Source organism: Bubalus bubalis, chromosome 9, assembly GCF_019923935.1.
Source record: "Bubalus bubalis isolate 160015118507 breed Murrah chromosome 9, NDDB_SH_1, whole genome shotgun sequence".
Taxonomy (NCBI): domain Eukaryota; kingdom Metazoa; phylum Chordata; class Mammalia; order Artiodactyla; family Bovidae; genus Bubalus; species Bubalus bubalis.
In genome coordinates this window covers 41198489-41342667 of record NC_059165.1, presented here as the reverse complement: position 1 = coordinate 41342667, position 144179 = coordinate 41198489, and the positions used below count along the sequence as shown (strand labels likewise).

At 40.4% G+C, this 144179-nt stretch overlaps 1 long non-coding RNA gene and 1 pseudogene across 1 annotated transcript; one reads left to right on the top strand and one right to left on the bottom strand.

The window, feature by feature from the left end:
• Positions 1 to 25645: 25645 nt before the first annotated feature.
• Positions 25646 to 49084, top strand: LOC112586841. Its single transcript, XR_003111301.2, has 3 exons — positions 25646 to 26004; positions 43147 to 43204; positions 47494 to 49084. It is a non-coding gene; the product is annotated as an uncharacterized LOC112586841 (long non-coding RNA).
• Positions 49085 to 57064: 7980 nt separating this feature from the next.
• LOC102391089 lies at positions 57065 to 128093 on the bottom strand (annotated as a pseudogene).
• Between the last annotated feature and the right edge of the window lie 16086 nt (positions 128094 to 144179).

Sequence of the window (144179 nt, the reverse complement as noted above, 5' to 3'; positions counted from 1 at the left end):
GATATCAGAGTGTGGCCTGCCAGGCTTCTCTGACAAGGAGGGAAGTTCTCCAGGCAAGAATACTGGAGTGTATAGGCCAATACTGGTTGCCATACCCTTCTAGAGCACTATATTTTCTGCTGCCCTAGCTGCCAACTCCCCTGAGTACCTGCTGCAACCCAAGCAGCTGTACAACCTCCACACCTGGCCCTCACAGGGGCAAACCCAAGTTCTCCAGGGCAGCCTCAGGAGCAAACCCCAGTGGACAACCCACATGCAGAGGTGGGAATAAAATCACAATTGAAACCCAGGGGCAGTGTGGCTAAGGAAGAAGATCCCAAACCTTCCCACCAGCTGTACAAGTTGCAGATTAAATCCACACAAACAACTAGGCAGACTGTGTCTATGGAATATATAAAATGTTCTTGAGAGCTCCCACAAAAGAAAACACACTAGTTCTGATAGCTGTGGAAACTGGAGGTAAGAACAGGGCCAGATTAGAATCTGAGCTGCCCCCACAGCAGGTCCAGAGATCAGCACAGTGTTGGGGGGCATCCTAGGGAGGTGGGGTGGACTGTGACTCCCAGAGAGGGAAAGGATTCTGGCAGCAGTGACTCAAGAAAAACATTTATTATTCTTATGTTTTGACTTGTTCTGTAGATTCTTTTGGATTTTTTTCTTTCTTCTTTTCCTCCCCCCACATTGTAGTTGTTAATTTTATTGGCACTATGAAATCTAATTAAGCTTTTGAGGTTTTTTTTCTCTCTGTCAAATTTTTTATTGTTGTTATAAACCTCTGCCTCTACGTTGGGCTTTTGCAGTTCTGTGGAGTTTTCTTTTAGACAATTTTTTCTTTTCTCTTTTTTTAATTTTAATTTTTTGAACCTATTATTATTTTTTTCTACATTTATTTCTTTGTTTGCTTTTCCTGTTCTTTTCCCCTTGCAGTTAATCTTTAATGTATATAAATCTTCTTTATCTACCTCTATTTAACTTTGCATATCTATTCTTTCCTTCTTTTCTTTCCTCTTAACATATTTGTCAGTTTTATTTTCATTGCTTTATTCCCCACTTGGCACCTTGCTTTAATTTTGTTTTCCAGTTTGTGCTTTAGTTAGTTTTGTACTGGTAGATATAACTTTTGGTTTCCTTTGTTTGCTGGGTCAATCTATTGTACTTTATTTTTGTTGGGCTGTTTTGATTTTACTTATGGGTGTACATGTATATATATATATATGTATATATATTCAGTCACATTTTTTACTGTTGTTATAAACCTCTGCCTCTATGTTGGGCTTTTGCAGTTCTGTGTTTTCCTTTTTTTCCCTCTTTTTTCTTTCTTCTTCATTTTTTTTCCTCTTTTTTTAAATTTTAATTTTTTAAACCTATTATATTTTTTCTACATTTATTCCTTTGTTTGCCTATCCTACTGTCCTTTTCCCCTTGCAGTTAATCTTTAATGTATATAAATCTTTATCTACCTCTATTTAACTTTGCATATCTATTCTTTCTTTCTTTCCTTTCCCCTGAACATATTTGTTAGTTTTCTTTTTTCTTTTTTCATTGCTTTATTCCCCACTTGGCACCTTGCTTTAGTTTTCTTTTCAAGGTTTGTGCTTTAGTGAGTTTTGTTCTTAACTGGTAAATATAATTTTTGATTTCCTTTGTTCGCTGGATCAATCTACTGTATTTTTGTTGGACTGCTTTGACTTTGCTCATGGGTATATATGTATATCGGAGAAGGCGATGGCACCCTACTCCAGTACTTTGGCCTGGAAAATCCCATGGATGGAGGAGCCTGGTAGGCTGCAGTCCATGGGGTCGCTAAGAGTCGGACATGACTGAGCGACTTTGCTTTCACTTTTCACTTTCATGCATTGGAGAAGGAAATGGCAACCCACTCCAGTGTTCTTGCCTGGAGAATCCCAGGGACGGGGGAGCCTGGTGGCTGCCATCTATGGGGTCACACAGAGTCGGACACGACTGAAGTGACTTAGCATAGCATAGCATAGCATATATGTATATGTGTATGTTCCATTCTTTTAATTATTATTTGCCTGGTTTTGTAACTGCCATTTGTCTAGGGTTTTCTTGTTTTTGGATATTTGTTTTGCTCTTCCTTAATGCCATAACCAACCACTTGTGGAATCTTCATTCCTGACCAGCGATCAAGTCCTGAGCCTTTGGAGTAGGAGCACTGACTCGAAGACCCTAGATTACCAGAGAACTAATTCTAGGGAGTATCAAATAGTGAGAACTCACATAAGGGAAATCACTTGAAAACAAGACCTGTCATCACCCAACCACCAGTAGCACTCTGTGCAGGACACTTCATCTAAACAACAAACAAAACAAAAATACAAAACCAATCATCAGCAGACAGGATTACCACCTCATTCAGCCTTGCCCATCAGAGGAAAAACAAGCAAACAAAGAAAAACTGAGCACAAATCTCAGCCTATATGAAGCTTATACAAACCACTGGACCAACCTTAGGAGGGCAGAAACCAAAAGGAAGAAATAATTCAACCCTGAAGCCTAGGAAAAGGAGACCTCAAACACAGTAAGTTAAAAAAAAAAATAATGAAAAGGCAGAGAAATACTACACAAATGAAGAAACAGAAGTCCAAATAAATGAAGAGGAAATATGCAAACTAGATGAAAAAAATTCAGAATAATGATAGTAAAGATGATCAAAAACCTTGAAAATAAAATGGAGAAAATGCAAGAATCAATTAGCAGAGGCCTAGAAGAATTAAAGAATAAACATACAGACAAACAACACAATTACTGAAATTAAAAATACTCTAGAAGGAATCAATAGCAGAATATCTGAAGCAGAAGAATGAAGCAGTGAGCTGGAAGATAAAATGGTGGAAATAACTTCTGAAGAGCAGAATAAAGTAAAAAGAATGAAAAGAACTGAGGATAATCTCAGAGACCTCTGGGACAATATCAAACACAGCAACATTCGAATTATAGGGGTCCCAGAAGAAGAAGAGAAAAAGAAAGGGTATGAGAAAATTTTTGAAGAGATTATAGTTGAAAATTTTCACAACATGGAAAAGAAAATAGTCAATCAAATCTAAGAGGCACCAAGAGTCCCATACAGGATAAAACCAAGGAGAAACATGCTAAGACACATACTAATAAAACTAACAAAGACTAAAAACAAAGAATATTAAAAGAAGCAAGGGAGAAGCAACAAGTAACATATAAGAGAAACCCCATATGCCTAACAGCTGATCTTTCAGCAGAAACTCTGCATGCCAGAAGGGAATGGCAGGGTATATTTAAAGTACTGAAAGGGAAGAATCTACAACCAAGATTGCTGTACCCAGCAAGGATCTCATTCAATATTGATGGAGAAATAAAAAGCTTTTCAGACAAGCAAAATTAAGAGAATTCAGCACTACTAAACCAGCTTTACAACAAATGTTAAAGGCACTTATATAGTCAAGAAATATAAGAGAAGAAAAAATATCTGCAAAATCAACCCCCAACAATTAAGAAAATGGCAATAGGAACATATATGTCAATAATTACTTTAAATGTAAATAGATTAAATGCTCCAACCAAAGGACACAGATTGGCTGAATGGATACAAAAGCAAGACCATATATATGCTGTCTACAAGAAACCCACTTCAGACTTAAAGACACACATAGACAGAAAATGAGAGGATGGAAAAATATATACCATGAAATGGGAAGCAAAAGAAAGCTGGAGTAGCAATCCTCATATCAGACAAAATAGACCTTAAAATAAAGAAGATTACAAGAGATAAGGAAGGACACTACTTCTTTGGATTGATTGGGATCAATCCAAGAGGAAGCCATAACAATTGTAAATATCTATGCACCTAACATAGTAACACCTCAATACATATGAAAAACACTAACAGACATAAAAGGAGAAACTGATAGTAACACAATAATAGTAGGAGACTTTAACACTCCACTCACACCAATGGACAGATCACCAAAACAGAAATTAATAAGGAGATACAAGTCTTAAATGATACATTCGATGAGTGGATCTCATTGATATCTTCATGACATTCCATCCAAATCCAGAAGAATACATCTTCTTAAGTGCACATGGAACATTTTTCAGGAAAGATCACATCTTGGGTCACAAATAAAACCTCAGTAAATTTAATAAAATTGAAATCATATCAAGCATCTTCTCCAACCACAATGCTCTGAAACTAGATACCAATTACAAGAAAAAAACTAAGAAACACAAACACATGGAGATTAAACAACACGTTTCTAAATAACCAACAGGTTACTGAAGAAATCAAAAGGGAAACAAAAAAATTTCTATAAACATGTCATTCCAAAATGACAATGAAAACATAACAACTCAAAACCTATGGGATGCAGCAATAGCAGTTCTAAGAGGGAAGTTTATAGCAAGACAATCCTACCTTAAGAAACAAGAAAAACATGGAATAGACAACCTAACTTTACACCTAAAGCAACTGGAAAAAGAAGAAGAAAAAAACCCCAAAATTAGTAGAAGGAAAGAAATCATAAAGATCTGAACAGAAATAAATGAAAAAGAAATGAAAGAAACAATAGTAAAGCTTAATAAAATTGAAAGCTGGTTCTTTGAGAAGATAAACAAAATTGACAAACCCTTAGACAGACTCATCAAAAAAAGAGAGACAGAGAGAGAAGAATCAAATCAACAAAATTAGAAATGAGAAAGGAGAGGTTACAACAGACAAAGCAGAAATACAAAGGATTATAAGAGACTATTATGAACTATATGGCAATAAAATGGATAACCTGGAAGAAATGGACAGATTCTTAGAAAAGTTCAATCTTCCAAGACTGAATGAGGAAGAAATAGAAATTATGAACAACGTGATTACAAGCACTGAAATTGAAGCTGTGATCAAAAGTCTCTCAAAAAACAAAAGCCCAGGACCAGATGGCCTCACAGGATAATTCTATCAAACATTTAGAGAAGAGCTAATGCCTATCCTTCAAAAACTCTTTCAAAAAATTGCAGAGGAAGGAACACTTCCAAACTCATTCTACAAGGCCACCATCACCCTGATACCAAAACCAGGCAAAGACAACCCAAGAAAAGAAAACTGAAAGCCAATACCACTGATGAACATAGATGCAAAAATCCTCAAAAAAATTTTAGCAAACAGAATTTAGCAACACATCAAAAAGCTCATACACCATGATCAAGTTGGGTTTATTCCAGGAATACAAGGATTCTTCAATATATGCAAATCAATCAGTGTGATACACCATATTAACAAATTAAAAGATAAAAACCATGTGATAATCTCAATAGATGCAGAAAAAGCCTCTGACAAAATTCAGCACCTATTTTTGATTAAAACTCTTCAAAAAATGGGCATAGAAGGAACCTACCTCAACAGAGTAAAAGCCATATATGATAAGCCTATCAGATCAGATCAGTAGCTCAGTTGTGTCCGACTCTTTGCGACCCCATGAATTGCAGCACGCCAGGCCTCCCTATCCCTCACCAACTCCCGGAGTTCACTCAGACTCACGTCCATCGAGTCAGTGATGCCATCCAGCCATCTCATCCTCTGTCGTCCCCTTCTCCTCCTGCCCCCAATCCCTCCCAGCATCAGAGTCTTTTCCAATGAGTCAACTCTTCGCATGAGGTGGCCAAAGTACTGGAGTTTCAGCTTTAGCATCATTCCTTCCGAAGAAATCCCAGGGCTGATCTCCTTCAGAATGGACTGGTTGGATCTCCTTGCAGTCCAAGGGACTCTCAAGAGTCTTCTCCAACACCACAGTTCAAAAGCATCCATTCTTCGGCACTCAGCCTTCTTCACAGTCCAACTCTCACATCCATACATGACCATAGGAAAAACCATAGCCTTGACTAGACGGACCTTTGTTGGCAAAGTAATGTCTCTGCTTTTGAATATGCTATCTAGGTTGGTCATAACTTTCCTTCCAAGAAGTAAGCATCTTTTAATTTCATGGCTGCAGTCACCATCTGTAGTGATTTTGGAGCTCAGAAAAATAAAGTCTGACACTGTTTCCACTGTTTCCCCATCTATTTCCCATGAAGTAATGGGACCATGATCTTCATTTTCTGAATGTTGAGCTTTAAGCCAACTTTTTCACTCTCCACTTTCACTTTCAGCAAGAAGCTTTTGAGTTCCTCTTCACTTTCTGCCATAAGGGTGGTGTCATCTGCATATCTGAGGTTATTGATATTTCTCCCGGCAATCTTGATTCCAGCTTGTGTTTCTTCCAGTCCAGCATTTCTCATGATGTACTCTGCATATAAGTTAAATAAACAGGGTGATAAGCCTATAGTGAACATTATTCTCAATGGTGAAAAACCTGAAAGCATTCCCCTTGAGATCAGGAACAAGACAAGGGTGTCCACTTTTCCTAATATTATTCAACATAGTCTGGAAGTCCTAGCTACAGCAATCAGAGAAGCAAAAGAAATAAAAGGAATCCAGATCAGAAAAGAAGAAGTAAAGCTCTCACTGTTTGCAGATGACATGATACTGTACATAGAAAACCCTAAAGATAGTATCAGAAAATTACTAGAGCTAATCAGTGAATTTAGCAAAGTTGCAGGATACAAAATCAATACACAGAAATCACTTGCATTTCTACATACTAACAATGAAAAATCAGAAAGAGCATTTAAGGAATCAATCACATTCACCATTGCAACAAAAAGAATTAAATATCTAGGAATAAACTTACCTAAGGAGACAAAAGAACTGTACACAGAAAATTATAAGACACTAATGAAAGAAATGAAAGATGACATAAACAGATGGAGAGATATTCCATGTTCCTGGGTAGGAAGAATCAATATTATGAAAATGAATATACTACCAAATGCAATCTAGAAATTCAATGTGATCCCTATCAAATTACCAATGGCATTTTTCACAGAACTAGAACAAAAAATTTCACAATTCATATGGAAACACCAAAGACCCTGAATAACCAAAGCAGTCTTGAGTAAGAAGAATAGAGCTGGAGGAATCAACGTTTTTGACTTCAGATTATACTACAAAGTTACAGTCATCAAGACAGTATGGTACTAGCACAAAACCAGAAATATAGACCAATGGAACAAGATAGAAAGCCCAGAAATAAAGCCATGCACCTATGGGTACCTTATTTTGACAAAGGAGGCAAGAATATACATTGGGACAAAGACAGCCTCTTCAATAAATGATGCTGGGAAAACTGGACAGCTACATGTAAAAGAATGAAGTTAGAACAGTTCCTAACACCACACACAAAGATAAACTCAAAATGGATTAAAAAGACCAGAAACTATAAAACTCTTAGAGGAAAACATAGGCAGAACACTAGATGACATAAATCAAAGCAAGATCCTCTATGACCCACCTGTTAGAGTAATGGAAATAAAAACAAAAGTAAACAAGTGGGACCTGATTAAACTTAAAAGCTTTTGCACAGCAAAGGAAACTATAAGCAAGGTGAAAAGACAACCCTCAGGATGGGGGAAAATAATAGCAAATGAAACAACTGACAAAAGATTAATTTCCAAAATGTACAAGCAACTTATACAACTCAATGCCAGAAAAGCAAACAACCCAATCAAAAAGTGGGGAAAAGACCTAAACAGGTATTTTGCCAAAGAAAACATACAGATGGCTAACAAACACATGAAAAGATGCTCAATACCACTCATTATTCAGTTCAGTTCAGTCACTCAGTCATGTCCGTCTCTTTGCAACCCCATGGACTACAGCATATCAGGCCTCCCTGTCCATCGCCAACTCCCAGAGTTTACTCAAACTCATGTCCATTGAGTCGGTGATGCCATCCAACCGTCTCATTCTCTGTCGTACCCTTCTCCTCCTGCCTTCAATCTTTCCCAGCATCAGGGGCTTTTCAAATGAGTCAGTTCTTTGCATCAGATAGCCGAAGTATTTGAGTTTCAGCTGCAGCATCAGTCCTATCAATGACCACCCAGGACTGATCTCCTTTAGGATGGACTGGATGGATCTCCTTGCAGTCCAAGGGACTCTCAAGAGTCTTCTTCAACTTCATTGACTACTGGAAAAACCATAGCTTTGACTAGATGGATGTTTGTCAGCAAAGTAATGTCTCTGCTTTTTAATATGCTGTCTAGGTTAATCATAACTTTTCTTCCAAGCAGTAAGCATCTTTAATTTCATGGCTGCAGTCACCGTCTGCAGTGATTATGGAGCCCAAGAAAAAAAGTCTGTCACTGTTTCCACTGTTACCCCATCTATTTGCCATGAAGTGATGGGACCAGATGCCATGATCTTAGTTTTCTGAATGTTGAGTTTTAAGCCAATTTTTTCACTGTCCTCTTTCACTTTCATCAAGAGGCTCTTTAGTTCCTCTTCACTTTCTGCCATAAGGGTGGTGTTATCTGTATATCTGAGGTTATTGATATTTTTCCTGGCAATCTTTTTTTTTAATTTATTTTTTAATTTAAGGATAATTGCTTTACAGAATTTTGTTGTTTTCTGTCAAATCTCAATATGAATCAGCCATAGGTATACATATATCCCCTCCCTTTTGAACCTTCCTGCCATCTTCCTCCCTATTCCACCCATCTAGATTGATATAGAGCACCTGTTTGAGTTTCCTGAGCCATACAGCAAATTCCCATTGGCTATCTATTTTACATATGGTAATCTGTTTCCATGTTACTCTTTTCACACATCTCACCCTCTTCTCCCCTCTCCCCATGTCCATAAGTCTGTTCTCTATATGTTTCTCCATTGCTTCCCTGTAAATAATTTCTTCAGTACCATTCTTCTAGATTCTGTGTATGTGTGTTAGAATATGATATCTTTCCCTTTCTGACTCACTTCATCCTGTATACTAGGTTCTAGGTTCATCCACCTCATCAAAACGGACTCAAAGGCATTCCTTTTTATGATTGAGTAATATTCCATTCTGTATATGTACCACTACTTCTTTATCCATTCAGCTGTTGATGGACATCTAAGTTGCTTCCATGTTCTAGCTATTGTAAAGTGTTTCAAAGAACAATGGGATATATGTGTCTCTTTCAATTTTGGTTTCCTCAGAGTATATGCCTAGGAGTGGGATTGCTGGGTCATATGGTGCTTTTATTCCTAGTTTTTTTTAAGGAATCTCCATATCATTTTCCTTAGTGGCTGTATCAATTTACATTCTTACCAACAGTGCAAGAGCTTTCCCTTTTCTCCACACCCTCTTCAACATTTATTGTTTGTAGACTTTTTGATGAGGGCCATTTTGACCAGTGTGAGGTGATGTCTCATTGTAGTTTTTATTTGAATTTCTCTAATAATGGTGAATGCAGCCATGAAATTAAAAGACGTTTACTCCTTGGAAGAAAAGTTATGACCAACCTAGACAGCATATTAAAAAGTGGAGACATTACTTTGCCAACAAACATCCATCTAGTCAAAGCTATGGTTTTTCCAGTAGTCATGTATGGATGTGAGAGTTGAACTATAAAGAAAGATGAGCACCGAAGAATTGATGCTTTTGAACTGTGGTGTTAAGAAGACTCTTGAGAGTCCCTTGGACTGCAAGGAGATCCAACCAGTCCATCCAAAAGGAAATCAGTCCTGATTATTCATTGGCAGAACTGATGCTGAAGCTGAAACTCCAATACTTTGGCCACCTGATGTGAAGCACCGACTCTTTGGAAAAGACCCTGATGCTGGCAAAGATGGAAGGCACGTGAAGAAGTGGACAACAGAGGATGAGATGGTTGGATGGCATCACTGATGCGATTGACATGAGTTTGAATAGGCCCTGGGAGTTAGTGATGGACAGGGAAGTCTGGTGTGCTGCAGTCCATGGGGTTGCAAAGAGTCGGGCATGTCTTAGCGACTGAACTGTATTGAGAATGCTTTACCCCAATCCCCACTGGCTAACTGGCTGAGTGTTTTCAGTTAGAGTGAAAGTTGCTCAGTTGTGTCTGATTTTTGTGACCCCATGGACTATACTGTCCATGGAATTCTCTAGGCCAGAATACTGGAGTGGGTAGCCTTTCCCTTTTCCAGGGGATCTTCCCAAACCAGGGATCAAACCCAGGTCTCTTGCATTGCAGACAGATTCTTTTTTTTTTTTTTTGATTTAATTCTTTTTTTTTTAAATTTTATTTTATTTTTAAACTTTACATAACTGTATTAGTTTTGCCAAATATCAAAATGAATCCGCCACAGGTATACATGTGTTCCCCATCCTGAACCCTCCTCCCTCCTCCCTCCCCATTCCATCCCTCTGGGTCGTCCCAGTGCACCAGCCCCAAACATCCAGTATCGTGCATCGAACCTGGACTGGCAACTCATTTCATACATGATATTTTATATGTTTCAATGCCATTCTCCCAAATCTTCCCACCCTCTCCCTCTCTCACAGAGTCCATAAGACAGATTCTTTACCAGCTGAGCCACAAGGGAAGCCCAACAATACTGGAGTGGGTAGCCTATCCCTTCTCCAGTGGATCTTCCTGACCCGGGAATCGAACTGGGGTTGTCTGCAATGCAGGCGGATTCTTTACCAACTGAGCTATCAGAGAAGCCCTGAAAAAGCGTATCTCTCCTGAAGGTGGGACTCTGGGTAAGGTCTTCAGAACTTCAGAGATGATTTGGGTTGTAATTAATCTCCTCCCACCCCCATCCCTTTCAGACAGCTTTCCTTTTTGGCCCTGGAAGAAAGGCCTTCTGGGCAGGAGTAAATACCATTCGTTCCTTCTTGATAGATAAGAAGAAATAGACACAGAAAAATGTCTCAGTAGATTATTATTCTACAGTAAATTCTCAATAAATCATCATGCTACACATGTGAAATACCTTCTGCATTAAAAATAAACCCGAGAATCAAATGAAATAGTATATAGGAAATGTTGCTTTCTTTTGTTTCTTCACTGTTTGTAGGGCATGGAGGTGAAAAATTACATTTCCTGGATGTAGGTGATGTTCACAGTTAAAACAGGGAGAGAGCAAAAGGGTTTTCAGAATGAGAGGAGTTACAGAGGTAATACCTCTCTCTTTTTCAGATCTGTGAGTTTGCTGACTCCTCCCCTCCCTCTGAACTTCTAAATAAGGTGTGTGTCTTTGGAGTTCCTGAAAATAGGCCAGCTGTCTGCAGAGTATTTAAAGAACTCAAAGGAATATTTCTAAGTTATGACAATCTCCTCCAAAAAGGGAGGCAGAGATTAAGGAGCTGCTGAGTTTACATCATGGATGCATGATTCACTGACCCTTCTTTTTATTTTAAACCACACGTGATTTTTAAATTTTTATTTATTTATTTATATTTGGCTGTGCCGGGTCTTCATTCCTGTACTTAGGCTTTCTCTAGGTGTGGCGAGAGGGGGCTACTCTAGTTGCAGTGCTCGGGCTTGTCATTTCAGTGGCTTCCCCTGCTGTGAAGGACAGGCTCTAGGTACGTGGGCTTCAGCAGCTGGAGCATGGAGGCTCAGTAGTTACAACTTGCGGTCTCTAAAGCACAGGCTTAGTAATTGTGGCACATGGGCTTAGTTGCTCCCAGGCATGTGGAATCTTCCTGGACCAGGGATTGAACCTGTGTACCCTGCATTAGCAGGTGAATTCTTATCCACTGAGTCATCAAGGAAGTCCCTGACCCTTCTTCTTAAAATACCTGATAGAGTAGAGCCTAGAAGAGTTGAGAATACATGATTGGACCAGATCCTGCTAAAATCGACACATTCTCCGAATGTGGGTATGCAGAGGAGAATTTTGTTTAAGAACATTGGTGTTAGAGAAAGCTTTCCCTGTTGCTCTTTTCTTTATTAACTGTGTGAACTTTGTTCCAGGGATTTCTTAAGCTTCAGGTTGCTTGTCTTTGTTGTTGTTGCTGTTCAGTTGCTAAGTCATGTCTGACTCTTTGCGACCCCATGAACTGCAGCACGCCAGGCTTCTCTGTCCTTCACCATCTCCCAGAATTTGTTCAAATTCATGTCCATTGAGTTGGTGATGCCATCTAACCATCTCATCCTCTGTCACCTGCTTCTCCTTCTTCCCTCAATCTTTCCCAGCTTCAGGGTCTTTTCCAATGAGTCAAATCTTCGCATCAGGTGACCAAAGTATTGGAGCTTTGGCTTTAGCATCAGTCCTTCCAATGAATATTCCTTTAGGACTGACTAGTTTAATCTCCTTGTCTTTAAAACGGAGGTAATAGCAGCATGTACCTCATAGGTTAAGAGTATGGATGTGAAGTTGGACTGTCCAGGCTCCATTAACTATGCTCTGGGTGAGTTTGGGTAGTCCTTTACCTTTCCCACCCACTTTCCCCATATGGAGCTACACATAACAACCGGACATAGCTTATAGCTTATAGTGTTGCTATGGTACTTTAAGGAGAAGGAAATGGCACCCCACTCCAATACTCTTGCCTGGAAAATCCCATGGACGGAGGAGCCTGGTTGCTGCAGTCCATGGGGTCGCTAAGAGTCAGACACGACTGAGCGACTTGACTTTCACTTTTCACTTTCATGCATTGGAGAAGGAAATGGCAACCTACTCCAGTGTTCTTGCCTGGAGAATCCCAGGGATGGGGGATCCTGGTGGGCTGCCGTCTATGAGGTCGCACAGAGTTGGACACGACTGAAGTGACTTAGCAGCAGTCATCTGGAGGGCTCAACTGGGTCGGAGGTCCAAGATGGCTCATTCACCTGGGGCACAGTCAGCATTGGCTGGGAGCTCAGCTGGGGATACCAAACAGAACCTCACTTCTCCTCCATATACCCTTTCCTTGTGGCTTTGGCTGCTCGTAGCATGTATCTGGATTCCAAGCAGTAGGAAGTGGAAGCTGCTAGTTCCCTTAAGAAGTGGGCTCAGAAGTTGCAGAGTGTCACTTCTGCAGCCTCTTATTACTCAAACCCATCACAGGGCCAGACAGGTTTAAATGGAGGAGAAATAAACTCTACCTCTCGATATGAGAAGCAGTTATCAGAGATAGGAAGGGGCAGTCTTTGTAAACTAGCTATGTGTAATTTATTGCTTTGTAACAAACTATCTCAAAACATGGCAGGTTAAATCAATGAACCTGGGGAATTCCCTGCTGGTCCAGTGGTGAGGACTTGGTGCTTTCACTGCTGTGGCCCAGATTCAACCCCTGTTTGGGGATCTAAGATCCAATAAGCCATGCAGCGAGGCCATAAATAAATAAATAAAACAATGGACATTTATCATCTCACGGTTTCTGAGGGTCAGGGATCTGGGGATGGCTGAGCTGAGTGGTTTGATTTCAGAGCCTCTTATGATGTTGCAGTCAAGTTGCAGTTTCTGAAGGGGCTGGAGTATCCACTTCTAAACTCACTCCTGTGGCGGCTGGCAGGAGGCTTCAGTTTCTCACCTTAGAGTTCTCTCCATAGGGCTGCTCATCATACAGTTCCCTACAGTATGAGTGATCTAAGGAAAGATAGAGAGCAGGAGGGGGAAAGGGAGAAGGACAGGGAGAAGCAGAGTGAGAAAGAGACAGGGCCAACTTGAAAGAGAAAATCTCAAGGCAGGAACTGCGATCTTTTATAACCTAATATTGGTACTGATGTACTGTTGCTTCTACTATATGCTATTGGTCATACAGACCATACCTGGTAGAGTGTGGGAAGGGCCTACAAAAGGTATAGATTGGAGATTTCTGGGGATCATGTTAGAGGCTGCTTATCCCACTAGTTCACAACGGTGCTGTGCATGACAAGCTTCTCAGGAACTTGTTAAATATGTAGATCTCTTGGCTAAGATTCCAATGTGAACCACATTTTGGGAAACTTTGACCATATACCAGGGCTTTAATGTTGTTGACTGTGTGATGTTCAAAGGGAAGTTAATTGTCTGGTGCAAGCACACATTTACACTTGTGTGTAAGTGGATGTGGGTTTCTCTTCTGCTCCCAGAGGTTTTAATTCTTACTGAACATGCAGACATTTAGGTTGTTTGAAGTGTGTGGCACTGACAGATACATGGTTTTTTGGTTTTGGGTTCTTCAGTGAATTCTGCTTATTTTTGATTTTCCCTAGTCAAAATCTTTGGAGAAGACAATGGCACCCCACTCCAATGGGGTGGAAAATCTTGCCTGGAAAATCCCATGGACGGAGGAACCTGGTGGGCCACAGTCCATGGGGTCGCTAAGAGTCAGACAAGACTCAGTGGCTTCACTTTCACTTTTCAGTTTCATGCATTGGAGAAGGAAATGGCAACCCACTCCAGTGTTCTTGCCTGGAGAATCCTAGGGACGGGGGATCCTGGTGGGCTGCCGTCTATGGGGTCACACAGAGTCGGACACGACTGAAGCGACTTAGCAGCAGCAGCAGCAGTCAAAATCCTGCTATTGATTGACATACATGTTCTTGAAGGTAAACATCTATATCAGTGGCTACTTACCTGCAGATACTCATCACATACATATGTACATTGATGATGTCACTACCACTGGATTTCATGAGCATCCCAAGTAAGACAGTTCCTAATCTTCTGGTTTGAGTCTTATCGCCATCAGGAAGCCCTCCACCTGTATTTAGATTTATCCCCCCACCTTCCCTCCCTTCTTCCTTCTTTTCCTCCCTCCATTTTAGGTCAACAGAATGTCTGTGGAGTCACCTTTTGGGCTCTCTGCTTCGCTCACAATGATTCTTCCTTCTCTTTTGCTTCGGCTTCTGTGTTCCCCTTAGCTGAATTTGAAGCATAGCTCTGACTGTCTAAACTTAGTAAATTGGGTCATTTGGAAGTTTGATTCAAGTTGGGCTATTTGATTCCTCCCCTGGTATTTGGAATTGGGACCAAATGAGAGACAACAAGGGATTCTTTTTGCATGGCTGAACTCTTGCCCTATAGATACAAAATCTGTGGTGGAACTGAGTCCCTTCACCACCACTCTGCTCTTTTGTTGTGTAGGCTGATAACAGAAAAGTCAGTCTTAGTGATTAAAGAGCAAAGCAGATGTAGGGGTGAATGGGTGATGGAATGTGAGAAAGAGTGACCTTTGGATTCCAGATGGCTTTCCATTTCCTAAATCGGTCTCTCCCTGGATCTTGGCTTGGATTCCATGAGCTTCCGATGTATGCTTATAATATGCACCCCATCTCCCTACTCTTTTAAACTGAAGTTAGCTCCTATAGATTTCTGTTACTTGATTGTTAATACAATCCATCTATATAGGCACTAAGGCTATACTTACAACCTGGTGAGTTCAGGCATTGAAAGATTCTTTCTGAAGGCTACCTGTAAAACAAAAGCTGCATGGACATAAGGTGGTGGGACATCCGGGAGGGATTTCTCACTTCACCTGGGAGTACTGGCAAAGGTTTCACAGAGCAGGTGAAATTTGAACTGGGCTTTGAAGTATAGTAGGAGTTTGCTCAGAATGACAAGGGCCTAAGTCTGATATATCTAACTGGTGTGTAAAGGAATAAGGGAGAGCAACCTAGAAACTGGAGATGTCAGATGATACCAGAAAAGTCAAGGGTTTCTTATGCCATGCTAAAAATAACAAGGTGTATTTTCAAAAGAGAAATGAAGATAATCTAAAGCATAATTTGGAAACAATTGGTCTGGAATATCTCCTCATTATGAATTCATTTGCTATGCACTGTAATAGAGCTAGTCCTTGTAAATGCATTTGGAATTCAAATGATTCTCACATATACTTCTATAAGATTTGGCCTATATTTTAGAGGAAGTTATTGGAAAGCATCCATAATCTTTCATGCTGGTTCTAATATTTCTGTGGCATGGCAGAGGCATTAAAAAGGAAGACCTTCACATATCATGTTTGGCTCAGGCTGATGTTAATTAGAAATAAAAGCAATTTGTGTTTAATTTAATGGTAGTGGGAGATTCATTATACCATCCTTTGGTCAGACACAGTGCAATGAAGGTAGATTTCTGTGTTATTTTTATCTCTCTTTCCCTTTCCTTTGTCTTTCAAAGCTATGGTTTAATGTATTTCCTGGAAATTCTGACTCTTCTTTTCATTTTCTCTTCCATTTGATTTTTTTCTTATGTTATCACTGTTACATTTGACATTTAATTATTTTCTACTTCTAAACTTCATTTATTTGTTTTTGCATCCTATAACTACACATTTCTAATCATCTTTATGGTGAGCAAAGTCAATTGTGGATTTTTCGGGTAATGGTAGCTGGGTTACTAGGTCACGTGGACTCTCTGAGTTTTCACCTTCTTCTTCCTGTTGCTGATTTTTTAACCTTTCCCTGCTCACTAATACATTCATTGATAATTACCCTGGAATGAAGGGGGAAAAAGAACTCAAGCAATTAAAATTTGGTGATTTTTCGACAAATTCTGTGAAAGGTTGTTGGGGAAGTATTTGAAACTCCAGTTAAAAGGAAGAACTTTGTCATTAGAGCTGATTTTCCTGGGAATGCTGACTTTTCTGGATTAGAATAATAGGTTGTGGAGGGAAAGGCTAACAGTATTCTAAGGACTAACCCAGTTTTTTAATACCTGTTTTTTGGAGGTAACAAGATTTCAGGGCTCTCAGGCTCCTCTCTGAAGTTTTAGGAAGCTGTAAGAGAAGGGTTTTTGTTTTTGTTTTTTTTAAAGAAGATGTGTCTTCTAGACTTGGCTTTCCTATGGCTCAGCAGTAAAAAATCCACCTGCAATGCAGGAGACTCAAGAGACGTGGGTTCAATCCCTGGGTGAAGACGATCCTCTGGAGGAAGAAATGGCAACCCATTCCAGTACTCTTGCCTGGAGAATTCCATGGACAGAGGAGCCTGGTGGTCTATAGTCCAATGGGGTCACAAGAGTTGGACATAACTGAGAGACTGAGCGTGCACTCACATCCTCTAGACGGTTTCATGGGATAACTTGATTCTCAAAGTGGGAGAGCAGTACAACCAGAACCCTGACTCTCTTTACTGAAAGGTAGATGCACATAGTACAGCTTTTGGACCATGGATATGCATTTGAGTCCTTGGCCTGCTATTGATTAACTTTGTGATAACAACAGAAGCAACATGAATAATAAAAATACCCTGATGGTTTATTGTGCTGTTGTTATATGCCAGACACTCTTATTATGCTCGGAGAAGTACTCCAGTACTCTTGCCTGGACAACCCCATGGATGGAGGAGCCTTGTAGGCTGCAGTCCATGGGGTTGCTAAGAGTCAGACATGACTGAGCGACTTCACTTTCACTTTTCACCTTCACTTTTCACTTTCATGCATTGGAGAAGGAAATGGCAACCCACTCCAGTGTTCTTGCCTAGAGAATCCCAGGGACAGAGGAGCCTGGTAGGCTTCCGTCTATGGGGTCGCACAGAGTCGGACACGACTGATGCGACTTAGCAGCAGCAGCAGCTTATTATGCTTTGCTTTTGCAAAAACCTTATGAAATAGAAAAAATTAATATCGCTACCTCATATATAGGGAAACCGAGAGAGAGAGATTGTATAGTTTGCCTGAGGTTACCTGGTAGGTAACTGGCAGGAATCTAACCCTGGAGCCTTTGTTCTTAACTGCTGCGTTCGTTATATGTTCTCCCAACACTCAATTGCCTAGTCTCCCTGTTTGTTCTTACAAAAGGGAAATTCGTGATTGTTCTGACACCATCCTCCTATTGCAGAGGATCAAATGAGAGTGTGAAAGGGAAAATGTTTTGAAGACTATAAAGCCCCAGAAAAATACAAACAATTATTAAGATCGACAGGCTGAAAGAGAGAAAGAGAGAAGGAAGGCTCCCTGGAGTGAGAATTAGAGTTTGACCTTCAATAGAAGGGCTGCCATCACTGTGTTGACAGCCCAAGCTGGGAGCCTGGGTCCCTTCTTCCACAGCTGTCAGAATGGCAAGGGCAGGGGACAGACGCCAGGCCTGGGCATCCAGGCGTGAGTGGCAAGGCCCCTTTCACCAGAGGCTCTGGGCAGATTCATTCAGAGCTTGACCTTTTGAATGTAAAACACTTGTCAGGTTGCCAAGTAGCAGTCAGTCAGGGGGTGGATTCAGCCAGGAGAAGAATATTCCTGTGGCTGTTCCAGGGATGCTCTCTCTCTGGACCCTATGACCACAGGGTCTCTTTTGAAGAGAAGTGGCCTCTACAGAGCTTGAGGTATACTTGGAAATTGAAATCTCTTTAGTATCAGGTTGGTGTTTCTCAAGTTTTAAAAATCATGCCTCCATTTTATAAATGTAATACATCCTGTAGTTTGTATTATAAAAAAGTTTTATATTTTTCATTTTCTAGCCATAGAACTGTGTGGTTTATTTGAATGTTTTTGAATTATCCACAGCCGCTTCAAGTCTGGTAAGTCTCTGTAGGTGAGGTTCAAGGGGAGGAAACATTTGTTCTCTTGATTTAAATAGTGTGTTTACTGAAATGTCTCAGTTGATCCATCTGGAGCAGAGGTTGATACAAGAGAGCCTGTGAAAAGCAAAATTGTGGGTTGTTCTGTAAACTTGTTATTGGTGGAAAAGCTTTCCTTTAGGAATCAGAAACCAGAGAGGTCTAACACGAGAAGTTAGTAATTTATGTATTTACAGTCACCGACTACCTAGAATATGCATTCACATCATGTTATTTAAATGTTTACAGTTAGGTACATTGTAAAATGACTGCAAATTCCTCCCATTCCAGATTGTATTCCTCTTTGCTCATCCTTCCATTAAGAGATGGTAGAGTCTATTTCTTTAACTCTTGAATTTGGGCTTTCTGTATGACTTTTTTTCATCAAAGAAACTTTAAGAAATCTGATGCAAGCAGAGGCCTGAAAACTGCTTGTGCTTTGGGCTTGCCCTTTTCTCACTGCTTGGAGCCTTTTTGCCACCGCTGACAAAACCCAGATCAGCCTCTTCCAAGATGAAAACACATGGGACAAAAGACAAGAGGCCCAGAGGAGGCCCCTACCCTGAGTGTTCTGCCAACCACCAGACATGTGAGTGAACTACCCTGTTTTAGTCTGTTTGGGCTGCTACAATGAAATACCAGAGACTGAGTGGCTTTATAAACAACAGACATTTATTTCTTACATTCCTGAGGACTGAAAAGTCTAAGATCAAGGTGTTGACAGATTCAGTGTCTGGTGAGAGCCTGGTTCAAAGTCATCTTTTGGCTATGTCCTCACATAGTCAGCGGAAGGAACAAGGGAGCTCTCTTGTGGTCTTGAAAGTGAAGTCGTTCAGTCGTGTCCGACTCTTTGCAACCCCATGGACTGTAGCCTACCAGGCTTCTCTGTCCATGGGATTTTCCAGGCAAGAGTACTGGAGTGGGTTGCCATTTCCTTCTCCAGGGGATCTTCCTGACCCAGGGATCAAACCCAGGTCTCCAGCATTGCAGGCAGAAGCTTTACCCTCTGAGCCATGTGATCTTGTGATGTTGTGATCTGTAATAAATATATATTTGATCTTTGTGCTGTTCCTGGCACAGAGCTTCTAAGACCCTTGAAATTTCCTATGTAAACACACTTTTCAGCCACACCTGAATTTATGTTAATGAGGCCACTTTTGGATAGCCCTTAAGGATGGGGGCTGGTTGCCAAGGGAACCATTAGAGCATTAGAGGACTGAAACTTTCAGCCTCCCTTCCCACCCCTCTACCTCTGGGGAAAGGAGAGAGGCTGGAGATTGATTTCAATGACCAGTCACCAATGATTTAATCAACTGCCTATGTAACAAGTGAAAGTGAAAGTGAAGTTGCTCAGTCGTGTCCGACTCTTTGCGACCCCATGGACTGTAGGCTACCAGGCTCCTCTCTCCATGGGATTCTCCAGGCAAGAGTACTGGAGTGGGTTGCCATTTCCTTCTCTAATGCAACAAAGCCTCTATTAAAATCTAAAAGTGTAATAGCGACCTTCTCAGCCTGAATCCTAAGGGTGATGGGCCCTTCCCTCGTCCCTCCCTGGCACCAGCCGTCTCTCATCAGGGCAGGCAGGAGCTCCACTCCGGGGACACAGTTCCCTTATTGGTCACGAACTAAGTCGGCGGTGGGCTGAGCCCACTGCCTCGCCGCCTCAGATAGCGATCCCAGTAGAGGGCGCTATCAGTTGCCTCCACGTGGCCACCTGCAGGTCTATGGAGAGCTGGAGGAGGACACTGCTAGAGCTGCCCGTGCTTCTTCAGACCGGCCACTTTCTGATGTCGCGTTTGTCTGCTGCTGCTGCTAAGTCACTTCGACCGGGCACTTTCTGATGTCGCATTTGTCTGCTGCTGCTGCTAAGTCACTTCAGTCGTGTCCGACTCTGGCAGCCCACCAGGCTCCCCCATCCCTGGGATTCTCCAGGCAAGAACACTGGAGTGGGTTGCCATTTCCTTCTCCAATGCATGAAACTGAAAAGTGAAAGTGAAGTCGCTCAGTCGTGTCCGACCCTCAGCGACCCCATGGACTGCAGCCTACTAGGCTCCTCGGTCCATGGGATCTTCCAGGCAGGAGTACTGGCGTGGGGTGCCATTGCCTTCTCCGTGCATTTGTCTAGTCAGGGTATAATAGTGGTGAAGGCAGGCACTGAGCTACAGCAGCCCCGCTGAGCCATTGATTGGTGCTGCAGCGGGCCCCTCCCCCAAGCAAGGACCGTTAGTGAGCAACCGTGAACCCGCAATGGTTAGCGATTCTGCTCAGCCATTGGTCAGCACCACAGTGGCCCCGGCCCCTTGCACTCTTGTATATAAGAGGAGCCCGACTGAGGCGATTTAGTAGCAGCAGCGAACTGAGGGAGTTGGTTTTCCAGATGTTAATCTGCTATATTCTCAGTCTGCTAGCTTTCTGATAAAAGTTGTTATTCTTGTTCCAACAACTTAGCTCCTAATTTGTTGGCCTGTCCTGTGGTGAGCAGAATGAACTTGGGCTCAGTAACAAAAGGATGAGGCTCAAAGATTCTCCAGGTTGATGAACAAGAATGTACCTTCATGCCCAGAGGGCAGTGTACTCCACACTCCTGTGGGGACAGAAACACCTGTGCTTGGTACCCTTCTGGCCTTCGCCTTATGTATCTCTCTTCATCTGGCTCTACATTCACATCCTTAATAGTCTTTGCAATAAACCAGTAACCTAGTAAGTATTCTGTTTTTCTGAGTTCTGTGAGCCACTCTGGCAAATCAGTCAAACTTGTGGCAAGGAATGTGGGAACCTCTAATTTATAGCCAGTCTGTTGGAAGTACAGGTTAACAACTGAATTTGAGCTTAGCATCTGAATGAGATTGGGGGTGGGCAGGGTACAGTTTTGTGGCACTGAGCCTTTTAGCCATAGGATGTTTACTCCAGGTAGATGGTATCAGAATTGAGTCAAATTTAGGGCGCCAGGCTGGTGTCACAGAATTAGTTGGTGTGCAACCCCCACACATTTGGTGTTAGAAGTGAAGTCAAATGAAGTGTAGATGTGAAAGGAGACACTCAGGGGAGTTTTTATCCCTGAAAATGTTTCTTTTTGAAGGGCATTGATCCCAGTCGTGAGGGTCCACCCTCAAGACATAGTCATCCTAGAGACCCCACCCCCAAATACCATCACATTGAAGATTAGGTTTTAGCATATGAATTTTGAGGGGACACAAACATTCAATCTAGGATATGACCTAAAACCTCCAGTCCCAGCCAAACTCCAATTGACAATAGAGATTTGCCAAGCTGGCCTTAGAACAACTGCCCAGTAGATCCACAAAATCATGATATATAATATTTACTGCTTGAAGTCACCAAGTTTTGAAGTATTTTATTATATAGTAAGGACTTCCCTGGTGGCTCAGATGGTAAAGCGTCTACCTACAATGCCGGAGACCCAGGTTCAATCCCTGGATCAGGAAGATCCCCTGGAGAAGGAAATGGCAACCCACTCCAGTACTCTTGCCTGAAGAATCCCATGGATGGAGGAGTCTGGTGGGCTACAGCCCATGGGCTCGCAGAGTCGGACTTCACTTTCACTTTCGTTATATAGTAAGGGCTTTCCAAGTGTCGCTAGGGGTGAAGATCCCACCTGCCAATGCAGGAGACGCTGGAGAGGCAGCTTTGATCCCTGGGTTGGGAAGATCCCTTGGAGGAGGGCATGGCAACCCCCTGCAGGATTCTTGCCTGGAGAATGCCATGGACAGAGGAACCTGGTGGGCTACAGTCCATGGGGTCACAAAGAGTTGGACATGACTGAAGCAACTTAGCATGCACGCATTCATGTACTATGTAGCAAAGATGATACAAACTCATATTTCAGTCCCAATCATTAATTTATTAGAAATATTGGGAAAATTAAGGCCATGGGACTGGCCCTCCATTTTGTAACTGAAGTTTTATTGGAATACTGTTCTTTGCAATACATTTTTTTCTAGCTTTATTGTGATATGATTGATATATAATATTGTTTTAGCTTAAGGTATGCATATGGTTATTTGATACATATATATTGAAAAATTATTACAATAGGGTTGGTTAACATGATTCTATTACTTTATCTAATGTACAGAATGGTGACTGTTAACAATACTGTTTTATAAACCTGAAAATTGCTGAAGAGTAAATCTTAAATTTTTTCACCACACCAAAAAAAAGCAATTGTTATGTGTTTTCTGTGGTTGCTTTTGAAAACTAATGACTGAATAGTTGTGACAGAGCCAGATAGCCCTCAAAGACTATTTATTATCTTATCCTTTAAAAAAAATGTGCTAACTGTTGAAATTGTTTGTGTTTTACTAATTGCTGTATAGGAGCTTTTCTTAATGCTAATTCTTTGTTAGTTGCATGTATTGAGAATATTTGCTTCATTTCAGATACTTTAAGGTATGTTTTGATAACCAATACTTTCTTTAAACAGTCATATTGACAAATCTTTTTTTTTTCCCCTCATAGTTCATGCTTTTTATGTCCTGGTGAGAAATCATTCCCTACCTCAAGTTAAAAAAATCACTTAATGTTGTTAATTCTGTACTCCTAATTTGTTCCTCTTCCTCCTCCCTCTCTGAAATTAGTAGATTGCATCTGGGATTAACAGATACTATACACTGCTTTACATAAACTAGATAAACAACAAGGATATACTGTATAGCATGGGCTTCCCTGGTAGCTCAGTTGGTAAAGAATCTGCCTGCAATGCAGGAGGCCCTGGTTTGATCCCTGGGATGGGACGATCCCCTGGAAAAGGGAAAGTCTACCCACTCCAGTGTTCTGGCCTGGGGAATTCCATGGGCTAGTCCATGGGGTTGCAAAGAGTTGGGCATGACTAAGCGACTTTCACTTCACTTCACTTCACTTCACTTTATAAGGAGTTATTTTCATTATCTTTTAATAACCTGTAATGGAATATAATCTGCAAAAGACCCTGAATCACTATGCTGTGCACTTAAAACTAATACAGTATTATAAATCAACTATACTTCAGCAAAAAATAATAAAAATAAAAGTTTTTTTGTTTTATATATGCCCTGAATACATTGGAGTTGACTTTTGGATATAGTGTGAGGCAGAGATCCAGTTTCTTCCTTTCCTACATGGATTGTAGTTTTTTTTTTTTTTTTACAGCTCTATTTAGTGAATAGTTACTCCTTCCTAAGTGATGTGTTACTTCTGTCATTTATCAATGTTACATAAGTGTGTGGGTTTGTTTCTGAGCCTTCTATTCTATTCTATCCCATTCCATCCCACCCCATTTCACTCTACTTGTTAATTTATCTAAATTGTACCAATAGGACTGTCTTAATCACTATAATTTCATAATACTACTGATAGTTTGTGGGGCAAGTCCTCTGCCCTGCTCTGGTTTGGATGATTCTAGCCATCCGTGGTCCTTTTCTCTTCCATATACATTTTAGAATCCTCAACTTTCATGTAAAACCCTGTTGAGATCTTGAACTGAATCTGTAGATAGATTTGGAGAGAATGGATACCTCTGCAATATTTCTTTCTACCCATGGACGTGGTACATATTTCTGCTTTTTACTTAGGTCTTCTTAATAAAATTTTATATTTTCTTCTGTAGTTCTGACACATTTTTAGTTTTCCTATCTTGGTATTCTCTGAACTGCTGTAAGTAGATTTTTTAAATTACATTTAAAAATTGTTTATTGCTGATGTATAGAAATGGAACATAAATAATATTAATCTCATGAAGATGGCACTAAAAGTTAAGGAAGCCCCTTCTCCTTCCAAAGCTTAACCATAGACTTTGAAAGTCAACAGGCAATGCTTTCCATCCATCCACAACACAACAAAAATGATCTGCATGTTGCCCACCTTCCATACAGCCCAAAACATTGACATTGATGTGGCCAAGGTTGACACCCCTGTTAGGCCTTATGGGGAGAGAAGGCATATGTTCTAATACTTACTCCTGACTATAATGCTTTGAATATTGCCAGCAAATTTGGATCATCAAAACTGAGTCCAGCTGGCTAATTCTAAATATAAATTTTTTTCACCATAAAAATATTTCTATAATTAGACTACTTGTTATACTCTATTAATTCTAATAATTCTGTCTAAATATTTTTTCAGTTAAAAATTATATGTTGAATAATATGAAATCAATTATAGATTTATTTTTCTTCCAATTCTTAGAACTCCAATTTTTCTTTATCATCTTCTGGTACTGGCTCAGACCTTCACAATGTCAATAGAACTAGTATTGTGGGATCCTATTCCATTCATGATTTTAAACAGAATGATTCAAGATTTTCCCATTTAAAGTGATTACTCTGGATTATTTATAGATATTTCTGTGTCTTTTTGGTGTGTCTTCATTATTCTTTGGGAGAAGGCAATGGCAACCCACTCCAGTACTCTTGCCTGGAAAATCCCATGGACCTGGTGGGCTGCAGTCCACGGGGTTGCTAGGAGTTGGATACAACTGAGTGACTTCACTTTCACTTTTCACTTTCATGCATTGGAGAAGGAAATGGCAACCCACTCCAGTGTTCTTGCCTGGAGAATCCCAGGGACGGGGGAGCCTGGTGGGCTGCCGTCTATGGGGTCGCACAGAATCGGACACTACTGAAGCGACTTAGCAGCAGCAGCATTATTCTTTGAGACCTTCCTTACTTTCTGGAGTAAAAAGATATTGTAGTTTTGTTTTGAACTTTTTACTTTGTATTACGGTATGGCCAATTAGCAAACAATGTTGTGATAATTTCAGGTGAACAGCGAAGGGACTCAACTACACGTGTATGTATATCCTTTCTCCCCCAAACCACCTCCCATCCAGGCTGTCACACAACATTGAGCAGAGTTCTATGTGCTATACAGTAGGTCCTTGTTGGCTATCCATTTTTAGATACAGCAGTGTATACATGTCTATCCCACACTCCCTAACTAAACAATATTGCAGGTTTATCTTATATTTTTCACCCTGGAGTCAAGCTTTCCTTTAAAGTCTTGGTTCTTGAATGATATATAGAAACCAAGATCTGGGCACTTGGGGTACTCACTGGTACTGGTATGTCATACTCCTAATCTCTCTCAGTGGACAGAATGGATACACACACACTTGCCTATGTGCACACTCAGTTGCTAGGTTGTGTCCTACTTTTGGTGACCCCATGAACTGTAGCCCACCAGGCTCTTCTGTTCATGGGATTTCCCAGGAAAGAATACTGGAGTGGGTTACCATTTCCTCCTCCAGGGGATCTCCCGACCCAGGGATGGAAACTGAGTCTTTTTTGTCTGATGCATTGGCAGGTGGAGTCTTTACTTTGGAGCCACTGGGAAGCCCCCTAGGTGGCTATATTAAAATATAGATACTTAATATCTGTATTAAAACCATGAGTTCACACCAATACCTCCAATTCCTATCCAGCACCACAGTGGTTTTTCTTGCCTTCACCTTTTCCACATTTACAACTCCCCTTTCCCCAGTGAGAAACCTGGTTTTCATTATCCTTGATATACATTTAAGCAAATTTTTGCTATGTAGGCCAAAATTACAAGAGCGGGAGGAGGAGGAGGAGAAAGGACAGGAAGAAGGAAGAAAGAGGAAAGAGGAAGAGTTTTGTCTTTTTATCTTCATTTTACAGAACGATTGCCCTCTTTCAGAAATAAGGAAGAGAAGACCCAGAATGGCAGGGAAGGGGATAACTGCCCCAAGAGAAACAGGTGAGTCCTGTCACTGCCTTTGGTGTGGGAATTAGTAGCAGGCCAGCAGATGGAGCCAGTTGACCCACCTTTTGTCTCCTAGGTGATTCCTGGCAGTCTTTAAAAAAAAAAAAAAAAAAAAGAGACCTTTTTAAAGGACAGTTTTAAGTTCAAAGCAAAATTGAGAGAAAGATACAGAAATTTAATATATCCTCTGTTCCCACACATGCATAGCCTCTCCCACTAGACCATAGTTGTACTATTTGTTACCACTGATGAACCTTGCATTGACATGCCATTATTACCCAAGGTCCATATTTACATTAGGATTTACTCCTAGTGTTATACATTCTATGTTTCTGGACAGATGAATATATGCCGGGGACCAGCCCCGGCTGAGCCAGGGTATTCGAAGGTGAGACGGCTAGGCGAGGGTCAGGGAACAACTGCTTTTAATTACACTTTAATTAAAGATACAAAGAGTAATAGAATAAGGATAGCTCAGTGAGGAAATTCAGTGGAGAAAAGTGGCTGAAATAAGGATAGCTCAGTAGGAAAATTCAGTGGAGAAAAGCGGCTGAAATAAGGATAGCTCAGTAGGAAAATTCAGTGGAGAAAAGAAGCCGAGTGGCTTGGTTTACGCGGAAAATCAATATAACCCGTGACACCAGGTTAGCTCTGACCACGGAGGCCGCAGGCGCCCTCTCGAATAGCGGAAGGTGCCCCACCTTAGACACCTTCTCGAGTGGGTCTTAGAAGCCCAGGCAAATAAATGGTCGCAGAGGACATCCGCTCTCCAGATGGACACTCAGCTGGAAGTTAAAGGGAAGAATGACATGGGGAGACCAAGTTTTGGTGAACAAGGCCCGCACTTTATTTTCCAAAGTAGTTTTTATACCTTAAGGTATGCATAGAGGATAATGGGGGAAGGGGTAGAGTCATGCAGCAAGCCAGGCTTTCTTCCTGCAAACTTATCATATGCAAAAGTTCAGGTGATTGACATCATCTTCTGGCCCGGAGGCCTGTTAACATTTTAAGAAACTTATCTTTCTCTAAAGGTGATTATTCCAAAGTCAGGCACCAGCCTTCCAAAAAGCATTGGACAAAGCTGCATTTTACATTTCTATACACCCATTATATCAATCAATACACTGCCAAGGACACAGTAGGTAAGGAGTATGGAGACTTAGCAGCAAACATTGGCCCAACAAGTGAAAAACCCTTCACCAATACAATTTCTAATCAATCTTTTAACTACTCAAAGGAATCTGTGTTTAGGCAGTTTAGAACATCTCCTGCCTCTCACAGTTGGGAGGCTCTGAACAATCACATGTGGCCGGAAAAACCCATTCAGGCAGGCTAGAGGATTTCCAAAGGAGTTTGCAGTTTGAAACACTGTCACATCCAGGAATTATTAACTGGAGCTGTAAGCTAACTCTCTTTTCAGAGAGAGGTAGTGGGGGACAGCCCCCCGTAAAGTCAGAGGTGTAGGTGAAAGCACAAAGCAGAAAGTAGGCAGACTCTGGTTTTGGGGGTAGATGCTCGAGAATTTCCAGGGGGACTCCTGAGGCTCGATCCCGCCTTTGCGTATGCCGAGCCTCCTTCCTCATGACCTTTGTCATGGGCGGAGTGCCTCACGCTGGCTCCCGGCAGTGATAGAATTCCAGTTGAGCTATTCCAGATCCTCACTCAATATGCAATATGCCGGCTCCCGGCAAATATACAAGGATATGAATTTACCATTTAGAGTATCATATAGAGTAGTTTCACTGCCCTAAAAATCTGGCAGCCTTTTAAAGCTTAAGCATCTTGGTTATTTTAGAGGCAATACTTTTGAAGGCCATGGAGGTGCTGGGTATGTGTTTAAATGATCCTGTTGAGGGACCACAATCAGAGTTTGCACACCTCCGCCTCCCACTCTAGGAAGCCTTCTTGGCCCCGGGGTACCATGCATACACAGTAGCCCTGTTCCTTGTTTAGCTCATACTGGCAGCTTTTTGTGTTGAGCACCTTGCTGAATTTTCATGCTCTGTGGAGCTCATGATCTTCATCTTCCATGTAAAGTGCAGACTGTGGCTTGGCCTGTCTAGCTTAGAGCATCTCCATATGGTGTTTGCTTTGCAGGTTCATGCAGATTCATTCTGGCAAATCTAAAATGAGTTCACTTCAGTTCCGTCTTTCAGTAGTGTCCGACTCTTTGCGATACCATGAATCGCAGAACACCAGGCCTCCCTGTCCATCACCAACTCCCGGAATTCACCCAAAATCATGTCCATTGAGTCAGTGGTGCCATCCAGCCATCTCATCCTCTGTCATCCCCTTCTCCTCCTGCCCCCAATCCCTCCCAGCATCAGGGTCAACTCCTCACATGAAGTGGCCAAAGTATTAGAGTTTCAGCTTCAACATCAGTCCTTCCAATGAACACCCAGAACTGATGTTCTTTAGGATGGACTGGTTGAATCTGTTGCAGTCCAAGGGACTCTCAAGAGTCTTCCCCAACACTACAGTTCAAAAGCATCAATTCTTTGGCACTCAGCTTTCTTCACAGTCCAACTCTCACATCCATACATGACCACTGGAAAAACGATAGCCTTGACTAGACAGACCTTTGTTGGCAAAGTAATGTCTCTGCTTTTGAATATGCTATCTAGGTTGGTCATAACTTTCCTTCCAAGGAGTAAGCATCTTTTAATTTCATGGCTGCAATCACCATCTGCAGTGACTTTGGAGCCCAAAAAAATAAAGTCTGACACTGTTTCCACTGTTTCCCATCTATTTGCCATGAAGTGATGGGACCTAAAGCCATGATCTCAGTTTTCTGAATGTTGAGCTTTAAGCCAACTTTTTCACTCTGCTCTTTCACTTTCATCAAGAGGCTTTTTAGTTCCTCTTCACTTTCTGCCATAAGAGTGGTGTCTTCTGTGTATCTAAGGTTATTGATATTTCTCCCAGCAATCTTGATTCCAGCTTGTGCTTCTTCCAGCCCAGCATTTCTCATGATGTACTCTGCATAGAAGTTAAATAAGCAGAGTGACAATATACAGCCTTGACATACTCCTTTTCCTATTTGGAACCAGTCTGTTGTTCCATGTCCAGTTCTAACTGTTGCTTCCTGACCTGCATACAGGTTTTTCAAGAGGCAGGTAAGATGGTCTGGTATTTCCATCTCTTTCAGAATTTTCCACAGTTTATTGTGATCCACACAGTCAAAGGCTTTGGCATAGTCAATAAAGCAGAAATAGATGTTTTTTCTGGAACTCTCTTGCTTTTTCTATGATCCAGCGGATGTTGGCAATTTGAACTCTGGTTCCTCTGCCTTTTCTAAAACCAGTTTGAACATCTGGAAGTTCACGGTTCATGTATTGCTTAAGCCTGTCTTGGAGAATTTTGAACATTACTAGCATGTGAGATGAGTGCAATTGGGTGGTAGTTTGAGCATTCTTTGGCATTGCCTTTCTTTGGGATTGGAATGAAAACTGACCTTTTCCAGTCCTATGGCCACTGCTGAGTTTTCCAAATTTGCTGGCATATTGAGTGCAGCACTTTCACAGCATCATCTTTCAGGATTTGAAATAGCTCCACTGGAATTCCATCACCTCCACTAGCTTTGTTCATAGTGATGCTTCCTAAGGCCCACTTGACTTCACATTCCAGGATGTCTGGCTCTAGGTGAGTGATCACACCATCGTGATTATCTGGGTCATGAAGATCTTTTTAGTACAGTTCTTCTGTGTATTCTTGCCATCTCTTCTTAATATCTTCTGCTTCTGTTAGATCCATACCATTTCTGTCCTTTATCGAGCCCATCTTTGCATGAAATGTTCCCTTGGTATCTCCAATTTTATTGAAGAGATCTCTAGTCTTTCCCATTCTGTTGTTGTCCTCCATTTCTTTGCATTGATTGCTGAGGAAGGCTTTCTTATTTCTCCTTGCTATTCTTTGGAACTCTGCATTCAGATGTTTATATCTTTCCTTTTCTGCTTTGCTTTTCACTTCTCTTCTTTTCACAGCTATTTGTAAGGCCTCCCCAGACAGCCATTTTGCTTTTTTGCATTTCTTTTCCATGGGGATGGCCTTGATTCCTGTCTCCTGTACAATGTTGCAAACATCCATCCATAGTTCATCAGGCACTCTATCTATCAGATCTAGTCCCTTAAATCTATTTCTCAGTTCCACTGTATAATCATAAGGGATTTGACTTAGGTCATACCTGAATGGTCTAGTGGTTTTCCCTACTTTCTTCAATTTAAGTCTGAATTTGGCAATAAGGAGTTCATGGTCTGAGCCACAGTCAGCTCCTGGTCTTGTTTTTGCTGACTGTATAGAGCTTCTCCATCTTTGGCTGCAAAGAATATAATCAATTTGATTTTGGTGTTGACCATCTGGTGATGTCCATGTATAGAGTCTTCTCTTGTGTTGTTGGAAGAGGGTGTTTGCTATGACCAATGAGTTCTCTTGGCAGAACTGTATTAGCCTTTGCCCTGCTTCATTCTGTACTCCAAGGCCAAATCTGCCTGTCACTCCAGGTGTTTCTTGACTTCCTACTTTTGCATTCCAGTTCCCTATAATGAAAAGGACATCTTTTTTGGGTGTTAGTTCTAAAAGGTCTTGTAGGTCTTCATAGAACCGTTCAACTTCAGCTTCTTCAGCATTACTGGTTGGGGCATAGGCTTGGATCACCGTGATATCAAATTGTTTGCCTTGGGAAACAAACAGAGATCATTCTGTCGTTTTTGAGATTGCATCCAAGTACTGCATTTAGGACTTTTTTGTTGACCATGATGGCTACTCCCTTTCTTCTAAGGGATCCCTGCCCACAGTAGTAGATATAATGATCATCTGAGTTAAATTCACCCATTCCAGTCCATTTTAGTTCGCTGATTCCTAGAATGTCGACATTCACTCTTGCCATCTCCTGTTTGACCACTTCCAATTTGCCTTGATTCATGGACCTGACATTCCAGGTTCCTATGCAATATTGCTCTTTACAGCATTGGACCTTGCTTCTATCACCAGTCAAATCCACAACTGGGTATTGTTTTTGCTTTGGCTCCATCCCTTCATTCTTTCTGGAGTTATTTCTCCACTGATGTCCAGTAGCATATTGGGCACCTACTGACCTGGGGAGTTCCTCTTTCAGTATCCTATCATTTTGCCTTTTCATACTGTTCATGGGGTTCTCAAGGCAAGAATACTGAAGTGGTTTGCCATTCCCTTGTCCAGTGAACCACATTCTGTCAGACCTCTCCACCATGACCCGTCCATCTTGGGTGGCCTCACATGGCATGGCTTAGTTTCATTGAGTTAGACAAGGCTATGGTCCGTGTGATTAGATTGACTAGTTTTCTTTGATTATGGTTTCAGTGTGTCTGCCCTCTGATGCCCTCTCGCAATACCTACCATCTTACTTGGGTTTCTCTTACCTTGGGCGTGGGGTATCTCTTCACGGCTGCTCGAGCAAAGCACAGCCGCTACTCCTTACCTTGGATGAGTCGCCCCTCCTGACCTTGAACTTGGAGTAGCTCTTCTTGGCCCTCCTGTGCCCACGCAGCCACCGCTCCTTGGACGTGGGGTTGCTCCTCCCAGCCACCACCTCAGACCTCAGACATGGGGTAGCTCCTCTCACCCACTCCTGCACCATTGCAGCCAACATATCTTAATATAAACTTGAGGGAGAACTTACTGAATGAGCCCCCAGTAGCCCTGTGCTAGCCGTGATGATTGCCAGAAGGAGAGGCTGGGGTCATATTGAGGCAAAAATCTGCTGAGCCCAAATATGCTGCCCAGTATGTAGGGGATTTCCTTTGAATGAACTGTGGAGGAAATTTGCTTTATCTGGGGTCAGAAGTATACTGTATTGTAGACTGTCTTGCAGAATTTGACCTGGATCTCTTTTTCTTGCCAACTTCCAGGAGCCACTGGGTACTCTCCTTCACTAGACTATTGCATGACAAGAAGTCTTATCCTCAGCCTCCACCAATTCAAATAACCTCACAGTACTGGGGTGATTTGAAGCCTTCATGAATTTTACTTTGTAGTATAGTCCCTGGAGTTTGGAGGAATCCTGTTGAGTCTTATCAATGATCTTCATAGCTACCTCCTTCCCAATCAGGATGTGTCAGGCCAGCTTCACTTTGGCAAGGTACCCTTCCTGATGGTCTTGAGGAGCTGGTTATTGCCAACAGGGGTCTTAACCTCAGCAGAGATGAGAGGAAGCCCTGCATCATTTTGGATTTGTTACAGGACTTGAAGGCAAGGTTTTCTTTATCTTTATGACCCAAATTCAGCCTAAACCTGGGAAAAGCTGATGAGGTTGGTCCAGGACACCTGGATAGTAAATTGCTTCCCAAGATCACCTGATGAACTAATCTTTATAGTGAAATCAAGATACAATGGCAGACTAAACTAAAAAACTAAGTAAAAAAAAAATGAGAAAAAAGAATAAGTAAAAAAAATGAGGGAAAGAAAAAAGAGAATAGAATAACAAAGTAAAGAATAAAAACAGAGAAGAAGAAAAGAATGAGAAAAATTAAAAAAGAAATAAGAAGAAAAAAAAAATCTATAGAAACCTACGGAAAGCCCACAATGTCAAAGAGAAAACAAGCTGGCTTTGGTCAAATGTTCCTCAGGTCATTGGAAACCGGCTTCCTGAGCTAGAAGGACCACAAGCGTAGGCCAACCAGGAACTTACATTGGTTCTTAGAATTCCATAACAATGGCTTCTTATAAGGTCATAGCAAGAAAGGGACGTTTCATGGTTAGTGATAATCCACGTGGTTCTCTCTCTCTTTTTTTATGTCTGAAGAGCCATTTCAAACTTAAAAAAGTTATTGAGAACCCAGAATAGCTTTTTGTTTATGTGGATTATAGCTATTTGCCTTATTAGAAATTAAAACCTGTATGATTCTTCAGTGGCTCTTTTATTCCTAGTTTGAAACGTGATAATAATTTTTGGCCCAGTGTATTTTCTTTTTTTCTAAATTAAATTTATTTATTTTAAAATTGAAGGATAATTGCTTTACAGAATTTTGCTGTCAAATCTCAACATGAATCAGCCATAGGTATACATATATCCCCTCTCTTTTGAACCTCCCTCCCATCTTCCTCCCCATCCCACTCCCACTCCTCTAGGTTGATACAGAGCCCCTGTTTGAGTTTCCTGAGACATACAGCAAATTTCCATTGGCTATCTATTTTACACATGGTAATGTAAGTTTCCATGTTACTCTCTCCATACATCTCACCCTCTCCTCCCCTCTCCTCCTGTCCATAAGTCTATTCTCCATGTCTGTTTCTCCATTCAGTTCAGTTCAGTCATTCAGTCATATCTGACTCTTTGCAACCCCATGGGCTGCAGCACGCCAGGCTTCCCTGTCCATCACCAACTCCCAGAGCTTACTAAAACTCATGTCCATAGAGTTGGTGATGCCATCCAACCATCTCATCTTCTGCCGTCCCCTTCTCCTCCTGCCCACAATCTTGCCCAGCATCAGGGTTTTTCAAGTAAGTCAGTTCTTCACATCAGGTGGCCAAAGTATTGGAGTTTCCTCTTCAGCATCAGTCCTTCCAATGAAAATTCAGGACTGATTTTCCCTAGGATTGACTGGTTGGATCTTCTTGCAGTCCAAGGGACTCTCAAGAGTCTTCTCCAACACTACAGTTCAAAAGCATCAATTCTTTGGTGCTCAGCTTTCTTTATAGTTCAACTCTCACATCCATACATGACTACTGGAAAAACCATAGCCTTAACTAGACAGACCTTTGTTGACAAAGTAATATCTCTGCTTTTTAATATGCTGTCTAGGTTGGTTGTAACTTTTCTTCCAAGGAGCAAGTGTCTTTTAATTTCATGGCTGCAGTCATCATCTGCAGTGATTTTGGAGCCCCCCAAAATAAAGTCTCTTACTGTTTCCATTGTTTCCCCATCTATTTCCCATGAAGTAATGGGACTGGATGCCATGATCTTAGTTTTTTGAATGTTGAGTTTTAAGTTAACTTTTTCACTCTCCTCTTTCACTTTCATCAAGAGGCTCTTTAGGTCTTCTTTGCTTTCTGCCATAAGGGTGGTGTCATCTGCACATCTGAAGTTATTGATATTTCTCCTGGCAATCTTAATTTCAGCTTGTGCTTCATACAGCCTAGCATTTTGCATGATATACTCTGCATGTAAGTTTAATAAGCAGGATGACAATATACAGCCTTGACGTATTCCTTTCCCGATTTGGAACCTGTCTGTTGTTCTATGTTCAGTTCTAATGGTTGCTTCTTGACCTGCATACAGATTTCTCAGTTTCTCCATTGCTACCCTGCAAATAAATTCTTCACTACCATTTTTATAGATTTCATATATATGTTTTAGTATACGATATTTACCTTTCTTTTTCTGACTTACTTCACTCTGAATAATAGGCTCCAGGTTCATCTACCTCATTAGAACTAATGTAAATGCTTTCCTTTTTATGACTGAGTGATATTCCCTTGTGTATATGTACCACAACTTCTTTATCCATTCATCTGTCAATGGACATATAGGTTGCCTCCATGTTCTAGCTATTGTAAATAGTGCTGCAATGAGCAATGGGATATATGTGTCTTTTTCAATTTTGGCTTCTTCAGGATATATGCCTAGGAGTGGGATTGCTGGGTCATATGGTGGTTTTATTCCTAGTTTTTTAAGGGATCTCCATACTGTCTTCCATAGTGGCTGGGCCCAGTATATTTTCAAATGTCCAAATATGTGAGGATTTTTAATTTGTGTCTTTATTAACTTCTTTTTTCATTTTACTTATTTTCAGTTTTTATTTTAGAGATACAAAATAAAAATATTCTTTATAAGAAATTAACTTAAATGCTATTCTAAAAATGATTCCTCAGTATCATTATCTATGCAGTGCTAAAATTGTCTTAGGCATTTTGAACATTTTTGCTTTTCAGATTATATGCCTGGATCAGAATCCAAAAATTCATATATTTTGATTGGTTGGTATGAATTTAAGCTTCTTTCAATCTAACTCCATCTCCTTCCTCCCTGTCCCCACCTTGTTATTTATTTTTGAGCAATTCTTGTTGTTAATTTACTACTTTTTGGATTTTCCTGATTGTATCCTGTTGTGTACATTAACAGGTTCCTCTGTACTTTCTGTAAATTGATAGTTAAAATCTTAAGGTTGATCAGATTTAGAAGTAATCTTTTTGGTGAGATGGGTGGTGATGTGTTCCTTTTCCAGGAAGCTGATGGCCTCTCATTTTGTCATGTTAATTAGCAGGCTTCCATGCTCATTGTTGAGATCCATTAAATTATGACAAGTAGCAAAATACTAAATTTATCATACTTTCATTTATTAGCTAGAATACTTCTGCAAGAGAAATGTCTTCCATTCAACTCAGTTACCTTGTGGTCATTGATGATGGTCTTTATGATTCCTATTTCTGAAGGTTGTTGGAGGTTTTTTTTTTTTTTATTGGGCTAATACACATTTTTTTCAATTGTTTTTCATACAGGACTTTTAGGTGAACTTTTATTTGAATAAATATTTATGCAGCAAAAGTTATTTTGAAAGGTTCTGAACTAAGCCATATAAATAAATGGCCAAGTGAGGAATTTTGGCAAGAGAAACACCATTTTGGACATTTGAGGTCCTGAGAATATTTGAAATCTTGTTAGGGCTGAAAAAAATATGTCAACTATTTATGTATGGAGAAGGAAATGGCAACCCACTCTAGTACTCTTTCCTGGAGAATCCCATGGAGGGAGGAGCCTGGTAGGCTACAGTCCATGGGGTCGCAGAGTCAGATACGACTGAATGACTTCATTATATGTACGGAAGCCATTGCTAGTATCATATAATCTAGCCATGTCATTTTATATGTGGTTCACTGCGGCTCATTCATTAGTTTGTTCACTCATCAAATGTTCTCTGAGGCTTTTGTTCTCTGAGGAGGCACTGTTCCTGGTGCTGGATAAACTGCAGAACAAAGTCCCTGAGTTTGCTGTGCTTTATTGTGAGGAGGTGGGAAACAACAAGTTAACAGATATGTTGAGAAGGTGAGAAATGATTTGAAAGAAATAAATACAGTGATGTGTTAGTGCTACTGGGTGGGACATCACTTTAGATGAGTACTAATGTTTCACATGAGATTTCCTTGACAGGAAGGGAGCCCGATAAGCAAAGATCTAGGAAGGAAAAGGACTCTCCAAGCAGAGGGTACCACAAGGGCAAAGGCTCTGAAGTGGAAACAAGCTTGGTATGATTGAACTGCAAAAAGTCAATCAGTGTGACACACATAGCGAGCGGGCAGAGTGGAGACAGGCAGGCAGGAGTAGAGACCCAGAATTCAGCCTTTCTGGTCGATTCTGTCCTGATATATTTTGTGTTTCATTTGGCATGATTCTGAGGCCCTGGTAGCTGTGTTTCTTCAGCATATCATGTGCCGCTGCAGAATGTTTTAGAAATCACTTCTCTCTTCCTGTCTGCCTCTGCTCCAGTCAACATCTGTCCCTTAGAAAGCCAGTTCTGAAGGAAATCTGGCCCTTTGCTGCAGCCTCAATTTCGTTTCTGGTGGTTACAGTCTCGGTGTTTCCAGGGACCTGGTTATGATTCGCTGATTTGAGCAGGGTTGAAGAGCCCGCTCCTGGACCATTCCTGCTTCGTGCTCTGCCCTGACCTCTGGTGGACTTGGCCTGTTAAGGCATAGACCAAGCTAGAAGCTGGAAGCCTTTGCCTTCTATCTCTACCTGCGTGATTTGGTTTGGAGTGTGTACTCTATTATGAAGGTTTTGAGAAGAGGCATAATTTCAGACACCACCATGGAGTGGCCAGATGGCTTTTGATCATCCAACACCTCTTATACTGGTATGGGAACCATTCTTTAAGAGTTTGCATGTGCACTGCATGCTAAGTTGCTCCAGTCATGTCCAGCTCTGTGCAACCCTATGGACTGTAGCCTGCCAGGCTCCTCTGTCCATGGAATTTTCCAGGCAAGAATATGGAGTGGGTTGCCTGTGTCCTCCTCCAGGGGATCTTCCTGTTCTAGGGATTGAACTCAAGTCTCTTACATCTCTTGCATTGGCAGGTGTGTTCTTTACCACTAGCATCACCTGGGAAGCCCTCTTTAGAGTTTGGATGGCATCAATCCTACCAGTCCCCCAGGCACAATGGATGGGTGTAGGACCCAGCCTGACCAATGGGAGCATTCATTCTTTTGGCCTGAAGGATTGGTTTGGAAAGAGCACACGATCTAAATTGGGCAAATCACGTCTTCTGTAAGGGTCTGATACTCAGACCCTCCCCTGGAGATAGAGTTCTATAGATTCTTGAATACCTGGATTGCCAGTAACTATCATCTCTTTGGCCCCTTGAGAGAGGCTGGCTGAGAATTAAATTGACACCGAGGAAGAGGGTGGGTTCTAGAAATTCAAAGGGAGTAATTTAAGCTTCTGCTTCTGGGTGTGCCTAGGGTGAACTGATGAATTCCTTTTTTCTCTTAAGCTAGTTTCAGTTGGATTTCTGACATAAATGGAAATCTCCGAATTAATACTGCAACCAGTGTTAGTCATAGTTATTATTTTTGTAGATAATCCGAAGTAAATTTGAAGTATATATGGTGTGACACTTTCCTTTATGACACCACGGTAGTAATTATATAGTGGTCTGGATGACAATATTTAAACGTCTCTCACTCCATGAGCAGGGGTCATATTTATTTTGTTCATCACTATAGGTCTTTGACTGGTTGATAGTAAGTCCTCAATAAATATTCATGGGATAAATAAATAGTTGTATGGCAATGTTTACTGATGTAAGAATGTAATTTCTCTTACCTAACACTATTGTGGTTATTGAAGAGAATGTTCTTATTCTTAAGTGAGTCATGCTGAGGTGTTTGGAGGCAAAGTGGGATGATGTCCACAAATTAATTGGTTCAGAAAAAAAATCTATCTTTCTATCTATATCAATCTGTGTATGTATGTCTGTGTTGAGAGAGAGGGAAAACAAATATGACAAAATGTTAATCTTTGTTGAAATCAAGTGACGGCGATACAGGTATTTATTGTAGTCTCCTTTCAACTTTTGTATGTTTAAAAATGATCAAAATTCAAATTAGGAAAAGAGAAAAGATGACCTTTATCTGAATGGGCACTCACGCTTGCTTCGCCTTTGAGAAATGTCCAATTCCCCAATTATAGGACAAGTATACCAGAGAAAGACCATTTGCATTACAAAATAACTTTTAATTTTCCAGGGGAAAAAAATCCCCTCAAGTCTTATTCAAATAATAGCAATTAAAATGATCCAATGAAGAGTTCAGCTGTAGGGGAAACTGGAATTAGCACTAGAGGGCAAGTCTTCCCTGCCTCCTTCCCTCCTTTTGTCCCTCCTTCCCCTCTCCCTTTCTTTTCTCTCTTTATTTCCCCCTTTCTTCCTTCAGTTATTTTGCTAAAATAAAAAAATTTTTTTTCCTTTTTTTTAAACAAACAAGGAAGTTATTATAAAAAAAATTTCAGACAATAAGGAAGGAGTAAAGGGGACAGCAAAAATTATCCTTGATGTTACTACCTACAGATAATAGTAAAAACAGTGCAAGGTATTATTCTAAGCATTTTACACATATTGACATGCTTAAACTTCACTCATAACCTGAGAAGGTAGTTCCTACTCTCATGCACATTTTACAGAAGAGAAAGTTGAGGAGATGGTGTTAAGTTTCTCAGGATCAAATCCTACATGGCCTTGCTGAGAAAGAGACACTCTGAACTCTTTGGTAAAAGTCCTTTGCTACATACATACTTGCCCCCATTCATATGTGTATACAAATGTGTGCACATGATAATCACCCACATGTATATGGATTTGCACATATATGTATGCCACAGTTACATGTATAAACACAAACATGTTACAAAACAATCATTTTATTCATGGTACTTTATGACTTGATTTAAAAAATATATATCACAACATTGTTAATCCTCTGAACATCAGGAAACTGTGGTGAGAGAGTTTAACTTGTCCTAGGCTGAGTGGAGCTGTGAACCTGGCTGGTTGACTCCAGAGCCTGTGTTCTTAGTCATGTACTGCTCCTTTTTTTTTTTTAAATCCAGTTCTCTAATTTTTGTGTTTTAGTTATTTCTTAGTCTTAATGTTTTATAAATAACGCTGTCATGAATATCTCAGAATAAGCACTTTTAAGAGTCCTCAAAATCTTAGCTCTTAGACCCCTAGACTTTATTTCTTTATTCACAAAGCACATATTAAATAAACTAGAAAATATGCTCAGCAATAGTCTTCCTGTAACGCTGTGTCAGCTGAGAGTTGGAAGGGAGACTTCTGATCGATTTTTCTGTTCTGGGCAGGAATCTTTTCTAACAATGACCCAGCGGCAGATATGATTACAATAGTAGTACCACCCCTTGAACACCTTGCTATATTTCAACCACTGGGTCACACCTTTTTCCTTTAACATTTCCTTAATCTTTACAATAACTCTGTGAGGGAGGTGTTATCCCTCTTTGTTCAGATGAGAGCAAACATCCTGTGACATCTCTGAGAAGATGGGCACAGCCTCTGTTTACAGATATCTATGAATGGGGAACTCTGTTGTGCAAAGCAGACCAGACCACTTATGGAGCCCTGTAATTGCTTACTTACTATTGTAAGAATTCACTTAAAATCACTGTAGAATTCACTAACTCTCTTTTTACACAATAGAGCTTGTTTAGATGATAACAATGAACATAGCTGCCATTTGTTGGGCATTTGCAAGAGGCCAGCATTAGTTCTTAGTGTACTTTTCACAGGTATTTTTAATACCTCACTTATACATAATGACCTTATATGGGGGTATCTATTATTTTTTTCCATTTTATATATGAGGTGACTGAGGCCTGTGGCTATTAACTAGTGAGGCCAAGACAGTCCCATCTCACCTGAATGTACTTACCTGATGGCTTTAGAACCTGACCTCCCTAGAAAGATGCCTGAGGGCAAAAAACTTAAGATGAGTAGTCCGGTCAACATAGAAGAATGTCAGTTTAGAGAGATGGAAAGCAGCTGGCCAAGTTCCTTCCTAAAACTTTCCAAAGTTTTCAGAATTTCATATAGTATGGATGTAGGTTGGAACAAGGAAAATTTAGATGGAAGTCTAGCAAACATTAATTATCACATCAACAAACATATCTGTAACATTTTTTGATGTAGTAGGGGTTTGCTATAAAACCTAATATTGTGCTGTGTGCAAATTTACTTTAGAATCTATTGTGTTTATTCCTCTGTCATGGGTTGAACTGTGTGCACCCAAAAGATAAGTCTTAATTCCAGGTACTTATGAATGTGACCTTTTTTGGAAACAGACCTTTGAGATACAATCAAGTTAAGATCCAAAATCACTGCAGATGGTGACTGCAGCCATGAAATTAAAAGATGCTTACTCCTTGGAAGGAAAGTTATGACCAACCTAGATAGCATATTCAAAAGCAGAGATATTACTTTGCCAACAAAGGTTTGTCTAGTCAAGGCTATGGTTTTTCCAGTGGTCATGTATGGATGTGAGAGTTGGACTGTGAAGAAAGCTGAGCGCTGAAGAATTGATGCTTTTGAACTGTGGTGTTGGAGAAGACTCTTGAGAGTCCCTTGCACTGCAAGGAGATCCAACCAGTCCATTCTGACGGAGATCAGCCCTGGGATTTCTTTGGAGGGAATGATGCTGAAGCTGAAACTCCAGTACTTTGGCCACCTCATGTGAAGAGCTGACTCATTGGAAAAGACTCTGATGCTGGGAGGGATTGGGGGCAGGAGGAGAAGGGGACGACAGAGGATGAGATGGCTGGATGGCATCACTGACTCGATGGACGTGAGTTTGAGTGAACTCCAGGAGTTGGTGATGGACAGGGAGGCCTGGCGTGCTGTGGTTCATGGGGTCGCGAAGAGTCGGACATGACTGAGCGACTGAACTGAACTGAACTGAACTAATTTGATATGACTGGTGTCCTTAGAAGAAAAGGAAAGTGCCATGTGAAGATACCACTATTGTCCTTAGAAGAAAAGGAAAGTGCCATGTGAAGATACCACTATTGTCCTTAGAAGAAAAGGAAAGTGCCAGGTGAAGACAGAGACACACTGGGAGAATGTCACATGACAGCAGAGGCAGAGATTTGAGTGATGCAGCTGCAGGCTGTTGACCTGAAATAAATAGACTGCCAGTTACTTTTCCAGCAAAAATGAGTTTATTCAGAATCAGGAAAGAATTGCAGTTCGGGGTCTGCAACCATGGCAAGCCATATGCAAGTCTCATCACAGCAAAGGAGGGACAGATAAAAGAGGGGGAAAAGGAATTTGGGACGGCTGTAGTAAACAAAGAGTCCATGACTTTTCATTAGTTGAATTGTTGCCAAGAGAAAAGAGGAGGTTGGTCTACTTCCCGTTGGGCTACGCTATTATCGGAGGTAATGGAAGCTCCCCCTTCTGGTCTCCTGACTATTTAATTGAGGTTTCTGTTTATTAATTTTTTACAAGGCCAAGGAACATCAAGGATTGATGCCCCTTCAAGAAACTACAGAAATGCAAGGAAGGAGTCTATCTGAAGTCTCAGAGAGAGTGTGGTCCTGCTGACATCTTCATTTTAGATGTCTAGCAACTGTGTAGAATTGTGGGGAAAATATATTTCTGTTGTTTTAAGCCCCCTCGTCTGTAGTATTTTGTTACAACAGCCCTAGGAAACTAATACAACCTCCCATTCCACTTCTAGGAGTTGATAAACTATCCTCAAGATTTGAAGTCTATTCAGTTGCATGGATGATTTCCTTTCACTTGTTTCCTCTGGGATTTTCAAACTTCAGTGTGTATAAACAAAAAAATACATATATATATGTATATATGTATATGTATGTATTCTGCAGTTGGTTTAGAGGATTTTTAAAAGTTGAAGTATAGTTGACTTACAATATTGTGTTCATTTCAGGTATTCAGCGAAATTATTTTGTTATATATATATACACGTCTATATATTTTTTTTGTAAATTCTTTTCCATTATAGTTTATTACAAGATATGGAATTATCCAGGCAAGAATACTGGAGTGAGTTGCCACTCGCTTCTCCAGGGGAATTCCCGACCCAGAGATCAAACCCCATTTCCTGAATTGGAGGCAGATTCTGTACTGTCTGAGCCACCAGGGAAGATAAAGTTCCTTGTGCTATACAGTAAATCCTTGTTGTTTGTGAGGATTTTTTCAATAGATAATTTTCACTGAAAGTTTTTTCACATTTGTTCATTTAGAATGTGACTGCCAAGCTTCTTTGTATTGTATTTCTCTTTGCTTTCTCTCCCCTAGGCGATATCCCTTCAGTTTTTGTTGAAATATTTTCCTAGGCCATTTGCCAACCAAACGTATTCTCTTGTGAATGTACTATCGTGGATCAATGCCTCTCTTAAAGTGTGGTACTCGGTATAGGGATTATAGTGGGACTGATAACTTTCCTGCTGTGGATATGAGCACTGTACTTCTATCAGTGAAATCGCTGCTTTTTATTTTTTTTAAAGCAGCCACACAGCAGTTATTTAATTGAAACCCCACATCTTTTTTTTTTTTTAATGTTTAGCTCCTAAGTCTGATTTTATACCTTTTAAAACACACCAAATTATAGATGTTTTAGGACACCTAAATATAGAGTGTTAGTTTGCTCCTATTAATTTTTTATTGTATGCAACTAAGATTAGATCTAATACGCAGTACAGTGATTATAGATACAAAACTCTACTATGAACAAAAAAATTAAACTTACCGAGAAACTAGATCTTAATTGTTCCCAGTACTAGAGGAAGTGATAATTATGTGACTTGGTAGAGGTATTAGCTCAGGCTACAATGATAGTGAAAGTCGCTCAGTCGTGTCCGACTCTTTGCGACCCCATGTACTATACAGTCCATGGAATTCTCCAGGCCGGAATACTGGAGTGGGTATCCTTTCCCTTCTCCAAGGGATCTTCCCAACCCAGGAATCAAACCCAGGTCTCCCGCATTGCAGGCAGATTGCAATATAAATGTATCACATCAATATATTCCATACCTTAAACTTACAAAATGTTGTATGTCAAAAATATCTCAATAAGAAAAAAAAAATCTAAAAAATGTATTTTTTCCTCAATCACTCTCTTTTTCTCTTCAAGCTTGTTGGTCTCATGAGAGGAGTCTCCCCATTACAGACTTCATCTCCGGATTAAATAAGTAAGTTCGCTTTTTAAGCATATTTATGAATATCACTTTCTTCCTTCAGGTTTGTGCCATGTTTTTGCATTCAGGTTTGGATGGTTGCTCCATCTTCCATCTATTTGTGTGGCTCTGGTGGGAGTTTTGTGTGTATTAAATATGTTGCTTTCTTTAGATGCTGTCTTCTCTTTCTGTCTCTTGAGGAGAATCTGTGAATTTCTTTTTAGTTAGAGTGTTACTAAGACAGACTTAATGCCTCTGGATTGTACCCATCTTTTACAGACTTAATGCCTCTGGATTGTACTCATCTTTTAAGAATATCAATGTAATAATATATTTATATAGAGAAAACGGGTAATAAAATTTACTAATAATTATTGGGTTTCTTCCTATGTGCTAGGCATTCTCATTTAAGAAAATTGAGGTGGAAGTCACATATTATAAAATCAACCATTTTAAAGCAAACAATTCAGCGGCATCAAGTACATTCATAATGTTGTACAACTACTGCCTCTGTCTAGTTAAACATTTTCATCACTCCGAAGTAAAACCCCCTACCAATTAAGCATTTTCTCCCTCTCCTTCCTCCCCTCAACTTCTGGCAGCCATCAATCTGCATTTTGTCTTTATGGCTTTTTGTATTCTGGATATTTCATATAAATGAGATCATATAGTATGTGACTTCTGTTTGCCATTTTTCTCTCAGCATGGTTTGCAGGATCATCCATGTTGTAGTGTGTTTCAGTACTTTTATTTCTTTTTGTGACTGAATGATGTTCCACTGTGTATTTGACATTAATCTGTTGATGGTCATTTATGCTATTTCCACCTTTTGGCTATTGTGAATAGTGCTGCTATGAACATAACTGCATATGTACTTGTTTTAGGGTTATGTTATAAACTGTGCCTTTTAGGACTTGGAAAACACTATCATTCTTTTTCTAAGAAACCTTTATTTGGGTGCCTGTGTAATTTGTAAATAGAATGATACAACCATAGAAGATTCATTCATTTTGTAGGGCTTGCTCTCTCCTGGATTATGTTCACATTTTTGGGACATATTTCAAGCTGAGTGAGTCCATCAACATTATCATCATCCCCCTGACACTGGTGATGGTAGCTATCATTTGAGAGCCTATCATATCATAGATATTATTTTTATCTGCATTTCACAGATGGAGAAACTGAGGCTTATGAAACTTAAGCATCTTTCCCAAGGGATAGACTAGTGATAGACCTAGGACTAAAACCAAAATCTTTGTGACTCTAAAACTTGAGCTATGTGACAGTTACGTGCCCGAGTTTTCCAACTTTCATGAAGTTGGCTTTTCCTCCTAGTTTTAGTGGATAGCTGCTGACCATCAATAATAATAAACCTTCAATCAGTCAGTCCTGAAATCAGTTCAGTGAGTCAGAAACGCCACTGGAAACTGAAATGGAATGGAATGAGATGGAAAATACCATGTAGTAAGGGTATTATTTGATGAAACTTGCACGTGTGTGGCATATACATATGTGTCTGCATGAGGTAGTGATATAAAATGTATTTCTTATTGTGCGTTGCAGTCAAAAGGTTTGAAAAAATGCTCTAAGCCACTCAGGTTCGTTTTGATCAATGAATGTTCATCATATGTTTGAACTCTTATACAACCCCATACGTTTGAGTTTTTATACACCCAAACAATTGTTGCTAGTTTCTTCATTCTCAAATATGGAGAATTTGCTCTCATCCTCCAAGTTCACAAATTACTGAACTATGATATTTTTTGCCTCTTCATAGCCATCATTGACTGATACAACATGTAGTTTTACATGGGTGCAAGCCTTTGAAATTCTGTTACCCTTCATTATTAAATAACACACATGCAAAAAAGTGCACATTTAATAAGTACTTTAATAAGTGATAGCCCACATCGATTTTCACTTAACACAAACAGACCATTTGTGCTGTTTTGTCACTTACTGGCACCCACATCAGACGAGCAAGACACGAAACTAGACATCTTCCCTGCTGTTCATCACATAGCATAAATGCAATTTGGGGGCTCTGGTCCCCAGACAGCCTCCGGGAAGGGCTCCTGTGGATATGCAGATGACAATTCCACATGGTAAATGTTTGGTTTTCTTCACGTCAGTAGCAATCCACAGCAGTTCTCTGGGGACACTTTCAAAAGCCAGTTTGAAAATTTGTTCCTTAAAAACACAATGTTTTAAAAAATTTATGATGAGAACATATTAAAAATGCCAAGTTGTTGGTAAAAAGCCCCAAAGCATCCTTTTAATAAATTGGAGTGAATTATAACTTAAATCCTACAAAACAGAATTAGGGTTTTACATTTTTATTTGTCTCAATGCAAGAATTCAGTCTCTCACTGAAACATTAAAAAAAAAAGTCATGCAGAAAGTTCAAGGGATCGTTAATCAGGTAGGGATGGTTGTGGAGACTGATCATTGAGCAAATGCTGTTGAAACACCCTTTGGTGTAAAACACTATGCCAAGTGTTGAGAAAAGGGAAAAATTATGATATAGCAAGCTGCTTCAGAAAGCTAGCCAACAGGAGATTCCTATGTGTGTTTGTAGGATAGATTTAAAGGAAGTTCATCAAAATCTTGTATGAAATTAATGGTAGAAAAGTAGAATTATAATGTCTGTTAAAAAGGGAATAAACACATTCTGGTGGAATCATCCAATGGGATAACAGAAAGCTATTAATAAGAAAGAGGGAGACTTCCCTGGTGGTCCAGTGGTACAAACTGTGAAGAATGGTTAACCTGAGGAGTGGGTTTGGAGTCAGGGAAAGATATCACAGTAAGGACTTCAGAGCAGAAAGGTAGGGCAAGTCTGGGTACTGGTTGATATTGCTAAACTTCTGCATCAGCCCTGAAATAGCCAGAAACAATTAAATTGTGAAATTATGCAAGCCGTATCCACTGTTCAGTTCAGTTCAGTCGCTCAGTCGTGTCCGACTCTTTGCGACCCCATGAATCGCAGCACGCCAGGCCTCCCTGTCCATCACCAACTCCCGGAGTTCACCCAAACTCATGTCCATTGAGTCGGTGATGCCATCTAGCCATCTCATCCTCTGTCATCCCCTTCTCCTCCTGCCCCCAATCCCTCCCAGCATCAGGGTCTTTTCCAATGAGTCAACTCTTCGCATCAGGTGGCCAAAGTATTGGAGTTTCAGCTTTAGCATCAGTCCTTCCAATGAACACCCAGGGCTGATCTCCTTTAGGATGGACTGGTTGGATCTCCTTGCAGTCCAAGGGACTCTCAAGAGTCTTCTCCAACACCACAGTTCAAAAGCATCAATTCTTCGGTGCTCAGCCTTCTTCACAGTCCAACTCTCACATTCATACATGACCACTGGAAAAACCATAGCCTTGACTTGACAGACCTTTGTTGGCAAAGTAATATCTCTGATTTTCAATATGCTATCTAGGTTGGTCATAACTTTCCTTCCAAGGAATAAGCATCTTTTAATTTCATGGCTGCAGTCACCATCTGCAGTGATTTTGGAGCCCCCAAAAATAAAGTCTGACACTGTTTCTTGTGGCTAAAAGCAATTCTATACAGTGCTGTAAAAAAAAGCCTTGTTGAATAGAAAATATTGATGAATTCAAGGAGGTGACTCAAGCTATATAAATAAAAGATAAATAACAATGCAAGATTATGTGTACTGAGTATCAAATGGATAGCCTGGTGAACCTATCAAGAAGATCTTCATGGAAGAGAGAAAATGTGAAGTGATTTCAAAAGCTAGTAATAGTAAAAATGTGGATTTAATAATTAGTTGTGCAAAAAAAAGTCACTTTGGGTTTTGATAACTCAACTTGGTCTCATTTTTTTGACTTCTTTTTGTAAAGTGCTTTTGATATGGACCATTTTTAAGTCTTTTTTTGAATTTGTTACAATATTGCTCATGTTTTATGGTTTTTTTTTTTTTTTTTGCTTCAAGGCACATGAGATCTTAGCTCCCCAACTAGGGATTGAACCAGCACACCCTGCGTTGGAAGGCAAAGTCTTAACCACTGGACCACTAGGGAAATCCCTTGAGACTTTTTGATAGCAGAAAACACACTATTAGTTCATTCGAGCTATACTGAGTCAAGTCAGTATTTTCTGCTTTACTCCCTTATCTCTAGTTGTCATCCAAGTCCTGAAGGGCTCATGTGGTATCATGGACTCATTTTCTGTTTGTGCATGTGTAGGTGCATGTGTGGGTGCGTGTGAGTGTCCGTCTGTCTGTGTATTGTTCCCTAATTTTGGGACTTTACAGGGAGGGGCTAAATGCAGGTCTCTTTCGCAGAGATGGGGAAACTGAGACGTATGAAACTTGATGCCTCCCATAAGTGATACAGCAAGAAGTGATAGGACTGGAAGTCAGACTCTTTGGAAGTGTTCATGTCTTTTGCATCCCTTCCAACGCATCTCCTTGCCCAGTGCCTACAGAAGATTTTTTCCACCTCTCATCATGTCAATAAAAAAAGTAACTAAAAAGTTGTCTCCCATGAAACATTGTTTTGTGTTAGGGTTTTTGCATTTAGAAAGCAAATCCAACCTGTCCAAAAGAAAGTCTTGATCTTCCTCCCACAGACTTGCCCTATTCATGTCTTTCCCAACCTTCCAACTGTTTAGGCCATGAACTTTTATCATCCTTGATTTTCTTCATTATCTCATATCCCACATCCAAAGCATCAGCAAATCTTATAAAAGATACCTAGAATCTAACCGCTTCTCAACACTTCTGCTACTGCCACCTTAATCTAAGCTTCTATCATCTCTGACCTGCATTATAGTGGAAACCTACCAACTGGTCTCTGTGCTTCCATTCTTGCTTATCCCAATAGTCTATTCTCAAACAGCAGCCAGAATCATTCTGTTAAAACATGTAAGTTAGGTCATGCCACTTTTCTGCTCAAAAAGCTCCATTGACATCTCATCTGACTCTGAGTAAAAGGTTAAGTTTTTTTTTTTTTTTTCAATAAGAATCCTTATTTATAAAAGGCCTTATTCACACCCCTGTTACATAACTGACTTTATTTCTTTTTACTCTTTTACTTGATCATTCTGTTCCATAAATTTCTTCTTTTCCTCAAAATGCCAGTCATACCTAGGATGCTCCCCTCCCAGAAATCTGAGTGTTTCACCCCTTGCTTTGCTACAAGTCTTGGCTCAAGTGAGACTTACCTTGACCTTCCCACTTAAAATTTCAAACCCTTCCCTATTCCCCCCGTGCTCCTCTATGTTCTGTTATTTTCCATAGCACTTATCAGCATATAAAATATGATATCACTTACTAATTTTTCTTATTGTCTGTCTCCCCTGAAAAGAATGCAAACCCAACAAAAGCAGGCAGTTTTGTCTGTTTTATTTACTGATGTATCTGTAGCACTTAGAACCCTGCTTATCACATAGCAGATGGTCAATGATTATTGTTGAATGAATAAGTTGTGTCCGACTCTTTACAACTCCATGGACTCTAGCCCACCAGGCTCCTTTGTCCATGAGATTCTCCAGGCAAGAATACTGGAATGGGTTGCCATTTCCTTCTCCAGGTATAGCATGAATAAATGAATTAGATGTATCTAGATTTCTCATTTAAGCAATAAAACTTGAAATATTATGTAAAAAGACAAAGTCACTAATAAAATACATATCTTTATGTCCTGTTGCAACTTGAAAATATACTATAAGACATGGCATGTTCAGAGTACAAGGAGAAAGTGACATTAAAAATCATTTTTCCAGTATGGATATTCCTTTAAAAACTAGGAATAAAACCACCATATGACCCGGCAATCCCAGTACTAGCCATATACCCTGAGGAGACCAAAATTGAAAAGACACACATACCCCAATGTTCACTATAGCACTATTTACAATAGCTAGAACATGGAAGCAACCTAGATGTCCATCAAGAGATGAATGGATAAAGAAGCTGTGGTACATATGTACATATGTACAATGGAATATTACTCAGCCATAAAAAGGAAAACATTTGAGTCAGTTCTAATGAGGTGGATAAATGTAGAGTCTATTATACAGAGTGAAGTAAATCATAAAGAGAAAGCAAATATCACATAATAATGCATATATGTGTTGGAGAAGACTCTTGAGAGTCCCTTGGACTGCAAGGAGATCCAACCAGTCCATTCTGAAGGAGATCAGCCCTGGGATTTCTTTGGAAGGAATGATGCTAAAGCTGACGCTCCAGTACTTTGGCCACCTCATGCGAAGAGCTGACTCATTGGAAAAGACTCTGATGCTGGGAGGGATTGGGAGCAGGAGGAGAAGGGGAAGACAGAGGATGAGATGGCTGGATGGCATCACTGACTCGATGGACTTGAGTCTGAGTGAACTCTGGGAGTTGGTGATGGACAGGGAGGCCTAGCGTGCTGCGATTCATGGGGTCGCAAAGAATCGGACATGACTGAGCGACTGAACTGAATGCATATATATGGAATCTAGAAAAATGGTACTGATGAACCTATTTGTAGGGCAGCAGTGGAGACACAGACGTAGAGAACAGACTTATGGACATGGTGGGAGTGGAGGGAGGAGAGGATGGGATGTATGGAGAGAATAACATGGAAACTTATATTACCATATGTAAAATGAATAGCCAATGGGAATTTGCTGTATGACTCAGGGAGTTAAACCAGGACTCTGTAACAACCTAGAGGGATGGGATGGGGAGAGAGGTGGGAGGGAGGTTCAAAAGGGAGAGGACATGTGTATACCTATGGCTGATTCATGTTGATGTTTGGGAGAAACCAACACAATTCTGTAAAGCAATGATCCTTCAATTAAAAAAATAAATAAATTAAAAATTAAAATTAATCATTTGTCAAAGTCATCACATTGTCTAACTCACTCCATCTGAAAACTTACAGGCAAGAGGCCCTATAAAACATTGAAAAAGAAAACATTAACACTTTGAAAAAAAATAAAAACATTACTTCCTTTCTTAACCTCCGTCACTAGGTTCATCCTTATAGAAATGGCCCTCCATCCTTAGGAGGTTTTTGTTTTCTCATACCCCAGTGAGCTAGAGCAGAGCTTCTCAGACTTTAATATGCATGCCTATCATCTGTGTGATATGATTCATTAGGTCTAGGTAAGGCCTGAGAACCTGCATTTCTAGCAAGTTCTCAGACGATGCCATTCCTGTTACTGTGGTCCACAGAGTAGCATGGCAAGGATTCTGTTTAAAATCTCTGTCTTGGGCTTTTTATTCTGTTTTCTAGAAGCCAGGGTTGAATGGGGAGGGCTTCTACCACCAGTCATATCTGTTGCATCAAACTTTGGGATAATTTTCTATTGTCTTTTTCCTCTCATTTTGTTATGGCTTATGTTTTTGGTTCTTTCTTTTCCCCTGTTGTTTCTCTGGCTGTCATGAGCAGAACGTGCCATTGAAAAAAGTTGGCACATGTAATTGATCGTGATTGTATAATCTTTCATTGTCATGCAGTTAGCAGTGTACACGTTTGGTTTTACTCTAGGACAGCAGCATGGAGCTATTTAAATTAGTTAAAAACATTAACAGTGAAAAATATAATTAATAGGGGGTTGATCTGTTGAATTAAATCCCGTTGTGTGGCATGTATTTGCCTGTGTGTGTTATGCCAGACACTGGTAACTGTAACTGTGACAAATGTGTCCAGTGTTGCTTTGCTGGCTCTCACCCCTGCTGATTTCTATCTGCTAGTAAGGTGGGTGTGAGAGGAAGAGCAGGAAGAATTATTATATTTCTCAAAGATCCATTATTCTATAGTGCAGGGAAAGGTCTTGGAAGTCCACGCAGGGATAGCAGCTATGCATAGTAGCTAGGGACCTTGAATTGATCATCAAAACTCCCATTAGTGCAAGAGGTGGAACTTTTCTTAATAGAAATTACTGTAAATGGATATAGGAATCATGGGGGTAATCAACTAACCAAGGCTTAAGCATGTTTGTGGAAAAGAAAAGCCACAAAACAGTATGCCTTCCCCCATTATCTCTTAAACAGAAGTGAGTGGCAATTGCTGGCAATACATCTCAAATGAAGAAAGAAGCTCTTTAGGATGTCAAGTTGCATGGAAATTGTAATGAGGATGCTGATGCTCATTGAATCTGGTAGATAATGTTTTTTATATAGTTGGGTTATTTTCTAAGAAATCATATTTTACTTACTTTGAACCTTCTGTAGTTTAACCTTATTGGTGATATACCTTGGTAGGATGCTGTCTTCTGGAGCTTCTTGGAGAAAGCTCTGCTATTCTTTCTGCTGCTGAGTTTGAAATGTGACTTTGACTATCTGAAATTTTAAAATGTAAGCAATAGTGACACCCAATGGTGTCTCAGCAGCCTTTTGATGGAGAAGAAAATGGAATTTATTTTTAGGAGATCAATTTCATGAAGCTTTATGTTCCCAGGCCCCATGGATTGTATTTGTCTCTCAATGGAGAGCCAGGTTCTCTAATTCTTGTCTTCATTGGGAAAAGTGGCTTTGGTGGAATTCTTTAGTCTTGCCAGTCCAGAGTCACATGCCTCCCGAGAATGGGGAAGACTTACAGATAGCTAGTGTGAAAAGATGGCACATAAGAAGATGTTCAGCATCACTAATTATTATTCAGTTTAGTTCAGTTCATGCAATGAAATATCATTTCATACCAGTCAGAATGGCTATCATCAGTAAATCTGCAAACAATAAATGCTGAAGAAGATGTGGAGAAAAGGGAACCCTCCTACACTATTTGTGGGAATGTAAGTTGGTGCAGCCATGATGGAAAACAGTGGGGAGTTTCCTTAGAAAACTAAGAATAGAATTACCATATGATCCAGTGATCCCACTCCTAGGCATATACTTGAACAAAACTATAGTTCAAAAAGATACGTACACTTCTGTGTTCACAGCAGTAGTATTTACAATATCCAAGGCATAGAGACAACCTAAATGTCTATTGACAGATAAATGGATACAGAAGATATGGTACATACACATTGAAATACTACTAAACCATAAAACTGAAATAATGCCATTTACAGCAACATGGATGGAACAAGACATTATCATACTAAGTGAAGTAAGTTAGAAAGACAACTATCATATATCACTTACATGTGGAATCTAAAATATGGCATAAACGAATCTATTTAGAAAACAGAAACAGACTCACAGACATACAGAACAGAATTGCCAAGCAGGGGAGGGCTGGGGGAAGGCTGGACTGTGAGTGTGGGCTTAGTAGACGCGAACTATTGTATACAGGGTGGATAAACAACAAGGTCCTACTGTATAGCCCAGGGAACTATATTCAGTATCCTGTGGTAAACCATAATCAAAAAGAATATTAAAAAACTGTCTATATGTGTATAACTGAGTCACTTTGCTATACAGCAGAGATTGACACATTTTAAGTCAACTGTATTTAAATAAAAAATTATAAAAATCCCATCTCCAAATGTATAATGCTGTGTTAAGCAACAAGCTCCATACATTGGGCCTTGTACAACTCCAGTTCTTTAGATATTCATAAGTAGAAGCCAGATGTGGTAGACTGCTGTGGATGGCTGGTACTCACACTATTCCCTAATGTCTTTGGTGACCCCCCGTTAATAGGACACACTAACAAGAATGGACTTTTTCTGAAGATTTCATGAGGAAATAGGGAAGTTGATTTGCATCAGAGATCACACATTAGAGAACTAATAAGGTCCTCATTCTTCTTCTGTCCTCTGCCAGTGACCTTGTCATTCTTCCTCTCTTACTCCAAACAGCCTCTGAAGACTCTTTTATTATCCAGCCTATTCAGCTTTTGTCCCCAATTTATAGATCCTTGTCAGCAAAGCCAAACCCTGGAATTAGCCCCAGAGTGATCATCAACTGCCTCTTGGAGGCCTTCTTCCTCATCAAAGCTTATAATTTAGTTATTCATCCAAGTAAACAATTTTGGTAGTGGGTGGGTTCTCCTGGTAAGCAGATTTTTCTCCATATTGTTACATAAAGTATACCACACCCGCTTCCAGAAATGATTGTGAACCATTAAGAGGTTCAGATATACGTGAGAATATAAATGAGTAGCTAATTACATACCAGACATCATTCAGTTTGTTACTGATTGTCTTGCTGTCCTTCAACAAAATCCTTCAGTCTCTCCAAGTGGAAGTGTGTGCTCAGTTCACCTTTCTTCAATCGCTTGGCAACCTCTTTCCCATATTCCTGCTGAGGCTGCCAGCTGGCCTTGTTCTTTCTGGAAGCACTTTTACGTTCTCTCCCTTTCCAGGGTTTCTTAGACTTCCCAGTTGCTGTTACACTCGAAAGGTGTTAATGAATGACAATGATGTAATGTGTTATGGCTGCAGGGCTATTTGCATTTAAATGGGAACTCTTACATTTACACAAGTCTGTGTATTTTTAATTAATTAATTTATTTTTGGCCCTGCCACTTGATTTGTGAGATCTTAGCTCCCCGACCAAGGATTGAACCTGGGCCCCCAGCAGTGCAAGAATGGAGCATAAGCACTGGACCACCAGGGAATTCCTGACATTTACACAAGTCTGTGTATTTTTAATTAATTAATTAATTTGTTTTTGGCCCTGCCACTTGATTTGTGAGATCTTAGCTCCCTGACCAAGGATTGAACCTGGGCCCCCAGCAGTGCAAGAATGGAGCGTAAGCACTGGACCACCAGGGAATTCCCGACATTTACACAAGTCTGAGCCCAGAAGGATGACTTATTGAGGAGAATTTCAGACTTGGGGAGGGCCAATGAGGCAATTGTTGGCTGCATATAACCAACATTATACATGGAGGGTTAGATGCACTTTTTAAGATGGTTGAGTGAGCGAGAATGAAGTGTAAATTGAAAAAAAAAAAACCACACATGACATTAGAGAATCTATATTTGATGCTTGAATGAGCCATCACACGGGTTACAAATGTGGTCACATCTCCTTGACTATCTTGTTTGTTGTTGTATCCCTAGTGTTTTTTTAAAACCATTTTATTGAGGTGTTGTTGTTATACAAAAAGCTGTACATATTTAATGTATACAACTTGATGAGTTTGGAGATAAATATACATCTGTGAAACCATTACTACAACCAATGCCATAAACATCTTCATCATTTCCAAGCATTTCCTCCCACCCTCTTCATTTCCTTGTTTATTATTATTTTTTTATAAATCTGTAGTCTTATTAAGACAAAAATAACAGTGTTGATATGAAATTTACATTTAAACAAGTTTTCACAGAAACCTAACACATGCCTAAAAATTACAGTGGAGTTCTAGATGCAGGTCTAGATGATGTCAAGAACTGATGGAGCTCATGATCCAAGACAGCATTTTGGATTTTAGTTAATTCTTAGGATTAAAAAATTTGTTTTGTTTTAAAGTGAACCACTGCCCCAGTATGAAATTAAATCTTCTCCTGAGAAAATTTAATTTTTGAAATGATTCAACTCTTGAACTTGTGCTGTCAGTGACTAAACCCTGCCACCAATGATTTCAAAGTTCAAAAAACAGAGTCTCCAAGAGTTTTCTACTTGAGTTTTCTTTGAGCACTGGTCCTTGTCTTTCCCTATCTGCCTACCTCCTATACCACTCTCTGCCCTTCCCTAAATACTTCAGCCAGTGGCTTGGGTGGAGAAACTGATATTTACAACTTCATAATCGGAAAAGAAAGGGTCTTGTCAATTCCAAGAATTAGCTCCTCTAAGACAGGACTGGAAAAGGTGAGTTTTCATTCCAATCCCAAAGAAAGGCAATGCCAAAGAATGCTCAAACTACTATACAATTGCACTCATCTCACATGCTAGTAAAGTAATGCTCAAAATTCTCCAAGCCAGGCTTCAGCAATACATGAACCATGAACTTCCAGGTGTTCAAGCTGGTTTTAGAAAAGGCAGAAGAACCAGAGATCAAATTGCCAACATCTGCTGGATCATGGAAAAAGCAAGAGAGTTCCAGAAAAGCATCTATTTCTGCTTTATTGACTATGCCAAGCCTTTGACTGTGTGCATCACAATAAACTGGGAAATTCTGAAAGAGATGGAAATACCAGACCACCTGACCTGCCTCTTGAGAAACCTATATGCAGGTCAGGAAGCAACAGTTAGAACTGGACATGGAACAACAGACTGGTTCCAAATAGGAAAAGGAGTATGTCAGGACTGTATATTGTCACCCTGCTTATTTAACTTCTATGTAGAGTACATCATGAGAAACACTGAGCTGAAAGAAGCACAAGCTGGAATCAAGATTGCCAGGAGAAATATCAAATATGCAGATGACACCGCCCTTATGGCAGAAAGTGAAGAAGAACTAAAGAGCCTCTTGATGAAAGTGAAAGAGGAGAGTGAAAAAGTTGGCTTAAAGCTCAACATTCAGAAAACTAAGATCATGGCATTTGGTCCCATCACTTCATGGCAAATAGATGGGGAAACAGTGGAAACAGTGTCAGACTTTATTTTCTGGGCTCCAAAATCACTGCAGATGATGACTGCAGCCATGAAATTAAAAGACGCTTACTCCTTGGAAGGAAAGTTATGACCAACTTAGACAGCATATTAAAAAGCAGAGACATTACTTTGCCAACAAAGGTCCGTCTAGTCAAGGCTATGGTTTTTCCAGTGATCATGTATGGATGTGAGAGTTGGACTGTGAAGAAGGCTGAGCGCTGAAGAATTGACGCTTTTGAACTGTGGTGTTGGAGAAGACTCTTGAGAGTCCCTTGGACTGCAAGGAGATCCAACCAGTCCATCCTAAAGGAGATCAGTCCTGGGTGTTCATTGGAGGGACTGATGTTGAAGCTGAAACTCCAATACTTTGGCCATCTGATGTGGAGAGCTGACTCATTGGAAAAGACCCTGATGCTGGGAAAGGTTGAGGGCAGGAGGAGAAGGGGATGACAGAGGATGAGATGGTTGGATGGTATCTCGGACACAATGGACATGAGTTTGGGTGAACTCCGGGAGTTGGTGATGGACAGGGAGGCCTGGCATGCTGCAGTTCATGGGGTTGCAAAGAGTTGGACGAGACTGAGTGATCATCATTATTTGTTTTTTCCTTTGTTTCACAGTTTCTTCAAATTTTAACAAAAATGGTCTTAACTCCAGTCTCCCTTCTTTCCCACCCCATCCCACCCCATCCCACCAACCTCCTTTATATATTAAATTTCCTTCTCAACCAGTTTCCATCCCCCAAATGGCAACTTTGTTAACTTTATAACTGGCTTAGTCCTTTGTTGGGACCAGCATTAATCTCAGGCAGGGAATACCTTGGCTTCTACATTTCAGGCATTCACAACTTTTAAACAGTCTCTCACAGTCCTCATTTAGGTGGCCAATGACAGTTTTTGAAAGGATACAATATTCTGGACACAGAACCCAATCATCATTATTTGTTTTTTCCTTTGTTTCACAGTTTATTAAAATTTTAACAAAAGTGATCTTAACTCCAGTCTCCCTTCTTTCTCACCCCATCCCACCGACCCCACACAATACACAAGTAATAGCCAAAAACTACACACATTCTATGCTGTGAAAAATGCAGAGTTAACCCTCTTGGGAAGAAGGCTGTGGGTTGTGGAGATGCTCTTTGAAGGTCTACAGTATCGCTTGCTCTCCTACATCCCACTCTACAAGTTTTGTCCATCATAGAAGACTCTTTGCTTTTCTTAGTGAAGTTCAGAATGAGTTGCATTGAAACACTGATTCTTCTTCCTCTCCACGAAGATGGGTGTGCAAATTGTACCGCATGGAATGGCTTTGAAGCACTTAGGCTGCTGTAAGGCACAGAAACTATACTGGCTATTCAAAGCACATCTTCTCAAGCCATCTTTATGGTATCAAGACAAGTAGAACTCCTTCTCTCCCCACTTGAAACCCGCAGTCAGATGTGACAGCCACTGGTATTCAAGAGAGTTAATTCTTGTTTTCTTTTTTTGTCATCATCCTCTGAGGGATAGGAATGCCATATCAGCATTTCCTCATAGAAGGATATGACAACCTGTGGGCACTTGACATTGGCTTCCTTGGCAGGGACCAGGTCAGCCTCATCAGAGTTTTTCCATTTCATCAGGAACATGAGTTCTCCACTGGAATCTGTAGCTCCAATAATCTGCTCAGGTTCCAAACTCGAGGGAAAGCCTTGTGACTTTTCTGATTCTTTTCTTCTTCTTTGGTTTGCTCTCCTCCCCCATATTGTCTGAATCAGAATCAGCTTTGCACTTGCCTCCATCTGATTTGTCTGTCTCGGGTGCTGTTTTCTGTGACTGCAGAAACTCAGCAGTGAGGTCAGGGCAGTCAGGTTATCTCCCAGCTCCCATGTGTTGTCCTCATCTGAGACCCTCTTCCACTTTAGGAGATACTCCACTTGGCCCTTTACCACTTGCCGGTCTAGAACTTTTTCCACCACATATTCCTCTTCCTCTAGCACCTCCTCTACTTTCTTCTTATTTTGTTTTTTCCTCACGGTGCCTGCCAGCTTTCTGGTATAAAGGGTGACGGCTGCTCAGAGCAGCACCCACAAACCTGAGAGGAATCAGTAGGCACTACTGGCCGGGGAGTGGTGACTGTGACGGAACACATAGAAGAGCTGCCCTTTCTGTGCAACATATTGTTGCTAACAGTAGGCACTATGGTGTACAGTCAATCTCTAGGACTTACTCATCTTGCCCAACTGAAACTTGGTACCCTTGACCAATACTTCCCTGATTCTCCCCCTTCCCCTAAGTTTTGAATGGTTCCTGGCATATAGTAAGTCCTCAATAATTATTTGTAAAATAAATGGATGGATGTATAGGTGGATGAATTTTTTTTTTCTAATATTGCTGAAACTCTTCCTCATGCAGGGACCCTAAATATCTTTCTCTTGAGGTTTCTGTAACTTGAAAATGTCTACAAATTCAAGAATTTTTTCTTATTCTCAAAAGACAGATGGGGCAGCCAGACTTCTTTTGACACCAGGGGGTCAACCCTACATTGTTCCAACCCTTTCTTTCTTGCTGCCTGAATGTGTCACTCGAAAACATGTGTTCTGCATAGTCCTAGGAGACTGGTTCACCTGAGAGGACTACAGGGTTCTCTAGGGAGGACATCCCACTCCTTCAGGACCAGGGTGAGTGCGTGTGTATGTGCATGCGCAGAACGTAACCTCTCCATAGGCTCATTAGCATAACCACAAATGCAAAAACAAAAAAATTCATTCAACCCTACTGAAGTGCAATACGACAATATCAATTCTTAAATCCTCTTTAGAGAAAATTATTCCAAGCCATCATCAACTCAATGGACATAAGTTTGAGTAAACTCTGGGAATTGGTGATGGACAGGGAGGCCTGGCATTCTGCAGTCCATGGGGTCACAAAGAGTCGGATATGACTGAGCAACTGAACTGAACTGAGATGAACTGATTCCAAGCCTAGCCCATTCTTCAAATCAAAATCTAATTCTTCCTTTTATGCCTATAATCTGAGGTTGGTTTAAAACAGAGTCAAGTCTTTGGGGATGAAATTAGATGATTTCTTTCTCCAGAAAGGTAGGGGCACTTAGGAGAAAAGTCTTCAAGAGCACCTTCAAATTTTTGCCTTGGGAAGGACCAGTGAAAATGCCCTAAAGAGCAAAAGTATATGGTGCTTCTCAGCCTGTAAAAATAATGTTCCTTTGGGGAAAACAAAACAAAACAAAAATCCCACCACCAGCTCTGTCCCAATGATGCTAATATGCTTTGGGGAAATCATATTTCTTTTAAGAGGAGCTTCATTTACTCTGGATCTTCCTCAACCAAGGTGATTGTCTTGAGCTTTACTCTTAGGAAAGCATTAAGTTTCCTTTCATTTTCTAAATACAGTGAATTAATTTATTGAAGAGATTAATTTAACATTAGTGATAAAACTTGGATTGGTTGCTTGCTTTTTCCAAGAAGAATCCCCATAACATTTTAAAGAATAAGATATAAAGAGTTTTGCTCAGTTCTTGGCTCATAGAAAGCATTCAATAAGTATTAACTACTGCTATTTTTGTTGTTATTGCTGCTACAACTAGTATTGTTATTAGTGGTGGTAGTCAATGGCCTGGCATCCAGTCCCAGTGGTAGGTATTATGAGAAAGAAGTGGAGTTTAGTGACATACAACACATGTAAAGTGCTTAATATAGTCTTTGACACAAAGCAAGCATTTAGTGAATTTAAACAAATTTAGAAAATGTGAATGTATTGGGGTAGATTTGGCTGCAAAAATAGAGACCAAAATTTAATGGATTAAAGAAACATATATTTATTTTGCATTCATGTTACAGCACCAGGTGAGTGTTCCAAGTGTTAAAGAGAAGTTTTCAGGCAATTTAGCTGTGAGCATGTATCAAAATTTTATTACGATTAGACACAGAAGGGAAATGGACCCTAGAAAGGCCACTTTCCAAATTTACTATTGGTAGGGACATTTGATAGGAAGAAAGTTCAGTTAGATAATCATTGTTAGACTAGACACAGAAAGAAAGTCTGGTTAAAGGTCACTAGACCCTTGATTGACAGCTGGCAACTGACTGTGTGGGTAATTGGGCATGTGGGTAATTGGTTTCTGAGAGCAAACCTTAATCCCATTAAAGTTCACAGAAAATTGCTTAAGCATTTTATCAGGAATACTAACTTCTCAGAAAGAAGTTATGAGCAAAATGGTTTTGCCTTTCAGACCAGGTTTGAAACAGTTTCTCTTATGTGTGGGACAATGGGCCACTCTCCCCGCTCTCGTCATTCAGGTACTCTGGTTGACGGTAACTCTGCCATTTTCAGTATATGGCTTTAATGCTATTCTGGTCATTGTCAACAGCCAGTGAGAAAGAGTAAAAGAACAGAGATTTCTTCCTAAGAAATCTTGCCTAAGGAAATGAGCCAGAGGTGGAAGCAGAATTTTTGCTCGCACGTCATTGAGAGCTTAGTTACGTGATCACCAAGCTCCCAATAGGGTTGAGAAGTGCAGTCTGGATATCCAGATTCTGGCTGCAGGACTTTTACTAGGGGCACGAAATGGAGTTTGGGGACAGTAGTGGTTTCTGCCACAATGAGGATGTGCCCAGCCTTTCTGCACCTACTGCCTCTGAAGCTGCTGCTGCTGCTAAGTCGCTCCAGTCGTGTCCGACCCTGTGCGACCCCATAGATGGCAGCCCACTAGGCTCCCCCATCCCTGGGATTCTGCAGGCAAGAACACTGGAGTGGGTTGCCATTTCCTTCTCCAATGCATGAAAGTGAAAAGTGAAAGTGAAGTTGCTCAGTCATGTCCGACTCTTTGCGACCCCATGGACTGCAGCCTACCAGGCTCCTCTGTCCATGGGATTCTCCAGGCAAGAGTACTGGAGTGGGGTGCCATTGCCTCTGAAGCAGTAGTTGGCAAACTATGGCCTTCAGGCTAAATCCCACCTATAGCTGTTTGTATAAATAAAGTTATATTGGAAAGCCATGCTCATTCATTTATGCAATGTGTATGGCTGATTTCACACTACACTAAAGGGTTGAGTAATTGAGACAGAGACCCCATGCACCAAAGCTTAAAATATTTACTTTTTGGCTTTTTTAGAAAAAAAAATTGCTGACCCTTATTCTAGAGAGGGTTCTGAATTGCCCATAAAGGCGAACTTGATGGGTCAAAGAAAATGTGCATTGAAAATTTTAGTAGATATTCCCCTTCTTATTTGCACTAGTAGTGTATGGGATTGTCTGTCACCCAGTCAACACAGTAATATCAAAATTTTCCATATGGCCAATTTGATAAGTGAAAATGGTATTTTACTATAGTTTTCATTGTACTTACCTTATTAGTAGTAAGATTTAGTATAGTTCAGTTCGGTTCAGTCACTCAGTTGTGTCCGACTCCTTGCGACCCCATGAATCGCAGCACGCCAGGCCTCCCTGTCCATCACCAACTCCCAGAGTTCACTCAGACTACCATCCATTGAATTGGTGATGCCATCCAGCCATCTCATCCTCTGTCGTCCCCTTCTCCTCCTGCCCCCAATCCCTCCCAGCATCAGAGTCTTTTCCAATGAGTCAGCTCTTTGCATGAGGTGGCCAAAGTACTGGAGTTTCAGCTTCAGCATCATTCCTTCCAAAAAACACCCAGGACTGATCTCTTTTAGAATGGACTGGTTGGATCTCCTTGCAGTCCAAGGGACTCTCAAGAGTCTTCTCCAACACCACAGTACAAAAGCATCAATTCTTCGGCACTCAGCTTTCTTCACAGTCCAACTCTCACATCCATACATGACTACTGGAAAAACCATAGCCTTGACTAGATGGACCTTTGTTGACAAAGTAATGTCTCTGCTTTGCAATATGCTATCTAGGTTGGTCGTAACTTTCCTTCCAAGGAGTAAGGAAGTATATATAATAAAATCTATACAGTATTTGGTCTTTGTCCCTCATTGTTGTTGTTGTTCAGTTGCCAGTCATGTCTGACTCTTTGCAGCCCCAGGGACTGCAGCACATCCATCCTCCCTATCCCTCACCATCTCCCAGAGTTTGCCCAAGTTGATGTCTATAGAATTGGTAATGTCATCCAAACATCTCATCCTCTGTCACCCTCTTCTCCTTCTGCCTTCACTCCTTCCCAGGATCAGAGACTTTTCCAATGAGTCAGATGTTTGTATCAGGTGGCCAGAGTATCGGAGCTTCACCTTCAGCATCAGTCCTTGCAAAGAGTATTCAGAGCTGATTTCCTTTAAGACTGACTGGTTTGATCTCCTTGCTTTCCAAGGGACTCTCTCTCAAGAGTCTTCTCCAGAACCACAGTTTGAAAGCATCAATTCTTCGGTGCTCTGCCTTCTTTATTGTCCAGCTCTCACATCTGTACATGACTACTGGAAAGACCATAGCCTTGACTATACAGACCAGACCTTTGTTGTCAAAGTGAATGTCTTTTAACATACTGTCTAGGTTTGTCATAGCTTCCCTGCCAAGAAACAATTGTCTTCTAATTTCATGGCTGCAGTTGCCATCTGCAGTGATTTTGGAGTCCAAGAAGAGGAAATCTGTCACTGCTTCCATCTTTTCCCCTTCTATTTGACATGAAGTAATGGGGCCAGATGCCATGATCTTAGTTTTATTAATATTGAACTTTAAGTTGGTTTTTTCACTTTCCTCCTTCCCCCTCATCAAGAGGCTCTTTAGTTCCTCTTTACTACTGGCACAAAACTTTTAAAACCTGTGGAATTTCCAGAGTGATAGGAAGTGTCTTTTGATATTCATAATGAAACGCTTTCAGTCACACCTGAGTTTGTATTAATGAAGTGACTTTTGGAAAATCCATAAGGAAGGGCCTGGTTGCCAGGGGGCTCAACCAGAATTAGAGAATTGGAACTTTAAATCTCTTCCCTCCCCCCATGCCCTTGGAGAGGAGAGGGCCATGAGATTGAATCAATTAATCATGCCTACATAATGAAGCTTCAGTAAAATTAAAAGAATGGTGTCTGGAGAGCTTATGGATTGGTGAACACAGGGAGGTGCTGGGTGGGAGAGCATAGAAGCTTTACATCCCTTTCACCATTTCTTGTCCCATGGAAGAAATAGGACAGTCCAGTCCTCAGGAACTTCCTTCTGGCTGTTCCTGAGTTAGATATTTTTTTATAATAGACTGGTAACCTAGTAAGTAAATAATTTTGCTGAACTTTGTGAGCTTCTGTAGTAAACTAATAGAACTGAAGGAGGGACTCTTGGAAACCTCTGATTTATAGCCAGTGGATCAAGTGACATCAGTATCTGAAATGATGAAGTGGTGTCCGAAGTCCTGTAAGACTGAGCCCTTAACTGTGGGGTTTGACACTAACTCAGGACTTCCCTGGTGGCTCAGGCAGTAAAGAATCTGCCTACAATGCAGGAGACCTGGGTTCAATCCATGGGTCGGGAAGATCCCCTGGAGAAGGGAAAGGCAAACTACTCCAGTATTCTTGCCTGGAGAATTACATGGACAGAGGAGCCTAGTGGGCTACAGTCCATGAGGCTGCAGAGTCACACATGACTGAATGACTAGCACGCTTGCAAACACACACACACACACACACACACACACGGTAGATAGTGTCAGAAATGAGTAGTGTCAGAAATGAGTCCATATTGTAAAACACTAAACTGGGGTGGAAGAATTGCTTTCCAAACTCAAATGTTTGGGAGAACCCACACATTTGATGTTAGAAGTGTGGGTAAAGTAGAGTAGTGTGAAAGTCATACAAGAGAGTCATATAGGAGTGTGTTTTACTTTTAGACTAATCATGATTGTAACTAATCATATTTTAAGAATATTTGGACGTCCTTTTCTGTGGACTATCTACTTGTCTTTTGCACATATATTGGCAAATACTGGGTTGTTAATTTTGTATAATAATTTCTAGGGGGTTTTATATGCTAGGGAACCAAGCCATTTATGATACAAATTGTAAAAATCAACCTCATTTAAGAATTTTTAAAATTTTAATTTTATTATTATTATTATCATTATTTTTTGACTGCTCATGGGCTTTTCATTGCTGTGTATAGGCTTTCTCTAGTTGAGGTGCACAGGGGGTCCTCTCTAGTTGTGGTGTGAGTGCTTCCAGTGGTGGTGGGTTCTCTTGTTATGGAGCAGAGGCATCGAGGACACATGGGCTTCAATAACTGTGGCTCATGGACTCCAGAATGCAGGCTCTGTAGTTGTGGCACATAGGCTTACTTGCTCTGCAGCATGTTGGATCTTAGTTCCCACCAGGGATAGAATCCATCTCCTCTGCATTGCAGGTAGATTCTTAACCACTGGACCACCAGGTGTGTCTCTTCCCCATTTTTAAAAAACATTTTTATTTATTTTTAAATTTTTTGCTGTGCTGGATCTTCATTGCTTTGCATGGGCTTTCTTTAGCTATAGTGAGAGGGGGTTACTCTTTATTGCCATGCACAGGTTTATCATTGGGGTGGCTTCTCCCGTTGTGGAGCACAAGTTCTAGGTGCACAGGCTTCAGTAGTGGTGGCAGGTAGGCTCGTAGTTGCAGCTTGTGTGCTCTAGAGTGTGGGCTCAGTGGTTGTGGTGCGCGGGCTTAGTTGCTCTGAGGCATGTAGCATCTTCCCAGACCAGGGACCAAACCTGTATCCCCTGCATTGGCAGGCAGATTCTTATCCACTGCACAACCAAGGAAGTCTTCTACCCCCTTTTTTAATATATTCCTTTTACTTTGCTTATGGAAATTTTTGCTGTGGAAATTTTTTAAATTTTTTATTTTAAAAATAGTCAAATTGATCAATCTGTTTCATGACTCTGACTTATATATTATGCTTAGAAGGCTTTCCCATATCAAGATTGTACAAAAATTTTTTCTATTTTTTTCCTAATAATTTTGTGGTTTTCAGTTTTTATATTTAAATGTTCACTGCATCTGTAATGTATTTTGTTTTAAGATTAGAGGAATGGATTCAATTCTCTTCTAACTGGCTATCCATTCTATGAACACCATCTCTTTAATAATGCATCTTTATCATATATTAATTTCCTGTATGTTTTTGGGTCTTCCTGGGATATTTCATGTATATTTATGGGCTAGTATTATGTTGCTTTAATTAATGTACCTTTATATCACATATTAATATCTGGGAGGGATAATTTGCCCTCATTATTTTTTTTAATGAGTTTTTTTTTTCTGACTAGTTTTATTTATTTTTCTGTATAAAATAGTTAAAAATACTGCTGATAATTTTTATTTGGATTGCATTAAATTTATTACATTAACTTGGGCAGAATTGTTATCTTTATGATGCAGATGTTAGTTCTAAAGTATGGGCCTAGTGTACCTGTCCATTTGAAGAAATTGTGTTGTTTTTAAATTACCTTTTTGGTTATTGACTGAGTTTTTCTATGACTATGACATATTTCTGAGACTGACCACCTTGTCCATTCCTTAAATTGGCTTAAGTTATTGTTTTTATTTCTGGAATACAACCTGTTCCACAAGTACAGCAGGTCTAGGAGTGAACCAGTTGTGTAATGATATTCACAGAGCAAACATATCTTACTGTAGAAAATGAAAAATTTGTGAATTTTGCCTTGCCATTCTTAAGTGTTTGTGGTGATTTATAGAATAGGGTAAGGAGACCATGACACAGAGGGATCACATTGTCTGAAGAAAGTGTTGGTTTGAACTCTTAAATCTGGAAAACCTTTTTCATAGGTTGAGCTTTTAAGAAGCATGCCCTGGTCTAGGATGTGTGAATCTCAGAGAAACAGGCAGTAGAGTAGAGAAGTGAGACTAGGAAGGGAGGAAGCCAGTATAGAGTGTTGTCATTGAGCAGCCTATCTCTGTGGGTTGCCATGGCTCAGTCATACTCTGGACCTCTGGGAAAGGGTAGAACGCACCTCAGGATTGTGTGACCTAAAAATCAGAGCATCTGGGGTATTTACCAACTCCAACTTGTCATTGATTGAATGCTGCTTCTGGTGCCAGCAGCTCCCAGGCACCTCTGGCTTGCCTTGAGTGTATGTCTATGACTGTCAAAGTCCCAGGCAGAGAGTCACAGATGCTGGTGGATGGGAGTGGTCAGCCTTCACAGGAACAGTGAGGCAGAGACTCTGATACAACTGTCTTAGAAAGACTTACATTTCTGCATCCTTAGACACCAGCTGCCTTCCCCTGTTGGGAGAGGATTAGAGCAGTTGATATTTGGGTTGTTTGTACCATCTATACTGCTTTCTTAAGAAATTTTGCCATCACTCTGTCCTCAGTTGGCATGTCTATGTTTTATGCCTTGGAACTCACTCTTCATTCTCACTCCTACCACACTGCTTGGACAAGAGTCAAAGTGAGCATTGTTATGGGCTTGCCAATAACCTATGACTTGTTATTGGAGTTTGTCCCAGATAAAACAAGCAGGGCAAATCCAATTCCTCTTTTGGGGATTTGGAGTTGAGAAACAAAGAATCAGTTTCCAGTTAGCAGTAGGAGCTAGAATTAAACTATTAATGTATGAAGAGAGAAACATGATAGGTATGTTCAAGCAGAAATCATGCACAAGCTAGTTTCTAGAGAGGGGACTTTGGAGAAAGAAGAGAAAAAGAGAGAGAGGCGGATAGTGTGTGTTAAGAGGTCAAATCCCAAAGGTACCTTGTTTCTTACTTTTCTGAGTCCTGGCTCTTCACATTCTCCTGCCTTCCCATAATGCATTTCTTTATCCTCACAATAACTACCTTCACTCTTTTCTAGTGTTGTTATGAGCCAGTTACCATTAATTGTCTTGACCAAAAACACTTTGGCAGAAAATTGGAGAATGATCCCCTAAAAGTGACTCCTGTGCTCCATTTCTGTGGTTTCTTCTCCCTCCACTGTGTCTGGAGGCAGCTAACCTGCTAGTCCTCTCCCTACAGCTGTTGCCGGCTACTGTGAAAGGCTCCAAGAAAATAAAACCTAGAGAAAATGCTAGTCATTAGGTGGTATAGACTTGTCCTTCCCAGAATAGGCAGTGAAAACATCATATAGCTTACTCTATTCAGAAGCTTAATTTTTATCCTCTCAAGAAAAGAGGAAACCTGACTAATTCCTTTGTAGCTGTAGCCCTTTGCTTTATAAATGGGTCCTGACAGCAAGGAGGTTAGAGGGGAAAAGTTTTAGCAAATTTCCTTCAATGAAACTGGATGAGATCCTTTCACATATGTTTTTACTGACTTAAGCTTCTTTGCGGAGATGGCGATGGCACCCCACTCCAGTACACTCGCCTGGAGAATCCCATGGATGGAGGAGCCTGGTAGGCTGCAGTCCAAGGGGTCGCTAAGAGTCAGACACGACTGAGCGACTTCACTTTCAATTTTCACTTTCATGCATTGGAGAAGGAAATGGCAACCCACTCTAGTATTCTTGCCTGGAGAATCCCAGGGACGGGGGAGCCTGGTGGGCTGCCTTCTATGGGGTCGCACAGAGTCGGACACAACTGAAGCGACTTAGCAGCAGCAGCAGCAGCAAGCTTCTTTGAGGAACAGCTTCATCTGTTATCCAGAGAAGAAGCTGAGATTGATCAAGTAAAAACAGGCAAAAACAAACCAGGAGGCCTAACTCAAGCCATTTGTATGAAACAAATATGACCCACAGTCAAGTAGCATTAAATACAATTCCAACAACACACATAACAGATATTCACTGGACACCTATGTTCTGGCTTTGTGCTAGGGGCTTGCAGCATGAAGTGAGTAAGACAGAAATATTCCTGCACTTAACAGTCTGACCTACTGTGTAGTTCCATGTACTGTATACATCAGTTCAGTTCAGTCTCTCAGTCATGTCTGACTTTTTTTGTGTGTGTGTGTATAGGTAAATTCATGAGAATATTTATTCTTTTTTTTTTAATTTTATTTTTAAACTTTACATAATTGTATTAGTTTTGCCAAATATCAAAATGAATCCGCCACAGGTATACATGTGTTCCCCATCCTGAACCCTCCTCCGTCCTCCCTCCCCATACCGTCCCTCTGGGTCGTCCCAGTGCACCAGCCCCAAGCATCCAGTATCGTGCATCGAACCTGGACTGGCAACTCGTTTCATACATGATATTTCACATGTTTCAATGCCATTCTCCCAAATCTTCCCACCCTCTCCCTCTCTCACAGAGTCCATAAGACTGTTCTATACATCAGTGTCTCTTTTGCTGTCTCGTACACAAGGTTATTGTTACCATCTTTCTAAATTCCATATATATGCGTTAGTATACTGTATTGGTGTTTTTCTTTCTGGCTTACTTCACTCTGTATAATAGGCTCCAGTTTCATCCACCTCATTAGAACTGATTCAAATGTATTCTTTTTAATGGCTGAGTAATACTCCATCATGTCTGACTTTTTGCAATCCCATGGACTGCAGCAGCCAGGCTTCCCTGTTCATCACCAACTCCCAGAGCTTGCTCAAACTCATGTCCATTGAGTTGGTGATGCCGTCCAACCGTCTCATCCTGTGTCATCCCCTTCTCCTCCTGCCTTCAATTTTTCCCAGCATCAGGGTCTTTTCTAATGAGTCAGTCCTTTGTATCAGGTGGCCAAAGTATTGGAGTTTCAGCTTCAGCATCACAGTCCTTGCAATGAATATTCAGGACTGATTTCCTTTAAGATTGAATGGTTTGATCTCCTTGCAGTCCAAGGGGCTCTCAAGAGTCTTATCCAACACCACAGTTCCAAAAAGCATAGATTCTTTGGTGCTCAGCTTTCTTTATGGTCCAGCTCTCACGTCAATACATGACTACTGGAAAAACCATAGCTTTGACTATATGGACCTTTGTTGGCAAAGGAATGTCTCTGCTTTTAAATATACTGTCTAGGTTTGTCATAGCTTTTTTTCCAAGGAGCAAGCATCTTTTAAATTTCATGGCTGCAGTCACCATCTGCAGTGATTTTGGAGCCCAAGAAAATAAGACCTGTCACTGTTTCCATTGTTTCCCCATCTATTTCCCATGAAGTGATGGGACCATATGCCATGATCTTAGTTTTCTGAATGTAAAGTTTTAAGCAAACTTTTTCACTCCCCTCTTTCTCCTTCATCAACAGTCTCTTCAGTTCTTCTTCACTTTCTGCCGTAAGGGTGGTGTCATCTGCATATCTGAAGTTATTGATTTTTCTCCCAGAAATCTTGATTCCAGCTCATGCTTCATCCACCCCGTCATTTAGCATGATGTACTCTGCATATAAGTTAAATAGGCAGGGTGACAATATACAGCCTTGATGTAGTCCTTTCTGGATTTGGAACCAGTCCATTGTTTCATATCTGGTTCTAACTGTTGCTTCTTGACCTGCATGCAGATTTCTCAGGAGGCAAGTAAGTGGTCTGGTATTCCCATCTCTTTAAGAATTTTTCACAGTTTATTGTGATCCACACAGTCAAAGGCTTTTGGTGTAGTCAATAAAGCAGAAGTAGATGTTTTTCTGGAACTTCCTTGCTTTTTTGACGATCCACTGGATGTTGGTAATTTGATCTCTGGTTCCTCTGCCTTTTCTAAGTCCAGCTTGAACATTTAATTCTCGGTTCATGTACTGTTGAAGCCTGGCTTGGAGAATTTTGAGCATTATTTTGCTAGCGTGTGAGATGCATGCCATTGTGCAGTAGTTTGAACATTCTTTGGCATTGCCTTTCTTTGGGATTGGAATGAAAACTGACTTTTTCTGTATACCTTTTCTTGTATACAACAAATTGGGGTTTGAAGAGGCAGAGGAACCAGAGATAAATTTGCCAACATTCACTGGATCATGGAGAAAGCAAGGGAATTCAATAAAAACACTGCTTCATTGACTATGCTAAAGCCTTTGACTGTGTGGCTCACAACTCTGTGGAAAATTCGTAAAGAGATGGGAGTACCAGACTACCTTACCTGTTTCTTGAGAAACCTGTATGTAGGTCAAGAAGTGACAGTTACAGATGGACATGAAACAACTGACTGGTTCCAAATTAATATACTCTCTGAATATGGGTTCATGGTGGGGAAGTTCTGCTCCAAGGCCTCCCTCTAGGTCAGCCAGGGACAGGAGAAGGAAGGAGAAGTAGGATGGGCCTTCATATATATTCATCAAATTGTTCTTGAAGTGTGCTGGATACCAAGGGCTGTTCTAGGCACTGGGGATAGAGGTGAACAAGGCAGAGTGTCAGTGTATATTGTGTATATTATCATCCTGCTTATTTAACTTATATGCAGAGTACATCATGCAAGATGCCAGGCTGGATGAATCACAAGCTACAATCAAGATTTCTGGGAGAAATATCAGTAATCTCAAATATGCAGATAATACCACTCTAATTGTAGAAAATGAAGAGGAACTAAAGCGACTCTTGCTGAGGGTGAAAGAGGAGAGTGAAAAAACTGGTTTGAAACTTAACATTCAAAAAACTAAAATAATGGCATCAAGTCCCATCACTTCATGGCAAATGGAAGGGGAAAAATTAGAAGCAGTGACAGATTTTCTTTTCTTGGACTCCAATATCACTGAGGATGGTGACTGCAGCCATGAAATTAAAAGATGCTTGCTTCTTGGAAGGAAAGTTATGACAAACCTAAACGGTGTGTTAAAAAGCAGAGATATCACTTTGCCAACAAAGGTCCATCTAGTCAAAACTATGATTTTTCTAGTAGCCTTTAAAAATTTTTTTTATATTTATTTATTCTAATTGGAGGCTAATTACTTTACAATGTTGTATTGGTTCTCTAGTAGTCTTGTACAGATGTGAGAGTTGGATATAAAGAAGGCTGAGCACTGAAGAATTGGTGCTTCAAATTGTGGTGCTGGAGCAGACTCTTAAGAGTTGTCTGGACTGCAAGGAGGTCAAACCAGTTAATCCTAAAGGAAATCAGTCCTGAATATTCATTGGAAGGACTGATGCTGAAGCTGAAACTCCAGTATTTTGGCCACCTGATGTGAAGAACTGACTCATTGGAAAATACCCCGATGCTGGGAAAGATTGAAGGCAGAAGGAGAAGAGGGCAGCAGCAGAAGAGATGCAATAAAAGACTCAATGGACATGAATTTGAGCAAATTCCAGGAGATGGTGGAGCACAGAAGAGCCTGAAATGCTACAGTCCATGGGGTTGCAAAGGGTTGGACATAACTTAGTGACTAAACAGCGTACCTCAATACAAAATAAAAAGTTTGTTGTTTTTTTGTTTTTTTTTTTAAAAAAGAGTCTATCGGGAAGATGGACATGGAATACATGTTTATAAGCAAGAGCATCACCAAGGGAAAAGGCACAGGAGTCAGTCAGGAAAGGCCTCTCTAAAACATTTTTTTTTTTAAAGCTGAGACCTGAAGAATGAGCAGGGGGGAGAGCCCTCTAGGAATAAAGTTACTATTTAAAGAAGGAGGCAGTGTCCTACTGTATTTTATGTGATTTTTTTTTGTGCCTGTAAAACTCCATGCCCAACTCTGCATGGAGCTTTCTCAAGAGTAAATCACTCATGTTTTGGAGTAGTGGTGGTTTTTGATCACTTTTTTATCCTCTGCAGCAGATGCTTTTGGTGCTGGTATATCAGGCTGCTGTGGGACACCTGCAGACAGTTGCATTACAGGCCGTGTGACCTTGGGCAGGAAACTTCCATTCTCTGAGCCTCAGTTTCCTTATATAGAAGTGGTGAGTTGGGACTAAGTGGTCTTCAGGGTCAACCTTCTTGGTACTCTCTGAATATATTTCACTGGGTTCATGGTGGGGAAGTTCTGCTCCAAGGCCGCCCTCCGGGTCAGCCAGGGACAGGGGAAGGAAGGAGAAGTAGGATGGGCCTTCATATATATTCATCAAATTGTTCTTGAAGTGTGCTGGGTACCAAGGGCTGTTCCAGGCACTGGGGATAGAGGTGAACAAGGCAGAGTGTCAGTTGCCCACTCTGATTCAGTCAAAGGACCATGAATGAATAAAAGTTTGGAAGTTATAAAAGGAGAAAACAAGTCTATTCCTCACTTCGTTATCCAGTTGGCACCTATTGATATATGAGTGCAGGGTTTTTGTTTGTTTGTTTGTTTAAAATTAAAGTACTCATTTTCTCTCTAGCAAGAAACAGAACCCTGTGGGAAAATGATATTTAGGGCAGAGATATTTTAATGAGAAAAACTTGGGACTATGGGTGCTGCCCTGGGGAGTGAGGATAGGATGAATAATTACAGCAGGGTCTGAGGGCAGCCCAAGGATGTGACTGTCTGGCTGTGGGCAGGAAGAAGGGTCAGTTCAGAGGTAGAGGGAGGGCCCTCTATCTTAGGTCTCTCAGTTTTGCCAGTGGCTTGTCCTAAAGTTACCAGTTAGGTCACAATGCTTTTCTTGTAACTGGGGGGTTGAGGTGGGGAGGGGATGAAAATAGAAATAATTTATCTTCCTAAAGCAACAGATCTGGGCATAAGCCCAGTGCTACTGAAAGGGTCCTTTTCATGATGCGTGGGCAACTCTCTCTGCTTCCTAAGTCATCAGAGAGGCGATAGGAATGACTTTCAAACATGGACTCTGTCAAGTGATGCAAAACTCCCATGATTTACAACCCAAAGAAGTTTATCTTGCTCTGGGAAAAAAGAAGACCTTGGAACCAAAGCTTCACATTTAGAAGCCAATACAAACATCTTAAAATAACTCCCCCTCCTCCCTCCTGCTCCCATAATGAGAAATGGAGAGATTAAGCAAGAGGTGGAGGGCTGTGGGTAGGACCATTGCAATCATCAGTGATTGAGCTTCAAGGTCCAAGGCCTTTGTTGTGGGCATTGGAATCCTAATGATTTATAATTAACTGCAACAAGAAAACCAAATGCCATGCACTTTCCTAACAGAGCTACAAAAATAACCACATTCACAGTGTTTGTAAAATTGGAAACAAATGTTCTAAGGAACATAAGCACTCCATGCTGTCCTACACAAGCTTTGGAGGAAGAAAAATATTGGCACTCAGTCACGACCATAAATGATGAGCCAATATCATTTGTCATGGGAAATTCGTCTAGGCAAAATCAAATTGCACCATTAGGCCTCAATGACTCTGAGAAATAACCATACTGAAATGCTTCAAATTAAAATCAGTCAAGGGCTGGGTCTAACATCCTCTTTCCTCTTCTCTGCTGAATTTTAGAATCTTTTTACATGGTTATCTCTTTACATGGAAGAGCTGAGAAGGGGAAAATAATGCCTAACTATACCCTTGCCCCTGAAATGGCTTAGACCTATGTGGTTCTTTTTTTTTTTTTTTTTTTTTTTTTTTGTTTAGTGGGTAAGTAAAAGGGTAGTAACCATGAAAAGTATAGAGAGACTACAAGGTATCAATAGTACAGAACAGCATGGTGACCTTAGTACAGGGAGGGGACTCTGGTATTGGCAACTGGATTAATAACATATAACCTTAGTTTGCAAAAAATATTTATATATATATGAATTCTTCTCCATAAATAATCTTAGTTCTTGTGCTAAAGTGGAACATGAAAAGTTTGATTATGGAATTTTACCAAGTTAAGAGAAATTTTCTATCTGTAACGACGCCTTTGATACTATTAAACATCAAAATCATCAGCAAAGGGTAGAGGTAATGATGCTAAAACAAAAATGAACTAAGTCTAGGCTTCCCTTCTTTAATTTGCACATCTCTATGAAACACCTCATGTGAAGAGATGACTCATTGGAAAAGACTCTGATGCTAGGAGGGATTGGGGGCAGGGGGAAAAGGGGACGACAGAGGATGAGATGGCTGGATGGCATCACCAGCTCGATGGATGTGAGTTTGAATGAACTTCGGGAGATGGCGATGGACAGGGAAGCCTGGTGTGCTGCGATTTATGGGGTCGCAAAGAGTCGGACATGACTGAGCGACTGAACTGAACTGAACTGATGAAACAGTCTTTAGCATAATTCCCATTTTACAGGTTGGAAAATAAAGTGTCTGAAATCTTGCCAGATTTCTGTTAGCAGGAAGCAGAGCTGGGATAAGGACCCAGTACTATTTGACTCAAAAGCCCACACTCGAATTCACTCTGTATATTTCCCCCTTTTAGGTTAATGTTTTCCAAATTGTGGTTTATCAGCTCTGAGGGGCCATAGGAAAATTTCAGATGACCTTGCCTCTCTGTCCCTAATTCTGTATGTCAGAGAGGTAGAGAATGAAACCCTTTCAACTTTCCCATCTCATAATCTTGCCTCTGATTCTGTGAATTAAGTAATGTGCCTCCTCTCTGGGGACCCAATACAGTAGTATTAGCTGAGTGAGAAGAAATATAGATAAGTGAACTTTCTAATTGACTAACTTGAAGGTAGCAGGTATAAAATGTCAGCTTGAAAAGTGCCTGAGAATCAACTGTACAGACATAGTCAGTTTATGTAAACTTTGAGCAATGAATATGTAAATGTCCTACATATTTTCATGCTTATACACTTCTAACAGACATGGGTGTGGCCTCCTGGGAGAACTCTGGTTTAAGCCTTTCTGCAAAAGTCACCTATGAGACTGAGAATTTCCATTGTCTCTGTCCAAAACATGGATTAATTGAAGACATTCTCACTCTTGGTTTTTTGTTTTTTTTTTTCCTTCAGAGAAATTAATTCTTCCTATGGGAAATTTTTTTTTAATACCCTAAACTGATCTGAACTTTAGAAACTTGACTGTTGCATTGTAGCTGCCTCTAAGGAATATAATCTATTCAAGCTGTTAAACTGTTGAGAACACAATAAATAGGACATTTTTATAGTGCTCAGGATATGAAGCTAAAGCATATTCGGCTGTGGTGTGTATGTGTATTTGCTCACATTTAATAACTAGTTAAACATTTCAAATCTCTTTGGATTTATGTAGGGTTATTTATTACAAGGCTCCTGAACTTTTTAGAGGCAACAATCTTCCGGTGATCTTTATCAGATTGTTCTCCTACTTGGCTGCTTGTTTGGTTCTTTCTTTTTTCCTTCTCTTTCCTCCTCTCTCTTTTTTCTTGAGCTTAGTCTTAACAGGAAAATAAAATGTCGACTACATCAGGAAAAGAATCCAATGGTAAAATTTGCAAATGGGAGTACAATTGGAAGGCAACACCAATGTTAAGCAGCCAGGTTTTATTATTTTTTCTCTCTCTCTGCTAATTAGGCTGCACGTTTCAAATCTTAAACATGTGCAGACTTGTGAGGGATCTGGCATGTAGAGAAGGGCTTAATTCCAGCAGCTCTTGATAGCTGAGTGTTCAGGGTTGCAATGCTCACAATAGACACCATCAACAACTCATATTTTTGGTTGCCTTTTGCACAAATGGTTGTATGGAAGGAAGAATCAGAGAAATTTAGAGCCTGCCTGAATTCCCAGTTGTTGTCCCCCTGCTCCCCCCCACCCCCTTTTTTTTTTTAGGTCAGAAAACAAAGAAGATCTTACCTGGAAGGCTGATATGTAAAGCAGGTAACCTTGAGTGGCTGTGTATGTGAATGTGGGTGCATGCGTGCCTCCCATTCATTCCTCTGTTAGGACAAAGCATTTGTCAGCTGGGAGCAAGTACACAAAACTCTTAGGATTATAGTTTGAAAGTTACAGATTTTAGACCACCTCTTCTATTGAGAGAAAACTCAAGTTCCAGAAAGCTACACTGAGTTGTTCAAGGTCACACCACTAGAAAGAGGTGGCACAGGCACTTGAATGAGATCTTATGTTTCTGAGCACCCTGCTTTTTTTTTTTCCACCTGCTACATTTATTATACATTCTTTTACCTCACATTCTCATGTATATTTTAACAAATAAGTCCACATTTGCCTTTCTGTTAGCTTCTTTGGAAGCCACACATTTCATTTCAACTATATTTTCTACTTTGTCTAAAGAAGGGCTGAAAAGGTACTGTTTGTATGCTTGTGTAACCTCTTGTCTGTCTGTCTGTTTTTTTTTTTAGTTTTGTTGAGATTCAGTTGACACATAACTACCCTTTCTTTTTCCATGCATTGTTTCATGAAATGTGGAGAAATTATCCATGTTTGCTAGTGAGAAATTCAGTGAGATATATGTGCAAAGTTAATATGTACCTGAGGATAGGTTTAGATACTTTGTAAAGGGAAAAGATCCTGATGCTGGAGAGATTGAGGGCAGGAAGAGAAGGGGACAACGAAGGATGAGATGGTTGGATGGCATCATCGACTCGATGGACATGGGTTTGGGTGAACTCTGGGAGTTGGTGATGGACAGGGAGGCCTGGCGTGCTGCAGTTCATGGGGTCGCAAAGAGTCAGACACGACTGAGTGACTGAACTGAACTGAAAGGCTCATTAAGGTGATCTTTAAAACTATGTATATTGCTGTCAAATTTGGAATAAAAGAAATAACTGCAAAAGATTGGTGTAGCAATGTTGTAAAAACCAAGAAGGATTCTTTGTAAATGTCTTCAAGCTCCCATCACTCTTTAAGGAAACCTACTGGAAACTGGAGACATCACATTATGAGTTTCAGTTCAGTTAATTCAGTTCAGTCACTCAATCGTGTCTGACTCTTTGTAACCCCACGAATCACAGGATGCCAGGCCTCCCTGTCCATCACCAATTCCTGGAGTTTACTCAAACTCATGCCCATCGAGTCGGTGATGCCATCCAGCCATCTCATCCTCTGTCGTCCCCTTCTCCTCCTGCCCCCAATCCCTCCCAGCATCAGGGTCTTTCCCAATGAGTCAACTCTTTGCATGAGGTGGCCAAAGTACTGGAGTTTCAGCTTTAGCATCATTCCTTCCAAAGAACATCCAGGGCTGATCTCCTTCAGAATGGACTGGTTGGATCTCCTTGCAGTCCAAGGGACTCTCAAGAGTCTTCTCCAACACCACAGTTCAAAAGCATCAATTCTTCGGCACTCAGCTTTCTTCACAGTCCAACTCTCACATCCATACATGACTACTGGAAAAACCATAGCCTTGACTAGACGGACCTTTGTTGGCAAAGTAATATCTCTGCTTTTCAATATGCTATCTAGATAGGTCATAACTTTCCTTCCAAGGAGCAAGCGTCTTTTAATTTCATGGCTGCAATCACCATCTGCAGTGATTTTGGAGCCCCCAAAAATAAAGTCTGACACTGTTTCCACTGTTTCCCCATCTATTTCCCATGAAGTGATGGGACCAGATGCCATAATCTTCGTTTTCTGAATGTTGAGCTTTAAGACAACTTTTTCATTCTCCTCTTTCACTTTGATCAAGAGGCTTTTTAGTTCCTCTTCACTTTCTGCCATAAGAGTGGTGTCATCTGCATATCTGAGGTTATTGATACTTCTCCCGGCAATCTTGATTCCAGCTTGTGCTTCTTCCAGCCCAGTGTTTCTCATGATGTACTCTGCATATAAGTTAAATAAGCAGGGTGACAATATACAGCCTTGATGTACTCCTTTTCCTATTTGGAACCGGTCTGTTGTTCCATGTCCAGTTCTAACTGTTGCTTCCTGACCTGCATACAAATTTCTCAAGAGGCAGGTCAGGTGGTCTGGTATTCCCATCTCTTTCAGAATTTCCACAGTTTATTGTGATCCACACAGTCAAAGGCTTTGGCATAGTCAATAAAGCAGAAATAGATGTTTTTCTGGAACTCTCTTGCTTTTTCGATGATCCAGCGATGTTGGCAATTTGATCTCTGGTTCCTCTGCCTTTTCTAAAACCAGCTTGAATATCTGGAAGTTCACAGTTCATGTATTGCTGAAGCCTGGCTTGGAGAATTTTGAGCATCACTTTACTAGCGTGGAAGATGAGTGCAATTGTGTGGTAGTTTGAGCATTCTTTGGCATTGTCTTTCCTTGGGATTGGAATGAAAACTGACCTTTACCAGTCCTGTGGCCACTGCTGAGTTTTCCAAATTTATTTATCATTAAATGACTTTAAAAAATTGTTTGGACAACTACCAGTCTCAAGTTTATGATAATGAGGACCTTTTTCTTTAACATATACCAATGTAAATTTTCTAGCCACTTGAATTATAATTTCTCAAAGTTAACAGCATATTGCTTCAAACCCAGAATATGTACTTTCCTACTGGATTCTAGTATGTAATATGCTATATTTATTGAACAAAGCAATATTATCCTCTGTAATTACAATTTAGAGTTACTTCTAACTCCTATGTGATATTAATAATATGATTAAAATTTTCTCTTGGAAAATCTCTATACAAAATATTCAGAATATCTCTGTAACTCCTCTGCCAGCAAATATGGTAGTTTCTGCCCTCACAGAACTATTGAAAATCTCTTCTTATATTATCACCATTTGTTTGGAATTTTGTGTTTTCTTTGTCAAGAAGAAGCATTTATTATGTATATATATATATGGATGGTTTTTGAGTTGTCCTGGGTTTCCCACCAAGCAAATACCTGAGGTTTGGGCCGGTGTGAATCTAGTAGGAGATGGAGTAGGCTGGGAGCATAGGTTGTCCAAAATTCAAGTAATCAAGTTGTTAGCAAGAGTAGCAGAACAGAGCCTTGTACTCTACCCTGTTTAATCCCTTTGCTTATATGATGTTGAGGCTCCTAGGTCTTATTTCTTTAGGCAGAAAGGAATCAAGGGATGCTAGGCTAGGCAAATTCTTCCCATGATTAAGCCAGGGGCAGAGATGCTAGAATTTCCTTTCTGCCTCCAAGCGAAGTCACCTTTGCATGGACTGGCCAACACTACAGAGCCAAAGCATTGATTTGTAGGTAGGATTTGGTTAATTTTCTTAAACTGTCCTTTTTTTTTTTGAACATGAATGTGTTAGTTGCTCAGTTGTGTCTGACTTTTTGCAACCCCATGGATTGTAGCCTGCCAGGCTCCTCTGTCCATGGGATTCTCCAGTCAAGAATGCTGGAGTGGGTTGCCATTTTCTTCTCTTGAGGATCTTCCTGACCCAGGAAACAAACCTGGGTCTCCTGCATTGCAGCAGATTCTTTACTGCTGAGCCACCTGGGAAACCCTAAAACTGAACTATGCAAGGACAGGTAGGCTTCAGGGCTTGGATGCTCCAATCAATCTTCAGTCCTTTGTTGAAAGTTCTGCAGCATGCTGGTAATAGCCAAGTTGTCCCAGCAATCATGCATACTTCTCCAGGCCTTTGAGAACACGCAGATTTCAGCAAGGATGCCCAAAACCACACACTTTTCCACTTTCTCTGTTACCCTTGCAAAATAGAATGAAAGCTCATCCTAGTCAAAATGAATTGGTAGAGCATGGCCTTGAGAATCTGATAAATTCTAAGAAGCCACCCTCCACACTAACAATAAATACCACTTTTTTTTCCCTGTCATCTCAGGCCTATATTTTTGTTATTAAAAAAATCATTGCTTCTCTGATTTTAAACAAAGCATTTTTGTTTTCTTCAAATGTGGAAAAATCTTGCTTTAACTAGATTATCGCCTTCATGGAAATTACTTCATTTCTTTGATTCTAAGATGCATTTTCTCTCACATTTGAACATTTCTGAATTGCTGAATTAGTGTACAATGTATGTGCTTTATGTGATGTTCCATTTTTATTGAAAAGTTGTTATTAAATTGATGATTCATGGCAAAAGGATGACATCATAGAATGAGGAGAATACTGTAAACTTTTCAGTTAATTTCTAGTTTTGAATCTGAATTTGTGTAACTGCAAGATCATGGTGGGGATGATGGAAGAGAAAGAAATGTGAAGAGATGGACAGATTCTTGAACTAGAAGAAAGACTATGCTAGAGAAACTTTGCTGTCTTATTTTTACTTGGGATTATGGTTTTGACCTCCATTCAGCTGCCTTTAACTGGGCATTTCCCCCATTGACTGGAGTGGGAAAATTTGGACCTGCTCTATTAATACTATTAAAAGCCATTTATTTACTGTCTACTGTATAACATTACAAAGAGATACAGAGCACAGCCTTTGAACCTTAGGATATGTTGATTATGGGAAACTGAGAGGGTTTTGTGGCTTCACTGGTGGGGAAAGTCTTCCATTAAATGTTATTTTTGGTAGCATCTTTATTATAAAATAATTCAGAAACCATATGCAATTCAGTCACTGAAAGTATAAAATTCAATGGATTTTAGTATATCCCTATAGTTGGGTAAACATCATCACAGTCAATTTTAGAATATTTTCATCACCCCCCAAAAGTTCCATACTCTTTAGGAGTCATATCTCCTCCCTCCCATCTTCCTCAACTCTAGACACCACTATTCCATTTATATTAAAAAAAAAAAAAGATTTATTTATTTTTGACTGTGCTGCATCTTTGTTGCTATGTGCAGGCTTTCTCTAGCTGTGGTGACCGGGGACTACTCTCTAGTTGTGATGCGTGGACTTCTCATTGTGGTGGCTTCTCTTGTTGTGGAGCGTGGGCTGTGGGTGTGCAGGCTTCAGCAGTTGTGGCACAAGGTCTTAGATGCCCCACGGTATGTAGAATCTTCCCAGACCTGGGGTAGAACCTATGTCCCAAGCACTGGCAGGCGGGTTCTTAACCACTGAACCACCAGAGAAGTCCTCCATTTACATTTGAAGAACAAAAATACAGCATGATGGAAGGGCTGGATCAAAGTAATAATTTAGGAATTAGAAGTTTTAAGAAGATTTCAAATTTTGACATTGCTTCTTAGAAATTATACAGTTTCTTTGAGCCACATTTTCTTCATGTGTAAAACTGGTATAATGATACCCACATCACAGGTAGTTATTATTAATGTAGTAGTTGTGAAGATTAACTAAGATAACATATGTGAAAGCACCAACATAAGGCATGTCACATGGTAGGTTCAGGATGTGATTTTCTTCATTTTTTCATCTCTCTTCAAGATGGGCCTCAAGTTCAATTGCTGAAGGATGACTGATCTCTCTCCTCCCTTTATGTGAAGACTGAATCCTCTGTAGGGGCCTACTCAGGTTCCCTCCTGGAAATCCCCTTTTGGAAGTGTTTAAGGCCCTAAAGTTTTGCTGGGGACACCTCAATTCAGTAGTTGAATTGATAATAAAAAACAGGGGGTCTGGTTTCCATCTTTTAAGAAAAGTCGCATCATCCACTTTATTTAGATATTGAGAAGTCAGTCTAAACTCTCAAAATTACCAACTAAATGGTTCTCAGATGAATACGGAGTCCAAGGAACCAAAGTGGCCAACAAGGGTGGCGGATGTGGAACAAAAGCTATGATCCTCTTAGTACCCCACTGTGAACCTCCATGCAGTACCAGGAAAAAGAGATGAGGGTCACTGGACTCCAAAAATCTTTTCCATTGGCTTTTGACTCTGGAAAAACCCACTGAGCACAGCCAAGACTATTCTTTGAAAATCTCAGAGAGGTCTGATTCATCTTTAATTATCCATCTTTGAGTAGTAGAGAGGTGAGGGACATTTCTGTCTTAATGTGATGGATGGTGAAATTGAAGTGTTGGGTAATTTCTGTGGTCTGAGGACCTGAAGTCTTCCAAGGAGAACATTTACGATGATCTTCTCATGGTTCTAAACCCTCTGCTCCTGCTTCTGCCAGAATCAGAATGCTCCTGAGAGCTTTGGTTCTTCCTATGTGTCTATTAACTTCTGCCAACACAAGCTCCAGGTTATTAGACTAAAAATAATTTAGTAAAAAATAAGTTGATGCACATAACTATTTGGCAAAAGAAAAAACATAAAACAAATATTATTCAGATATATTCTTTGATAATTTTGGTCCATGATTGTGGCTACTCTGCACTCTTTATTCACCTTTAAAGATTTTTGCTTATTTAAAATTTAACTTTTTAATTTCTCCCCATATATTTACTATTACTTCAAATTCATTTCAAGTCCATTATTCTTATTCTTTGATGTTTACTGAAGTGGAAAATTGAGATGATAGGATTTAGTTGAAATATTCAGAATATCCAACAATTATGTGGTGATAAAATAAACACACGTGTTCAGACACTTTATATATATATATATAAAATATATATATGGTATGGATCCTATATTTATACAATAACAGTAATTTATAGAAAAGAATTTGAACAACCATACATCAAGGTTTGAATACTGTTTGCCTGGGTGGAATTATTTTGCTTATTTGTGATTTTTTAATCCATTCAACAAATTTTATTAAGGCCCTACTAAATGTCAGCCATATTCTCTCCATTGGGGAGAAAGCAGTAAAGAAAAAAGACAAGAGGAACTTGCACTGATGAAGGTACATATCAGTTGGGAGAAAGGGTAGCCAAATAAATTAAGTAAAATAGGTTCAATGGTGAAAAGTACTACAGAGAAAAATGAATCAGGGAAGAGGCAGAGAGTGTGGGGGAGGGATCTCAATTTTAAAGAAGGCCATCAGGGAAGGTCTAACTGTGGAGGTAAATTTTGAGTAAAAACCTAAAGGAGATGAGGGTATGAGCAAGGTGGATGTCTGGGGAAAATGTATGCTAGCCAAAGGAACAGCAAGTGCAAAAGGCCTGCTGGGGAGCATTGATATGTGTGCATGGGATATGAGATAAAGTAATCATGAGTCAATCCAGGGTTTTGGCCACGGCAGCTGTGAGGATGGAAGTGCATTAATTGAGATGGGGAGACCTGCAGGCCAATGGGGTTTGGGAGGCACCATCAGGAGCCTGGTTTTGGACATGTTAGATTTGATTAACTTGATTAGATTAGATTAGTCATCCAAGATGCTTCTCTAATGAAAATGCATTGTTTTTGAAATGTGGAAAACAGCAATAAATGATATTTTAAAAGATATTCTACTGTGGGACTAGGTTGTTTCAATGAATTCTTTATTGCTGCTGTAGATTGTTCAGTTAACTAAATTTCCGTGGCCCAATTGTTTTTCAGTCAAACCATCTGGACCTGGTGTATGCAGGAGACAACTCTGGGTAGCCACCAGCATACTTGATCCTAGGGCTACCCTGCTTAGAAGAAAGCTGAAACAGACTCAGCAATGCTTTGCTGTCTTGGCTTTCAGGGTTGTTGAGTCAGCTGACTTCCTAGATGCTTGTTTTAACCCACCCTTCCCACCAAGTAAGCTCTGCCTGACTTCCTAGACATTTGACTCTTTCATCAGTTTTTCTTACTTCAGATACTTACTTGAAGTTTCAAGGGTCTGGGTCCTCAGTTCTTCCTGTCATCTGATGGCCTTTGCCTAAACACACTGATCCTGTAACCATCATGCTCTCATAAAGCAATTCACACTACATTTCATGAACACCTGTTTTATACAAAGTACTATACTAAGCATTTTGGGGATGATAAAGAACTTGAGATGGGGCTTTGATAATTAGGAGGTTTCAGTGTTGTGGGGGATGTAAATATATATAATGAGGTGATGATGACAGACATTTATGAGTGTGGAGGGAAATCTGGGGCTCTGATTTTTGTAATAATGACCTACGTAGTCCCACTAGCTCTGGTCTAGCATTTTATAGATTTTTTTCTCAAGGTTCTTTTTTGTGCTATTCAATATTTAGCCTTTGTTTTCTTCTGATTATAAAGAAATAGATATTCATTGTAGAAAACATGGGAAAAGTAGAAAAAACATAAAGAACAAAAAAAACTACTCATAATCTTATCATCTAGAGATGGAATGTTTCTATTAATGTTTGAGTGTATTTTTTCTTATTCTTTAAAAAAAGTTTTATTGTTGGCATTTCCCCACATCATTAATATTCTTTGGAAGAATGTTTTTAAATAGCTGAATGGAATTGATGTTTCACCATTTATATACTGGCCCTCTAATGTTGAGTCTTTTTCTATTTTAATAGCTAGATTCTTCCTTGCTTGAGCTTCACAGGCCCAGAGTTGAGACTGTTCTAAGACACCTGGGGTAGAGTAGTGTTTCATAAAAAAGGAGCTGTGCCCACATGGGGTACACTTGAGTGACAGGGGTGCAACCCCCTGAGACATAAATGACAGCACGTAATCTGTGCTCCTTCTCAGCTCGCACATGCATGAGCATAGTAGATACCACACCTAGAAAGTCAAAGAGGTGCTTGTTATATATTTGAAAAGCTGCTTACCATTACTACTAGACCAGGGAACTTTGAAATATAATTTTAATATAGTCAATCTTTTTTTATGATAATTATCAGTAGTCGTATTTGTCAGGCGGAGAAGGCAATGGCACCCCACTCCAGTACTCTTGCATGGAAAATCCCATGGACGGAGGAGCCTGGTGGGCTGCAGTCCATGGGGTCGCTAAAGAGTCAGACATGACTGAGGGACTTCACTTTCACTTTTCACCTTCATGCATTGGAGAAGGAAATGGCAACCCACTCCAGTGTTCTTGTCTGGAGAATCCCAGGGATGGCGGAGCCTGGTGGGCTGCCATCTATGGGGTTGCACAGAGTCGGACACGACTGAAACGACTTAGCAGCAGCAGCGGTATATTTGTCAAGAGAGCTGTAAAATAGAAATGACACAGGACCCTTCTTTTAAAAAGTAGAGGATGACCAAAGCAAAATGGAAGAAAGTGGCATCATGGGTCCTCTGATAAGATGAATATTCCTGCTTCAGTGAGATTCCTTCAGGAGAATGAGCTTAGGAACAGAGAAAAGAAAAAGAAAAAAGTGGAAAGACAGTATTGCATTGTTTTAGATTCTGAAAACTGATAATGCTTTCCAAGTCTGGTATGTGAAATTTGCCATTCTTCTTTGGCTATGCCAGCCACAGATGAGTATTTTCTTGCCAATTAGAACATTCTTGAGGTGTTTTCCTTTTCTTCACGTGATATTGGTTGCAATCCCATGCTTGCCATTACTTATAAATTAATTTCTCAAATTGTAGTAAATTCTAGCAAAACCAATAAAACCACAAGTGCGCAGTTAAATCCTTCTGTACTTTAGAAAAAGTACTTTATTTATTTTTGTTTATTTTTTTTTCCTGTGGAAAAGACATAAAAGTTAAAAACAAAGTTTCCATAAGTGGATGGCTAGTTTATAGAATACATTTCTAATCTCCTTTATTCTTTAGTCTTTTCATTGCTATAAACTTGTTCTCTCATTTGCTTAAGGCTATTTGATTATCTTCCTTGATAGGAGTAGTAAAGAAATTAATTGTGAGGACCTAGGCTGATGGAAAGAAATTGATGGAGTATCTTTTTCTTTTGACAAGAAGTATCAAAGCTGATAATCAGTACTCCTTTAAATATAGCCAAATCAGGAAGTCAAGTAGAGAACTGGTGACATCAGTAAAATAGTGATAAATAAATGGTGTATTGAGATGATATAAAATGTCAGACAGACTCAATTGTTTTTAAAAGTGCACTTTCAGCCTTTTCTGAGGAAGACTTTCTCAAGAATTTTTGGGGAAGTAGTTGTGAATGCTGTATAATAACATCTCTCCATGTGAGTTCTGCTGCTGCTTCTGCTGCTAAGTCATTTCAGTCGTGTCCGACTCTGTGTGACCCCATAGGCGGCAGCCCACCAGGCTCCCCCCCGTCCCTGGGATTCTCCAGGCAAGAACACTGGAGCGGGTTGCCATTTCCTTCTCCAATGCATGAAAGTGAAAAGTGAAAGTGAAATCACTCAGTTGTGCCCAACTTTTAGCGACCCCATAGACTGCAGCCTACCAGGCTCCTCTGTCCATGGGATTTTCCAGGCAAGAGTACTGGAGTGGAGTGCCGTTGCCAGGTGAGTTCTACAGAATGTCAAAGGGTGGAATGGACCCCTGCTATGTGCACTCAATATGTCAGCAAATTTGGAAAACTCAGCAGTAGCCACAGGACTGGAAAAGGTCAGTTTTCATTCCAATCCCAAAGAAAGGCAATGCCAAAGAATGCTCAAACTACCACATAATTGCACTCATCTTCCACGCTAGTAAAGTGATGCTCAAAATTCTCCAAGCCAGGCTTCAGCAATACGTGAACTGTGAACTTCCAGATATTCAAGCTGGTTTTAGAAAAGGCAGAGGAACCAGAGATCAAATTGCCAACATCCACTGATCATCAAAAAAGCAAGAGACTTCCAGAAAAACATCTATTGACTATGCCAAAGCCTTTGACTGTGTGGATCACAATAAACTGTGGAAAATTCTGAAAGAGATGGGAATACCAGACCACCTGGCCAGCCTCTTGAGAAACCTGTATGCAGGTCAGGAAGCAACGGTTAGAACTGGACATGGAACAACAGACTGGTTCCAAATAGGAAAAGGAGTATGTCAAGGCTGTATATTGTCACCCTGCTTATTTAACATCATGAGAAATGCTGGGCTGGAAGAAGCACAAGCTGGAATCAAGATTGCCAGGAGAAATATCAATAACCTTAGATATGCAGATGACACCACCCTTATGGCAGAAAGTGAAGAGGAACTCAAAAGCTTCTTGATGAAAGTGAAAGTGGAGAGTGAAGAAGTTGGCTTAAAGCTCAACATTCAGAAAATGAAGATCACGGCATCCGGTCCTATCACTTCATGGGAAATAGATGGGGAAACAGTGGAAACTGCAGATGGTGACTGCAGCCATGAAATTAAAAAACGCTTACTCCTTTGAAGGAAAGTTATGACCAACCTAGATAGCATATTCAAAAGCAGAGACATTACTTTGCCAACAAAGGTTCATCTAGTCAAGGCTATGGTTTTCCCTGTGGTCGTGTATGGATGTGAGAGTTGGACTGTGAAGAAGACTGAGCACCGAAGAATTGATGCTTTTGAACTGTGGTGTTGGAGAAGACTCTTGAGAGTCCCTTGGACTGCAAGGAGATCCAACCAGTCCATTCTGAAGGAGATCAGCCCTGGGATTTCTTTGGAAGGAATGATGCTAAAGCTGAGACTCCAGTACTTTGGCCCCCTCATGCGAAGAGTTGACTCATTGGAAAAGACTCTGATGCTGGGAGGGATTGGGGGCAGGAGGAGAAGGGGACGACAGAGGATGAGATGGCTGGATGGCATCACTGACTTGATGGACGTGAGTCTGAGTGGACTCCGGGAGTTGGTGATGGACAGGGAGGCCTGGCGTGCTGCGATTCATGGGGTCGCAAAGAGTCGGACATGACTGAGAGACTGATCTGATCTGATTAATAGTTTATTTGGTAAGTGGATAGTAAGGAAGTAACACAGTGAAGGGAAGGCATCTAATAAATGGTACTTTATCAAGCCAGCAAACACTGTGGATGGCTAGAACTTAATCCCATGGGAAAGCTATGGGAATCAGTGCAAAGCCCCTGCCTCATAGTTATCCCAACAGGCAGCAAGGGCACTGGGATATTTATATCCCAGATCCCATCAGTTATTGTTTAAGGGCAGTTTTTTTTGGGGTGTGTATGCTGCTGCTGCTGCTAAGTTGCTTCAGTCGTGTCCAACTCTGTGCGACCCCGTAGACGGCAGCCCACCAGGATCCCCCATCCCTGGGATTCTCCAGGCAAGAACACTAGAGTGGGTTGCCATTTCCTTCTCCAATGTATGAAAGTGAAAAGAGAAAGTGAAGTCACTCAGTCGTGTTCGACTCTTAGTGACCCCATGGACTGCAGCCCACCAGGCTCCTCTGTCCGTGGGATTTTCCAGGCAAGAGTACTGGAGTGGGGTGCCATTGCCTTCTCCAGGGTGTGTATAGATTTCTTGATATTTCAGTCCTGCTCTGCAAGCAGGCAGAACAGCCTTCTGAGGAGAGAGAGAGAGAGAAAGAGAGAGAGAGAGAGAGAGAGGGAAATCAGCCCAGACAAAGAGATGTAGATACTGACAATTGAAAGTCAGCTGAACTGTAGAGATATGGGCTAAACATAACAAAAGTTTCTTTACTTTAGGATTTCCTAGAGTCTTTAAAATACTAATATAGATACTGAATATCCAAAAATCAGGTTATGGTATGGCATGTTTCCAAACTTTATTTTCTTAATTTTAATTTTTTTACTTGTTTATTATGCTCGAGATTTTTTTGGGCTTCTTAAATCTGAAGTTTTACAACTCTTAAGGGTTTTGAGGAAATCTGAAACTTTTATCTCTTTAAGTGCTGTCTCCCATTTTCTGTTCTCTCTCTGCACACCTTTTAGACTAACACTGGAACTTTCTCTTGTTTTTAGTTTTTTTTTTTAATGGATGTGGGATCTTAGTCCCCTCAACCAGGGATCTAACCCATGCCCTTTGTATTGGAAGCTTGGAGTCTTAACCACTGGATTGACAGGGGAGTCCCTTAAAATTTACATAGAATCTTTTCTGTGTACATTATCTTTGGAACTTACAGTTTATAGCACATGCTTTGGGTAGTGCTGTTTCAGAATATCCTAGATTTCAGGTGTAACCTAACTATAAAAACTTGCATGATTCAATAGAATCAGTCTCAAAAATTTGAAGGAATCAATGGGTACAATTGTTAAACTTTTGGTCAATGTTATGGATTGGATGTTTATGTCCCCTCAAAATTCATATATTGAAATCTTAACTCCCTATTAGGAGGTGGGGCTTTTGGAAGGTGATTAAATCATGACAGTGGAATGTACATGAATGGAATCAGCATCCTTATGTGAAGAGACATGAGAGAGTTTGCCTCTTTCATTTTTTACTCTCTGCCATGTGAGGACACAGTGGAAAGACAGCCACCTACAAGCCGGGAAGTGGGCTCTCACCAGACTTTGGATTTGTTAGCACCTTAATCTTGGACTTCTCAGCCTCCAGAACTATGGGAAATAAATTTATGTTGTTTATAAGCCACTGTGTCTATGGATCTATGGTATTTTTGTTATAGTAGCCCAAACTAAGATCTCCATCAAGTGTTAATTGTTACATTTTTTTAAGCTAGCAAGTGACTACTATAGATGGGTCTACAGTTTCACCATCTTTTGAATGGTGAGGCAACAAAGGCCAAGAGAGTTTTAGTCACTTGCTTAAGGTTGTTAATTAGTTTGTACAGAGTCAGGACTGGAGTCAAAATTTAGGCTTTTCCTCTCTGAGGATCAAGCATTTTAAGGTAAGACTATTTTGGAACTACATTCTCTCACCATCCAAGTAGGCTGCTAATCTTCTTTAACCACTTTTCTTTGTAAGTATTTGCTTTAATAGGTAGCAGAATCTAGGGTTGTTTTTCAGGACAGTTTTGCAAATAAAGGTCTTGGGCACTGTGTACCATCTTCTGGGGTGCCTCTTGGGGAGGCAGCCTTCATTGTCTCTAGACCTGGGATTTGTTCTCACTTTGTGAGGAAGACTTTTTTTCTTCGACTTGCAGTTCTAGGTAGAGCTAATGGTAAGGAACCCACCTGCCAATGCAGGAGACGTGAATTCAATCCCTGGGTTGGGAAAATACCCTGGAGGAGAGCACGGCAACCTACTCCAATATTCTTGCCTGGAGAGTCCCATGGACAGAGGAGCCTGGTGGGCTATGGTCCATAGGGTCGTAAAGAGCTGGACATGACTGAAGTGACTTAGCACACACTTGCATTTCTAGATTATAGTCATAAACATACCCAAGCTCATGGACACCATGAATCAGAGACGAGTTAGGTCAAGAACTGCACTCATGACCAGCTTGTGCTATTATTAAGCATGATGGGAAATGGTGGTTATAATGTGTAGCTTTATCTCTTATGTAATAATAGCATTCTCAAGGTCTTGGCAAATGTGCACACAATAGGTAGATTTGTCAGCACCTTAATCTTAGCTACAGAAAGGCTTAGCTCCCTGACTTCTGACTGCCCAGGATGTTTTGCCAGAGTAAGTGGATTTTTGCGTCCAGGAACGTGGCCTTCTTCTCAAACTGAGAGAGATAATGGGGAGGTATTTTTGCAGAATACAAAGAACAGGAAGTTATTATTTGTTCTTATCCTCTGTTTCTGGGGTGTTAAATGGCAACGAGCAGAGTTTCATGCTGGCTGTTTCTGATCATCAACCTTTTGATGCTGTCAATTATTTTTATATTCTTATATATTGGTGCTCATTTATTTGAGGTGTAGATCACTGGAGGTCTCTATGGTACTGCTGTTGCTGCTGCTGCTAAGTCGCTTCAGTTGTGTCCGACTCTGTGCGACCCCAGAGACGGCAGCCTACCAGGCTCCTCTGTCCCTGGGATTCTCCAGGCAAGAAGACTGGAGTGGGTTGTCATTTCCTTCTCCAATGCATGAGAGTGAAAAGTGAAAGTGAAGTCGCTTAGTCATGTCCAACTCTTCGCAACCCCATGGACTGCACCCCACCAGCCTCCTCTGTCCATGGGATTTTCCAGGCAAGAGTACTGGAGTGGGGTGCCATTGCCTTCTCCATGGTACAGACAGTAGTAAAAGATCTTCCAGTAATCAGTAATATCATTGTCAAGCATGGCTTCTTCTATCCATTTCTACTCATCCTCCAAGATAAAGGAAAAGATAAGTACAGTTCATTAAGTAACAGAGTTGTGAAATAATTACATGTTTCTTCAAACAATAATATATATCTTGAGGCTTATTTTCACTAAAATTGCTAGGTGGAAATGTCTGCAATATATATTTATTATTATTGGTTGACATGCACTGTGTATAAATACCAAATATTTAACAAGCCATCTTTATCTCTTATTTCTGAGATTTCAAAATTTAGTAGTAGATACTATCTACACAAATATAGTGAAACTATCTTTTAAACATGCATCTTTCTTATGTAGCTCTGGTTATACAATATTTGACATGGTTTAAAATGTATATGCTGAAATATAACTCTGTAGAATAAAATCTCAGTACAATGTGATAAGCTCATCAGTGGTTAGTTTATCCTACAATACTGATATTGGGTTGGCCAAAAAGTTTGTTCAGATTTTTCCAAAAGATCTTATGGAAAAACCCATATGAACTTTTGGGCCAACCCAATATTTTAAGTGGAATGACTATTAATATCAGAAGAAATATCCTTCAAGTTTCAGTAATCTCATCTGGACCCTGAATGGTGCTCATTTTATGGTAGATACAAAAGCAAAAGGAAGACGTGGTCTCTATGACTATACATGTATTTGTGATACATAGAAGATAGTAAATCCCAGCTATCATCAGGTACTAGATTGTTAAAGACTGTGAGAGAAATATACCTTCACAAGAAGGAAGAACCATTATGGGATGAGGAGTTGAAAAGGACTTGCTGGAGGAGGGAAATGACACTGTCCCCTGTTTTATGCCTCTGGGTCTTGAAATTTGTTGCTGAGTTTCCTCTTTGTTCAATATTTGTGGATCTTCTAGTCCAAGTTACGGAGAAGGCAATGGCACCCCACTCCAGTACTCTTGCCTGGAAAATCCCATGGATGGAGCAGCCTGGTAGGCTGCAGTCCATGGGGTTACTAAGAGTTGGGCACGACTGAGCAACTTCACTTTCACTTTTCATTTTCATGCATTGGAGAAGGAAATGGCAACCCACTCCAGTATTCTTGCCTGGAGAATCCCAGGAACAGAGGAGCCTAGTGGGCTGTCGTCTATGGGGTCACACAGAGTCGGACACAACTGAAGCGACTTAGCAGCAGCAGCAGCAGTCCAAGTTATATGTTCTCAAAAGTGAACATGATAGAGCTGATTCCAATGGAATATTCTATTCTCCCTACCAAAGGAAAGACTGTTTCAACATGACAGTTCAGACAGTGTTTTGTATCATCTATCTTTTCTTTTCATGTTACTTTTGGGTTAACTACTCAACATTCAAAAAACTTAAAGTTCAACATTCAGAAAACTCAGATCATGGCATCTGGTCCCATCACTTCATGGGAAATAGATGGGGAAACAGTGGAAACAGTGTCAGACTTTATTTTTTGGGGCTCCAAAATCACTGCAGATGGTGTTTGCAGCCATGAAATTAAAAGACACTTACTCCTTGGAAGGAAAGTTATGACCAACCTAGATAGCATATTGAAAAGCAGAGACATTTCTTTGCCAACAAAGGTTCATCTAGTCAAGGCTATGGGTTTTCCAGTGGTCAGGTATGGATGTGAGAGTTGGACTGTGAAGAAAGCTGAGTGCTGAGGAATTGATGCTTTTGAAATGTCGTGCTGGAGAAGACTCTTGAGAGTCCCTTGGACTGCAAGGAGATCCAACCAGTCCATTCTAAAGGAGATCAGTCCTGGGTGTTCTTTGGAAGGAATGATGCTAAAGCTGAAACTCCAGTACTTTGGCCCCCTCATGCGAAGAGTTGACTCATTGGAAAAGACTCTGATGCTGGGAGGGATTGGGGGCAGGAGGAGAAGGGGACGACAGAGGATGAGATGGCTGGATGGCATCACCAACTCTATGGACATGAGTTTGAGTGAACTCCGGGAGTTGATGATGGACAGGGAGGTCTGGCGTGTTGCAATTCATGGGGTCACAAAGAGTCAGACACAACTGCGACTGAACTGAACTAAAAAGTATGAAGATATGCTCCAAATTTAACTTTTTGATTTAGTCCATTTTCTTGAAATAAAGTGGCCTTCTCTGAGTACTTTATGAAGCAGAGTAGTGTGATGTAGTGGAGCAATGAGATTGGGAATTAGGAAACCTAGCTTTGAGCCCTCGTGGGCTTCCCTTGTGTCTCAGCTGGTAAAGAATCTGCCTGCAATGTGGGAGACCTGGATTTGATCCCTGGGTTGGGAAGATCCCCTGGAGAAGGGAAAGGCTACCCACTCCAGTATTCTGGCCTGGAAGATTTCATGAACTGTATAGTCCATGGGGTTGCAAAGAGTCGGACACAACTGAGCAACTTTCACTTTCACTTTCAAAATCCTGAGAGATGTTGATCAAGTAACCTAACTTCTTTTAGCATCAGTTTTCTCTCTCCTAAAAGGGAAAAATATGACATGCTCTATCTACCTCCTATGTTGTAAGAATCAAATGAGATAATGCAAGTAAAATATATATTTTTTAATAATCTGTAGTACCTGATACAAATATGAGATATTATTAATACAACCTTAACAAAGGCATTAGTTTGCCCATCTGTTAAATGGAGACAGGAATTGTGTCTGTCTCACTGGATTATTTTCAGGAGTAAATGGAATAATACGTGTAAAGCCTTTTAGAATAGTTTGTGGGAAATAATACATACTCAATAAATCTAGAGATTGCAGGATAAATATACTTAAGAAATAAAAAACTCATCTTAAAGCCAAAAAAGTATTTTTGCTTGTAACATATTCATTAGTCAACATTTGCTTTTACCTTCAGTTTTAAAAATGTTATCTTTGCATGAGGTCGATCATTCACAAAATAGTCATTTCCTCTTTTTATCAGTGCTGCTCAGATGGAGGAGGCAAACTAGCCATGTGGTTCTGCCTGGATGGGGCCAGCTGGGAGTGGGAATCAATTATATTAGAGATTCTCAAAGTGTGGTCCAAGGTCTTATCTCTTCTATTATTTATGCTGTAAGATGACAGCATACATACTTAGTTTCTGGCATAAATTAGTAATTTGATATTGAATTAATAATTATCTTATTGAATACAAACTAGATGTCACCTCTCTGGTTTCTCACTGAAAGCAGTGAGTATCCCTCAAGGCAATTAGAAGTTTTTCTGAGGATGAAGCGGATGGACTTGGACCATAAGTGGTAAATGCCTCGAAAAACTGATCCCTGGATCAAAGAGTCTTTATAATCCTTGAATTAGTCTTCCTTGATTGTGGCTTTCTGTGAAGTGACCAATGAAACAGAAATGCTGTGGGTCCACAGCAGGGAAAGCTTTTCAGACTCAAGGGGTGGGGTTTTCAGAGGCCTATGTATTTGCTTGTTTGTTCTCAGACTTTAAGTATCCATGGATATATATTTTTGGGGACCAGAGCAGAAAACTCCTAAGGGGAATTTTTTTTTTTCCCTGGACGGTGTATAATGTTTTTCAAATGAAAGATAATTTTTCCAGAAGAATCTATCATAACTGAGAGTACTAACTTTATCTCATAAAGGTCATACTTCTAATCTGCTAAAGAAGAAAAAAATATTTGTTGATACTTGTTAAAGGTGGTAAGGCAGACTTTATTTTGTTTTAATTTAATTTTTATTTTATATTGGTCTACAATTGATTTACAATGTTTCATTAGTTTCAGGTATATAGCAAAGTGATTCAGTTATACATATGTATATATCTGTTCTTTTTCAGGTTATTTTCCCATATAGGTTATTACAGAATATTGAGCAGAATTCCCTGTACTATATACTAGGTCCTTGTTTATTATCTGCTTTATATATAGTAATGTGTATACATTAATCCTAAACTCCTAATTTATCCTTCCCCTACCTTTCTCCTTTGGTAGCTGTAAATTTGTTTTTGAAGTCTATGAGTCTGTTTCCATTCTGTAAACAAGTTAATTTGTATCATCTTTTTAGATTCCACATATAAGTGATATCATATGATATTTATCTTTCTCTATCTTACTTCACTTAGTATGATAATCTCTAGGTCCATCCATGTTGTTGTAAATGGCATTGTTTCATTCTTTTTTTATGGTTGAGTAATTTTCCACGTACCACATCTTTATCCATTCCTCTGTCTGTGGACATTTAGGTTGCTTTCATGCCTTGGATATAAGTGAGTAGAGCTGCAATGAACATTGGGGTGCATCTATTAATATCTTACTTTTCAAATTATGGTTTTCTCTGGATATATGCCCAGGAGTGGGATTGTTAAATAACATGGTAGTTCTATTTTCAGTTTTTTTAGGGAAACTCCATACTGTCCTCTAGTGGTTGTACCAATGTATATTCCCACCAACAGTGTAGGAGGGTTCCCTTTCTATGCACCCTTTCCAGCATTTATTGTTTGTAGATTTTTTGATGATGGCCATTCTGACAGGTGTGAAGTGATACTTCAGTGTAGTTTTGATTTGCGTTTCTCTAATAACTAACAATGTTGCATATCTTTTCACATGCTTTTTGTCCATTTGGATGTCTTCTTTGCAGAAATATCTATTTAGATCATCTAAAGATAGTAAGGCAGACTTTATTCAGGACCATTGTGACAGTATAGGGACCACTGAAACAGTATTTTATAGCTGGGAAGAGACAGTGGACTCAACTTTGAATACAAATTGGGCAAATGGGTATTGATAGCAAAGGAACAGGGTAGGGGTCAGTGGGTGGAAAATGCTAAGAGGAAACATCAGGGATAAGAGGGGTTTTGGCTAAACTGATCTAATATGATTCTTGCTGAAGACAGGCCAGGGTGATCAGACATCACCTGAGGGACCGTGGAGTATGAGGAACCTGATCCAATATTGAAGGTGATCAGCTATCACAGGTGAGGGTTCTGATTAAACTAACTTAGTGCTCTTGCTAAAACTAGATTTTTCAAGGAAGTGCACCCATAGGCCTTGGAGAAGGTTCAGGAACCTGAATAAAGTTGGGTCAAGCAAAGAACCTTTGTGAAGTCTCAGAAACAGAAACCCATAGGAGAAGCTGTTAGAGACAACTCAAGTCTGGTCAGATGCAGTCATCTGCAGCTGTGGGTCAGTAATAGGCCTCTATGGAGTGAGTGTAGTTATCAGACCTTTAAGTTGTAGGGTGTGGAAGATAGAGTTCACTATACTGTTACTTTGTTATCATGCACACAGCTAAACTACATTATCCAGCCTCCTCTGCCCTTTGATGGGCATGTGACTGAGTTCTGGTCAATGGCATGTGGGTTAAAGTAATGTTGTCATTTCCAAGCGAGGTCCCAAGATCGCTCTTGATTCTGTGTTCCTTCTTCTGTATGCCCCTGGCTCAAAGGTGAAGCCCAGGGAGCTTTGTCAGCTATGGATTACAGATGACAGAACCCCAGATACAAGGATCCTGGGTTTCTGAATTGTCTGTTGTAGGCGTGCTGCTCAAATTTTATGTGTAACAACACATTACTATTTTAAGACTTTGGGATTTTGATGTGTCTGTTACTATGATTAGTCCACCTTGAATATACAGGGGAAGGTTGTCATTGTTAAGCAGAGCATCTTCTTGCTTCTTTAATGGAAATGAATGTCTAGACGCAATTCAAGAGTGCTTTCTAGAAATGTCACAGTCCTCAGCTTGTAGCCAACATCAGGTGGGTACTGGGATCTTCTGGAACAGGACTGTTAACGTGTGAGTTGTTTCATAGAAGCATCTCAGGTAACTGTTTGGATGAACTCAGGAAATGTGCGTGTGCATATGCTCAGTCACACAGTTGCATCCGACTCTTTGTGCCCCACGAACTGTAACCCACCAGGCTCCCCTGTCCGTGAGGTTTCCCAGGCAAGAATACTGGAAGGGGTTGCCATTTCCTTCTTCAGGGGATCTTCCCAACACAGGGATTAAACCTGCATCTCTTGCATCTCCTGGACTGGTAGGCAGATTCTTTACCAGTTCAAGAGACGACCAGTCCTAAGTAAATTCCAGTGACTTGCCGGTATGCTTTTAGGAGTAGACCCCAACTTCCTTCTCAAGTTTCCCAGGGTACTTAAAAATCCTCATTATTAGAATCCTTAACTAGAGGGCTAGAGTATTATCTTGGAAGGTTTATGTAAAAAATGCATCTAGTTCATCTAGGAGAGGTATCAGATTAACCAATTCATACCCACTAAGAGCATCTTGCTTCCCAGATTCTTATATGAAAGGGATGACACACTGATTAAATGAATTTTTGATGAGGGCAGAGTGTGGGGAGAGTGAGGAGAATGAAGGGTGCTTATGAGGGCAAGGAAGGTCTGGTTAGGAGACTACAATTCAGGGACTGCTGAATGCCTGGGAGGGTTGCAAAAAGAGCAAGGAGGGCTCTGTAAACAGGATGGTGGAGATTGAGAATAGGAAGGAAGTAGGCAGACAAACTTAGTCCCCATCATCAGGTTTGTCTTAGTTAAAAAAATTAAGTTCAGAACACTATTCATACATCTTTTGGGTTTTTTTTTACAGAGTAGAGGTGAACTACTAACTTTTTTGTTACTAATAGCAAGGAAGAGTTCTTTTTCTTTTAGATGGGATAAGTAAGGTATATATTTTCTCTATTGATCATACCCTTTACTGAAGAAATTCAAAGATATTTAAATTTCTGTTTGGGGTCAGGCCTAAGACTAACTGATGGCATTGGTTGACTAATAACTCAATCAAAAAATGCTGAATCAGAAAAAATTACCATGTAAGAAGCTTTTCCAAAATAGTCTTTGTGCCATAGCCAAATATTCTTCCTCATCTTTCTCCTCATCCTCTGGCATCTCCAACTTTGGTGGCTTTCAGTTCAGTTTAGTCACTCAGTTGTGTCCGACTCTTTGCAACCCCATGAATCGCAGCACGCCAGGCCTCCCTGTCCATCACCAACTCCCGGAGTTCACTCAGACTCATGTCCATCGAGTCAGTGATGCCATCCAGCCATCTCATCCTCTGTCGTCCCCTTCTCCTCCTGCCCCCAATCCCTCCCAGCATCAGAGTCTTTTCCAATGAGTCAACTCTTCGCATGAGGGGGCCAAAGTACTGGAGTTTCAGCTTTAGCATCATTCCTTCCAAAGAAATCCCAGGGCTGATCTCCTTCAGAATGGACTGGTTGGATCTCCTTGCAGTCCAAGGGACTCTCAAGAGTCTTCTCCAACATCACAGTTCAAAAGCATCAATTCTTCGGCACTCAGCCTTCTTCACAGTCCAACTCTCACATCCATACATGACCACAGGAAAAACCATAGCCTTGACTAGATGAACCTTTGTTGGCAAAATAATGTCTCTGCTTTTGAATATGCTATCTAGGTTGGACATAACTTTCCTTCCAAGGAGTAAGTGTCTTTTAATTTCATGGCTGCAGTCACCATCTGCAGTGATTTTGGAACCTAAAAAAATAAAGTCTGACACTGTTTCCACTGTTTCCCCATCTATTTCCCATGAAGTGATGGGACCAGATGCCATGATCTTCGTTTTCTGAATGTTGAGCTTTAAGACAACTTTTTCACTCTTCACTTTCACTTTCATCAAGAGGCTTTTGAGTTTCTCTTCACTTTCTGCCATAAGGGTGGTGTCATCTGCATATCTGAGGTTATTGATATTTCTCCTGGCAATCTTGATTCCAGCTTGTGTTTCTTCCAGCCCAGTGTTTCTCATGATGTACTCTGCATATAAGTTAAATAAGCAGGGTGACAATATACAGCCTTGACATACTCCTTTTCCTATTTGGAATCAATCTGTTGTTCCATGTCCAGTTCTAACTGTTGCTTCCTGACCTGCATACAAATTTCTCAAGAGGCAGATCAGGTGGTCTGGTATTCCCATCTCTTTCAGAATTTTCCACAGTTTATTGTGATCCACACAGTCAAAGGCTTTGGCATAGTCAATAAAGCAGAAATAGATGTTTTTCTGGAACTCTCTTGCTTTTTCCATGAATCAGCGGATGTTGGCAATTTGATCTCTGGTTCCTCTGCCGTTTCTAAAACCAGCTTGAACATCAGGAAGTTCACGGTTCACATATTGCTGAAGCTTGGCTTGGAGAATTTTGAACATTACTTTACTAGCGTGTGAGATGAGTGCAATTGTGTGATAGTTTGAGAAGTTCAAAAATCAAGCTTTAGCTAGTGAAAAGCCTCTGTCTCAGCTAAAGTGAAAGTAACAACCTATTCCCTTAACATAGAGCTGATGATTTCAGGCACATGTATTGACTGGGGGGCTTGCTTCCCTGGTAGCTCAGCTGGTAAAGAATCTGCCTGCAAGGCAGGAGACCCTAGTTTGATTCCTGGGTTGGGAAGATGCCTGGGGAAGGGATAGGCTACCCACTCCAGTATTCATGGGCTTCCCTGGTGGCTCAGATGGTAAAGAATCTGCCTACAATGTGGGAGACCTGGGCTTGATCCCTGGGTCAGGAAGATCCCCTAGAGGAGTACATGGCAACCCACTCCAATATTCTTGCCTGGAGAATCCCTATGGACAGAGGAGCCTAGTGGGCTACAGTCCATGGGGCCGCAAAGAGTTGGACAATGACTGAGAGACTAAGCACACACACACATAATGGCTGGGAGCCAGTCAGTGCTATGTTTTGCAGTTTTGAGTTTGGCAACTACATGCACGAATCTTTCTCACTTACCTAATGATTGAAGCTTCTATTTTTACATTAACCTCTTCAGGAAACCCACAATCACCTTTCATTAGGAATCTACAGACTGTGAGCTCCTTGAAGATGGAGGCATCTTCAGCTCTTCTGTTGTCCTGACAACAGTACTTACACATGACAGGCAGTGAGTAAATATTTATTTAGTAAAATAATCAGTTACGAATCCTCATCTTTTATTTTGTTCTTCACCCTGAGAGAGCCAAGCAACCACCTTCACTAAATGCTTTCCCCCCCTCAAATAGATTTCCCTGAAAGCCAAATTTAGTGAATCTGAGAGTCGAGATTGATCATAACACATTATTCCTAACTCAATTTTCATGGAGTATGTGAGGTGATTTTCACTAGCTGCACTCTGATTTTTTTTTTTCTTTTTTTGAGGGATTTGGCATAGATAAGTGTTTATTTTTCTGTCTAACGTACACAGTCCTTTGGCATTTGCCATGGGAAAGACCCTACCTAATCTTTATGGTACAAGGAATCATTTGTTCAGGTGGAACTCACTTAAATGTTCTCTGGGTTTCCTAAACCTTGCATTTAAGCTTCTGTGATGACTTTGTCCTCACTTCCTTCTCTGTGAACCTTTCTTTATCCATGTTTCTTGAGGTGGACTTGAAGAATGTGTCAGATTGAATGTTGTCAGCTGCAAGGAAAAAGAAAACCAATGAAATGTGCTGTAAACAATCGGGCATTTTTTGTGATGTCAAATAATAAAAAGTTTGAAGACAGGAAAGTTAAAGAGTTGGTTCATTTGGAGGCTCAACCAAGTGAAATCCTCAGTCACTTCCATCTTTCTGCTTTGCCATCCTTGGCATATTTATTTGTTGGGTTGACATCTTTTTTGTGATCCCAACAAGGTTGCAATAGTTCCCGACATCACCTTCTCACCAGCCATGCTGAGGGGGAAAAATGGACGTCTGTCATCTTGTACATTTGATTTCAGGAGCCAAAAAAAATCCTTTCTCCGAAATCCCTCTACAGATCTCCCCTTAGTCTTATTGGCTTGAACTGGGTCACATGCCCATTCTTAAACTAATCATTGGAAGAGAATTGGAATTGCCACCACTAGCTTAGATTAGTTGGAGAGGAGTCTGTTTTCTTTGAAGTATAAAATTAGAGTTATGCCCTTAATGGAGAAGGGAGAAAAGGGCTCTCACAAATAGTAAAGGGGAGATGATTCCAGTCTCTCTAGGAAAGCTTTGACTTCAAAAATGGAAGTGGTGATTATTCAGCTGGAAACCTCTCTGGGAAGCTCCCAGTGGGATCCCCAAACCTTATCCCTCCATAGTAACTTCTCTGCCTTGGACTCAGTGATATTGTGCTGTGGTTTGGAGGTTGACTTGTCTCACCAGTATATTAACTCTCACTCTGAGCCTCAGGATTTCACAGTGGGCCATTATAAGATATTTTTTGACCAAACTTTATTAAATATTCAAAAAGAATACTTAATATTTAAAATTTCAAAAAGAAACAGAAATTCAGAAGTTGGAGATGAAAGAGTCCTGCCTTTTGCCTAGGTTAATATCAATTCTACGAGGTGCCATTGTTTGTTCTTCGAGACCTTACACTGGCAAATGAAAAAAATATACAGCTGTAACATGTTTAAAGGAAGAAGTGAACAATGTCTTTGTGATTAAAGCTACAGCCTGGGACCTTCTGAGTGATGTTTCTCTGGGTTCACTAATCCCACAAGTGTGCAAGTCATCCAGGACCAGCCTATAGACATTGGGGATACCTATTGCTGAACCAGAGGGGATCTTTTCCTGGATGTGGCACAATGGCTATTCAACTTCAAAGCACCAGACAATGATGATTTTTTCCAGGACATTGCATCCACTTTTTTTTTTTTTTAAATAAAACATATTACTGTTGTTATAAATCAGTGAACATGGTTCATAATAGCAGTACTGCCCTTGAAACCTGTTAATCCTGCCATTAGAGAATGGTATGTCAGAGCATTTGCTGCCCTTGGCTTCACCTTGGGCTATTAACTAACAAATCAGTTATTAGCTGGTGGTAATGACCAATTTTCAAGAGATGATTGCTTAAATATTGCCCACCTTGAAAAGAGAATTATTACTCAACCGAGAACTGAACACTTCTTTTCAACTCAGTAGAGCTAATGATCTTATCTCACCCTGTAGTATCTCTGTCTCCCAACCCGCCGCCTGCCTCACTCCCCACACTGACCCCCTAGCCTCATCTATGGCTATGAGGTGTGTAGAGATCACATGGTTACATAACTGCTTCCCTCTGGGCCTCAGTGACTTGAATCCAGGAAAAGTTCCATATTTAATATTTATTCACCAAGCAGCAGTGGATGAAGACAGATGGTAATGAAATCAGTCTTGCTGAAAGTGACCACAATGATAATAGATTCTTTATGATGTCCAGGAATTCTGGACTCTCAGTCTCTGCTTAAATGCATGTTGGCGCCAACTCTGTCGTCTTAAGCTTTAGTGTTCTTGTCATCCTCCTGACCTCTCCTTAGACCAGAGCAGGCAGGCTGTGCTAAAGGCATCAATCTGTCTTTCTCCTCATATAAATGCTTTAAACACCTATAGCCACAAATGACTCACCAGCAGAGATTTTTCCAAAGATGAGAAATGAGAAGATAAAGTAAAGGAGCCCCTTCAGAGTTGGTGCAGCAGCTGCTTTTGCTAGAACTCGTGTCTGGGCTGGTTTTGCCTGTAGTGCCCTTTGCCTGAAGCTAGTTCTTCTGAACACTCAGATAACCTAGCTGGGCTTGTTGAGGATTTCAGAATTATTGCAAACTGGGAGAGAGATTGGGGCAAGGAGGATAAAGGGGGAAAAGAAGATATGTAAAACAAAGCTATATTGGGAAAGAATCAGTGCTTCTGTCAAATGAGTAAACCCAGATTGCTGATTGTACTGGAGATACCAATATCCTGGGTCAGGCAAAGCTTTTTAAAGCAATCTGGCAGCCCTTTTAGTAGTAAGAAGTAAATCATTCTGACATCCCTTGCTATTCAAAGCATTAATCATGTTGAATTCCTTTGTTATTCTGGGGTCTGGATCAAGTATACTTCCATAGGAATTCCATTGTAATCTAGTATTAATTAATCTCTGTTTTGTGGTGCCAAAAACCTTTCTCTGCATTTGTTTGCTTGTACATCAGTTATTAGCTTTTTTAGTACCTAACTCTAGCTGTGGAACCGTTACTCCCCCCACCCCTGCCCCACTCTCTCATGTTCTTTTTCATCTCAATCTTGGAAATTGTCATTTTCCTTGGGTACTGAAGTGTTTTGAGAGGTGGGAGGTAAGGAGGATGAAAGGGCTGATTGCAGTTTCTTTAAGCCAATAAAAACTGAGGCTCAAACTCTAGCCCTGACACTTACTAGCTGTATTATGCTTTTTTTTTTTTTTTAAGATTTATTTATTTTAAGGCTTCACTGGCTCTTTGTTGCTGCTCATGAGCTTTCTCAATATGCTGCGAGCAGGGGCTCTTCTTCATTGTGGTGCATAGGCTTCTCATTACAGGGGTTTCTCTAGTTGTGGAGCTGGGCTCTAGGGCTCTGACTCAGTGGTGCTTACACATGGACTTAGTTGTCATCTGCTATGTGGGATCTCCCTGGACCAGGGATCAAATCCGTGTCCCCTGCATTGGCAGGTATGTATTCTTAACCACTAGACCACCAAGAAAGCCCAGCTCTATTGCTTTTGAGCACATTAAATAACCAGTGGACATAAAAATCCTTATTTTCCAGGATTTTTGTGAAAATTAAACAACAACCAGTTCTCTCTCCAGTGATGACAAAGGCAGCTCAGGGAGGGGACAGATCCTCTAAACCCATGATGGGATTGTCTTCAGTCAGTGACAATGCAGCAAGAGTGTTTCTTCCAGGATGTAGGATGTTGGGGTAGATCATTGCTAGTGTCAGTTCTAATTTGAGAATTTGGAGTGTCTGCATAGAAACCATGTGTTACTGTCTCCAGGAAACACCTGCCTGCCTCTTGGCCCTTCCCAGAATATGCCTAAGCAACAATGGAGAGTCAGAGGCTGAGATTCTTGGCTTTCCAGTGGTAAATAATGAATGTTGCCCCAGCTGCTAGCAGACTCTGAAACCTGTTTTGAGATGCAGAAGGAGAGAAAAAAATATCCAATATGCAATTTATCTGGCCCATCATCTTTAAATAGCTCTCTTCAGATTTCAAAAGGGGTAACTCTATCCTCTTTCCTGTCTGGCTTTCTGCATCCTGCTGCAAAACAGGACTACTGGCCCTAGATTTTGACCTGGTATAAAAAGCAGTATATTTTTATGACCTGGTAACAGTCACATTTCTACACCATAAAATATTAAAGCAGGCATGACAGTGTCTTTAAGATCTTTGAGGCAGGTGCTATCAAAATGTGCCCCTTTATTATTTATTTATTTGACTCTTTCTGTATAGTGAAACTTAAATGCTTCTCAGGCCAAATAATTAAATTCCATTATGGAAAGTGGGGATTATTGGTGAAATGAGCTCACTCTGGCTATTAGACCCTTGAGTCCCAAGGGGAACACCATGGAGGGGAGTATAAAATCTGGCTTATGCTTATATTTAAGATAGGCAGTATGACCTATATTGGGCCCATAAGAGTGATGCTACATGAGAAAATAAACAGGGAGGGAGCTGTTAGAGATCCTGCTCTTCTAGCCAGCATCCTCTTAGAGCAGGGATCTGCTGTGGCCCTTGGACCAAACGCTACCTCTTTTTTATATTCTATGGGCTGAAAATGGTTTTTGCATTTGTAAATTGGTTGAAAAAAAATCAAAATAAGAATATTTTGTGGCATGGAAAATTATATGAAATTAAAATCTTATTGTCCATAAAATTTTGGGGGAGGACACAGCTATGCCCATTTGCTCCCATATCATTTCTTGCAATTTTTGCTTTCTACATACAAATTGAGTGGTTGCAACAGACACTGTAGCTGCAAAGCTGAAAATACTCTCTGGCCATTTGAAGGAAAAGTATATAGACTCCTGTCCTGGAGGAATTTGGACTTGGACTCTGAAAAGGATAAAATTGCTGGTACAAGAGTTCAAAGTCCTTTATACTGTTAGCACATTTGGATATTGACTTTCGATGTTCATTAACATATTTTCTGAAATGGACAGATAAGCAAGTTAAGGGAAGAAGATAGGGATTTAAAAAGTAGTTTTTGGATCCCATAACAGTATTCCCTAAAAGCAGCTCCCAGGGTGGCATACTAGGTGACATCCTTTCCCTCCCTTTCAAGTGCTTCCTTATGTCTTCTGCTTATCATTTCCAGTGCTGCAGCCTGATCAAAGCCATGACCATCCTCCTTGGTCTTTGACCCCTTAAATGGTCTATTTCCATACTTGTTCAATAACAGTTCACTCTCCACATAACACCTGTAGTGATTTTTAAAAGACAAAAATCAGATTATTTAACTTCTTTCAGGTTTTTGTATGAATATTCCTTCCTTAATTCAAGTCTCTATTCCAGTGATAATCTCTGAGAAAGGCTTTCCTTATCTGTTCTTTCTAGAGTAGTCTCCAACTCCACTATCATTTATTTTATTACCCCTTTTATTACTCTCTTAGCATTTGTCACTGTCTTACATTATCTGGGTTGGCTTACTGAATTATGTGTGGTTTCTCCCATCAGAATTGAAGCTTCATGAGGGTAGGTATGTTGACTATCTTATTCATTAGAGTATTTCTAATACTCATACATTTTTCACATAAGTACTCAAGAAAAGTTTCTTGTGTGAATAAATGGGTCGGTCCTTTTGGTAGAAGCTCCATGAAGCATTGGTATCACACCCTGCCTGTTTGCTTCTCCAGGGGCATGACGATTTTCTTAATTTTTTCTTCATCTCTTGCCTATCAGTATATCAGGAGGCAACATATTGACTAGAGAATTGCACCGAGGGTCAACTTATGAGTTTTCCTGTGGTTTGTACCTTAGATCACCTGAACAATCTGATTTCTTTCTGGATCCTTTTCATCATCAGGGACATTATGAAGGTGGTTGGAATGTCCAGATGTTGATATTAGCTTTATCATTAAGAGCTTGGGCCATGGAGTTAGACTGACTAGGCTTAAATCCTTAATTTCTTTGTGACTTTGGACCAGTCATTCAAGCTGTCAGTGCCTCAGTGTCCTCATCTCTGAAGGAGTCTTAATAAAAGTGCTGACATTATAGTTTGTTGTAAAGTTCAAATGACTCTGTAAATATAATACAGGTGCTGAGCATGGTGCCTGCCATATGGCAAATACTTAATAAATGTCATTATTGCCATTATTATTGTCAGCTGAAGATTTCCTACTTAATTATTCTTTCATTTATTTAACAAAAAATTTTAAGAAGAATTGTTTGCTGGACTTTGCTAGATTCTGAAGATAAATGGTTAAAACAGACATGTCCCATCCTCAAGAAGACAAAAACAAAAACTTACTCAAATTTTTGTTTTTTTAGTGTCCGGTTCTGGGATAGTATCTAGAGCTTGAGTGATGCAAGACACATGCATACTTTTTTACTTTGAGTCACTGCCCTAGACTGAGTGCATGTGTCCCCCACAAATTCATATGTTGAAATCTAGTCCCCAGTGTGATGGTAGTTGAAGGTGGGACTCTAGGAGATGATTAGGTTTTAAGAGTGGAATCTTCATGAATGGTATTAATGCCCTTATAAAAGAGACCACAGAGAGCCTTGTGAGGACACAGAGAGAAGACAACTGTCTATGAACTAGGAAGTGGGCTCTTGCTGCTGCTGTTGCTGCTGCTAAGTTGCTTCAGTCATGTCCGACTGTGTGCGACCGCACAGACGGAAGCCCACCAGGCTCCCCCGTCCCTGGGATTCTCCAGGCAAGAACACTGGAGTGGGTTGCCATTTCCTTCTCCAAAGCATGAAAGGGAAAAGTGAAAGTGAAGTCGCTCAGTCATGTCCAACTCTTAGCGACCCCATGGACTGCAGCCTACCAGGCTCCTCCGTCCATTGGATTTTCCAGACAAGAGTACTGGAGTGGGTTGCCATTGCCTTCTCCGAAGTGGGCTCTTACCAGACACCAAATCTGTGGCATTTTGGTCTTGGACTTCCCAGCTTCTCTAACTGTGAAAAGCAAATATTTGTTGTTTAGGCTACCCAGTCTGTGGTATTTTTGTTATAGCAGGCTGATTGAACCCAGATAGGCACTTACTGTTTGGGCAGGTCAGATCAATACAGGTGGGGTCAGTCTTTGGCATCAGTGGGTAGTACTGACCACAGGTTATACGGGAGAGAGTGTGAATATTACAGAGGAATTAGGATCTAAGCAGAGTCTTAAAGCTTTGGATAGGTGGAGGAAGAGCAAAGGACATTTCTAGAAGCAATAATGATATGACAGTGGTAAGGAAGAGTCTCTTAGACCTTGAAACAAAGTAGTCTACCAGAAGGGTGAGAGAAAACATAACAGACTCTCAGTAAAAATTGCTCTGATTTCATCTTAAAATAGCATCATTGCTTCCTCATCATGTTGACATAATTCCTCTTGTTGATTCATTGAAGCAATTTTCTCATACGTCATACAGCTATGTATGGAATTTTATTTTTTGTCTTCAACATTAGCTTCAAATTATTTTAGAACATTTTTTATTTGGAAAACAGTTTATAATTATTTTTGTGAAAGCTTCCAAATATACACGTTGACCAGGACAGTTAGCCTCATTTTATAGATGTATCAAAGGTGAAGTGACAAAAAGACAAAGATTCTCACACATGAAGAATGACTTGAGAAGGATGAGAAACAAAGACCCCCCCACAGAGTTGGGTAATGACAAACACTGGGGCATGACATTAGGCTGCTAAGGCTTCGCACCTGGCTTTAAACTTTACTATGAGCTCAAGGCAACTTAATGAACCTATCTGAGTCTCAGTTACATCATATGAAAAGTGAAGATAAAAATACTCATCAAGGACCCTATGGAAATCAAATCAAATGGTATTTACAAAGTGCTTGGCATCGGTTAACTGCTTGATACCTGGTAGTTGTAAATGTTATCACTGAGTTTCTTGGTTGCCTTTTGATAGCCATGAGTCTCCCTCAATGGACACATTTTTATTTCACCTAATTTCTGAGTGCAAGAATTGTTAAATTGTGAAATAATAGAATCAACACTTGAGCAAGAAGTAAACTTGATTTCCCAAACATTAGTGTTCTCACAGAAAATTCTAGATATCTGGACCAGAAGAGTCTTATGGTCAAGCAAATGACAGAGTTTAGCAGTTAAGTTTTTAAAGGCAGGGTTTTTAGTTTGTTAATGTGGACTTCCAAGAGGAAACTGCAGTGCTCTCTAAACTTTGTGTCTGCAGAACCCTTTGCCACAAACACCTATCAATAGCTCATTAAATTCTAGTGTTTCTTGCAGTAGACTTTGGAAAGTCCTAATCTGGTCAACTGCAGATGGTGACTGCAAACATGAAATTAAAAGAAGCTTGCTCCTTGGAAGAAAAGCTATGACCAACCTATATAGTATATTCAAAAGCAGAGACATTACTTTGCCAGCAAAGGTCCATCTAGTCAAAGCTATGGTTTTCCCAGTAGTCATGTATGGATGTGAGAGGGGGGCTATAAAGAAAGCTGAGCGCCGAAGAATTGATGCTTTTGAACTGTGGTGTTGGAGAAGACTCTTGAGAGTCCCTTGGACTGCAAGGAGATCCAACCAGTCAATCCAAAAGGAAATTAGTCCTGAATATTCATTAGAAGGACTGATGCTAAAGCTGAAACTCTAATACTTTGGCTACATGATGCGAAGAACTGACTCATTGGAAAAGACCCTGATGCTGGGAAAGATCAAAGGCAGGAGAAGGGGACGACAGAGGGTGAGATGGTTGGATGGCATCACCGACTTGATGGACATGAGTTTGAGTAAGCTCCGGGAGTTCGTAATGGACAGGGAAGCCTGGTGTGCTGCAGTCCATGGGGTCTCAAAAGAGTTGGACATGACTGAGTGATTGAACTGAATCTGGTCAGCCCTCATTTTACCAAAGATAAAGCTGAGATGATGGGAGGGAAAATGGCTTGTCCAGAGTCACAGTGAGGTTGCTGGGGCCGAACTAGACCCCCATTTTCATCTAGTGCCCTTCCTTCTGGTCTTTTCTCCCTCCTTTGCACTGCTCAGTAGCTGTTTCCCCAGATGTACAAATGCTATCGGGATAGCACCTTGTTCTTCTACTTCCCTCCCTTATTGAGTCTTCTCCTTTGGCTCCCAGTGTTTTTGACTTCAACCCTGCCCCCTCATACAGCCCTACTTCCTTTTACCCAGTAGTATCCTGTCACTTAACTTTCTTGTCATCTGCACCCTCCCTCCTGGATCCTGTTCTCTTCTAAGGTAGCCATTTTTCCCTAAACCACTGAAGGCTGAGAAAAGCTTCATGCATGTAGCAGATGCTGTCATGCTCTGTCAGATCCCCTTAGACCCTTTTCATGTACCTTCCTCTGGTGCTTTTTCTTTTATGACCTGTCCTTGTGATTTTGTGTCTCTGAGGGCCACTCTTGTTCTATAGGGGTGGCTTCACTCAAATTCTCAGAGTGGTAGAAGTACCTGGGGTTTATTTGCCCAGGGCTGCTTTTGGCCAATAGCTGATTTGTGTGGGAGTGTGAAAGCCCAACTTTCTTATCTCAAATTGAGACAAATTTTGAGGTATGTGACTTACATTCCAGGATTCCCTGTGGGATCGGGATGAATCTACTCTTCATTCGGATTTGCCAGAAAGCAAACCTTGGTATAGCTTCTCCGTCTCCCCACCCTGCTTTTCTCTTGTTGATCTCTGCTGGGAGCATTTCTTTAACAAATCACTTGCCTGTGAACCCTCCTCCCAAGATCTGAGTCTAAGGAATCTCACCTATCACACTATGTTTCCACATCTTAGAGAGATACATACACATTTGATATGAAGGGAGGATATAATGGAAATATCAGCCACTGTGATAAAGCCAGAGTTTAATATATTTTTGGGGTGAATAGGTAGAATGGAGGATAAGTCAAGAGGACTTTAATGAGCCCTGCAAACTGAGCCATAAGGGTGACTTACATTTTGTTGTGTTAGACTTATTCTTAGTAACAGAAGGGGAAGACAAAGCTAGGAATGTCCTTATTTGGGCAAATATATGTAAGCATATATTTGGTTTTATGGATTGAAGCAGGGGTCATGGAGGGAAAATGGATGCTTTTTATTTTGCATTTAGGAAGTTCTATTTCAGGATTGGTTCTCAGATGTGCTAAGTTCTGTAGCCATCACCAACACGCCACCAATTCTTCTTTATCCTGCACATGCTGGCAGTGTATTTAAAATCACCATGCCCAAATGACATGGTTTTTATCCTCCAGCAGATGGTTCAATTAGACAAGATTCTGAAAAAGCCAATTGGAACATTTTTTTGGTCCCATCTATTCAAGTCAGCCAACTCTTCTAAGCTGGGTGGCGATTCTGAGAGCAGCAAATTTACCCAGCTCTAAGGCATTGGGGTTATTACTTTTTGATGGGCTCCTGGAAGCATGGAGTAGGTCGCCAATATGGTTTATATGTTGAACAATGCCAACACCAGAAGAAAATGGAAAGGAGAGCTTTCTTTTTCTTGGACTATTTGGAATGAACATGTTAAGGAGCTGTGATGAAAGAACCCATTTTTTGTTCTTCTGCCATGACACACTCAAAGTCAATGCAATCATGCTGATTTCAATCCTCTAGTATCTTGGTGCTACCTGGATCCCCTTACTTGAAAGATATAGGGAATCATTATTCCATATTTCTTCTCTCAAGCTTAACATATTAATATGGCAGATTGATAATGCTAGAAGGAGGGATGCTTGAACACACAGACAGACTTCTTCTGAGTGCTCCAACTCTTTTTCAGAGTGAATCTCAGTGCATTGGTACCAAGTCACAGGATTTAAAATGTGAAAGGCATCATCTACTTCAATCTCCTTCTTTTTCCTCGAGGAAAACTAAGTTTTAAATAGATAACAAAATCTGACTCAAGGGAAGTGTGTTGGGCCCATAAACTAGAGACTGTTTGAATGAAACAGTTTTCTATGGCAATCACTTATTTTAAGAAAGCAGCTTAATGGTGATGGGAGAAATTAGAAGAATCTGTATTGTGTAGTCAGTAGACCTGGATTCAGATCTTAAGTTCACTACTAGATGTAACTTGGATAAAAATGCTTAAAATCCCTGAGTTTTAATTTCTTTACTCGTAAAAACAGAACAGAAATAGTTTCTTGGCAGGGGAATTAAACTGAAAAAATCTTTAGAATGTGTTTAGTCCAGAGTTGGCCTGTAGCAAGAGCTACACAAATATTCTCATGCCTTTCTTTTCCTCCCAAGATACAGAGCTGATGCTTGGCAAATATGGCTTTTCAGTTCTTCTGACTTTTGGTTTGTTATTCCTTCTACCCTAGCTTCATTCATCCCTTGACTCTTACTTAGTCTGACAATTTTCTTCTTGTGACTGGGTTGGTGAATAGCTTTGTCTAATTGAACATTTTAGAAAATTAGCAATTGTAAGATGGGAAGTAAAAATAAGACTTGCAGAATGGAAGGGTTTATTCTAAATACAGAGTGGCAAGCATGGCTGATAATGGAGGAAGTGATATTGATTGATTAATTCATGAACTCAGTAAATATTTATTGAGCACATGCAATGGTTTATAACTCAGAGGTGAGGGAAGCAGAATAGGTGGTCTCTGTGCTCACCAAGTCACTCAGGGCAGGGTCTTGGAGAATTTGTTCATTAAGGAGATCCTGACTGATCTTTACTCCCTTTGAGCTTGTGAAAGACACAGCAGAATATAGATTGAATAAAAGGACTCCATAGTATGCACAGCTTGTGATCAGAATGTGGAACTCACAGGAGAGAGCAAAAGCAGAAAATGTGGCTTTTAAAAATATTTAGGAAAAAACCAATGAGAGTTGAATAACTTGCTGTAAAGGGAAAGAAGGACATTTTGGAGATATTCCAACCTTAGAGATTGATGCAGATAAGACAGAACGGTCTCCATACCTCATTCTTTTAGCAATAAAATACAGTTATTAATATGATAGCTTCCAGCAATGAGCATTATTAAGCACCAGGCATTGTGCTGTGTGTTTTAAATGTGTTATCTCACATAACCTTCGTAGAATGTGCTAGCAGGTTATAATATTATTCTTGTTTTTATAGATAAGGGATTTGAGATACTAGAAAAGTTTGATGAAGTGACTCAGGGTCCGATTCATGGTTCAGATTCAGGCAGTCTGCACACTTGAGCAATTACTGAATATCTCTGCAGTTCCATCTCCTTGTCTGTAAAATGTCCCTATCCCAGGGTTCTGCTGACAATTAAGTGAGATAACATTAATGCAAGTGTGTGATTCATCTAACAAACAGATAGGTGACCAGCTTTCTTAGTTTTATTGGGATTTTCCCATTTTTAGCACTGAAAGTCTGCTTCCTTGGCAGTCTCTCAGTTCCAGGCAAATCTAGACAGCCTCCATTAAAGTATCATTCTAACCTGAAGACTATTTGGACAGGACAGAGAAGCCTGATGGGCTACAGTCCATGGGGTTGCAAAAAGTTGGACACGACTTAGCTTCTGAACAGGCATGCTTACTAATAGATTGGGGGAACAGGAAGCAGCTCAAGTAGGCAAATGAATTTTCAGCTGATGTTCTAAGCCTCTGTCAACTCGTGGGCTGAAAGACTTCAGGGAAAGTCTTGCTGATAAAGCCTATGAGAAAAGTGGGGGAGTTAGAGCAGGGTTTGAGAAACAGGATGCTTGTCAAGTCATGGTGCTAATGCTTCTAATCTGTTAGCCTCCCATGCACAGCCTGTCAAGTGTTTAGAGCCCAGGTGTAAGTTACTGATTACAAAGATTAGAGGGGGTAGTTATGGGAGGGAATTCAGGTGGCAAATTCTGCTAACTTTGGCATCTGTAGGTACAGACTTCTCCCTTCACCCATTCATAGAACATGGATCTTGAATTTGAATTTGATTTTGCCATTGACTAATTATGTGATATTGGACAAGCTATTTCATCTTTTTAATCGTTAATTACTGCATCCATAAAATGGAAATGGTGATAATCCTAACCTCCTGTGATATGGTTAGAATAGAATAAGACATTATGCCTGACATGAAAGAAATACTCAGTGATTGTTAGTTATTGCTATTGTTACTACTCTTCCTATTTATACTATTATTATTAATTGTTCTATTAGGGTAGGGTTGTCAGAATTTGCATATAAAAACTTAGGATGCCCAGTTAAATCTGAATTTCAGATAGCAACAAATAATTCTCAGGACATACTTATACTAAAAAATTCATTGTCTGAAATTCAAATTTAGTTGAACATTCTTAATTTTATCTGGAAACCCTGTATTATAGTAAACAACAACCCTGGTGTTCTCAGGCCTGAGGGATTTCCCAGGACATAATAATATAACTTTCAATCTAAAATTGGGACCTAGGTGTGATTAGTCATCCCATTAAGAGAGCAATCTGGCTGCTTTTTAGAAGGTCATATTTGAAACTCAAATGGTGGTTACAACCTCCCTTCCTTTAAAACACACACACATTCACATGAATGCAATGTTTTATATATATTTTCAGGAATTTCTTGAGTGTTTGAACCCTATTCCTGAATTCCTGGTTAAGAATACAGGCTCTGAAAAATCATTCAGGCTACAAAGTTCTTTCCTTATTCTTTTGGCAAAAATTGTGAAGATCTTTTGAGGAGACTCAGGAAATAGGTATTGAGGGAGCCGTGGCCCTCTAGTCACTCTGAAAATGAATTTTTGGTACACTAGAACATTGATCAATAGAATAAAAACTAGTACACATGTGTATATAGCAAAAAAACTGAGGTGGTCTCTCTGTTGAGATTCATCCACTTAGTTAATCCAAGACTTTAGTCTAAATCCACGTTGAGGTCACACTGATGTATTTTGATGGCCCATATTGATTGAGTTGATTCAAATTACTTCTTTACTGTTTCATTGTAGGGATGAAGCAGGTTATGGTCCCATCAGAATTGGGAGGTATCATACAGAAGATTTGGGATTCCCTGGTAAAGTGTCTGTCTGGAATGCAGGAGACCCTGGTTCGATCCCCAGGTTGGAAGATCCCCTGGAGAAGGAAATGGCAACCCACTCCAGTACTCTTGCCTAGAAAATTCCATGGATGGAGGAGCCTGGTGGGCTGCAGTCCATGGGGTCACAAAGAGTCGGACACGACTGAGCGACTTCGTTTTCGCCTTTGCTTTATATAGAAGATATGAAAGAGGCATATGCTCACCTGGCTGTTGATCCTTTTTCTTCGTAGCACTTGTGAGTTTTTTACTCTTTTAGAAAATACAGTGAAATATGCACATAAATGGCTGACTATAGCAAGACGGACAGTATAAAGAGTGATGATAAATAACCAACCACATACACACCATCCAGCCTAAGAAGTAGACATCATCAATCTTTGATGACTCCTGTGTGTCCTTCATTTTCACTGTTGTACAGTGATCCAGTGGATAAATATATTTCAACCTATTTAATCCATGATACTTTTGAGGGGGCATTTGGGTTGTTTCAAGTTTTGTTTTTATTTTTGTTATAGACAATGCTGTCAACATTTTCACACATGTCTTCCTAGTACACAAAGGTAAGTGTTTCTCTACTGTGTACATTTAAGAATGGAACTGTTGGATTGGAGAATAGATGTATTTTCCACTTTATGCTCATTGTTTTCTCAGATGTTTATAGAAGTTGCTGTCCCACCAGCAATGTGTGGGAATTCCGCCCCTGCAATGCTTGCTATTGTCAGCCTTATTAGTTTTTGCCTAAGATGTGAAATCATATCTTATTGAAATTAATACATTGTTTTCTTATTACTTATAAGACTGAACATCTTGTATGTTTATTGCTATTCATTGTTTCCCTTTATGTGAAATGTCTGTTCATGTCTTTTGCTAATTTTCTATTTTTATTTCTTATATTTGTTGCAAATATCTCTTCCTGGTTGTTTTCTTGCCATTGTCTTTGAAGAGTGGTTTGTTATCTTGTCATATGTATAATTGTTTCCCAGGTGGTTCAGTGGTCAAGAATCTGCCTATCAATGCAGGAGACACAGGTTTTGTCCCTGGGTTGGGAAGATCCCCTGGAGAAGGAAATGGCAACCCACTCCAGTATTCTTGCCTGGGAAATCCCATGGATGAAGAGCCTGGCAGGCCACAGTCCATGGGGCTGCAAAGAGTCAGACACAACTGAGCAACTAACATGTTCATGTTCCCCCCAAAAAAGACAATTTAAGAAAACGAACCATGATAGGGGGAGGATGATATTTGAAATTATAGGGGCAGCTGGGTATTGGGTAGAAAAAGGACTAGGTAAGGGGACACTCAGAACTTTGAAAATATCCCTGTGAACTGTGAATTTTAAAGACTGGCAGAAGTTCTCTAATCTGATATAACAGGAACAGTCCCACAGTTAATTAAAAAATAGTTGAATCAGGGTATCATTAAAAAACACATTTATACATTTTATTTTAACTTAAGACCCATAATATATTCATTGACTTATCATTTGATGTCTGGCCAAGGTCTTTGTTTTCTGGCCAAGTGGCTGCTTTTGGAGTTCCTTGCTTTTCTTGCACCAGGCACTCCAAATGCATCATCTATGAATTCCATTTTTTAAAAAATTGTATCTTATCAACTTAAAAGAAACTTGGAAAGTGATCTCAGCATGGAGTCCTTCCAGAGGTTTATTACCATCCCTGTCTTATAGTGATCTTTTTTCTCAAAAATTGAACCTGATAATAATTTCTCTATAAGAACACCTTTATCAAGCCTATACAAAACATTTAACTGTTTTTAAAAAATTTATTTTTAATTTGAGGATAATTGCTTTACAATGTTGCGTTGGCTTGTGCCAGATAACAACGTGAATCAGCCATAAGTATACATACATTCCCTCCCTCTTAAGCCTCTTCCCTACCCCCACCCCCATGCCACCCCTCTAGGTTGTCACAGACTATGGGTTGAGCTCCATATTTTGTACAGTAAAGGAAACTATAAACAAGATGAAAAGACAGCCTGCAGAATGAGAGAAGATAATTGCAAATGAAACAAATGACAAAGAATGAAATCTCCAAAATATATAAGGAGCTCATGCAGCTCAATACCAGAAAAACAAACAACCCAATCAAAAAGTGGGTGGAAGACCTAAACAGATGTTTCTCCAAAGAAGACATGCAAATAGCCAAGAAAAACATGAAAAGATGCTCAACATCATTCATTATTAGAGAAATTGAAATCGAAACTACAATGAGGTATCATCTCACACCATCAGAATGACCATCATCAAAAAATCTACAAACAATAAATGCTGGAGAGGGTGTGGAGAAAAAGGAGCCCACCTACATTGTTGGTGGGATTGTAAACTGATATAGCCACTATGGAGAACAGTATTGGAGATTCCTTAACATAGTCTTGATAGAAATGAAAACTGTGTTTTCATACTTACATTTTGTCTGTTTGTTTATATTGAATTAAATCACTTAATTACAATAGCAGCACAACTGCCACAAACAAGGTTGGGCATAACAATGTTTGGTATCAGTTATGAGTTGTAAAAAGGTCATGGGAAGCTTGGATCCATCTAATGGACAGTCAGATAGGGATCATTTAATGTGGTTTCTAATGTAGCTCACTGGAGGGTATGTGCTGTGTTTTTTTCTGAAATGTTCTGAAAAATCCTCATTGTTCATATCTAGCTCTCTATGGGTGGATCATTGGAGGTGACCCAAGGAAGGATTGAACTTCACTTTGGAGTTTCTTCAGTGGAAAGCAGAGATAGTCCCCTGGACATGGGAGTCAGGGAGAAAGAATTGAGCATTGAAGAAATTACAGGTCTTTTAGCTGTAGAGCGTCCCCCACACTGCAGAATAGGGATTTTGAGGTAATCCTATTTAAGATTTCAAGGGTTTGAGAAGATCCAGATGACATGATAAAGAAATAAATGCATTCCAGGAGCTCAAATGTAAATTCAAAACAAAATTCTCCAATATCTTTTCATAGATATTTGTATATTTTGAGAGTACCAGACAGAGGTGATTTTAAAAGTGTCTTTCTGCGGGCCATGAATTCTCTCCACAGAAAGATCTGCATATTATGCCACCTTTGCCATCCTCGAAGTCTCTATTTGCCTGGGGCTTAGCCTGGCTGAGAGATTGAGGTGGGAGGAAGGAGGAAGGAAGAAGGAGGCTTTGCCTATATAGGAAGGGGTATCACCTTACTAGGGGCTTCCCAGGTAGTGACAGCTGTAGAAGAACCTGCCTGCCAATTCAGGAAACATAAGACGTGGGTTTGATCGCTCAGTCAGAAAGATCCCCTGGAGAAGGGCATGGCAACCCATTCCAGTAATCTTGTCTGGAGAATCGCCATGGATAGGGGAGCCTGGCAGGCTACAGTCCATAGAATTGCAAAGAATCACCTTCCTGCCTTGGTTTAAGAAACAGTGCCTAGACAGTAATGCTCATCCCTTGTCTTGTTTATGGAGCACCTCACAGCTCATAACTGAACTTTAACTCCAGTCCTGGCTGCTCCACACCATGTCTTAGTTATTCTTGGGGGTAGACTCAATGCTTGTCTTGGCATATTTAAGAACATACAAAAATGCAGATTTGATAAAAATGGTAGTGAAGGAAACCTCTATTCTTTCATAATACTTTTGAATAAATTAGTTTTTTGGATTAGTGGAAAGAGAATACTTGTTTCAAGGGAACATGTGAAAGTTTTTGAGCAGAGGGTATGTTTCCTAAATATTCAGAGTACATAAGAGTACTTGAGAAATTTAGCTTACTTGGAGACCCTGGGCATTAAAGGCAACATGAAACATTGGGTTCCTAATTGGAAGGATTCATTCTAATATACCAAAAAGGAGAGTAGTGGATGAACAAAACCTGGCCTTTCTTCACAGTTTTGTCTGATGTCTCTGGTCCTGATTATTTGGCTCCACTGACTGATCTTGGTTCCTTCCTGTTCTCTGGAATAGCTAACAACTGACCTTTTGAAATTCCTTTCTCATATACCTTGTGTGTATCAGCTTCCATTTTCCTTCAGCACACGGAAGCTCTGGTTCTTCCTCTGTGCATAGTGAGGGGCTGATAAGTATTTATATTCCATTTAGCAGAGGTTGGAGTGGCCATGTGCTGGCACTGTGTCCTACACTTTCTTTAGTGCATATTCAAGGATGAAATCACTGGGCACATGCTGATTTAGCAGGTTTCATTATCTAGGCTCTGAATTCTCAGAAAACCTGGACTGTTTTTCATCAACAGCAATAACTTTTTAAACTAATTAAAAATTGAGATATAATTGACATACACCATTATGTTAGTTTCATGTGTACAACATAATGATTTGATATTTGTATGTATTATGAGAGGATCACAATAAGTCTAGTTAACATCCATCATCATACATAATTATAGATTTTTTTTCTTGTGATGGGAATTTTAAGATCTATTCTCTTCAGTGCAGTTCAGTTCAGTTCAGCCGTTCGGTCATGTCCGACTCTTTGTGACCCCATGAATTGCAGCACACCAGGCCTCCCTGTCCATCACCAACTCCCGGAGTTCACTCAAACTCATGTCCATCGAGTCGGTGATGCCATCCAGCCATCTCATCCTCTATCATCCCCTTCTCCTCCTGCCCCCAATTCCTCCCAGCATCAGAGTATTTTCCAATGAGTCTATTCTCTTAGCAGCTTTCAAAGAAGTTACTCTTTTTAATAGCTAATCCTTAGTTGAGTTTTTACTGTGAACAGATATTGAACTAGATACTTTCTATCCATTATCTCATTGAACTTTCCCAACAAAACTGTAGGATGAGTACTGTTGTTTTGAAGAAATTGAGGCTGCCTAAGGAAAAGCCAACCTAGATAGCATATTCAAAAGCAGAGACATTACCTTGCCAACAAAGGTTCGTCTAGTCAAGGCTATGGTTTTTCCTGTGGTCATGTATGGATGTGAGAGTTGGACTGTGAAGAAGGCTGAGCGCTGAAGAATTGATGCTTTTGAACTGTGGTGTTGGAGAAGACTCTGGAGAGTCCCTTGGACTGCAAGGAGATGCAACCAGTCCATTCTGAAGGAGATCAGCCCTGGGATTTCTTTGGAAGGAATGATGCTAAAGCTGAAACTCCAGTACTTTGGCCACCTCATGCGAAGAGTTGACTCACTGGAAAAGACTCTGATGCTGGGAGGGATTGAGGGCAGGAGGAGAAGGGGACGACAGAGGATGACATGGCTGGATGGCATCACTGACTCGATGGATGTGAGTCTGAGTGAACTTCAGGAGATGGTGATGGACAGGGAGGCCTGGCATGCTGCGATTCATGGGGTCACCAAGAGTCGGACACGACTGAGCGACTGAACTGAACTGAAGGAAAAACAAAAAAGCTGGTGAGTGACAGAGCCATGATTTGAATTAGGTTTCTCTGACTTTAAAGCTGATGCTCTTAAAGGGAAGTGTTACTCGCTCAGTCATGTCTGACTCTTTGCGACCCCATGGACTGTAGCCACCAGGCTCCACTGCCCATGGGCCTTCCAGGTAGGAATACTGGAGTGGGCTGCCATTTTCTTCTCCAGGGATCTTCCCAACCCAGGGACTGAACCCGGGTCTCCAGCATTGCAGATGGATTCTTTACCACCTGAGCCACCAGGGAACTGACCCTGTGGAATTATTGCCTCCTGTACAACCAGAGAGGGCTCCACTTTTCTTCTCAGTTTTATAGAGACCACAGGAGTGTCTTATCACCCCGTTCTTCAGACTGGCCTGAGCTGAACTTTATTGTTAGGTAAAAAACTATCCACTTGGATTCTTCTAGTATGTGAGGAATCTGGAAATTGCTGCTCAATCTCAGGATCACAGTGTTCAGGTCAGAGCAACAGAAACTTCCAAACATCTTGGGGCTAATGGCACTATAAAACCCAAGTATTTGTAGGCCAAGGCTAGGGGAGCTCTAGGAACAGGCCATCTGAGAAACCCAGCCAGATGTATGGGGAAAAAAAAAAAAAAGAAAAAAACAGGGCAAAACCAAGGGATGAAAGAATTTGGGTGGGTATGTTTGTGACTTTCTGGGACACTCGGAAATTGTAGCAATTCTCAATCTCATATGCTCAAGAACTATCACACTTATCTTTCCTTGAAAACAAAGGTCCCCAACCTTTTTGGCACCAGAGACCAGTTTCATGGAAGACAATTTTTTCCATAGACTGGGGGTTGGGGGGAGGCATGGTTTTGGGTTGATTCAAGCACATTGCATTTATTGTGCCCTGAAGACTCTTGAGAGTCCCTTGGACTGCAAGGAGATCCAACCAGTCCATTCTGAAGGAGATCAGCACTGGGATTTCTTTGGAAGGAATGATGCTAAAGCTGAGACTCCAGTACTTTGGCCACCTCATGCGAAGGGTTGACTCATTGGAAAAGACTCTGATGCTGGGAGGGATTGGGGGCAGGAGGAGAAGGGGACGACAGAGGATGAGATGGCTGGATGGCATCACTGACTCGATGGACGTGAGTCTGAGTGAACTCCGGGAGTTGGTGCTGGACAGGGAGGCCTGGTGTGCTGCGATTCATGGGGTCACAAAGAGTCGGACACGACTGAGCGACTGATCTGATCTGATCTGATAAATGGCAAACCATTGCAGTATTCTTGCCTGGGAAATCCCATGGGCAGAGGAGCCTGACACAAAAAGTCAGACCCGACTGAAGTGACTTAGCACATATTTCTATTACTATTGAACTTCCCTGGTGGCTCAGATGGTAAAAGCGTCTGCCTACAATGGGGGAGACCCAGGTTCAATCCCTGGATCAGGAAAATCCCCTGGAGAAGGAAATGACAACCCACTCCAGTACTCTTGCCTGGAAAATCCCATGGACGGAGAAGCTTGGTAGGCTACAGTCCATGGGGTCGCAGAGTCGGACATGACTGAGCAACTTCACTTTTACTTTCTTTCACTTTCTATTACTATCAGCTCCACCTCAGATCATCAGGCATAGATCCTAGAGATTGGGGACCCTTATTTGAAAACAACTGAGGTTCTCTCTTCCTGGTGGGTTAGAAATTCAACCTTACTTAGTCCTGGGGACATCTCTTGGGGAGGGTCCTGGGTCATTGGCCCTCAGTGTGCCTTGGTTGCTGAGAATCATGAATCCAGCCCATGTGGTATGATTCTTGCCCTGCTGCTTTTAATCCACAAATGGAACAAGATTATCTTTTTTAAAGTAGAGAACTACACAGCCATTCCATGCTGAAATCTTGCTATTTTTCCAGAACATTACTAATCAGCCCCCTCAGGTCTCTGATGCTCATTGAGAGAATGCAGCTCTTTGTCTTCCTCTTCAACTTTTGAAAATATCTTTAATTTTTAGAGCAATTATTTTTATTTTTGCTTTTATAAGCTGCTGCTGCTGCTGCTAAGTCGCTTCAGTCGTGTCCGACTCTGTGTGACCCCAGAGACGGCAGCCCACCAGGCTCCCCCGTCCCTGGGATTCTCCAGGCAAGAACGCTGGAGTGGGTTGCCATTTCCTTCTCCAATGCATGAAAGTGAAAAGTGAAAGTGAAGTCACTCAGTCATGTCCAACTCCCAGCGACCCCATGGACTGCAGCCTACCAGGTTACTCTGTCCATGGGGTTTTCCAGGCAAGAGTACTGGAGTGGGTTGCCATTGCCTTCAGAGGAATTCCCTTTAATCTCCAACTCTATTTTCTCATCCCTTTAGGACTATCCTGGCATGCCCTCTTTTGAGATTTAGGCCAGGAATTGCAAACTCAAGTGACTGCAGCGGCTAGATAAGAATAGAGGTGAGTGAAATAGCTTGGCACGTCTGTCTAGAAGGGGCTGCTGCCTAGTTCTGGCTTGCTGTCATCACTCATGTTGCCCTGTGTTGCTGAATCTTGTGATTTTTCAAGAAAATCTAGAAATCTAGACTTTTATGAGCAATCTCTTTCCTGTCAAGTGTTGCCTCAGGCATTTAAAATTATTCTGTGTAGGCCAAAGTGAAATGTCCATGGGCCACCAGGTTGCCATGGCCACTGCAGGCTTTTGAGAACAAAAACCAAGGAAGAAAGGTGTTTTATAGTCACAGACCTTCCCTGGGGCAGGGAAGCACAGACTTTGGTACCTGACTGGATGCAAGGAAAAGGAAGGATGAAAAGATAGAAAGGAAAAGAACATAAATGAATTTCTCAAACGATTGTCCTACTACAAAAAAATGCTGCTTTTCCTCACAGTGTCTGCTTTCCTGAAAAGGAAACTTCTTCGGGTTTTAGGCTTTGTTTTTTTCAAATCAGTTATCTGGGAATTATAACTTAACTTACTTTTGGTTCAGCCTAATCTTAACTTACTTGTGGCACACACAGGTCTGGGTTTTGAGTGATCTTGCTTTGTGAACATAGAGTTTATACTTGTTGGATGGTAAAGCCAATGTTATTTTTACATTGTTGGAGTTAAGGTTTAGTGAAATTCATTTGGTTCATTTCTAGTTTTTGAGGCATATTTTGCTCATTTTAGTTTTTCAAAACCATTTCTAACTCTGGAGAGACATTTCACAAGGCTGTGCCAATGGTTCAAAGGATGAGAAGTGTGAAAGAATTTAGAGTCAGTTTCTTCTGTTCTACAACTGTTAATGAATGAATTTATATTTATGGAGCCCTCTATTAGTACAGATTAATTTGACTGAAAGTAACAAATATCCAGTTCAAACTGGCTTAAGTAGAGAAGGGATTTCCATGGAAGAGTGAAAAATTATTTCTCTCTAGTGGTAATCACATGGCTCAAGGGCACCACTGATGTCATGAAGACTTGATTTCTCTCCATTTCTCAGCTCTGCCTCATGTCTTATTCACTTCATTCCGAGGTTCCCTGCAATGGCCATGGAAGCTCCAGACTCAGATTCTCCTTACTGCTAGCAGACCCAGAGGAAAACATGATGCCTTTTCCCCATCAGTCCCATGAAAATCCTCTCTGGCTCTAATTTGATTACAAGTCAATCTCCACTACAACCCCAAAGCAATTGCTTGATGGAGAAGTCAGCTTTTTGATCGACTAAGCCTGAGTTAATATCAGTCCCACCTCTACCTCCCTCAATGCCAGTTGACTCCTGAAGTGGAATCAGTTTTCCCCAAAGCACAAGGACTGAGACCTGGAGACGGGGCCTCCAGAGCAAGGTTGGGATGCTGTTACTTGAAGAAGAATCTATGGATGTTAGGAAAAATAATATATGTCTATGCTGAGTACTTGGAATAGTAAATATATGCTTTTCATCATCATATTTCCAATACGTCATCTTCAGAATTCCTAACAAATATGCCAATGGTGAATAGTGTTAACTTCATGTAATAGAGATATTATTTGGGGAAGTCAAATATAAGGGGGAATGTTGAATATTGTATGTGGAGGACTCTGGTTATATTTGGGAGAATTTAGAGATGAGGTAATAACTCATCAAGTGTCTGTGTCTTTTTTAAACAATGACTCTAAAAGCTCTCTGAAGATGAGATTCACAACTTGTCCTGCTTGGTCTTTTCTCACAGGCCCTGGCTTCATAAAGGTAAGCATATAAGAAATAATGGTTTGAACTATTGAGGAATTGATGACATGAAATAATAGCTACCACTTATGGAATGTTATTTTCTAGGCTGTATAAGACTTGATTTAAAATCCTGACTATGCCAGCAAGTGACTCAATTATCTCAAACATCGTCTATAAGATGGGCTTCCCTGGTGGCTCAGACAGTAAAATATCTGCTTGCAATGTGGGAGACCTAGGTTCGATCTCTGGGTTGGGAAGATCCCCTGGAGGAGGCATGGCAATCCACTCCAGTATTCTTGCCTGAAGAATCCCCACGGACAGAGGTGCTTGGCGGGCTACAGTCCATGGGGTCACAAAAAGTCGGACACGACTGAATGACTAAGCATAGCATAGCACATCTATAAAATGGGACTAATAGCAATACTTATTCTGGATTCTTTTGAGGCATAAATCTGACATAGAAAGACCTTGGCATGGTTAGCACTCACCAAGTGCTGGCTTTTATTATTTTTATGTTAGTTTTTAATGATTAACACTTGTTAATCATTAAAACATTATCATGCTTTATTCTTCCAAAAAATAGACTTATCAGGAAAATGCTATTTTTTTCTCCCATTTACCTGCAAGAAAATAGGCTCAGAAAGTTGAAGCTACTCAGTCAGGGTCATATGTAAGGAAAGAGTGAAGCTGGGATTGAATACAGGTTTGCCTGCCTCCAGATTCCATGTCCTAAATTACTATTCTATTGTGCCTTCCTATCCTTTAGTACACCAACAGAGAAGTTACTCAATCCCTGAATTCCCGTTTCCTTGTGGGTGGGCGAGGCAAACCACTGGTAATGTGGAAAGAAACCAAATAACTTTTTGCCTTAAATTTTTTTTTCCACATAGAGTAGTTCTGTATAGCCCCTACACTTAGGCTTTTGTGTTTGTGACAAGTTCAAATGAATGTGCAATATAAGACCCTTCTTCAGTTAGACCAGAGCCTCTGATGAGTGCTGTGGCCTCAGACACCTAGATGGTAACCCACACATGGTTCATCTCAAAGCTGTGATTGTTGCTGCAGGGATGGCATTGGCTGTGAAGCCCCCTTCCTCTTACTCATGGACAGTCAACAGGAGATTTCGCTGAGCAGCCAAGAAGTACCTACTCAGTTTGGGGCATTGTTCTGAGCACTTAAAAACTATTATCTCATTGAATCTTCTCAAGAACCCTTTGAGGTAAACCATCACCTGTGCTTTCATTCTGAATCCAAAATACAATGCTTACTCCGTGCCAGACACTGTTCTAACTGCTTCATATATACTGGGTGACCTTGTTTAATCCTCATGAACAACCCTATGAGGTAAGATACTATTATTATCATCCCTATCCAACTGTTAAGGAAATGAAGTGTGGGAAGATGAAACCTGCCCAAGGTCACACATTTGGTAATTGGTGGCTCTTGGGATTTGAACCCAAGCAATCTGGCCTCAGAAAGCACATTACCTACTAACTACCCTGGGCAGTCACCTCCCATTCCCCCTATAGCTTAAAGGAGTTAACTATTTTATTTTTTGCTCCTGAAACTTTAATCACATAAACACAGCAGCTCTGCCTAAAGTGACCATTGTTGATCCTCAACATAAACCCAGTGACTGAATTTTCTAGAATATTTAGGTAATTAGAAAAGTAGGAAACTGTGAAGGGTGTTGGCCTTGTACTTAGATGTTAGTCATTTATTGGCTGCATGGCCTTGGACAAGTTACTTGCATCTTAGAGCTTCAATTTATTCATCAGTAAAATGGGGTAATAATATGTCTGTCCCATGGGGAGTAGTGAAGATTCTATGAGGAAACCATATGAAGACCTCATGTAATGTTTGAAATGAGGGAAGAGTCCAGTAAGTAGTAGATATTTTTTATTGTTATAGACAAATATTTTGCCATTATAGGGACTGACTTTGTGTAGGTACTCTATTAAACCTGCCTTATGAACATCATTTAAAAAAATCTTCTTCATTTTGTAATTAATCACTTGATGGTATTGTCTAATGAATCTAATGAATGTCAGTCTCTCTTCCTGAGCTATAAACTGCACTAGACTGTAACTTTGACGTATTTCTTTATGTTGTCCTCTCTTGGTACGTGGCCTTACTGGGGGCCTGGGCATGCAGAAGGAACATCTTGTGTCCAGTGACTTGAACAAGGTTTGGCCATTTGTAGAATAAAGCATTTAAGGACAGCTCTGGATATAGGGACATCAGTTTAGAAAATCCAGTCGAGGATTAATTCTTGGGTCCAGTGTCATCTAATGAGCAGTTTTCTGTTCCAAATACGGTTCAAGACTGACTTTATGCAAGTTTGGGTTTAGGCCAGTGTCCCCTGGAACATACCTTCTATGTATTTCCCGTGACCTTTCCCTTTGTTTTGGAGAAGGCAATGGCAACCCACTCCAGTATTCTTGCCTGGCAAATCCCATGGACAGAGGAGCCTGGAAGGCTGCAGTCCATGGGGTTGCTGCCACTGTTGCACCCTACTTAAAATATTCTCCCCCAAAGTGGCCTATCCCTTGTTTCAGTTAGTAATTATCTGTATTTGGAAGGAAAAACATTTATGTGTTGATAGTTGTTTTCTGAGGGTATGAAGTACATAGCATAGATCTTGGCATAGTTTTTGTTAAAAAAAAAAACAAAAAAAAAACAAAAAGAGAAGAAACCTAAAGAAGGAGCTAGACTTTTACTTGAAACTGAAAAGATATCCTCTCCCACTTTTCCCCTCATAAACATTATATATATATATTATAGTGACATTTTTAGTCCTTTTTGAAATGTATTGATTTGTTTCCTGTGAGTCATTGTCTGTTTCTTCTGTGTTAAAAAACATACTAAATATCAATGTGATGATATAAATATATATGTGTGGGTGGATGGGAGGGTGAAGGAATTTTCCTTTAGATTCTACGAAGGGAAATAGCTTTCTTCTAGGTTCCCACATCATCAATCAACTCATCACATCCTCAATCTACTTCATTTTCTCCCTCAAAACAAACCTAACAATCACATCTGGTTTTAAAGCTTGAGAAAAACATTTCAGAAAGTTCTGAGATGGTCCATTATTTGGTGGGATCATAGACATTTTTGTAGCCCAATTCTGGATTGAAGAGATGTCCAGACGCTATTTCCATTTTGGACAGTAGAGGGCAGACGTCTCCAGTCCTGCCTTCCTTAAGATTACCCTGGCGACATTATGTTTATGCAAACAGCCTTTGACATAATAGCTTTGAAACAGCTGAAAATTGAATTGTGCCTTGAGGCCAAACATCTAGACCACCACCTTTGTTATATTCATCTGCCACAGTAAATTGGGTTCACCATTGGCTCCGGGAGCTGCTTTTTCCTGGATTCCCGTCCCACAATAACTTTGCGTAGGAGAAAGACAAATGTGACTTCCTTACACAAAACGTTGGCTGGGTTTCATTTCGCAAATTCTTATCTGAAGGACTGGAGATTGCAGTGTGGATTTCTCCAGCCATCTGAAGAAAAGCAAATAAAAGGAAAACTGGAAACCTAAACCAAATCCATCTAATACTGGAATCTCTCTGTGTGTTTCCATAGTTTTTTAGCTTCCCCGCTTAATCTGATTAGGGCTTTGCCTCCCGAAATAAATACCTAATAAAGAATGAACCTATTAAAAGTCTAGATTTACTACACATCCCTTTGTGCAGATGCTCTGCATGTTTCCTTGAAGCGGTAAAATGCCGATGAAATTGAACGTTGTTTGACTGGATAATGGTCTCCCGCTGTAAGACGGATGATAGAAAATAAACGTCGAGGGGGGGAAAGCCAGTCACGTTATTGAATTCCATCGATGATAATGCCATCACCTGAAATAGCTTCCTGAAAAGAGTGTAAATGGGAGTGAAGCAGCAGCATCTAGAGCCAATTTGCAACTGGGGAACAGTTCATTTTCTTGGAAGTAATTTTATTTTGTTTTGGGTTCACTACCCTGGTTTGGGGGGGGGTTTGACAAAAAGATTTTTAAACGAAATCTGTTTGTGGGTATATAAAATGCTTTTCATAGGAGAGCATTTAGACATTGACTAATTGAATCATTCATTCAACAGTAAATATTTCATGAGGACCTATTGTGTGCTAGACACTATTTGGGAGCTGCTGCTGCTGCTGCTAAGTTGCTTCAGTCATGTCCGACTCTGTGCGACCCCAGAGAGGGCAGACCACCAGGCTCCACCGTCCCTGGGATTCTCCAGGCAAGAACACTGGAGTGGGTTGCCATTTCCTTCTCCAGTGCATGAAAGTGAAAAGTGAAAGTGAAGTCGCTCAGTCATGTCTGACTCCTAGCGACCCCATGGACTGCAGCCTACCAGGCTCCTCTGTGCATGGAATTTGCCAGGCAAGAGTACTGGAGTGGGGTGCCATTGCTTTTTCCAATTGGAAGCTGAGGGGATGCTAATGACCAAAACAGATGTGTTATTTCTCTCATGAAACTTACAGTCTAGTGGAGGATGTAGAATCCATTAGCAAATATTTATTAAACACCTACTTTGCTGCAAGATCATGATCACAAAATAACTATAAAATTGCAACCCAGATGAGTATTGTGAAGGCAAAGTAGTGAGGATGCTGGACCAGGATGTATGCCATTCTTTTGAAGAAAAATTTTATGACTTATCATGTAGTATCAAAGAGACTCTCAGGTCAGTATGAAGATTGGCCTATTAGAGAGTTTATCAATATGCTTGTGAATTTGACTAATGGGTTCATAATCACTCACCAAATTTTCTGGGATTCATGTTTCCTTTTCTTGATAGAAATCTATAATAATTCCCATCTGATTTGCCTTATAGGATGGATATGTGAGTAAAATAAGAGAATATGCCCCAAAGTGCTTTGTAGTTAATGAAAATAACAGATTATTATGGGCTGATGCTTTCCTAGGGCTTACCCATATGGGTCTTGCAAAATTCTTCGGGAGACAAGAGGAATGTAGGTTGATCAACAGTGAGCATTTCAAGCAGTTTATAGATAAGTGATGAAGTATATAGCATAGATGGTAAGATATACTGGGGGAGGTCAGGGAAAAGGTAAACCTTGAAGAATAAGTGGGGTTTAGAGAGAGGAGAGCAGGAATCCCAGGCTAGTCAATGTTTTGGGCTTATGGCATGCTGCCACAGACATTGGCAGTAGGAACACGGTGGGTAGGAGTGGGAGGCTGTCCTGGTAGACGCAGCTCAAGTTCTGGGTGGTGCCACAGGATCCCCACGGACTATTTGTGAGGCTGACACCTGACATTATGTTAGATGGTACTCCAGAGGCTTTTTTCAAGGTCCTCTTCTGCCCATTGACATCTACCCTTCTCTTGCTCAGTGTCCTGTTCATGTCTCACCCAGCTATTCCATATTCTCAACCACCCCTCCTCCAGGCCTTCCGTGCTCTTCCAGAACCCTGCTTTCCAAAGGTGTGTCTGGTTGTTAATTGGTGCAAAGACACTGATGGGAGAGCATGGGAACATTCACATTTGATTTCACTTTCCTGAAAAGACAGTGCTGAAAACCACAGTTTCTTAAACATGTGTAATGTATGAACCCCTTTTAAAGGAGAAAAGTTCTCTGAACTGTAGAGAAAACAACCCCTATTTGGGAAATTCTGACCTAGTAAACTTTCGACTGCAAATTGCCACTGCAACAGAGAAGTTTTGGTCTTGTAGTTGGTGGACACTTTTTTTTTTTCTTTTGAAATTATAGTTGAAATGAAAATATATGATTGAAAAATGTTTTTGAAACCCTTAGGCCCTTGAGAAAATAGGCCTTTCCTTGCCCATTAAATTAAGCACTGCAGGGGACTCCCCATACCACCAGGATCTCAGTGCCTTGTCCCCATTTTTTCATTATATGTCTTATGACAGCCAAGTGGCATTTCTTTGATGATTAATGATGCTGGGGTTTCTTACCAGTCCCCATACTACCTCCTTGCGAGGACCCAAGAAGGACCCGTTCCCTGAACTCCTGTTCAAAAGTACTGTTGCAGTCAGGGTCAGCTCCACAGGCCGCTTCCACATTTAGCTGATGGAGAACTAGCCCTCTCTAGAAGTTTCTTATAAAGTCTCAGAGATTCAGCTTAATCATCTCCCTCAGTGTTCATGTCTTCTTCAGGCCTCATGGAGAAATCTGGCCAGAGGAGACAGGCATTTGGAGAAAATATCTTAGATATTGGGGCATGGTTTTGGTAAGCTCAAGAGAGCATCTTCATCTTTGAATGATTCCGATCAAGCCAAATCATCCTTGCTTGTGCCTTTGTTATGTCTACATTTTGGGCAGCAGGAAAGAAAAAAAGAGATTGGAAAAAAGGGCCAAGATAGAGCATAAGAAATAAAGGGGTGGGATTTCCTTGGTGGTTCAGTGGCTAAGACTCTGTGCTCCTAATGCAGGGGGCCTGGTTTGATCCCTTGTTGGGGGAACTAAATCCCACATGCCACAACTGAGAGTTTGCATGCCCCAACTAAAAATCCTGCACGCTGCAATGAGGGCCTATCGCAGGCAAATAAATAAATAATTAATTAAAATGTTAAAATAACCAGTGGAGAATTTGATGGGCAAAAAAAGAGAAAATAAAGCTGTTTCCTCATAGTAACATCAAAAAGGACATTAGGCAGTGGGACTAATATATTGAATGTCTTCTATACACCAGGTGATTTATGCTGCATCCTGCTATATAGTGTGGAGGAATCTCCACCCACAAAATCAGCTATGTGGTGTGTGTGTGTGTGTGTGTGTGTGTCTGTGTGTGTTAGTTGCTCAGTTGTGTCTGACTCTTTGTGACTCCATAGACTGTAGCCCACTAGGCTCCTGTGTCCATGGAATTCTCCAGGCAAGAATACTGGAGTGGGTAGCTATTCCCTTCTCCTAAAGGATTTTCCTGACCTAGGAATTGAATCTGAGTCTTCTGCGTTGCAGGCAGATTCTTTACCATCTGAGCTACCAGCCTTGCATCCTGATGGTTGGAGGGAAATCCAGCTTGAATCACTGTGGGAGTTCCTTAAAACCTTGCCTGCTGCTCCCTGACCCCTACCTAGACGTCTATTTGCCAAGGTTCTAGGCTTTGCCTTAATGCAAGATAGGCGTGGTGCAGTAGGTGTGCCTTCAAGACCCGTTTAGAATATGATGAGAGGGTTTGGATAGCTATCTAATTTTCTCGCAGCTTTTAAAAAATATCTTGAATAGGTAGTATTTGCCCATGGTTCAGAATTCAAAAGATATACCTTGAAGAGCCACTCTCCCACCCTTATTCCCCAACCACTCAGTTTTCCCCAGAGGCAACCACTATTAGCTGTTTCTCTTGCTACCTGCTAGAAATATTCTGTGCATGTATAATCATTGTCTTTGTGGTTGTTTGGTCACTAAGTCAGGTCCAGCTCTTTGTGACCGCATGAATGATAGCCCATTAGGCTCCTTTATCCTTGGGGTTTTCCAGGCAAGAATACTGGAGTGCTTTGCCATTTCTTTCTCTAGGGGATCTTCCTGACTCAGGGATCAAACCCGCATCTCCTGCATCTCCTGCATTAGCAGGCAGATTCTTTACCACTGAACCACTAGGGAAGCCCTATCATATATGAACACAATATGCTATTTTACACCTTGTTGCTTAGTATATATTTGATCTATTCACATAATTATATAAAGTTACCTCTTTAATTTTAGTCGCTTCATACCATATTCTACTCTATGCATTTACCATAATTCCTTTTACTAGCCCTCTTTTGATGGACATTCAGAATGTTTCCATTTTTTACTAACATAAACAATGATACTATAACAATCATGGGTATTGTGTACAAGTTCAGGTAAATTTCATGATAAATCATTAGACTTTAATTATTAATTTGAAGGCTGTATGTATTTAAAATTTTGGTAAATATTATCAAATTGCCTTTCTCAGAGGTTAAGTCAGTTCACTTTCCCATCAATAAGGTGTTAAAAGCATCTATTTTCCTACCTTCAATATAAGTAGTATAGTTTTTTTTCTCTTTGTCAGTCTGATAGGTAAAAGATGGTTTCTCAATATAGTTTTTAGTGTTCATTTCTTTTATTATGGGGAAGTTGAATATGCTTAAAATTGTTTTAGCTTATTTTCTATGACTTGTATAGTCTTTGCCTATTTTTCCTTTGGTAATTGGATTTTTCTTATTGATTTCTAAAGACTCTTTTTGTATTAGTGAAAATAGCTTTTGGCCTATGATATGCATTACAATCTAGTTTTCCTCCAGTTTGCCATTTATTGTTGATTTTTCCCCTTGACATTTTGTTTCATGCAAAATTTGGTAGAGTAAAATTCATCCATACATCTTTTTGGCATCTGAATTTTACATAGAAATTAAAATCATAACATAAATTATAACATTTTCCCAGTGTTTTCTTCTAGAATCATTATGGTTTCATATTTTGCACTTTAATCTTTGGTTCATCTGAAATTCATATTGGTGTGAGTTAGGAATCAAAAATCATTTATTTTCCTAGCTGATTATTTTGTTTTCCAATATAGTTTTACTCATTTTGCAGTTCTTTAACAAAACAAATTAGAATTCTTTGAAATATATGCTGTTTCTGAATTCTGCTTGCAGAATCTGAATGGGAATAGTTGGCAGATAGCTTGATACCCCAGGTACACAAGTAATGAATAACTGCCATTGAAAAGTCAGGAAATGAGTCCCAGAGGCAGGAGTTGGGGAGAAGTCTACCTTCATTCCTTAACCCCTTTCAGGGACATTTATAGCCTTGAGAAGAAAGGGTTAGCTTTAGTGTTAATACTCTTGGGGCCAAACCTTGGCAGCAAGTGAAAACCTACTTAGAATTGATAGTAAATAAGGTATAATGAGCCCATGTTAAAAATATACTTTACTATCATGTAGAAAGGTTATTTGGTTTATAATGGCTTTTTTCCTACTATAAATTATTTCCCAATATTTCTAAGGAAATTTTTTTCACAAAAATAGAAAGGTGATTTTTATCTCTAGAGGCACTGTTTCCTTTTTGTTTTTCCCCATAGAGTGATTTACTGTACTGGTTGCATTTTTTCCATAGTAAACTCCGTTATACTGAATTTCTTTGTCCTATGTCACAGTCACAAATAATTTATCTTGGTTATTTTTGGATAAAGATACTTTCCAATAAGAGAGATAGTCATTCCATCACGTATTCCTCCCCACCACCCCCAACAGTCCTTATCTCTTTCTGGGCCAATGTCTCCATGAGATTCTTGGATCATCAGTCAATTTTTGACTGGCCAATTCATTGAAGCAAAGTATTATCCAGTACTTTTGGTTGAGTTGACAGGATATTTAGCATAGTATGGATGCAGTAAAAGTATCTTTCAACAGATAGAACTCAAATCTTGAGAATGCATTGATCTTAACATCTTTCAATGGAAAATACATGTGACAAGGGAGCCATCTGAGGTAAATACTAATCAGGAATTCTCACTTGGGAAAAGGTCATATTCTTTAGGTCAGTTCTAAAAATTAGTGGGTGTAAAAAGTACCTGGGGAGTTTGTTAACCATGAAGATTCCTGGATCCCCCTCTCCCCCAAAAGGGTTCATGACTTAAGTGTAAGATGATTCCTGGGAATTTGTTAGCAAACTCCTCAGGTGATTCTGATGTAAGCTGCCTACAGAAAAAGTTTTGAAGTTCTTAACCAAAATACAACTGACTCTTGAACAACATAGGGGATTATGGGTACTGACATTCCACACAGTCAAAAATCTTTGTATAACTTAAAGTTGCCCTTTGCTATACATGGTTTTCTCCAGCTGTTCCTCTGCATCTGAGATTCCACATCTGTGGTTTCAACCATCTGTGGATCATGCAGTATTTACTATCGAGAAAATTTCACTTATAAGTAGACCCAACAGATCAAACTTATGTGATTCAAGACCCAACAGATCAAACATATTTATTAGGTAGTGCTGGTTTCCAGCACAGTAGGTGGGAGACCAGATTTGACTTTGGACTTCCTCCTTCATGTTCTCTCCATGCTTTTCTCCTCTTGGTCTGCACTCTTCTATAATCTTCAATTCCACCTCACCCAAAGTGCTCTAGGTCACTATACTTGGCAGTATGTCTTTGGGTCTCATCTGCTTGCCAGAGGGTAAAGAATCTGCCTGCAATGCAGGAGACACAGGAGACATGGGTTTGATCCCTGGGTCAGGAAGATTCCCTGGAGAAGGAAATGGCAACTCACTCCAGTATTCTTGCCTGAAAAATCCCATGGACAGAGGACCCTGGTAGGCTGCAGTCCATGGGTTTGCATGAGTCAGACAAGACTGCGTGACTAAGCATGGCATAATGTTGTAATAAAATTTTATTTACAAAAATAGTCTCTGGTCTATAGGATATGGGCAAGCAATCAATGACATGCATTGTGATTTAATACTGAAATAGAGACTAGGGCCAGGGCTAGCAGTTGTGCTTCATCTCAGGAGTCAGCTCTGGTCAGTTGGTAGTGACTGCCTAGAGCATTCTGTTCATTCATGCGTGCACTCAACAAATATTTACTTATTTAGTGCCCTATGCCAGGTTTAGTGGAACAAACTGCTATTATTTATTAGCTGTATTTTCCATGGGGAGGGGAGTTGCAGCACTGGGGCTGTGTATTTGCCATCCATGTGCTATGTCTTAAGAATACAGACATGAATAAGGAATATTCTGCATGTATAAGCCCATAGATTCAATGAACTCACAGTTGCACTAATGTAGTAAAGTACTATTATACTTCTTTTACAGAAGTTAAAGGGATGCTAAGAAATGTACTCAAGATCACCAAGCTAGGGAGCTATGGAAAAGCATTTTAGCCCATGTCTCCTGCTCATAAATCCAAGAACTTTTAAACTACATCCAAGCTGTTTTCAATAACAATGATTTATAGTACAGAGTTCATGGTTTGAACTGTAGTGTAAACCAGAGGTCAATGACCTTTTAAGAAGTGGCTTGCCAAAATTCCGGTCCCTTTCCTTCTGACGTGCCTAGACAAGGTCACCACTGGAACAGATCTTGACCACCTTGTTCTCAAGGGGTATGAGAAACAGGGTTGGTGAGCTTTTGCTATTTCTCTGTGTGTGTGTTTGTGGGTGCGTGTGTAACCCTACTGAACCCAGGACCCACATAGTCCAGTCTCAGGGTTCTGTTGTAAAGAACTTAGTAACAATAACAACAAAACCCCAAAAAACTTAAGTTTCTTATTTAAATTGCTCAAACATTAAGAAGGGGATACATATACCACAAAAGGTCTCTTAAAGATACAGTCTTATCCACTCATCTAATTGCCTCAAACCTTTTGACCTCTCCTTTTTATAATTTTATAAAATTCCCAGAAAAACTTTACCTCCATTTCTAGCCTCCATGCCCTTTGTCGATCTAGCCTTCCCACTTCTATCACAGAATCTAAAGAACTAGTCTGATGATAGCAGAATGTGTCTCAAAGAGCTGGGGAGTAAAAGAAACGAAGTGAGCAAAGCCAGACATTTTTGGGAGCAAAGGGGATGGAAAAGCCTAGAAATATTAGAGCATGCATGTATACCCATATCCAATACTTGTATATATTTCTATTCCTTTCTGCCATCTATCTCTCTACTGATCTCTCTCTACCTCTCTGTGTCTCTGTCTCTACTGAGGGGCTTGAGAATCAAAGGAAAATGGAGCTGGAGCCCTAAAGGTGTCATACCCAAGTCCTGCATCATATCTGAATTTCCACTTATGTTAGCCAGTAAAATTTCTTATTGTTCAAGCTTGTTGGAGTTATATGTGTGTTACTTGGGGTTAAAAAGGTTCTAACTATTTTAAACTGTAATGAAATGTCAGGTGTCACATTTTACCTCCCTTCTCTACCCATATTTCTCAGTCTTTTCCCTATTTATAACTCTTCTCTGGTTGTCCCCTTTCTTCTCTCTTTGCGCTATCTTATTTTCTGGACTTGCTTTCTTCCTATTTTTAGAAATTGCCTTCATCTGAGAAAAAAAAATGTAATATGCGGATTCAGTGAACATTCCCATGACAGACATGAAATGTCTTTCCTCACATATTTCAGTATGGCTGGTTTACACTCATCAGGCAGGTCCACAGAAAGCCTTCCTGAGCACTCAGTGTAGAGTTGTCCTTCCCCCAAGTCTTCCTATTCCATCGCTTGGTTTTCTTCATAGCCAAATTACATTTTCATCATTAACCAGTTATAGCACCAATTAGTTCATTTACAGATCTGTTTTCCATCTCTCTGTCAGTCCTTTCCTACACAGTAGACTGTGAGTTTAAAGAAAGCCTTCTTATTTACCCTATTGACTAGAATATAATATGTGCTCAATAAATATTTGTTGGAAAAATGAATGAAAAAATGGCAGAAAAAAGGTGTTATAATTCTCAGAGCTGCTTATAGTTTTATAGGTAATAATGCCTTGTTACAAAGAAATTTCTAATCACGAGAGGTCTATGCAGAAGATATTTTTGTCATGAGACCTTCTTGGTGAGCCTTTAATCAAATAGGCAGATGGGTGGAGGATATTGCTAGTGGTGTTCTGTGAATATTATGGTTTGTTGTACCTTTGCAAATCTCAGGAGGCTTTGGACCACCCTGCAGTTGTATATTAAATACATATGTATTTCACATATGTGCTGTTCCTTGGAGGAAGTTCAGAGGTTTCAGCAGATAGTCAGTGGGATTCATGGTGTTCCATGTGTTCAAAACAGCAGCTTTCCAGAGCCTTATACTTATATCTAGAATCTTTTATTAACATTCTGCAGGATTCTCATCTTTCAGGGTTTTCAGAGGAGTCAGAAAAAGGATAGCTGAAATAGTCGGAGGATGACTCTTTTCTTTCCTCTTTGTTTTTGCAAGTTGTCCATAATGTGCTCACAGTGCTTGCATCTCATTTTTTTCAAAAAAGAAATCTTAAAAAATGTTTACAATAATGATATATATATTATTAAATAAAACCCTGCAGTGTTGCAGTATAAAGTATACATTGAAATTCTCCTAATCCCATACTTCAGAGGTTTACTCCTAGTACTTTGGTGTATATCCTTTCCAACACTGACTACAAATGTTAATAAACTTGTATTATAAATTTTATAATGAAAGATAATAAAAATGGACAAGGGAGAATTTGCCTGTTGAATGAATGAATGGAATAATGCTTATTTTTGTGGTCACTTCTGGTTTCCAATTCCAAATGCCTTCAGCTAGGATCATGGCAACTACAACTGCAACAATATGTCATTGCTTACTGATATTTTACTCAGTGCTTTGCATGCCTCGTTTTAAGCCTCACAAGAATCATGTGATTCTATTATAATTTAAAAAATTTTAATTTTATTGTTAAATTTTTTTGTTTTATTATTATTTTTTTATTGAGGTGAAGTTGATGTTCTAATTTTTTATTAACAGATTAGGAAACTGAGGTGCAGAAAAAAGAATGAACCTGCTTGAGTTAAGCCTCAGATTCAAGGCTTGCCGGTGGCAGCATCCGCCCTCTTAGTTTTTCATCCCAACTCTTGTATGCTATCAAGACGATACAGGAATAGTGTCTGAGAAGAAAAAGGCAATATTTGGCTCTCCCTGAGTTCTTTCCTGGTGTGAGGTCATGAAGTACAGCTGTCTTAACCTCTGCCCTTGTCCCTATGCCCTGTAGTTTGAGGAAGGAATGGATTGAACTTGATGCGAATGATATTAATCCAGCTTCCTCCAAATGATAGTCCAGAAAACCCCGAAGGTATAAAATTGAACTGTGCATCTCTGAAATTCTCATATCAAATTACTTTTAAAATAGCTATGTTAATGCCTTCCACAGCACAGGAACTTTCCAAGCTGAAGTGGGACCTGCAGCTAGGTCAGGGAGAAGGAAGTTAATGATGTGATATGGTAGCCAGTGGAAGCTGGGACTTCTGTTCTGGTTATTCATGATAATAATAATGATGATGATAAATGAAGTATATTTGTTGGATTTCAGTGAAGTCTTAATTACAGGATGAACATGAAAGAAGACATCCTCTTTCTAACAAAGCCGTTAGTATATGAATGGTGATCACTGAATACCTGTTCATTGACTACACTCTGAACAGGTATTTACTCTGGTCTGGGTAAACAGAGGGAGCTTCTCAGTTATGCTCTGCGAAGGCTGGTGAGCAGGTCAATTCCAGGGTGAGAACCTTATGGATAAGAGGTACTGTTTCAAAATGCTACTGTTAGGCAGTTAAAGTCCTGGGTGTTCATGTATCAGGAATTTGAGAATTTCATAGCATGCAGGACCCTTTGAAAATATCTTGTTCAGATCCTTCATTTATAGATAAGTAATCTGAGGCCAAAAGGCAAGATATTACTTGCCCAAGCTCATATAGTTACAGTGTCTATATTCCAAATATCCAGACCTCCATCATGTACCTTTTCATCTATTCTGTGCTGCCTCCCTAGGCTTTGGTCTGTAAATTGTCTTGCTTCAATGGAAAATACATTGTTTATAGTACATCCTTCCTGGCTGATTGATTCTCACCTTTCACTGCCCTGGAAATATTTTATTGCTTTGAAAATTACAGATAACAGGTAGTGAAGCAAAATAATTCATATTTTCTTGATATGCAAATAAATTCTATCCAGCAGAGGGAGAAGCCTTTCCTGTGTGCCTCACCCTATGAAAAAGTCAGTTTTGTATCCATTTCTACATTTACTTTACCATTTTTAAAATAACACAAAATTGTTCTTCAAATTTTCCTTTGAACTGGTTATATCATCTACCTTGTTTGCTCACTTAAGTAATGAGTTAAATAATAAATAAAAATTAACTTGTCTTATTTTATGTGTGCTATGCTATGCTAAGTCACTTTAGTCGTGTCCAACTCTGTGCGACTCCAGAGACGGCAGCCCACCAGGTTACCCCGTCCCTGGGATTCTCCAGGCAAGAATACTGGAGTGGATTGCCATTTCCTTCTCCAATGCATGAAAGTGAAAAGTGAAAGTGAAGTCTCTCAGTCGTGTCCGACTCTTAGCGACCCCATGGAGTGCAGCCTACCAGGCTTCTCCATCCATGGGATTTTCCAAGCAAGAGTACTGGAGTGGGGTGCCATTGCCTTCTCCGATTTTATGTGTACATGGGTCATAATTTTACCTTTTTTGCTGGAAACTATCTGTAAATACAATCTTTATAGTTTGGTACATATCTAAGAAACATCTTTTACTAAATGTCTTTCTTGAAATTAATTCACTTTAAAATAATCTATTTTAGAAGGATGAGTTGCCAGTCCAGGTTCGATGCACGATACTGGATGCTTGGGGCTGGTGCACTGGGATGACCCAGAGGGATGGAATGGGGAGGGAGGAGGGAGGAGGGTTCAGGATGGGGAACACATGGATACCTGTGGCAGATTCATTTTGATATTTGGCAAAACTAATACAGTTATGTAAAGTTTAAAAATAAAATAAAATTTAAAAAAATAGAAGGACATTGGTATTCATGCTATAAATGGAAACCATTTGACATAAATAGGAGTTAAATATAAAAATGAATACAATGAAAGTGAAGCAATATTTGAGTTCTAATTAGAAACTGTGATTTGTGAAAGACTCTGAACCCAAGCCTGTTTTATCTCTGTTATAAAGGGATATTAGTAAGAATTAAGGACACACTAACATGAAAGTGAGTCCTTTCCCTTATGCTGGCTTTGTTAGGAGAATGGAAAGAAAATGAGAATGAAATAAACTTTCTTACAGTGACAGTCAATGTTATTTAGTGCCATGTTTAAGTACCATCTAAAATCATCTCCCACATCACCTAAAAGCATTTTGAGTCCACAGGAGGGCTATGTGTTTACATTTTAGGAAACACTGCTTTAGATAATTAGCTTTTTTGCTAATCTTATAGATGGAGACAAAGAATGCTTGTTTCATCCACAGTTGCATATGATAAAAAGAATTGGCTTGTAGTTAAGACCTAGAATGCACTTTATAGTAGCATCCTTTTATGTTAGCTAGCAAGAGCATAGCCATAAATATATACAAGCAATAAATACTGGAGAGGGTGTGGAGAAAAGGGAACCCTCTTACACTGTTGGTGGGAATGCAAACTAGCACAGCCACTATGGAGAACAGTGTGGAGATTCCTTTAAAAACTGGAAATAGAACTGCCTTATAAGGAGATCAGCCCTGGGATTTCTTTGGAAGGAATGATGCTAAAGCTGAAACTCCAGTACTTTGGCCACCTCATGGGAAGAGTTGACTCATTGGAAAAGACTCTGATGCTGGGAGGGATTGGGGGCAGGAGGAGAAGGGGACGGGGATGACAGAGGATGAGATGGCTGGATGGCATCACTGACTTGATGGATGTGAGTCTGAGTGAACTCCGGGAGTTGGTGATGGACAGGGAGGCCTGGTGGGCTGCGATTCATGGGGTCGCAAAGAGTTGGACACAACTGAGCGACTGAACTGAACTGATGACCCAGCAATCCCACTGCTGGGCGTACACACTGAGGAAATCAGAATTTAAAGAGACACATGTATCCCAATGTTCATCACAGCACTGTTTATAATAGCCAGGACATGGAAGCAACCTAGATGTCCATCAGCAGATGAATGGATAAGAAAGCTGTGGTACATATACACAATGGAGTATTACTCAGCCATTAAAAAGAATACATTTGAATCAGTTCTAATGAGGTGGATGAAACTGGAGCCTATTATACAGAGTGAAGTAAGCCAGAAAGAAAAACACCAATACGGTATACTAACGCATATATGTGGAATTTAGAAAGATGGTAATGATAACCCTGTATGTGCGCAAAAGAGACACAGATGTATAGAACAATCTTTTGAACCCTGTGGGAGAGGGCGAGGGTGGGATGATTTGGGAGAATGGCATTGAAACATGTATAATATCATATATGAAACGAATCGCCAGTCCAGGTTCAATGCATGATACAGGATGCTTGGGGCTGGTGCACTGGGATGACCCAGTGGGATGGTACGGGGAGGGAGGTGGGAGGGGGGTTCAGGATGGGGAACATGTGTATACGTGTGGCGGATTCATGTTGATGTATGGCAAAACCAATACAATATTGTAAAGTTAAAAAAAAAAAAGGAGCATAGCCATAAAAATGAAAGTGAAAATGATCTCTAAGTTTCTGTGACAAAGGCTCATTATTTTATTTTGCAGAACTAGCCACATTCATGCTTTTACATAGATACAGTAAATATGAAATAAAGGCAGATTAAAACAGGCTCCACTGACATCACGGTGACCACAAAAGTCAAATGGACAAGTCCTGTGAGAGCAGAGTGGTCTGGACCATTGAGTGCAAGAGCAGACAACACTACACACATCAACTAATTCCTTACATCTTGTCCATGTTACAGAAGTCTAGAATGGATGGAATTCACACATCTTTAGCTCCAATTCAGAGTTCTTTCCTCAGCTCCTTCTCTGCATTTTCCATAACCTGGGAGACAGCCTCACGGTGGGTATCCTACAGATGTCTAAAACCCAAGAGGTTTAGAAACCAGCTATTTATCTTTTACCCCAATCATGTTTTTTTTCTAAATTCCTTAGTGAATGGCATGCCTATCCTTCCTGTTCCTCTAGCCAGGCAACTGAGGTCATATTCTGATCCCTACTCCCCTTTTATCTTAGTCAATTGATTATCAGGTTCTTTGGAGCACATTGCTTTAAAATTTTGCATCTTATTTCTTTTCCTATTGCCATTATTTATGCTGGTAAGTATCTTCTATCTGGACATCTTCAGCATCTTCCTAACTGGTCTCTCTGCCTTTCCGTTCTCTTGTCCACCTCAAATCTGTTCTACATATTCCCAGGAATAAGTTTTATAAAGTGAAAGTCTGCCTAAAGTTTAATATTGCTCTACATTGTACTCAGAATGAGGTCTGGATCACTTATGAGAGTTATATGGTCCTTCATGGTCTGATCTTCCTTCCTTCTCTAGTCTTTATTTATTGACAGCTCCTCTCTCCCCAGCACTTTTATGTTCCCCACCCACCAACATGTGCATTGCTATACTCTGTCTTGGGTCTGTTATGATAAAATGAGCTACTCATGTTTCTATCTTCACTTGTGCCCTCACCCCACCCCCTCTTTTCTACTCAGGGACATTATTTCAGCAATTGCCCCCTCTTTTACCTGCAGCCTCAGTCTCTTTTCCTTGTATTGGGTCATCCCCAGCAGCATTTAACTATGTTGTTATTTTTTTACATCTAAAAAAAAATCTTTTCTTGATTCCATGTTTCACGCTAATTGTGACTTTCTTTCTTTGCTCTTTTGTGCTTCATTTTCTCTTCTCCCTTTCTCTCTTGCCCTTATATCTCCATCAAAATAATTTTTGTTAAGGTATTCAAGCTACCTCCATATTGCTTAATTGAGTGATTATATTTTCAGAGCTTGTGTTACGTGGCCTATCAGCAGCTTTAATGTAGCTAACCGCTTTGACCTCGATATAACTGGATACTTCCCCCTTCTGGATACACTGTCTTTCTTCGGCTTCCAGAACACCAAACACTTGCCTGGTTTTCCTCCTACTTCACTGGTTGCTGAGTCTAAATCTCCTTTTTTATTTCTCCTCTTCCTGACCTCTGAATGTTGGAGTGCCCCCAGGGACTTGTCCTTAGTCTTCCTCTTTTTTCCATCTTCATTTATTCACTTGGAGAGTTTCGCTATTGCGTGGCTTTAAATACCATCTCTATGCTGATGACTTTCCAATGTATATTTTTAGCCAGAGTTCTTCCCTGAACCCCAGATTCATCCATTCTACAGCCTACTTAGTTTTGGTTATATGATGGGCATCTCACACTCAACTTATCCAAAACTGAATTCCTGATTTTCCTTTCTACCTCCACCCCAAACCAGCTTTATGTGCTAGCATCCCCATCCTTCCATGTGCTCAAGCCCAAAGCTTGGAGACAGACTTGAATACTTTTGTCTCTCACATTCTACAATGAATCTGTCAGGAAATGTTGTAGACTTGGCCTTCCACATATATTCAGAATTCAGCCACTTGTCCCTGTTCCTGTTGCTGCTGCTCTAGCCACTATTGTTCCTAGTTTGGATACTCAGTAACTTCTTAACAGGTCTCTCTGACCCTTTTCCTCTGGGGCCTTTGCTGCTCACTCTGTCTAGAATACCTGTTGCTCAGATAACTGCATGACAGTGTGCTTTGTCTCCTTTAGGTCTTTGTTCAGATGCCAGAGGCTCACCCTGACCACACTAGGTAAAGCTATTTCTTTTTCCCTTCCTTTTCATAAGGAGCACTCACTATCCCAGTTACTTTACTCTATTTTCCTTTCCTTGACTATATGGACCTTTGTCAGCAAAGTGATATCTCTATTTTTAATACACTATCTAAGTTTGTCAGTTTTCTTTCCAATGTCTTAATTTTATGACTGCAGTCACTGTCCACAGTGATTTTGGAGCTCAAGAAAATAAAATCTGTCACTGCTTTTGAGAGTTCCTTGGAGTGCAAAGATATCAAACAAGTCAACCCTAAAGGAAATCAACTCTGAATGTTCATTGAAAGGACTGATGCTGCAGCTGAAGCTTCAGTACTTTTCCACCTCATGTGAAGAGCCGACTCATTGGAAAAGACCCTGATGCTGGGAAAAATTGAAGGCAAAGGGAGAAGAGGATGGCAGAAGATGAGATGGTTAGATAGCATAACAGACGGACATGAATTTGAGTAAACTCTGGAAGATGGTGGGGGACAGAGGAGCCTGGTGTGCTGCAGTTCATGGGGTCACAGAGTCAGACACAACTTAGCAACCGAACAACAACAATTTTCTTTCCCTTAGAACTTAGCCCTTTCATGCATATTGTACTGCTGCTGCTGCTGCTGCTGCTGCTAAGTCGTGTCAATCATGTCCGACTCTGTGTGACCCCATAGACGGCAGCCCACCAGGCTCCGCCGTCCCTGGGATTCTCCAGGCAAGAAGACTGGAGTGGGTTGCCATTTCCTTCCCCAATGCATGAAAGTGAAAAGTGAAACTGAAGTTGCTCAGTCGTGTCTGACTCTTTGCGACCCCATGGACTGTAGCCTGCCAGGCCCCTCCATCCATGGTATTTTCCAGGCAAGAGTACTGGAGTGGGTTGCCATTGCCTTCTCTGACATATTGTACATTAACAATCTATTATATTTATTTATTTTTCTCAGTCACCCCCCATCAGGAGAATTGCCTATAGTGGAGCACAGTACAGACTATTTACACTCTTAACTCTGCTTGCCCTGACTCACAGAGGGGATGCCATGCTCATGGACAATGGATTAGTGGGCTTGGACTTAAATTTCTCTTACCTTCCAAACCATGGTCCCAGGGTTGTAGGAGTGCTAGACCCCTGAAAATGGGTCAGGGTAGTAAGGATAGGAATCCATGTTCTTGGACTTATGTCCTTGAACAAATTCTTTGACTTCTTAGTCCTTGTTTTTCCAGCTTAAGAATTCTCTCTTAAACAAATCTCTCTAAAGTTTGCAAGTCTAAATGTTCCTTCAGTTCTTCTGTTAATAAACAAATTGAAGAAGTATATCATAAAGAATATATATAGCATAGCAAATAGAAGTATAAGCTCTGGTATTTGGCTGCTTAGATTCTAATCTGGGTACTACCAGTTGTATGGCTTTGAATTTCATCCCTCTGTCCCATTGAACTCCATCCTTTCTGTCCCTTCTATAAAATAAGCCCAATAACGATACCTATTACCAAAGATAGATCTTCTTAATTTGATGTTTAAAGATTGGGAGTGGGAGATATGGGTGGAGACATTGAGGAAAGACCCCAAGAAAGTACTCTTTTCTGACCAGAAGTGTCTTTATCTGTGGGAAAGTAATAAAAACTGCCATCTTTTGATTAAATGAGTTAGCTTGGGATTGACTAATTGGACCCTGCTCAGCAAATGCCACTTCAATAAATAGCTGAATGGGTATATCTAGAAAATAATTTTGTACCTGCATCCTAGGACCCTGTGAAGTTGAATTAGATATCTAGGTAGGAAAACAATTTGAATTGATATAGCCCTTTCTCTCTAAGTATATCAAAGTACATACAGTCAGTTCTGGTTTATAAGTGTGTGGTTAGCTATGGTAGGTTTTAAATGTCCTGCTGTCTTTGCAGTGCATGTCAGTTTGGTTTTGGGCTACCCTCTTTGTTCTCAGGTTGGGGGTAGGGGTGAAGACACAGTAAGGCAATGCAAACTCATTTGGTAATAGTTTAGAAATAATGGTGAAGATTATTATTCCTGGTGGCTCAGATGATAAAGCATCTACCTACAATGCGGGAGACCCAGGTTCAATCCCTGGGTCGGGATGATCTCCTGGAGAAAGAAATGGTAACCCAATCCAGTATTCTTGCCTGGAAAATCCCAAGGACGGAGAAGCCTGGTAGGCTACAGTCCATGGGGTTGCAAAGAGTCGGACACGACTGAGCAGCTTCACTTCATGATGAAGATAAAAAAGATATGAAAATATATCCGGAGTGTTCCAAAGCAAAATGAAAATGAGTTTTGTATTATCTGTTCTTTTACACTGTTTATATACCTTCTTCACCCTTCTCACAATGTGAATAATTAGTGTGGGGAAGTGGAAGGAACATGGGATTTAGACTTGGGATATATCTAGGTTGGAGCCGAAGTTCCTCTACTTTGTAGCTGTGTGCTTTTGCTTGTGTGCACACTAAATCGCTTCAGTTGTATCTGACTCTATGCGACCCCATGGACTATAACCTGCTAGGCTCCTCTGTCCATGGGATTCTCCAGGCACTGGAGTGGGTAGCCATGCCCTCCTCCAGGGGGTCTTCCCCATCCAGGGACCGAACCTCTGGCTTCTGTAGCTCCTACATTGCAGGCAGATTCTTTACTCCTGAGCCACTGGGGGAGCCCCTGTGTGCTCTTAGCAAGTCCATTAAATTCTTTGCACCTCAGTTTCCTTATCTTGAAATATAGCTGTTATTGACTGAAATTCATAAGTTGAAACTCTAATCTTTAATCAGACTATATTTGAAGATAGGTCCTTTAAATAGGTAATTAAGGATAACTGAAGTCATAAGGATGGGGACCTTATCCAATAGCACTGGTGTCTTTATAAGAAGAGGAAGAGATATCAAGGTGTGCACACTCTGAGAAAAGGC